At 35.3% G+C, this 109,864-nt stretch overlaps 1 protein-coding gene across 1 annotated transcript; it reads right to left on the bottom strand.

Moving 5' to 3' along the window:
* Window positions 1–4,458: 4,458 nt before the first annotated feature.
* On the bottom strand, window positions 4,459–109,250 carry LOC150102212 (uncharacterized). Its single transcript, XM_090399524.1, has 8 exons — window positions 109,145–109,250; window positions 102,669–102,773; window positions 98,425–98,651; window positions 68,022–68,161; window positions 45,866–45,951; window positions 29,938–30,053; window positions 13,959–14,051; window positions 4,459–4,662 (listed from the first exon to the last, which is right to left on the bottom strand). Exons 1-8 carry the CDS (start codon window positions 109,248–109,250, stop codon window positions 4,459–4,461), a joined length of 1,077 nt encoding a protein of 358 aa, XP_090255650.1.
* Window positions 109,251–109,864: the final 614 nt, after the last annotated feature.

Here is a 109,864-nt window from a genome sequence, read left to right as displayed (position 1 = left end):
TATTAGCAGTCAGTTCCAGGAGTGAAGTAGGATGTATTTCTTATCCTTAACCATCGTTCTAACTCTACTCAAAAGTGGGGTGGGGGGGGGAAGGCTCTGTAGTGATCTTTCCATTACATAAACATTCTAACTCTACAGAAATAGGTGGGGTGGGGGGGGGAAGGCTCTGTAACGATCTTCCATTATCTCAAACCAGAGTGCCACAATACACTGTGGAGCAATATTTTGATTGGGACTAACTGGAATTATGGATGAGGTAACCAGGCCAGTATAATTTTGTCTGTTAATTTTGAGTGATTTCTGGCCAAATTGCTTGTTTTGCATAGGGAGAGAGAAGGGAATGAGAGTTCCTGGGAGGAAAAATTGTGTCATCACTATATGAAACCAGCTAACTTCTAGGAAGTGAAACCATTATAAGAGCTGAGGGGTCTTCTCAAAGACAAAGGTCTGTTATCATTGCAAAGATATAGTGATGTGTGTCTTGTACATAGAAATCTTTCCATTGAAAACAATGGAGCTAAGTACATAATAATCTGGCACAAATCATAAGCAATAAACAATTAAGGAAACCAATTATTGCCTAAACTATCAAATACTGCATGCAAGGCTAATTTTTCTTGCAGTTTCTAGTGTTTAAGTCTCTGGCAGATTAATTTATGCATACTGGTTTGTTCAACGTGCTAATGAAAGCGATTTGGTTCAGTTCAATTCACTTGAAAGTGAATTACACTGAACCAAATCTAGAAAACTTCACAATTTAAATTAAAAAATTATCTAAGATGATTTGAAAAGATTTGCAAATCAATATAGTAATTTTAGACGATACACATATTAAATCTGATAACATATATTAAAAATCTGACACCCACACACCATAAGCACACACACTGACTGTTATTAATGATAATTTCCAGCATAAAAGCAAATAACTGCCAAAGTATTTTATTTTATAATACATGCAACATTCAAGGCCATGCCAGTGACATCCATGCAGGCAACTGAATTTTTCATCACAAAAAACACTAATTTTTCCTATAATATTGCTTCTAGTTACAAATATGAACATATTGATAGGTACCAAAAAATAAATGGCTATGAAGAAACATAATATTTTTACTCAGTAGCAGAAGTGTTAAAATCCATTCTGTACAAGAACAATGATCTTATGGGGAAGAAAGGGGGGGGGGGAGAGAATTTCTGTTTACAGGCCTAGCCACCCAGTGTGCAGAATCCTTTTATACTCTCACGCCCTTAGTTTCCACTTCAAACTGCCATTATACTCCTTAATATTTAAGATTGTTTCCAGGTCAGTCAGTTTAAGATAAAATAACACATACATAGTCATTCTGTAGGTTGCTACCTGGCTTCTGAGAAGAAATAAAAAATTCACAACTGTATTGTTGGGTGAGTAAGACCATATGTATAAATTAGTAAATTAATAAACAACAACATGTGCACACTTTGGGGATTGTTATTAAAATAATTACAAATATGCAAAACAACTCAAGTTAAAGATTACATGAGTTTATAAACTCATGTAATCTTTAACTTGATTACTGATCACTTTTGAATTTCTCAATAACAAAAAAAACATGAGTTTTTTATTATTATTATTATTATTATTATTATTTGACACCTCCAGGGAGTGCAAGGACTCATCGAGGGGGGGAGCACCTGCTATACAATTCCGTCTCCACCATTCAATCACCAACTGACCGCAACTACACCAACGCCATCTACTGCCAACCACCACTGGTATTTCTACAGACAATCACAAACATCCATGCCCACAGTGGGATTTGAACCCTCAGCCTTTTGGCTGAAGAGCGGGTACGCTATCCACTCGGCCGACCAGGCCGGAGTTTTGTCAATAATAACAATATAATTTCATCCTTATATACTGAATAGATGCACAATGGATGAAATATATTGCAAAAGTAGACATTTTGTCTACTTCTGTAATATATTCATTGAATTTTATCTATTTGATGCTAATGAAATCTCTAAGCTTTGAAATATGTACTGAACAAGATGTGAATCGTATTCCTTGTATATAGTATTTAAACTATACATTAAGAACACATAATAAATGATGTGATGTATTTGTGTGTATATGAATGTAACATTATTAACTAAGCATCTCCAAGGAGTCTCAAAATTCTACATGAATGGTTGACACTAACCCCACAATTCCTATTCTTACATTCATTCGCTGAAAAAGTACCTTGCAACTGCCTGTCAACCCATTCCACTTATTCACAGCTCTCCAAACAAACAGTCTAGTTCTTTGTATACATGCTAACTACACTTTTACTCAGCATTCAGGGATGATCCCCTTGTATCCACTCCAAGCATGGATGCACAATGGATGAAATATATTGCAAAAGTAGACATTTTGTCTACTTTTGTAATATATTCCTTGAATTTTATCTATTCACTGCTAATGAAATCTAACATCATCAAGTTTACAGTGCGATCCTATCAATATAATACACAACTTGCAATATCTTCAGACAAAATGCTTATCTTTACTTTGCCAGAGTGAATTTGCAACCATTACAAATCTATACAAGTCTATACAAATCATCTTGCAGGATCTTTAAATCACTGATATTTACTATTGCTTTTCCTAATTCAGCATCATTAACAAAAGCTGAACACTCTCCTTTAAATTATTCTCAATATCATTAGTCACCCAAATTCCCATGACATATATTTATGTCAACCAAAACATAGATATGAAGTATAAGATGATTTGATCTATTTTCCATACAGACATTTGGGTTAATGTACAAAAAATAAGTGAATCAAATTCAGAGCCAGGCATACCACTAGTTTTCTGCCTTCCCTTTATCCCCTTGACTTCAGTATGCAATACTGCAAATTTGTCCATTTTGAGGTCAATGGTTGTTTCATTGCTTATCCAATTAATAGGCCAGTATAGCTTATTGTTGTGTCTCATAACAAACAGCCGATGTTTTATATGCGAGTTCAGCCAAACTCAGCTTATATAAATGTGGATTTGCATACCCTCTGAAATTTCTAATGTGAAATATGTCAATATGGCATATGATTATGGCTTTTCCCAATGGAAATAGTCCCGCTGTCAATAAATATCAATGATGTGTTGGAAAAATTGTGATGGAGCATCACATTTCCTAGATCACGGTGGTACATCAGTTTTCATGTATGCAGAAGGAAGGACTTATTCTTGTGTTCTGCAAAAGAGTATATAGAAAATTATTATTATGTGACACCTCCAAAGAGTCTAAAGACTCATCAAGGGAGGGCATCTACTCTGCAACTTTGTATCCACCATTCTATCCACCAACTACAGCAAACCACATCATCTACACCAACACCATCTACTGGCCACTACCACCACTAGTATTTTCACAAACAATCACAAAAATCCATGCCTGTGGTGGATTTGAACCTGCAGCTTTTTGGCTGGAGAGCAGATATGCTAACCACTCAGCCAAATCAGGCTGGCAAATTATATGGAAAAGAATTCTATACTAGGTCTGGATAATATGATCTGGATAATATGCTAATAAAATTTCATAAATGGCTCAATTCATCTCTGATAGTGTCAAGAACATCAATAGTTCACATCTTTAGTAACAAATCCTAACATTATTTGCAAAAAGTAATTTTCCACAGTTCAGCAATGTCAATGTATGGTGTGGGATCGTCTAAAATCCATTCACTAGTTCATTTATTTCTGAAGGTTATATTATAGATTATTTAGCTATAATTTCTCTAAACAAACTGTTGTTGATGTTAAATGATGTATTTCCTTGGCTATACAGTATTGTATGAACTTCATAGGAAAGAAAAAGAAGAACATTAATGTTTTTTCCCCCCATGAAGTGAATATGAATCTTAACGATTACATCCCTTTTTAATGGATGAGTTGTAGTCATCCACAAAATTGACTGCCAATTTCAGATTTAAATCATTTGGAGTTTTGTCTGTGAGGAGGAGGAGTTGATGTAGGACATAAAAGTGGAATTGTTCCATATTTTGGATGTTGCAGCTAATATAAAGAATATTTTCTAATGAATTAATGTGAGTTACATGTGCCATTATAGATGAAGTGCATTGTGTACTGAGGCAAGGGTGGTATTTATAAGATCATATGGTAAATATCGATTGTCAATGCTTTAATTGTAAAAACATTACTAGGTACATGGAAGCTTATTCTGAATTTTACCCAAAAATTCAAATTGGCAGTTCTATAACTATTTAGTATTCTGAAATTATGCACATTTATTTCTGACTTATCCTGATGCTGAAGGAAACAAAAATATAAGCCAGCAGCATATATTTATACAGGCATGACTTGTTTTACCCTTATTACCAATCGCTTCTTTGAAATTAAATAGGAATCATATATATTAATATCATGTTAACAAATACAGTACAAGTGAGACTATGAAGTATAAACATATTATACTACAAGTTAGAAAATAATTTATTACCATATTTGCCTTTTCCATCATCTAAAGAAAGTAAGTACTGAAGTGCTTCACATTGCTCCGATGAAAGAAAGCATATCAAAAGATTTAATAATCCTTCATAAGGAGCTTTATTTAATTCTGATCCATCATCTTCCACAAAATCCTGGGTAAACCATTGTATTAGCTCTGGAATTTCTACCTGTTTAAGTAAATATAAAATTTAAGGAAGTATATTTAATATCAGTTCCAATCTCAAGGATAATTAGAAAAATATATCAAGCATAGCTATCAATCAGATATCACATAATATATGTTTAACAATTTTAAGTACGTGTTATGTGCATTGGTCCATCTAAACGTTTAGATAAATTGGATCATCAGGGCTTTCCCATGCCTATGGGAAAGCTATGGTGAATAATCACAACTTTAAGAGTTTCATATAACTATTCTTGGCTTATTGTTACCATTATAATAGCAATATAACTTGGCAGGACCTACAAAATTACTATCCTTCTTTCTTATTTAGACTCTTGTTTTAAAAGTTGGTGAAGCTTTTGTAGCTTAGGCTTTTTTATGATGCACAATTATAGTACCATTTATCGATACCAGTCTCAAAAGAATAAAAAATCAGATATCTACTAAAATGAACTCATCTCGTTTATCTCAACTTTAATTACCAACAAAAGATCATAGCATGTTCATTATAAGAAAGTCATTAATAAATTTGATATTGAATTTGTAAAGACCAAAAGTAGAAAATTGTAACATGCTCAAATGACATTTTGCTTAGAGCTACCAGAAGTAACTTCATTCCATTCCTATTTTCATCACTTCTGCATCGAGATGGTTCAATTAAAACATAATTCCCAACTTCATTTCCCATGAATTTCTATCCCAATAATTCAATTAAAACATCTAAAGAAAGAACTAACCTATCACATTTTATTTTCCCTTTAGTTTACCAATAATATTAGTAACTTTCCAATTACCACATTATGATGATATACTTAAAAATACAATGGTTATTACAGTGTGCATGTGAGGAAAGGCCTCAAAATTCAACCCTATTTTTTTGCAGAAACACTATTAAACAGCTTAAACAGGTAAAAAATTCAGCAAACCCAAATTTTTGAGAAATAATCATTCCACTGATCTTCAAGGAAGAGGTGGCTATAATATTGTTATTAATTATTACGATACAATAAAAAGAAAGACAAAAAATGGCTAAAAACAAGGGGAAAGGCAATAGGAAGGAAGACAATAGAAAGAGAGTTAAGACATGCTGAAACACTTTAAAGAAAGAATAAAATCACTCACAGAAGGAAAAAAGTAGATAAAACAGACCAATAAATAAACGTAGACCAATTACACATTCTGCAATGAATATGTGCTTCGATCAGCATTAGGTGGAATTATAAGTGGAACCAGAAACAGTGGAAGCCAATTTTATTGTGTGTGCATTTGTGTCTGGATATTATTACTATTTCTGAAAAAATGAGCAGTATTTCATAACCGTATTTCATCCAGGTGAATGTGATATTATTATTATTACGTGACATCTCCAGGGAGTCCAAAGACTCATTGAGGGAGAGTACCTACTCCACAACTCAATCCAGCAACTAAAATGAACTGCAACTACATCAACACTATCTACTGCTCACCACCACCACTAGTACTATCACAGACAACCACAAACATCCAAGCCCATGGCAGGATTTGAACCCACAACCGTTTGGCTGGAGAGCGGATAAACTAACCACTTGGCCAATCAGACCAAGTGGTTAATAAAAATTTTCTTTTCAAAAGTCATCCTTTGACTATAAGTCAAAGGATAACTTTTGAAAAGAAAGAGTAGCCATAGTATTCAACACAAAATACGAGGCTTATCTTCTTGAATGGCAGGCAGTCTCAAGTAGAGTAATGTGGGCAAATATGAGAATGGGAAACTGGACAATGAGACTTATTTGTGCCTATGGTCCCACAGAAGTTTCTACAAAGGTAGAAATGGAGGAATTTTTTGAGGCTTTAGAAAAGGCAACTGACACAATGAAAAAGGAAAAGTAGGTCCTTGTTGGGGATCTAAATAGCAGAGTAGGAAATGATTGTCAGACATACAAAAATATTTTGGGAAAATTTGGAGAAAAGAGCAAAGCTAATAATAATGGCAAATATTTGTTGGATTTCTGCTCAGGACATGGACTGGTTATTACTAACACCATGTACCAACATAAACATGTCAACAAATTAACATGGAGAGAAGAGGCAAGGAATAAGAAAAGTCTCATTGACTATGTAATTGTTGATAGTGATGTGTTTCTCCCTGGTGCAGGACACCAGAATGTACAGAGGATTTAAAATTAAAAGTAATCACTATTTAGTCTTGAGCAGGATAAAATTGAATTTCATACTGAAAAGAACAACATATAAGAAAGTTTTAAAGCGAATAAAAGTTGAGCAGCTCTCAGATGTGAACTGTAGACTAAAATACACAAAAATTATTGAAGAAAAAATGAAAGAGTTTGAGAACAGGAACCAAACCTTGGAGATTCAGTTGCAAGCCTTGAAGAAAATCCTGATTGATTCAGCTAGAGAGGCATGTGGTGACGTTGTCTGCAAGGATAGAAAAATTAAAACTCCATGGTGGACACAGGAAGTTAAAGAGGCAGTGAAGGAAAAGAAGAAAGCATATCAAAAGTTCCTGGCAAATTAGTCAGCTTGTGCTCTTAGAGAATACAGACACAAATGTAAAAAAGCTAAACACTGTGTAAAACTAGATAAACAAAAGTCATGGGAGGACTTTGGCAAGAACATAGAAAATAAATACCAAGAATGTGACAAAATATTCTGGAGGTTGTTGAAGATGCTTAGAAATGGAGGAAAGAGTGCTGTAAAAGGAGTTAGAGATGATAAAGGTGACATGAAAACGGAAGAAAAAGATATCCTCGAAGTATGGAGTAATTACTTTGAAAAAATGCTAAATGAAACAAGCAGTAATGACAGCACAGTGGTAAAAAAAATACTAACAAGGCATGCAGTAATACATATCCATACTTGAGCTAGAAAAAGCCATCAAACGATTGAAATGTGGAAAAGCAGCAGGAGTAGATGATATTCGATCAGAAATGCTGAAGTATGGTGGTATAAAAGTCTTACAGTGGCTGCACTGCATAGTTCAAAATGCCTGGACAGAGGGATGAATTCCCAATGATTGGAGTAGAGCTCTCATACTGCCCATATATAAAAAAGGAAATAAAACTGAATGTGAGAATTACAGAGGGTGTATCCCTACTGAGTGTTCCTGGTAAGATATATACAAGTATACCTGAGAAATGGTTGAATTGTGGAAGAAAAGCTTGGTGAAGACAAGATGGATTCAGATCAAATAGAGGCTGTCAGGATCAGATCTTCACTTTACGACAAATAGTCTAGAAAGAATAAGAATATAACAAAGATCTGTATTTAAGTTTTGTAGACTAGACCTGGAAAAGGCATATGACAAAGTGCCAAGAGAGAAGCTATTTAATACACTAGTTATATGGTGTCGATGGGGCATTATATCAAACAATAATTAATCTTTATTTGAGTTGTAAGTCAGCAGTTAGAATTGAAGGAAGTACAGAAAGATGGTTTAATGTTGAATCTGGTGTGAGACAAGGATGTACAGGGTGTTCGGGATAAATTTGACAGTTTCGTAAGGAAAAAGAAAATCTTCTTTGTATCTATTAAATTTAATGAATTGACAAAAAAACATTACAGGCAGAGTTAATTACAATACTATCAACAAGATTTACTCAAAATAACCACCATTAGCATCGATCACAGCTTCAATTCTGCTTCGGAACCTCGAACAAGCTGATGCTACAGTCTCCCTGGGAAGGGCCGCAAAAACTGTTTTAATTTTATCCATTAACTGGGCTTTTGTATTACTGGAAGTGCAATTGGTGTCTTTTTCAACTGCGCCCCATACAAAATAATCCATGGGGTTAAGGTCTGGGGAGTTTGGAGGCCAAACATTTGGACTGGTGAAGTCGTAGAAATTTTCAGACAACCATTTTTGACTTTTCCCAGAGGTGTGGCAAGGGGCCGAATCCTGCTGCCATACATACGGCCTACCATTGGCTACCCTTGTTATCCAGGGCTTGACTACAGTTAGCAACTCCACGAACAAAGCCCGAATTCCAATGCCAGGGTTCTTCAACACCTGTTCCTGCAGATTTGCGAGGAATTCTGCTGTACGAACGCAATCAGATCGTCTGCTAGGGATATTTCTTCTTGCTACATCCTCGTAGTCACCATTGCAAGTCTCTAGTTCATGCCTGATTGTTTTTACTGTATTCAGGGAGCATTGGGCAGCAGTCGTAATATCCTTATTTTGATGGCGGGCACGAATCATCATGATACAAGTTATTCTCTTCCATGATTCAGGTGGGTTCCAGCTATCCATCCTTTCTGACATCTTGTATATGAATTATATATGAAGTATATGAAGTATCCCATAATGTATATGCATTATGGGATACTAAGGCAAGTATCCCATAATGCAAAGCCTCTATATACAAGTTGCCGCAGTCCTCGAAACAGTTCAGGCATAAACCCCTTTGCTTACACTTGGATAAAGGATTAAACCAAATATATAATTTCTTGTTATCTTTAATTTATGAAGGTTCTGAGCTTTTACTGTTTGTAATGCTGACATTGGTACTACAGAACTTAGGTTGGAACTTTTCTGGTGTTCAATACACAGCATAATTTTATTAAAGTGGTTTTTGCCTGACCATCCACTATATCAAGTTATAGAACAGTAGCAGAAAATATCTGGCAGGAATGCAATCTGGAGAGCATATCAATTCTTATGGTAGACAAAAGTCACCAGAAACTGAAAAGGAAGCTGGAAATTATATATAACCTGAAATATGATGACAAACGTTTATGACATCGTGTTTCAGGTTGTGCACTGCATAATCCAGAAGAGAGTTTTGTCAATGTACTGAAATATAGATAACAGTAGTAGAGCTTGCAGCCAATTTAGAAAAAAACAGGGAAATAAAACAGTATGAGAATTGCTTTACTGATTTTCCAGAAAGAGTTAAGAAAGCATAATTAAGAAAAGATTAAGAAAAATAGTTGCAAGGAAAAGTGATTGAATAATAAACTGCATTTTAGGGCAAATAGGTGTTGCTAACAGCAGATTATTATTTAGGAATAATAGTATTTGAAAGAATATTATAAGGAATATCAGTATGACATAATGGAATGTTATATAGATGACTCACAGATTATACCTATACCGCACATTAATAGAAGTGAGGAAAGTATAGGAAGATGGTATGATGTTAAATCAAGTATAGTGCAAAGTTCTATGCTATCTCCACTATTCGTTATAGTCTCTACGTACCATATTATAATCATCATCAAATTTCTGCCATGTACCCTCAAGGGGTGTACAGGATATGATAGTACAACATGAAAAAATTACATCATTACTAACTTCTTATCTACAATTTTCCTCCAAATCAGCCTGTTACTTGTCAAGACTCCAACATTATCAGATCTTATATTTCTATCGTCTAAGGCACTTTGTACTGTATCAATCCACCTATATCTTGGTCTTCCTCTGGGTCGTTTTCCTGCCAACCTGGCAGAGAACACTTGTTTTGCTAATCTTTCCTAGCCCATTCTATTTAAGTGACCATACCAACTGAAATTAGCTCTGCTAATGCATTCCTGGATGCTGACATTATAAAGCTCTTTCCTAATATCCTAATTTTTAATATGATATTGCCATTGATGCCATCTGTTCACGCCTCTAATCTTTCTCAGGACTCTCATATCTGCAGTCTCTAGTCTTTAGTCAAGTGTTTTACTTCTGACCCAGCTCTCAGATCCAAAAGTTAAAACTGGTTTGAACACTGTTTTGTATACAGCTAATTTAGTTTTCCAACTAATTTCTCTCTTATTCCATATGAATTTATTCAATTGACTTCCCACCATACCAGCTCTGCTGATTCTGTTGTCTATTTGTATATTGAATTTACCATCTTCACTAAAAATCGTGCCTAAGTAGCTGAAATGTTTTACTTGTTCCACAGGTTCTTCATTCACAACACAGCTGACATTTTCAATGATTCTGCCTATTTTCATTGTCTTTGTCTTTTTATTGCTGACCTTCATATCATATCTATTACAACAGTTATTCAATTTAATGAATAACTGTTCATTAAATTGAATCTTGCAGACTTGTAGTGGATTATTTAGAAGTATAACATCATCTGCATAAAGCAAAGAGCTGACATTAACATCTCCAATTTTGATATCATGTTTAATACCACTTTCCTTCATAATGTGATCCATATAGATAATGAATAACAGAGGGGATAATGTACATCCTTGTCTCACACCAGATTTAACATTAAACCATCTTCCTGTACTTCCTTCAATTCTAACTGCTGACTTACAACTCAAATAAAGACTAAGTATTGCTTGATATAATGCCCCATTGACACTATATAACTGTAGTGTATTGAATAGCTTCTCTCTCTTAGCACCTTGTCATATGCCTTTTTCAAATCGACAAAACTTAAATACAGATTTTTATTATATTCCCATGCTTTCGCGACCATTTGTCGTAAAGTGAAAATCTGATCCTGACAGCCTCTATTTTGCCTGAATCCAGCTTGTTCTTCACCCAGCTTTATTTCCACAATTCTTCTCAATCGTTTCTCAAGTATATTGCATAGATCTTGCCAGGAACACTCAGTAGGGAAATATCTCTAATTCTCACATTCAGTTTTATTTCCCTTTTTATATATGGATACTACGAGAGCTCTAATCCAATGATCGGGAATTTGTCCCTCTGTCCAGGCTTTCTGAACTATGCAGTGCAGCCACTGTAAGACTTTTATACCACCATACTTCAGCATTTCTGGTCGAATATTTCTGGTCTACTCCTGCTGCTTTTCCACATTTTAAGCCTTTGATGGCTTTTTCTATTTCAAGTATGGATATGTATTCCTGACTGCATGCCTGGTCAGTGTTTTTTACCACTGTGTTATCATCACTGCTTGTTTCAGAATGATATAATCATGTAATCACAAGAAAGATATTTATTTAACCAAATATTTCAGTCTGGAAATAGCCGACTATCGTCAGTGGTATTACAAGAACAGTTTAAAAAATACAAGCTAGAATACTAACAATAGACCGTTAAAATTAGAAAACGCCGCGTGATGTTATATCACTAAGTATGAAACGGAATATAAAACTGCTTGTTTCATTTAGCAGTTTTTCAAAGTAATTACTCCATACTTCAAGGATATCTTTTTCTTCCATTTTCATGTCACCTTTATCATCTCTAACTCCTTTTACAGCACTCTTTCCTCCATTCCTAAGCTTCTTCAACAACCTCCAGAATATTTTGCCAACTTCTTGATATTTATTTTCTCTATTCTTGCCAAAGTCCTCCCATGACTTTTGTTTAGCTAGTTTTAAACAGTATTTAGCATTCTTGCATTTGTCTCTATATTCTCTTATTGTCAACTAGTTGGCTTGGTGGATTTCTGAATATTATTTAGTTTTGTCATATGAGGAAAAGTATTGATGAATCAATGGTGATCAGATTTATGTCTTATTGCATTTTGCTTGAACAATGCTTACATTATTATGGGTGAATCCCATAGATGACACTTATTTGACAGAAACTTTTGATATGCTTTCTTCTTTTCCTTCACTGCCTCTTTAACTTCCTGTGTCCACCAGGGAGTTCTGATTTTTTTTATCCTTGCAGACAATCTCACCACATGCCTCTCTGGCTGAATCAATCAATGTTTTCTTCAGAGTTTGCCACTGAATCTCCAAGGTTTGATTCCTGTTTTTAAACTCTTTCATTTTTTCTTCAATAATCTTTGTGTTTTAGTCTACAGTTCACATCTGAGAGCTGCTCAACTTTTATTCGCTTTAAAACTTTCTTACATGTCATTCTTTTCAATATGAAATTCAATTTTATCCTGCTCAAGACTAAATAGTGATCACTTTCAATTTCAAATCCTCTGTACACTCTGGTGTCCTGCACCAGGAAAAAAACATCACTATTAACAATAACAGAGTCAATGAGACTTTTCTTATTCCTTGCCTCTTCTCTCCATGTGAATTTGCGCACATTTTTATGTTGGAACATGGTGGTAGTAATAACCAGTCCATGTCCTGAGCAGAAATCCAACAGATATTTGCCATTATTATTAGCTTTGCTCTTTTCTCCAAATTTTCCCAAAATATTTTTGTATGTCTGACAATCATTTCCTACTCTGCTATTTAGATCCCCAACAAGGACCAACTTTTCCTTTTTCATTGTGTCAGTTGCTTTTTCTAAAGCCTCAAAAAATTCCTCCACTTCTACCTTAGTAGAACCTTCTGTGGGATCATAGGCACAAATACGTTTCATTGTCCAGTTCTCCATTCTCATATTTTACCATTACTCTACTTGAGACTGACTGCCATTCAAGAAGATTAGCCTCGTATTTTGTGTTGAATACTATGCCTACTCCTTCTTTTCCTTGATTGTCATTGCCTGAATATAACATTTTGTATTTATTGCTCAGAAAGATCTTACTAGTTTTGGTCTTTTTTGTTTCGGTCACCCCTATTATGTCGATCTGGTACTTATCTAATTCCTCAGCTAGCTCCATTTCTTTGCCATTCAGGCTTCTTATTTTGATAGTACCTATCTTTAACTTGGTGATGTTGAGTTGGGGTGTATTATTAAACCTAATATTCAAATATTAACTTATCATTCTTTAATGTATATGCAGATGACACATATCATCTTAAGTAAATTTTCTGTCTATAAATCTTTAGTAAAATAAATAATTACTATGATGCATTTGATTCGTATATCAGCAAAAATCAGTTATTTAAGGGCACTTTTAAGTGGAGAATGAAAATTACATACAGAAAGAGATAACAGAATAAGTAAAGCCAGCATGGTGGTAAGTCCATAAATTTATATGGAACAAGAAAGAAATAAACCAAAAGATCAAACTAGCAGTATACAAGATAATATTTAAGACAATTCCAACTTACAGATCTGAAAGCAGAGTTAGAAAAATCTATCGATCAGAAATTGGTCATATCACTTGTAAACCAGATATAGGCGACATAACAAATCTGGTGAACTATTTGATAATCACTGGCTCAATACTTGTGCAATTAGCTTCTGTCAACAACAGTGATATTAGTGCACCCACCTTTTCAATGAATCTTGAAGTTTCTTCGTAGAGAGTGGTGGTAGTTTTTCAGGAGACTGTACTCCACATTTATGGTCTGCAATATGTTGAGCTTTTCTATACCGAATGTTAATTTTTAATTAACTTTGGATTTATATTGAAGTTTAAATAATAATCACGTTGAAATAAAATTAAGTGTGAAATAAAAACCATTACAAATGTGCATAATTTTGGAAAAAAATATGCAAATATTACTTGAAATAATTTCAATACTTACAATTTCCTTTTCTTTAAAAACTTTAAAGTGGTGGTTCAAATATTCCCTCATAGCATTTTCCACTTGTTCATTAAGTATGTTAGGATACATCACCTAAAAATTAGAACACCACTTTATATCAGGAAATCAGAGAATATTTTCTAGTATAATGAAAAGAAATAACATGCATAGCAAAATTTATCAGTAACATATACATGAGATCATATACAGTGCTTTATGCTATCAAAAAAAACAAGTGAATAAGTCACATAACTGACCTACAAGCTGTTGAAGCCCTAGCACTGTAATTCCCTTCTAGAGGTGTGATGTTGCAGATTTTAGTAGTGGCTGTCTTTTTGTTTCTTTGGTGTACGTAACCATGTTGATATTTAATGGAGAAAACACGCATCTAAAAATAATAACTAATTATTTAGCTAACTGTTATAATATAATTAGCTAACTATTTAGCTAATTATATTATAAGCCAATATTTCTTTGGTCACTAAGACATTTGCAGGGGTGCAAAGAAATACTAAGCATGTGCATGCAGGCACAGACTAATTTAAAAAGGCCAGCTCCTAATTCCTAACTGGCACCCTATGTGAGATTTGTGACATTGTGAAGGACTCACAATGATAGTCTTCTATATTATTGGCAATGTGATGCAGGAAGAAAAAAAAAACATGTTTAAAAGGCATAACATACAGACCTTCTTCAGGTGATATGAAAAAATAACTACTTTATCTGTTCCACAGTCTAGATCATCCTGGTATTTACAGTATCCTTTGCTTCTGCAAAGTTAAATACTTTGGACAAACTGAAAGAACAGCTAATATCCACCTAGCAGAAAACAGAAACTATATCCAATCATTTGTACTACTACTACAGCCATTTTCAGGTGTCAGACCATTCCATGGATAGAAATCACCAGATCCAATGGGGGAGTGGCCTTCCCTCTTACACAGAAACATAAAAATCAGAGAGGCTGTTCCTAGAATCTGCCACAACACTAAAATATTCTCTAAACCCAAACAAATTTGGCTGCATCACACTGCTAAAACTCTGGGAGACAATTATTTTATACATCAGTTTCATTAGAAACTGATGTATAAAATAATTCCTTTAATTGTAATTAAAGGAATTAAAGGATGTATAAAATCCATTCCTTTAATTGCAATTAAAGGAATGGATTTACAATTTTTGGGTTTTAAATATTTGGACATTGTAATGTCCAAATATTTAAAGAGAGGGGGTAAATACGATAAGCAATACGAACACTCTACTACTGGTGCAAACTACATATAAACAAGTGGAACTGCGCGATGGACAGTGCCACACTACACTAATAGCTTGCATCTCACAATCACGTGCACATGCTTGCACACGTAGCAATATGACACTGTGGTAAACACAGTGCTGTTAGTGTCCTTTGCCCTCCTAAGTGTTATAAGATGGAAAATTGGGGGTGCTGCAGTTCCACAGTGCCTATGCACGAGCTACCCCTGTGCATCACCGAAGGCAAACGGAATTTGGTTTAAAAGTGATAGTGGTGGGAAAGTGTGACAAAAATACTATGAGAGCGAGGATTAAATGTCTTAGGTTGCGAGATTGAAGTAGTGGATGGAACTCAAAATATGCTTGACACTGTGTGTGATGTAATGGCAAACAGGATTGAAAGAGAGATTAAATGCGACATGAATGCGAGAGAGAATAAAAGTGTTGAATTGATTGATGTAAAGAATGAAGAGTTGGCTGTAATGAGGGAGATAACTCGGTTATACAGAGTGATACATGGGTGAAGTGGGAGCTGGAGTGAATGCAGAAATGTCTGGCAAGTGGGTCAGCTGATAATAGAAAAAAAGAATGTGAGATACGAGAAATGAGGGTTTGATCAAGAGAGAAGGAAAATTATGGGTGAATCTTATACAGCGATTCAATCATAAAAGGTGTGATCGATGAGAGATGGACAAAATTGTGCTTTCCAGGTATGAAAATTAATGATGTTAGTGAGGTTATTAGAGCACAAAAGGGTAGAATGAAAGAGATGATTGTATTGGCTGAAACAAATGATTTGAAAGGTGAAAAGTATGACGAGAGAATGACAGAAAAGAATTACTGGAATCAGAAAAAGAAAAGAGTGAGAGAGTTAAGATAGTGAGTCTGTTACTGGGGTATGACAGAGTAGAGGTGAGGAGAGCCATAATAGCAAATTACTCAATGCGTAGGTTATGCAGGAGTGGTGTGAAGTTTGTGGATGTGGTGAGTTTGACAGGCGAAAGGATTTATACAAGAAGGATCGTTTGCATCTGAATGGATTTAGTGTTTGGAGACTGAAAAAAGTGTTTGTTGAATGAAGTAAAAGTGGAGAATCAGGGAAATTAGAGCTTTTTCTGGGAAGGGGGGGGGGGGGGGAGAGTTGTGGAGTGGATATGCAGACATCAGTGGGGCAGCTGAGTTTAAGAATGTGTATTATATGCCTAAGTTAGTACCACTGGTAACAAACCAGAATGGAATAGTTAGTATAAATCGTCAGGATAGCGGTGGGTCTAAAGGGCTTTTGCACTTTGTGTACACTAATGCCAGGAGCATTCAATCTCTGTTTTAATCTAGTAAAAACCTTACAAAATACAGAAGAGTTTTTACTAGATTGAAACAGAGGAAATTTTTCAGAACAGGACTGGTGGTGGGAGAACTAGGGATCATTCTTGTAAAGTAAGCAAGAGTATCGTTAGCAGGGGTGATTATCAGGAATAAATTTTTTGCTTGGAGAGTATGCTGAATGACTGGAATGGGTTGCGAGAGTTTTTGTGGGAGCTATGACTGTGAACGAGTTCAAAGCAAACTATGATAAATACTGTGCGAATGTTGGATAGTGCTTCACATGATCTTTAAGGCCTCATGTGAAGCACTACTTGCGGACTCCATGGAGTAGCTTATAATAATAATAACAAACTACAGAGGTTGTCAAGATCAGATTTTCACTTTACGACAAATGGCTGAGAAATCATGGGAATAAAACAACAATCTGTAATTAAGTTCTATAGATCTGGAAAAGACATATGACAATGTGCCCAGAGAAAATGTTTTCAATACACTACAGTTATATGGTGGTAAACGTTTGAAAAAGTTAGTTAGGGTTCATATTCAGAAATGGGCTGACAGAGAATATCTCTACTTTGCAAGGAACAGCATGAGTTTACTACGAGAAAGTCATGTTTTAGCAACTTGCTCACATTCTATAATAATATTGCCATTGAGTTAAATTGATCTAGACAAGGAGAATGGCTACACACCATGATACTTTTGGATTCTGCTAAGGCTTGTGACAAAATACATCATGGAAGACTGTTACATAAATTGGAAAATATAGGATTGGATTATAAAATTTTAACATGGATAAGAGGATGGCTGACTGACAAATATGAAAAAGTGGTATATGGGGGATACAAGTCTGCAAGATTTAAGATACCAGTGGTGTACCACAAGGATCAGTCCTGGGTTCACAGTTATTCAATCTGTACTTTAATGATGTTGGGAGGATTTCAGTTGATGGAATATTTCATTTTATGGAGGGTAGGGAAAGGAATAGAGGGTATCCTTGGAAGGATCTGGCAGGTGACATATAGCTATTTACGGATGGTGCAAAGATAGGTAGGGTAATCAGGAATGCAATTGATATTGCAGTACTTGCAGAATGACTTGAATAGGCTAGAATTGTGGGCATGGGAAAATGGATATTGGTTCAATGTCAGTAAAGTCACACACTTTGGTGATTAGATATCTAATGTCATATTATATTGGTGGGATAATGCTAGAAGAAACTGATCAGGCTAGGGAAGTTGGAGTGTTAGCAGACAGGAAATTGAAGTTTAGAGGCCATGCAGCAAAGATTGCAAATACAACTCAAAAGATAATTACAATGCTGAAATGAACTTTGACATGTAAAGATAACGAAGTCATTTTGCATCTTTACAAGGCTTTGATAAGACCTTATTGGAATATTGTGTGTAGGTCTGGTCTCCTGGTTTCCGTTATGATTCTGGTACAGTAGTGAGAGTGCAAATGAGAGAGTGAGGTTTTATTAAGGTCTTGTAAAGAACAATGAATGCCACCCTGCATAAAATGATATCAGGATTGTGGAATACTAAGACTGAGAATTTGTAGAGTGCAGACACTAGCAGACAGGAGAAAGAGGAGTGATATGATTGAGGCTAACAAGATTTCAGTTGCTGGATTTTTCATTTTATGGGGGGTAGGGAAAGGAATACAGGATATCCTTGGAAGTTGAGAATGAATGCCACCAAGAAGGGGGTGAGCTCTAGATTTTTCTCTAGTGAAGTGGTGTGCGATTGGACTGGATTGACATGGAATGTAGCATGTGCAAGCAGTATGAATGAATTTAATAACAAGTATGACAGCTGGCACATGTAATATGTGGCCTACTTCAATGAGTCCCTGACTCCCTGGAGGTTTCTCTTAATAATAGTAATATGGGGGTAAATGTAGCATTATACAGAGCAATACATAGTGTATATTTAAGTTATCAGTCAGTGGTTAAAACTGAACGAAATACAGGAAGATGGTTTGATGTAAAATCAGGAGTAAGACAAGGCTGCACATTATCACCACTGTTATCTGTCATCTATGTGGATCAAATTATGAAGTACAGTTGCATTAAGCTTGATATTAAAATCAGAGATATCAAACTTAGCTCTTTGTTTCATGTATATGGCATAGTAATCCTAAACACATTAAGTGCAAGTCTCCAGTGTTTTCTAACAAAATTACATAAACTTTGTAACAAATTTGGCATGAATATCAGCAATAAAAAGACCAAAAGTATGAACATAGGCAGGAACATAGAAAACTTCAGTTGCATTCTTAATGGACTACCTATAGAACAAGTAAAATATTTCAGCTATTTAAGCACACTTTTTTAGCGAAGCTAATAAATTAAATTTGGAAATTGATAACATAATAAGCAAAGCTGGTATGGTAGGGGAGCCAGTTGAATAAATTTATATGGAATAAGAGTGAAATTAGCCAAAACACCAAACTAGCAGTATACAAGGGAGTGTTCCAACCAGTTTTATGCTATGGATATGAGAGTTGGGTTAGAAAAAAAAAAATCACAAATGAGACTTCTGAGAAAAATTAGGAGAGTACATAGATGGTAGGAGGTGTTTTTCATCATCCAGTGAAATACCACCACTGGCTTATAGGAGGTCTGAAGTGGCAAATTCCATGTTTGGTCTCCAGAGCAGGGATTCTGATTTCTGTCTCCCATCTTCTTTTCTCCTTGCAGTGTGAGTGATATCCTTCAAGGTCATGACAAACATTTATATGGAATAAGAGTGAAATTAGCCAAAACACCAAACTAGCAGTATACACATAACTCCTTCCATTTCTAGGGTACATCAGTTATGGTGCTTGTTCCAAGTCAGGAGGCTTTCCAATCAACTGGTACATAATCTGCTGCCAAGTCATGCCTAGAGGGAGTCTGAGTAGTCGTATGAGGGGAGGGGAGAAGTGTCAAGGTCATGTCAATGCACAAAGACTGGTTTCTCTGTGCATGATGCCATGTCCAAGAGTCGATCTTCTCTCACTGCATGCCCCCCACTATATCGTTCCATCTGATCAAACTTATGAAGACTCTCACAAACAATAACAGTGATATTGAGAGAAAAGTGAATCTTTCTCAAACTAATCCCATAAAAAAAATCTCATCAGAACCAAAAATCATGCCAGAATCTCTGCACTAAAATCTCACTTTCACATCCATTTTACTAATACCCGTGGCATTAACACAAACATAAATGATGTCTACCATCACTTGCAGTCTTTTAGACTAGACATCTTATTCCTGACAGAAATGCAGCTACATCTACAACTGTCCACCTCCAGTGCCCGAAACTACACACATCATGATTCCTTTCACCAGTGCCTTTGTGAAATCTGACATAGCATGCCAAAGAATAACTAATTTAGAATTCCCTGCTTTTGACCCTCTCTGGCTTAAGGTTTCTTTGCCCCATTTAATAAGTTTCATTTGTTGCATTTACCAGTGTTCAAATACTAATAACCACTCAGATCACTTCAAATGAAATTTGACCAACTGGATTCGAAAATAGTGAGGTCATCTTCCTGGGTGGGCAACCTCAACACCCACAATTCAAACTGGCTTCCTTACTTGATCAAACTTATGAAGACTCTCACAAACAATAACATTGATATTGAGAGAAAAGCGAAGCTTTCTCAAACTAATCCCATAAAAAAAATCTTATGATATGATATGATCATGATATGAAACAGAAATCTTTGCTATACATGTAATGACCAAAATAAACACAAATGTACATCTACCCACCTGACCCCCCCCCGATAACCCTCTTCACTTTCCAAATACATTACATCTCTTTTTGACCAATTCTCCTTTTAGATACACTGTAAAAGCAACCTCTCCTCTCAGCAACTCAGACCACAATCTTATACCAGTCTCATCTCTTAGAGAAATGTCACTCCTCCAAACAATCCTGACATGGCATCTTCTGGCATTACAAGGGAGCCAAATGGGATGACCTCCTGAATTTTTACTTCTCCTTTCCTTGGTCTGACTATTGTTTCCACTAACCTGATCCTAACACCTACTGTGAACGAGTGACAGAAATTATTTTCACTGGTATGAAAGCCTTCGTCCCCCCATTCAACCCCATAATGCACATCAACTTTCCAAGCTGTGGTTCAACAAAAAATGTGTCATAGCAGTCAAAGAAAAAAATTCAGCATACTGCATGTGGCTCTTAGAGCCTCCATAGCTCAGTCAGTATAGACAAAGTCCTTTGGTTGGAAAGACCTGGGTTCAATTCCCGTGCAAGATGCGAGGAACCTTTATCTGGTCTCTTTTGACTAAAGGTGAGTTAGCCGGTCTGGTTTTTTTCACCTGGAAACTTGGGGTTTTCGTCCCCAGAACAGGCAAACTGGCCTGTGAACACACGCATCTACAGATAGGACACACCAGGAGGCATAGTGTTAACCACCTTATCCTCAATACGGTAGCGGTTAAATGTATAAAAATCCTTGCCACCGCAAGGTAAAAGAAGAGGGAAGGAATAATAATAAGAAGCATGTGACTCTCATCAAGAACTCCAGCTCCATACCCTGCCTATTCAAGAGATTGCAACATATGCAAATCAGTCATCAGAAGATCCAAATTCAATTTCATAAAGGCCACCATAAAGGCCACCAGCAAAAAACCTACCTCCTGTCCAAATGGGAGTTAATACTATGGAAGCACTTGTTAAGGCCATTGGACACAACTTCCATACTTCCACTCACTCTATTGTTACTTCACCCAAAGATGAAGCTAACCTCCTTGCATCCCTCTTTTCCTCAAACTCCTGCATAGATGACCAAGGAAAATCAGCTCCTACCATACCAGAATCCAGACATTGAATTTCTCCTATAGTTTTTTGACAAAAGTTTATCAGAAAATTACTAAATAACTTGGATACTAAAAGGTCTTTGGTTCTGATCACCTCTCTCCAATTGTTCTCAAACATTGTGCTTCAGAGCTAACACCCATCTTGAATCATCATTACAATCTATTATACATATTCCTCCACTACTTAGAGGCTACATCAATTAATCAACAACCAACATTACAGATTCTGCCATTCAAGATACACAGCTGACATTGTAGCTTATATCACCAACCACTGGACATGTAACATGGAAAGATACAGAGAAACTTATGCTGTCACTCCTGACATTTGCTTTTGACTATGGCATTGAGGCCTACTAAACAAATTGCCATCCTTTGGTCTCCCTGCCACCCTCTATAATTGAGTAGCTAGCTTTCTCTCTAGTCATTCTCTGCAAGTCATGGTAGATGGCTCCATCTCTTCACCACCAATACTGGAGTGACTCAAGGCTCTGTCCTACCACCCACTCTCTTTCTCCTGTACATAAAATGACCTACTCACAATAACCACTAATCCTATCCACAGCTTTGTAGATGATAGCACTCTTCACGCATCCTTCACATTTGACAAATCACACAGTACTCTGACATCCCAGGCTACAAGATTATCTACAACTAGTGCCTTAAACACTGATCTACAAGGGTGGTCTGAAAAGTTCTCGGCATAACAATGAAAAAACAAATTTATAATTTCAAAATTATTTTTATTTTTCAACATAATCTCCCTTAAGACTAATACATTTATTCCAGTGATGCTCCAGTGCATCTGCAAAATACCCCTCTACAGCTGCAATCACCTCTTGATTGCAGCTGTAGAGGAAGGAAAAGTTTTAGTTTTGGGAAGAGATAGAAGTCAGAGGGAGCTAAATCTGGGGAATAGGATGGGTGTTCCAACAATTCATAGTGCAAATCCCTTAATTTTCCCATTGCCAAAACACCTTTGTAGACAGGTGCATTGTCCTGATGAAAGATGATGTTTTCCTTCTGCAAACGGGGTCTTTTCTCATGAATTTTTTTCGTCTAGTCTGGTTAAAAGATTGAAATAATATTCCCCGGTTATTGTTTTACCCTTTTCCAAAATAATTAATAAACAAAATGCCTTTAGCATCCCAAAATACTGATGCCATGACCTTTCCTGCTCATGAAACCAACTCTGTCTTCTTTGGTGCTGAACAATCAGCTTCTGTCCACTGTTTTGACTGCTGTTTGGATTCTGGTGTGTAATAGAAAATCCAAGTCTCATTCATAGTAATAAATCAATGCACAAAATCAGTTTTATTCTTTTTAAAATGCTCCAAGCATTATTCAGAGATTTTCATGAGAGTGCGTTTTTGATCTGCTGTGAGCAAGCACAGCCCCCATCTTGTGCAAAGCTTTTTCATTTGCAATTCTTCATGCATAACATAGCCTACACATTCTTTTGAAATGCCTATAGTCTCAGCAATTTCATGCACTTGGACTCGTTGGTCATCCAATACCATATCGTGCACTTGATCAATGATTTCTGGTATTGTTACACTTTTTGGACGTCCTTCAAGTGGATCATCTTCAAGGCTAGTACGACCACATTTAAACTTGGCAGCCCAATTCTTAATTGTCGAAAACGAAGGAGAAGAGTGCCCATAAACGTTTATGAACTTCGAATGAATTTCTTTTGCCATTAAACCTTCTTTTACAAAGAATTTTTTAACTGCACGATACTCAATTTTATCTATTTCAAGGGATACAGACAACACTTTTGCTTCAGACAGCTGTATAAAACAAACTACTTGATAGAATGACTTGCAATTTCACATGGATGCTTATAACAGATATACCAACTTAGAAAAAAAAAAATCTTGCCGATAGTGTTGCCATCAATGGTCGAGGCCGAGAACTTTTCAGACCACCTTCATATATACTATCCTTCAATGGGGCAAGGACAACCCTGTCATGTTCAGTGCCACCAAAACACATTCTTGCCTTTTCTCATGAAAAAGAGATCACAGCTCATCTACCCTTACCCTCAGTAATACACAAATCAAACAAGATCAGATCTATTTACTTGTACTAACATTTACCTCCAGTCTTTCCTAGCATAAACACATCGCATCAATGACCTCCTCGGTATAAAAGAAACTTGATGATTCAAATCTATTTTACACCCAACCAAAACTATATACGTTTTAAAAGAGGTAAACTGCGAGTAGACATATCGGTACACAATAAATAATGGAAAAAACTCGCGTAGAAAGATTATTTATTAGTATAATTTTCGCCTGTGTGTCACAGGCATCCTCAGTACATTAAGCTCAAAATTAAACACTAACTGACAATTCCAAAAAGCGTCACCTAAGTAGCTGGTGTAAGATAACTAAAAAGGTCAATAACTTTCCTTAAAAAAAAAAAAAAAATTAATACAATAAAAAGTTAGGAAAGATTAGCTGATTTGTAAAGTACTATCTCCCATAAAGGGGACAGACGTAAGCCGTCGGATCTTTTTAAGTTAGGAGAATGAAGTAGAGTTTCACATGTTTCTTTATAAAGGCGTTCCATGAGAAACTGACTTTTGTGAAGAACTCTTGTCATTCTCCAATGAACTCTGTGTCTAGTTAAGATGGCATGTTCAGAAAGTCCAGACTTTTCAGGTTTAAAGTATCCAATATAAGACTGGTGTTCTTCTAGCCGAATAGAGGCAGATCTTCCCGTTTGTCTGAAATAAGATAATCCACAAGACCACGGAATCTGGTAGACACCTGGATGATTAAGATGTGGAAGCTTGTCCTTAGGAGAAGTGAGAAAGGTGGAGATTTTTCTAAGCGGTCGAAAGGCAACAAAAATATTCAGTGGTTTTAAAACTTTTGCTATACGTTCACTGATACCTTGTACATAAGGGATAGTAATGCACGTTATTTCCTCTGTGTTTGAAGAGGAAGACATATTAAAACTACTCAAAGTTCTTTCAATGAAGCAATTCTTATAACCATTAGATAGAAAGGAAGAAGTTATGTATTGTAGTTCTGTAAAAGATCGTCTGTAGAACAAAAGGAGTGGGCCCGATGAACCAGTGTTTTAATAGTTCCTGCCTTTTGACTGGGATGGTGATGAGATTCCGCATGGATATAATGGTCTGTATGAGTCTTCTTTCTATAAACTGAGAAATGTAGGTTACCATCTGGTTGGCAAAGAATTAGAAGATCTAAAAAGGCTAACTGCTTATTTGATTCTATTTCTAGGGTAAACTTGATCCTAGGATGAAATGCGTTTAACTTAGTGAGAAATTGTTGAAGTTCATCAGAAGAGCCATTCCATACAGCAAAAATGTCATCGACATATCTGAACCAATGCGTAGGTCTGGGAGAAATATTGTCAAAGATACGTTGTTCAAAATGTTCCATAAAGAAATTGGAGATAGCAGGAGAAAGAGGATTACCCATTGCTGTTCCTTCAATTTGTTGATACAACTTATTTTTAAAGGAAAAATAACCAGCATTTATTACAAAATCAAATACGTTTACAATATCCGAAGGAAATTCCTGTTGTAGTAATTCAATACTTTCCGAAAGAGGCACATTTGTAAATAAAGAAACAACATCTAAACTGATCATGATATCAGAAACGTCCAAATGAAGATCTGAAATTTTATTTTTGAAATCCAAAGTATTTTTTATATAAGTATCAGTTCTTCTAGTTGAAGTTGAAAGTTTATTTTTCACTTGGTTAGAGTATAATAAATTTAGTTTAATCCTTTATCCAAGTGTGAGCAAACAAAGTTTGCACCTGAAAGTATCTTCAGGACTAGGGCAAGGTGATACAACACCAGGGCAACTCGTTGCAAAGGTGTAGCAAGCTACCAACACTCCTGTCTCAGTATCTCCTTTAATGCAAAACACATCTCCTTGCAGATATGTCTCATGTTATGCATTAAGGGAAGGGCCACTACCCAGACTAGTTTCGACCTTTATTGAGGTCTCTTCAGTGGGAGCCAGGCCCAAGCTGAGATACTAGGCAGAAGCATTCGTAGGTCATCTCTACCTATAGGAGTTGCCAAATGGTGTGCCATCCTTTTTTAATAAATTACTCTGGATTTAGAGAAAGATTTATTTTTCACTTGGTTAGAGTATAATAAATTTAGTTTAATCCTTTATCCAAGTGTGAGCAAACAAAGTTTGCACCTGAAAGTATCTTCAGGACTAGGGCAAGGTGATACAACACCAGGGCAACTCGTTGCAAAGGTGTAGCAAGCTACCAACACTCCTGTCTCAGTATCTCCTTTAATGCAAAACACATCTCCTTGCGGATATGTCTCATGTTATGCATTAAGGGAAGGGCCACTACCCAGACTAGTTTCGACCTTTATTGAGGTCTCTTCAGTGGGAGCCAGGCCCAAGCTGAGATACTAGGCAGAAGCATTCGTAGGTCATCTCTACCTATAGGAGTTGCCAAATGGTGTGCCACCCTTTTTTAATAAATTACTCTGGATTTAGAGAAAGATAAATCCAGAGTAATTGATTAAAAAAGGGTGGCACACCATTTGGCAACTCCTATAGGTAGAGATGACCTACGAATGCTTCTGCCTAGTATCTCAGCTTGGGCCTGGCTCCCACTGAAGATACCTCAATAAAGGTCGAAACTAGTCTGGGTAGTGGCCCTTCCCTTAATGCATAACATGAGACATATCCGCAAGGAGATGTGTTTTGCATTAAAGGAGATACTGAGACAGGAGTGTTGGTAGCTTGCTACACCTTTGCAACGAGTTGCCCTGGTGTTGTATCACCTTGCCCTAGTCCTGAAGATACTTCTAGTTGAAGAGGAGAGTAAATTAGATAAAAATTTTGAGATTTTGTAAGTGGGGCACCCTATACAATCTACGACTGGTCTCAACGGAATGCCTGGTTTATGAACTTTCGGAAGACCATACAATCTAGGTGGACGACCGAAGAAGGTTTTAAGTTTTTTCTTTTGATCTTCATTCCATGTAGATACATTATCTATAAGAGAATTAAGTCTCTTCAATTGACTCTGGGTAGGATCCGATGTAAGAGGCCTATAAGTTGAATAGTCGCGACATTATTGTTATTCTTCAGTGATTTCAATGCTTTAAACTCAGAGTAAGAAAGATTAGGACGAGGAGGCTTGGCATGAAAAAGAATTTGTGCACATTCAAAACGTAATCTGTTGGCTGTTTTTTGGAGTCATTTGAAGAGACTTAATTCTCTTATAGATAATATATCTACATGGAATGAAGATCAAAAGAAAAAACTTAAAACCTTCTTCGGTCGTCCACCTAGATTGTATGGTCTTCCGAAAGTTCATAAACCAGGCATTCCGTTGAGACCAGTCGTAGATTGTATAGGGTGCCCCACTTACAAAATCTCCAAATTTTTATCTAATTTACTCTCTCTTCAACTAGAAGAACTGATACTTATATAAAAAATACTTTGGATTTCAAAAATAAAATTTCAGATCTTCATTTGGACGTTTCTGATATCATGATCAGTTTAGATGTTGTTTCTTTATTTACAAATGTGCCTCTTTCGGAAAGTATTGAATTACTACAACAGGAATTTCCTTCGGATATTGTAAACGTATTTGATTTTGTAATAAATTCTGGTTATTTTTCCTTTAAAAATAAGTTGTATCAACAAACTGAAGGAACAGCAATGGGTAATCCTCTTTCTCCTGCTATCTCCAATTTCTTTATGGAACATTTTGAACAACGTATCTTTGACAATATTTCTCCCAGACCTACGCATTGGTTCAGATATGTCGATGACATTTTTGCTGTATGGAATGGCTCTTCTGATGAACTTCAACAATTTCTCACTAAGTTAAACGCATTTCATCCTAGGATCAAGTTTACCCTAGAAATAGAATCAAATAAGCAGTTAGCCTTTTTAGATCTTCTAATTCTTTGCCAACCAGATGGTAACCTACATTTCTCAGTTTATAGAAAGAAGACTCATATAGACCATTATATCCATGCGGAATCTCATCACCATCCCAGTCAAAAGGCAGGAACTATTAAAACACTGGTTCATCGGGCCCACTCCTTTTGTTCTACAGACGATCTTTTACAGAACTACAATACATAACTTCTTCCTTTCTATCTAATGGTTATAAGAATTGCTTCATTGAAAGAACTTTGAGTAGTTTTAATATGTCTTCCTCTTCAAACACAGAGGAAATAACGTGCATTACTATCCCTTATGTACAAGGTATCAGTGAACGTATAGCAAAAGTTTTAAAACCACTGAATATTTTTGTTGCCTTTCGACCGCTTAGAAAAATCTCCACCTTTCTCACTTCTCCTAAGGACAAGCTTCCACATCTTAATCATCCAGGTGTCTACCAGATTCCGTGGTCTTGTGGATTATCTTATTTCAGACAAACGGGAAGATCTGCCTCTATTCGGCTAGAAGAACACCAATCTTATATTGAATACTTTAAACCTGAAAAGTCTGGACTTTCTGAACATGCCATCTTCACTAGACACAGAGTTCATTGGAGAAAGACAAGAGTTCTTCACAAAAGTCAGTTTCTCATGGAACGCCTTTATAAAGAAACATGTGAAACTCTACTTCATTCTCCTAACTTAAAAAGATCCGACGGCTTACGTCTGTCCCCTTTATGGGAGATAATACTTTACAAATCAGCTAATCTTTCCCAACTTTTTATTGTTTTATTATTATTATTATTATTATTATTATTTTTTTTTTTTTTTAAGGAAAGTTATTGACCTTTTTAGTTATCTTACACCAGCTACTTAGGTGGCGCTTTTTGGAATTGTCAGTTAGTGTTTAATTTTGAGCTTAATGTACTGAGGATGCCTGTGACACAGGCGAAAATTATACTAATAAATAATCTTTCTACGTGAGTTTTTTCCGTTATTTATTGTGTACCAAAACTATATACAAATCCTAAATCTGCCCATGCTCAGAATACTGTTCACATGTTTTGTCATGGCAGTATTCATGCACCTAAAACGTCTCTTAAAATCCTTGATGCCATCCAGCGGCGAGCAATTAGACTCATAGATGATCCCTCTTTTTACAGATTCTCTTCAACCGCTATCTCACATGTGATGTGTTTCAGCACTGTATCTATTCTACAGGTACTTCCACAGTCACTGCTCCAGTGAATTGGCAACTATTATTCTTCCACTTTCTGTTGCACATGCTAATACAAAAGCTAAAGTTGCCCAGCACCCTTTGACTCAGCTCTTTAAACAAAAAAAATAAATAAAATAATAAACAATTAAACTTTCATCTGCACCCCCACATGCAGCACTGATGTGCTTATATGTCCCTTGACCTCTTGCATATGGGATCAATATAAAAAAGATGGCATCAATGACAGAATCATATTAAAAATGAAGATGTCAGAAAGGACATTGATATTTTAGCATTCAAGAATGTGTGACCAGGGTTAATCTAAGGTTAGTATGGCCACTTAAATAGAATGGATGAGGAAAGGTTAGCAAAACAGGAATCTAATGCCAAGAATGACAGGAAAGAGACCCAGAGGAAGATAGTCTAGGTGGAATGATACAGCAAAATGATAAATATGAAAAAATTGGAGTACTGAGAAGTAATATGATGAAAGTTTATTTTTCACTTGGTTAGAATATAATAAATTTAGTTTAATCCTTTATCCAAGTGTGAGCAAAGAAAGTTTGTGCCTGAAAGTATCTTCAGGACTGGGGTAAGGTGGTACAACACCAGGATGACTCCTTGCAAAGGTGGAGCAAGCTACCAACAGTCCTGTCTCAGTATCTCAAGGAGTCGTCCTGGTGTTGTACCACCTTACCCCAGTCCTGAAGATACTTTCAGGTGCAAACTTTCTTTGCTCACACTTGGATAAAGGATTAAACTAAATTTATTATATTCTAACCAAGTGAAAAATAAACTTTCAACATCTTTCTCTAAATCCGGTGTAATTTATTAAAAAGGTGACACACCAATTGGCAACTCCTATAGGTAGAGATGACCTGCAAATGCTTCTGGCTGGTATCTGCACTTGGGCCTGGCTCCCACTGAAGAGACCTCAATAAAGGTCGAAACTAGTCTGGGTAATGGCCCTTCCCTTAATGCATAACATTAGACATATCCGCAAGGAGATGTGTTTTGCATTATGAGAGACACGGAGATAGGAGTGTTGGTAGCTTGCTCCACCTTTGCAAGGAGTTGTCCTGGTGTTGCACCACCTTACCCCAGTCTTGAAGATACTTTCAGGCGCAAACTATGTTTACGCACGCTTGGATAAAGGATTAAACTAAATTTATTATGAGAAGTAATATATTAATTTGGAGGAAAATTGCTGATAGGAGATTAATAACAATGCAAACTTAATCATGCAGTGTTTTAATAGTATGAACACACCTTGAGGATACATTTCAGGAAATTTATGATAATGTATATTGATTTCAACAAATAGACAATTTTTCCACTATTTTAAATGAACAATCCATAACAAATGACATTATTATTTATAAATTCACTATTAATTCACTAATTAACAAGAATTTTTAATATTACTTACTTGAAGTTTAGGGGAAGAAATGAAACCTTCACATAGAACAAAAAGAAGTCGTGATTCCATTGGAGGGGATAATTCTGACCATTTCTTTGGATGCCATTTCTCAGATGATGAATTAACTTAATATATTTATAAAATAAAACAGTTAATCATGTGTAAATACTTATTAAAAATAAACTAATTATATTCCTCTCTCAATTATTTCTTAGGAAGAAATCTAATGATTGCTAATGATTTCTTAGGAAGAAATACCCTTAAAATACAGCAATCAATAGGGAAGGAGATAATTTCTCCTTAATTTCAGTGGGTTTTTATATTTTAAGCTTTCAACATAATAATAACTAAAATCCTTTGCCATTTTTTTTTGCACCATAATATAATATCATTTTTACAACAAAAATACAAATGCTAACAAGTAAATATACTAGAAGTGTTATATACTTCATATAATAATACATGAAGTCACTCCCTCTCTGTGTCTTTTTCCACAGTTACAAATAGTAAATTTAGAGCATACCTTAAACATCTTTTTGAAACAGTCTTTTGTATCTTTGACAGATCTCAAATTCAGTTCAATTAACAAAAGTTAATTAATGTAAATTATATTCTAAATTCACTTCTGAAGTATGTACTTCAGAAGTGAATGTTTTCAATATATCAATATCTCCCATGACAAAATATATATATATATACACACACACACACAAAGTGTGTATATAAATATATATATTTTGTCATGGGGATGCAAAACTTATTAGCATATGTCTGTCTTATGTCGGCAAGTGGTAAAGGAGAAAGAAGGATCTGTTGATATGTTTCTTGAACATCTGGTGATTCTAATCATTAGGCAAAAAAATGACATAGGGAAGGTGAAATGAAATGAAGGAAGAAGATGATGAGAAAATAGCGTTTGAAGCTTCAATTCACATGGATGTTAGCTATAAACTACATATGTAAAAACACATGTAGTTTCTAACACATTTAGCTAGAAACTACATGTTTTTACAAGTTTAGAGAAACAGAGGAATAGTGGAGATCAGTTTGGTGGAGCAGTGAGTGAAAATTTCATCAGAAAAAGTGATCAAAGGCAATCTGTGAGGATAAAGAGCATTTAATAAGTGCAGTGTTCACTTCTTGATTCTAAGGTTTTTATGATTCTAAAAACCTCCATTGATTCTAAGGGAAGTTTTGTGGCAGAATGTTCTGACATTTGGAGTGTGTACCAATAACAATCTCTATGGGATTTATAAAGTGTTAAGAGTTATGTGAGAAGTAGTATCTTAAATGGAATGTGCTCAAGGAAAGGCTAGATGCATGCCATCCCAAGAAGAAAAATCTAATCCTAACTGAAAATTTTCAGTATTATGAAAGATGAGGTAGACAAGTTGTGATCTTTCTTATATGAAATAAAACAGAACTGTGTTTTGAGAGCAATGAAGTTTGCAAGGTTGTTCATACTTCGCATTGAAATGTGGTCAAGAGAAAATTTTATAATTACATATGTCAAATGAGGACAAATGGAGTGTACTTGTCAGCAAAACCATGGTTTATGGTCACTGATAGAAAGTCATTAATGCACAGGGGGAGAGTACATGCAAAAACACAGAGCCCTGTCACACTCCATCATCGATTGAGAAATACAGGAAACCATCTACCATAAAATGTAGCAAACATCCAGAAAGAAAATTGGCAACAAAACTACAAAGGCTGAAGGGAGGTGATATGGTAGCTTGATAAGTAGGCCTCTAGTAACAGACCTAATTGAATGACGCAGAAATGTCAAAAGTGAATATGAGTTTCTCTAAATCTTTCAGTAGCTTGGATCCAAGCGTAAGGTTGGCCAGGAGAACTACTGTTGAACAAGAATAGTCGAATCCATATTAGAGATCTTTAATTAACTGAGACCTCTGGATAGTTAGGAGCTTAGCTAATGATAACCTTCTCCATTGTTTTCAACACAACTGATGGCTGATATCTGTTTCCATTCTATTTCTATACTGAATAGACAATATACGATGGGTATTAATTTTGAAGCAGAGATTTTCAGATCGTAACCCTAACCCATAGTTGAACACAACTAAGGGTAGTAATGCTATGCGATACAGATAACATACAGTCTGGATAACAATTTGAATGTTATGCAGACTAATAAGATCTAGTATCTTTCTAGCAAAAGATGAAAAAAAGTATATAATGGACTGTTTGAAATATGATGGGAAGTAAGTTTCTTTGTTGTCCTCAACAGCAGAGAAAAATAATGATACCAAAAGGTGTCACTTTTGGTATCAAAAGTGACACCTTTTGATAAATTCTTATCTTTGAATGACATTATCATGGTACCATCTGGATGTCAAAGTGGTAAGAGCATGGAAACTTTATAAGGTCTTGATATGATTGCAGCCAGACTACTGTATGAAGATTTAGTTGTCTGTGTTCCAAGAGCTCTTTTATGATCTTCGAACCCAGACAACCTAAATCTTCATACAGTAGTCCAGTTGCAGTCGTATCAAGACCTTATAATGAGGCAAAATGACTTCATATCTTCACATGTTAATGTTCATTTTACCATTTGCAATTTTCTTCTGGGGGTTGTATTTGCAATTTTTGTTATGTGACCCTTGACAACTCCAAGATCACGAGCTTCATTGCACATAGCATAATCCTTCAATATAATATGTTGCTGAAATCGCATCACACCAAAACGCATAACTTTACAGTTACTAACGTTGAATTGACAGCCATTATCTGTTCAAGATAATTCAAATCGTTCTGCAAGTGATTCATACAAGTAGCACTTACCCTACCTATCTTGTCATCATCAGCAAACAATTGAACATCTGTCAGATCCTTTTCAATGTCATTAATGTATAGATTGAACAACAATAGTTCAAGTACTCATTCCTTGGATATATCACTGTTCAACTGAAATTCGGTAGATTCACTCCTTGCCCATATACCAGTTTCTGATACCTGTTCATCATCCACTCACTTAACCAAGCCAATAGTTTACATCCCAATCCCATATTCTAAAGTTTATGCACCAGCTTTCATGTGGTATTCTATCAACTGCCTTAGCAAATCCAACAGTATAACAGTGTCTCAATTCCCTTTATCTAATTCAGTTGTAAAGACCTTTACAAATTGCTCAGACATGACCTCATTTCAATAAATGCATGCTTTTCCTAGTGAAGTATAGCTTCTTTGTCCATCAATTTCTGTATGTGATTTGTTAATAACTTCTCTAAAATCTTCACAATCACCCCAGAGTTAATGATAAGTTGACAGACACATCAGTCTTTGCACCATCCTTCTGCAATGGGATTATCATACATTCTTTACATTCCTGCAGGATCTTTCCAGAGCTAACACTCAAATTATACAAACATGTTAAGGGCCTAGCCAGTATGGTTGAACATTCCTTTAGCATATGTGCTGATATCCTGTTTATCCCTACTGCTGAATTCTTATCCAGGTTATGCAACAGCTCTAGATCATCACACAAGGGTACTTTCTGCATTCACTAAAGTTATTCTTCCACGTTCATTCATTTACTTGCAGCATAATGATAAAATTCTTTTAGCCTAATACAGCCAATTCTTTTCATTCTCCAACTTAGCTTAATATATAATACTCAACTTTTCTGGCCTGAGTTTTGTATATTTCATAATCCCTCTTATTCTTATGATATTCCTTCTACATCATCTTTTTATGGATCTCTTGTTTAACACGTTCACGTCAGGAAGTGTTAAGCAAGAAGTGTTTTGCATGTTTATTGTACCGATGGGACTTCTCATTACTGTTTGTATGCTGCTTCCATGTTGGGCAGGCAGGCTTAACTGACACAAAGTTTAATAACACGTTAGTTGCAACTCTTTCAGTAGAATTTTATTTCCTCTTGTTTGTATGCCACTGTAAAATTTATATATATATATATATATATATATATATATTTCAAAAAATAGATTTAATGACTCCAACACCGAGATAACATATAAAGATTTTAATGATAAATACTACTAGTTTCGGCATATAGCAGCCTTCTTCAGGTATTTATAAAGGAAAGGAATACTAATAAACATTGAATTATTTAAACAAACTGGAAATTACAGGTACAAATGGCCTCACATAATCGATACATAAAAACGTTGTATTTTTCAAGTTGTTCCAACTGGCGTGCCATTGTTTATTGCAATTGTGCGTGCAAGTTCACGTGAACGCCAATATTGAATAACTGCAGCATGGCTATCTGGGATGTTATAACTTAAATTATTATTTAAGTGGACCGGGTTCAGTAGGATTTCCCTTGATTCTACGATTTTCCTTTCAAACTCATCTTCACAGCGAAAAATATTTTCTGATCTATTCCAGCATACAGAGTGGCTTTGTTAGTCATCATTAGGATTATTTGAAAAAAGAACATGACTGGATAATGCAGTTACATGAGATCTTTTGTATGAGATGTCTCTCTTATGCTCTTCTATACGTTGTTCAATAGATTTGTTAGTTTGACCAAAGTATGGGATATTGCAATCACACCACAATTTATATACTCCAGGGTACTTAAGGTTGTGATGAGTAGGTTTTGGATGGCTGATTAGAGAGCGGATTTTTGGAAGTGTGGTGAAGAAGGTCCTGATATTATATTTTTTAAGGACTTTAGCTATTTTCTTAGAGACTGTGCTAATGTATGGAATGGAGATGCTACCTTTAAAATTAATAGTCTCTGTTGTGCACTGCTTAGGAGGGTTCAGAAGAAATTTCTTAATTGTTTTTTCAGAGTATCCATTTTGTTTAAAAATAAGAGTGAGGTGATTCATTTCTTTTTGTAGTTCATCTTGTTCATTTAAGAGAGAACGTGCTCTGTGTCCTAAGGTAGATATAATTCCAAGTTTTTGTGGTGGAAAATGATGAGAAAGATTATGCAGATATCTATTGGTATGCGTAGGTTTTCTGTACATAGAGATTTTTAATCTTTCAGAGCATCGTGTAAGCATAACATCCAAAAAAGGTAAAGAGTTATTATTTTCTATATCAGCAGTAAATTTTATATTAGGATGTTGGATGTTTAGATGACGAAGAAAATCTGTGAGAGCTGTGTGCCCGTGATTCCAAATAACGAATATATCATCAACATATCTTTTCCAAACTTTTGGTTTAAATGAGAAGGAAGATATGGCTTTCTTTTCAAAGTCTTCAAGGAAGATGTTAGCTGGCACTGGGGACAAAGGGTTGCCATTTTGTCGTGACGTGTTCTCTTGACGTTCGAATCCGCCATCTTGCTAAAAGTCACTTTCATAAAATAAAGGAAAACTAATTGCAAATTAATCACTGAACTAAGGGTAGAGAAATTTCTATTATACTGCGCCACTCTATCCTTAGATAAGTCTATATGAATTAGTAGGATTAATTTAAAATTAGTTAGCAGTCTTTTCATTCATTCAGGCCGATGGTTCTATTTTCTTTCTGGGATTCCCGCTAGATCCGAATTTTTGTGAACGGTGCAGTAAAAAGAAATTCAGGCAAACACAATATTTAAATTAACAAACAAAACATTTAATATATGGTTATATAACAATTACATAAATTCCACTTCTAAATATGACAAACCAGTCAAGTTAGCATATCAAGTCAAGTCATTCATATTAATCCAATCTTCCAAACTTTCACATACAAATTCACAGTTTCAGAATCACTAAGTTCCTACACCCAACTTATCACAATAGAAATTCTTAATTAATCAGTTTCCTTGTATCTCTCAACTACACTCTACGATTGACTCATAACAGGCACTAACCACGGCAGATATCATTTTAATGTCTATATTTTCAACTCTCAGCCTCTATATATACAGGGTGTTCGGGATAAATTTGACATATTTATAATTAATTATATTTTTCCGTAAGTTACATGTATTAACACACACTTCTCTTCATTTAAAAGTTTGGACCCTTCTTCATTCATATACAAGATGTCAGAAAGGATGGATAGCTGGAACCCACCTGAATCATGGAAGAGAATAACTTGTATCATGATGATTCGTGCCCGCCATCAAAATAAGGATATTACGACTGCTGCCCAATGCTCCCTGAATACAGTAAAAACAATCAGGCATGAACTAGAGACTTGCAATGGTGACTACGAGGATGTAGCAAGAAGAAAGATCCCTAGCAGACGATCTGATTGCGTTCGTACAGCAGAATTCCTCGCAAATCTGCAGGAACAGGTGTTGAAGAACCCTGGCATTGGAATTCGGGCTTTGTTCGTGGAGTTGCTAACTGTAGTCAAGCCCTGGATAACAAGGGTAGCCAATGGTAGGCCGTATGTATGGCAGCAGGATTCGGCCCCTTGCCACACCTCTGGGAAAAGTCAAAAATGGTTGTCTGAAAATTTCTACGACTTCACCAGTCCAAATGTTTGGCCTCCAAACTCCCCAGACCTTAACCCCATGGATTATTTTGTATGGGGCGCAGTTGAAAAAGACACCAATCGCACTTCCAGTAATACAAAAGCCCAGTTAATGGATAAAATTAAAACAGTTTTTGCGGCCCTTCCCAGGGAGAATGTAGCATCAGCTTGTTCGAGGTTCCGAAGCAGAATTGAAGCTGTGATCGATGCTAATGGTGGTTATTTTGAGTAAATCTTGTTGATAGTATTGTAATTAACTCTGCCTGTAATGTTTTTTTGTCAATTCATTAAATTTAATAGATACAAAGAAGATTTTCTTTTTCCTTACGAAACTGTCAAATTTATCCCGAACACCCTGTATATATATATATATATATATATATATATATATGTATGATGTATAATGAGTATAAATTTATTTTGTTAATTGTGTTTACTCCTCTATGATCTTATATCCTTTCCTTAAATCTTGGCATATGTTGTATTATTTTTATTTTTTACTTATTTCTTCAACTCTAAAATTTTGTCCTATACAATTCTTACAGACTCTACTCTTATTATTACCTCGAACCCTTGGCTGCTATTAGTGTATTGCCCATGTGCGCAAAACTCGATTGACAAAGGAAATGCCTCTGGCTAGAGCCAATTTCTTTGTTAGAATACTAGTGTTAATCCTGTTTCAAATTTCGGAAAATTTATTTGTTTACGCTGCGCCACCAAAATTCTATAGATAAGAGAAATTTTTTCATCTAACAGCAAACACCTAGTATGGAACACGATCCTGTATCCTTTCCTTCTCTATTTCTAAACACACAATAATATAATATATTCTTATTTCGCACTGCAGTCGTGACTATCTCCAATATATTTACGTATAGGTTCTCTTTATGAGCAGTGCATTGAGATTAGTGATCAGGCAAGTTTTTTGGTTGACAAGAAAAAATTTATTCATTACTAATAAAGCAAGTTACAATTATTTTCATAGACACTAACTTAGCTAATGTTGGTATGAAAGGTAAAATAAGATAATTTGACGTAACATGGACATTCTAGTTCCCTTACAACATGAAATGTTATCTAATACTATTAAAATAGGATGTCCATCTAATTACTTAACACTCCTAGATTATTTTCACACAATTACTGGTTCAAGAACTACTCGACAATCTTCTTCTACTACGCGTTATTCCCGCTTCCCATGCAGGGTCCGCGTGTTACTTTAGATGCGACTTCTTGTTAATACTACTCCCAACCGACCCGTCGCCTGGTCTGCCGCTGGGGGGATATATTTTTGACTGTAGAGGCGTATGTTCATGGGGCCGGTTTGCCTGTTTGCGGGATGAAAAACGCCAGATAAACTGGCGGGAAAAACCCTACTGACTGCACCCAAGACCGGCTAACTTGGCTATGCCTGAGGAAGATCCTCAAATTCCTCACGTCTACAACGGGAATCGAACCTGGGACACTCCTTCCCTAGGCATATGGTTGCGAAGTGCAAAGCCACTAGGCTAACCGCGCGGGAAGAACTACTCGACAATGACAAAGTAAAATATTTTCACACTGCACTTTTCCAAGTTTTCTGACTCATATTAATCATTCCCTATTCATGGTTCAACTCTTAAAGTCCTACAACACTTCATAAATCACAATTCTAATTAATCCTTTTTACCGTCACAATCTAATTTTCTTTGTATACAAAATTTGAAAAGTTCTTATTTTACTGAGGTGTCGGGATCTCACTGGCTTATACTTGCAATCATCAATTGGAATTATACGGCTCACATTTTCTTCATCTGGTCCCTTTTCGACGAGGTTACCTGGCTGATACATTCCTTAGGTTCTTGCTTCTGGAAGGTAAATATGTGAATACGATCACGATTTGTTGCCTATGATGTTCATGAACTGCTGCCGAAGTTGGTCCACAAGGTTCCGCATTTCCTTCTTGGCCTACGCTGACCTTCTGCTATGCCGAGACCTATACGCACATTGGCATTCTACTTGGCCTCTTAGCCGCTCTCATTCATCTCACCCCGACCTCACTGGAACTTCCTTTTTCCGGAAATGACTGGAACAGATAAGAGGCAAAAGTCGAAAAGCAAAAGCCTCGTTTTCTTGTCGCAAAAAACTATATACTCTCTCGATGACCTCCACACGGCATCTTAATTCCTCTGCACTCCGTTCCAATGCTTCTCATTCTTGTCCACGGGAGACCCCCACACACGCAACATAGACCTTTGCATACGTGATGGCCTCAGGTCATGATTTAATCTTCTTATCTTGTCTTCTTTTTTTTTTTTTTTTTTTACATTTGACAATACAATATTCAGCAAATTTCAAATCAAGGATGTTATTATCATTTCATTTACATTCAATTTCTTTTTATTAATATACAAGTTACATTGAGAATTTAGATACTTGTTAAATCTGAATGAAAGATAATATATTATAATATTTTATAGTTGTCTCTAATTGCACCATTTGTTGACAAATATATTACAGGACTGCAAATGTCTCTGTACCTTATTCAGTAATACAATAAAGTTACTTGTTTTTCTTGCATCTTGTAATATAGTGGCTGTTAGAGAGCGCGTTGTTCACTCTATATAGGTGAACTATTCCTAACTGAAAATGAATCCTATACTCTATAAGAAGAAGAATGCATCTCATGAAAGCCAACAAACTAGAAACATATGTGGAAGTTCCACATGTCCTAGTGATGAGTTTCCTGAGCTGCTGTCAAAAAGAAAAAAAAAAGCATCTGAAGAAGTTTGAATTTTCAAAGATGTAGTGAATAATTCAGATGATCGTTTCAATTGGGTATTGTATTTACAGAGCAGTTCCTCATCTGAAGAGGAAGATATTTTCACAAAGTAAGGTTTCTGAATTTTCAGTTTCAAATGAATGGAATATGGTAAGTAATGTGGCGGTACCAGTTCAGGAGTACAGTAGAGAAGATGAGATACTTTTACCACTTATGCAGAAAATCCATCTGCAGTGTATTCTGCATTTCTAACTGATGACCTAACAGAATTTATAAAAAGAGAAACTAAAAGATATGCAGGTCAGTCAATATTTATAACTCAGGATTATGAAACTCCAGGCAGACAAGTGAATTCGAAAAATTAAACTTATTAAGAACAAATTTATACTATTTTTAATATATTACTACTATACTAAAAAACTACTATATTAAAAAACACTGATCATCAGTAAATAAAAGAATTATCTGTACAAGATGATATGCTGCTCCATCAACCTTGCATTCCTGCCATGTCCATATCAGTCACCTGATCAGATTACTAAATCATAGGATTTACTGAGCTAGCAATGTATATAGTCACTGTTTCTTATTGGTTAGTGATTTATATTTTGCAAACAAATTCCTTCCATCTATTCATAAGTTGTTTTTTTTTTAAATTAATTATGTCCATCATAAATGCAAATATGAAAGTCTATAGAGTTTATAGGATATGTATTCTTCACACTATCCCCTCAGATACTTATAACACAAGTGCACATATAATATCACAGGTATAAATTATTCATAATCCATTTTATAGTACTGCAAGTATTTTTATTCATGTCTATTCGTTCTCTTCTTTATATTGATATTCTTTACATCCTTTAGTAAATCAAGTATAGTAACTAATAATCAAATATGTCATTCTCTTTAATTATTGTTTTTTAATATATTCTGAAAAGAACATTCCTTTTCATGTATCCTGCCTCTGCTCAATGCGGAATTAGGTACAATCAAAGAAACAGTTACAAAAAGCAGTGCATCCGACGACATGAAGGAATGAAATTGCCAGTAATTTCGCTCACTTCACCAGATGATTAGGTTTGTAGTGAGTGAGCTATTATTGCCCTGACGTGAATCTGTTGATAAGATTGCACATCCATTTCACTAACATCCTATCTGTTCTTCAAATAGTGAGGACACATTCAAATATGGAATTACTTAAGCACCTTTTGAAAGCTTCCATGTTTTGCTGATATCCTTCCCATTCCTTGAAATTGACTGGGTAGTAGAGAAAACTCACAATAAGAATGAAGGAGAATTTATTGAATAACTGATTCAATGGAACTAAATGGACCCGAGTTTGATATAATTTCCAAATTTGTAGCTCAGCATGTAATCCTTCCTAATCAGAACATCCACATATTTTGCCCACATTACTTCCCAGATTAGTACAGCATAATTCCCCTTATCGTTTCTGCTACCCAATCAATATTTGAATAATTTAAGTCACCTATAATAATTACTCGTTTAGTACCTATCAGGAAAATTTGGTGATGCATTTCTTCAATCTCGGCAAATGAACTGCCAGGTCTATAGTAACACTCTAGAATATGGGGAGGGGGCCTGGAAAGTTCTGATAAACACCTAGAACAAACATGATATTAAAGCAACTCACATAACGTGCGGTCTTTCCTACACTGGACAAACTTCAAGAAGCCTGGAAATAAGACAGAAAGAACATGTTGGCGATGTTAATCACAACAGAACGATAACCTCGGGGTTACCACATCACTTTTCAACTTCGAACCACACTATAGACTGGAATAACAGCTCTATGCCCTACATAGACGAAGATTACAGACATCGATTATTTAAAGAAGCAGCAGTTGTGCTACGTACAGGCAGCAACCTAAACAGAAATCAAGGGGGCGGGGCCATACTGAACGATACTTGGAAAAATCTAATTAATTCCCTCAGTTCAACAGAACTACAGTACGTGAAAAATCATATTACGCGTTTGCATGCAACGCGTGTTCATGATGCTGAGTAGAAATGTCACGCGACCGTGTTAGCTTAGCTACCTAACAGGTACTAACGTTTTTTTGTATTCTTAAACCTTTTTTGCATTTACCATTTTTTGTACTGTGCAAGCCTTGAGAAAGCTAGTCAGTTACTAGCGAAACTGGTAAGCAATTTGTATGAACATACATATGTATTAAATATATGGTCAATTTAACAATAAGTCTTGTATTTTGAAAGAAAGAACATGCAAGGATATAGGAATATAAGAACATAAGTTACCTTCATAACTCTGCTACTCCCCTCTTGTATATATTTCATCCTCTTAGTCTTCACTTCACACAAGAAAGTTAAACTCTTGTGTGAAGTGATGCTACACTAGACATTTTATTATTACTTTCATGAGTTTCTATTCTAAATGGACTCGAGTCATCTGATATCATTAATAGTACTTCATCTTCTCTCCTATCTCTTCTGCCATTCCAAGTTTCAATAATGCCAACAATTTTAGGCCATGATGTGGCCTAAAATTGTAAAGCATTAAATTTATTTACTTTATTTTTAATTATTTAATTAATTTATTGTAAAGCAATAAAGCAACAAACTCAACTACTTTGTTTCTAATGCTCCTTGCATTTATGTATAGAAAAAAATTTATGTACAGACTGGGCCAAGCACACTCTAGATTTAAATATAAGTTATCTCTTCGCTTTTTCTTATATTTAAAACTAGTGTGTGCTTGATCCAGTTGGGCAACTTTCACTTCTCCCTCTCAGGCACACTCAAAATGCCCAAACAAAGTGTAACCCTTCCCTTCAGCAGATTCATAACCATGCTCAGTGACATTCATTGATGTGCAGACACAATAGTGACATCACTAGTGTGTATTTCCCATCTGAACTTACATATATACATCCTCTCATTCTTTCAAAGATGATCTAGTTTCCCTGAAGTTTCTAGGGATCCAATACCAAATTTATTCAAGTGCAGGCCATTCCCTGTATACAAGTCATTTCTACTATCAAACTCACTTCACACATCCAGAAACTCACATTCACTTTTTCTATGTAGCCAGCGCATTGAATCATTCACTATCAGAGCTCTCATTAACTCATTACTATTGTACCTCAGTAGTAAACTAATAACGATTTTTACTTTCTCACTTTTCTTTCTTGCTTCATCCATCAAAGCTTTTATATTCTCCCTTATATACTATATTTATCATCAGTTCTGAGAAACAATGCCATATTTTTCTCTTCTGTTTCTCTATTAACTTTGTAATAGCAAAACAGAAAACTCACAATATACACCTTATTATTTATTATTACATAACAGCTCCAGGGAGTCCAAAAAGAGGAGGCACCCTCATCAAGGGAGGGTACCTCCTCTACAACTCTCCATCTCCATTACTCCACCAGCCGTAACTACCCTTCATCATCTACACTGCCGACCAACATTAGTATTTTCACAAACATACATCCATGTCAAGGATTCAAACCTGCAGCCTTTAATAATAATTTTAAGTAAGGCAAGATACTTTTGAGTCAGAGCAGATCATAAAGAGGGAATTGTAAGTTGAGTTATCTTTAATATGGAATGGAAGAATTGACAAATGTACATGTTCTTATAGAAGAAATCAAGCAGAACATCCTTTGGAAAGTTGAGGCAGATAGCCTCATATTAGTTGGTTGCCCATTGAGGTTCTGTGAGAAGTAACAGATTATTCTGTTATCTCTCACAGAAAGCACATAATTTAAGTTTGAATTAAGGCCACAAATATCAGTGAAGTGGATGTAAAAGACTCTCACTCCCCCCCCCTCCATGAATTGATGTTTTCCCCATTCATTTCATAATTTTATTCCATTTCTTTCTGGCATTCTTAATCTCCATTAAATTCATATCAGTGAAATGAAACAAATTACACAGATAATGTGAAGTTGCTCATGTAGTACGTCCAAAATCATATGAAGAAAAACTGCTATATTTCATCATAGCAAGTTTCAACAGGAAGGATATAATGGTAGCAGTGTAACATCATTCAAAGATAAATTTAATCTCCAAGCATCATTCTTCTTCTCCAACTTCTGAATAGATGACCAAGAGAGATTACTTTCCACTATATACCAAAAACCTGTGGAAGCAGTAAAAGTCTTCATGCATGAGACAACCAACTTGATTACTAGATGAGTCTATTAAGCAGATTTGCATATTATTTAAACTTCAGACCATCTCAAGTATAAAATATAGATTTCTATCCATTCATGGATGGAATTGTTATTATATGTCAATAAAAATGTTGTAAGGTAAAGTAATAAAGAGGGCCTCAATAGCTCAGTTAGTATAGATGAAGCTCTTTGGTCGGAAAGACCTGAGTTCGATTCCTGCCAGTGATGTGAGAAGCATTTTATCGTCTCTTTTGACTGAGGATGAGTTAGCTGGTCTCACATGGAGGTAGAGGGCTTTTTCTCCCAGAAACTCTGGTTTTTCATCCCTCAAAACAGGCAAACCGTCCAGTGGAACACACACAATTTTTACAGACAAGAATACTTAGAGGCATAGGATAACCGCCTTATCCTCGTATTACAGTTAAAAAATCTAAGGATACTTGGAAGGCTGTGGATGCTTAAGTGCCTTAAAGCCACTGATGAATGAATGAAAGTCAAAGAAAACCAAATCTCTCAACTTAATGAACCAAATACTTTTCAATGCTTGATCACACCAAACATATAAGTAAAAAAGAATACCAGGTAGAGGACAAATTATGACATACATGAAAAGATTAATAAAAATGATAAAACAGAAGGAAGGAAGGAGTGTGTGTGTGTGGGGGGGGGAAGGAACAAACATTATAATGTTGCTGCTGTAACATTACCCAAAGATAAAGTGGAACTTCTAGCATCATCCTTCTTCTCCTGTACAAATGGTCAAGGAAAATTACCTTCCACTATGCCAATAACAGTTTATCATATACATCCTGGTCTTTGGCCAACAAAATATCAGAAGAACTCTGAGTAACTCAGATATCAATAAAACTTTTGGTCTTGAATATAATCCATCAGTTATGCCCAAAATGCACTTCAGAATAAACAACAATCTGATATTATTTTTACCAAGTTTCATGCTCATTATTAGAGAGAGAGAGATCTTTTGAAAACAATGGAGAAAGTTGTTAATAGTTGATCCATTCACCATCTACAAACTCATGAATTAATCAGCAACTGTCAATTGGCTGGCTGATCTGTTGTGATGGATCAACCATCTGACATCATAACATCTTTTGAGAAAAGCCATAGGAAGGTTAAGAAAAACTCATGAAGTTGCTCTTGACATGCCTAAAGCCTATGACCACATCTGTGGCATAGAGGCCTGCACATAAAATGATCTATTTCACAATTTATTTCCACCCTTGATGGCCAGATTTGGAATATCCCATCAAGCTCAGTGTTCAAAAATTAAATTCTGTACTTTTGCATATGCTCTATCTCCTATACATAAATAACTTCTGCCTAGTGACCTCAAATTCCATTGTTCTGAATGCTACACTTCATTCTATGTTTCAGGATATTTCATAACCAATACCTTAAACACTCATTCCTTGCCATCTGCCAATGGGATGAGGACATCTTTCTGCACTTTGATACTCCATGAATTTAGTCCTGTATTCTTTCTCACAAGAAAGATCCCACTTCACATCTATTTACTTTTAAATGCATTAATGGAAGTCATCCTATGCACCATTTCTTTATAGCTGTCTTGAAATCTGTAAAAAAAAAGTCAGAGGTGCATTAAAAGAACTGAGATGGGCAATTAACACCTGAGGGTGTGGGGGTTGGTGATCCCTGTTCTATGCACTACTATTACACTGAAGAACTCAAATACTACACTCCACTGACTCCAAATGACAATGTAATAGCACCCACCTTTAGTATGACGTGATGCAGTGTCATGCTGAAAAAGATATGTCTGTATCGTTTACAACACTATAATGCAGAGAGTATTACATTACTCAGGTGTGTTATGTGTTTAATGTCTATCATCCTTCCATACTACAGCTAAAGCAGTCCATATCAGGAGAGAAAGCTTCAGATCATTACATATCTACACCAAATTTCAAGTCATAATAATGCATAATGCATTTCCCAAGCAGCTCTTACACATATATTCCCATTTTGATTCGAAAAGATTTAGTATGATTTACTGCTCCACACAGCATGAACTAACTGCTTTATGAGCTACTCCCAATGCTTGTTATACAAGTATGGTCTGCACAGTAGATTATGAATGGCTGATGTTTGCTTGTGTATAGCTGCCATGTGAGAACTGAGATTGTAGAGCTCTTTATATCACTACCGCTACTATTAACCTGAAACCCTGCAGACCCTTTGAATTCCTAGATGTTCATTTCCATAGCAGACTTCTAAGATGAGGTGGCATCCTTACATTTCCATCATATGATAAGATTACCTGCAGTTGATTTTTGGTGTTAAATTCATTTTCTAATGTTATAGAACAAACAAACAGAACACCGATATGGCATCCTACGATAACATCTTTTAGAAGTGCATGAGTTCAAGTGCCAGTGACCACACAGATCATATGTAATGTCAGGAATATACATACTGATATCTTTCATTCTAAAACAGTGGCTCTCCTAGTATTTATTTCAACACAGTGCATATAAATTATGGCCAATATGCTTCATAATAAAATATGATCTTTTGAATTAGTACAAAAAAAGATTTCATTAAAAAAAAAAAAACTTACCAAAAAACTGATTCAGAGGAGGTGCTGCCAAGTGAGAGGGAATTGGAAAATGGTCATGCAGTACATTATAGCGCAGATCAAAAATGCTGAAATGAAATTCAATGTGGCTAGTGAAAATTAAATGAACTGGAATTAAAAAAAAACATGTTCTAATTTAACCGTAGTGTTAAATTAAGACATACAGTGGTATCTCCCTAATCCGAACCTCTTTAGTCCAAACCCTCCAGTAATCCGAACTGCGGTTTGAAAGAAAAAAAGTTTAATTCATTACGTATTATTATTTTTGTGTACTATTATTTTTATTTAATTATTATTACAGTACAGTATAACCACGGTGATACACAAAAAGAGGGAATTCAAAATGTGCATAATTTGGTTAAAAATATAAATCCAGATGTTGAAATTTCAGAAAACAGATGTTATGCAGTGAATTACAGATAGAACTGAAAGTGAACTCAGAATCAAATCTGATGCTAAAATTATAAATATGACGCTGCAGAATGAATTAGTTGACGATAAAGAACTCGAAGAAAAAAAAAAAAAGTAAAACATGAAGAGGCAGTTGACAGTTTTAATATGCGTATAGAATGGGCTAATCAGAATGATACGCCATTCCACAAAATTTTGTTACTAATGCAGCTCCAAGAAGAAGCATTCAAAAAAAGTTTAGCTTCCAAGAAGCAAAAGAAAATCAGTGATTTTTTAAAAAGAAATAAAAAAACTTTTTTTGTGTGTTGTGTACAAGAAAGTGATATTTTTACACAAATTAATTTATTAATTTAATTTGAACTATGTTAATTAAATTGAACTATGCAATTTTATTAAATCAGAATCCTCAACAATACAGGTACATACAAACTTTTTTTTTTTTACTAAAATAAACTTGTGTAGTGTATTATTTTTTAAGTTTTACATTACAGTAGCTTTTTTTTTTTTCTATCAGTTACTTCATTTATTTATAGAATTAAATTGATATACCATTAGAATCTGATTATTTTTGTCTTAAAAAGCTAGCTATTGTTGTCTCTTGGGGGAAATTTGCTAATCCAAACGAGCACGGTTTTTATTAGTTCGGATTAGCGAGATACCACTGTATGTTAATTTAGAACTAATAATGCATATTTCTTTGTATTATTAGTTCTCTCTTTCTCTGCAGCAAATATTGAATAAAATGAGATTGTAATCAGAGTTTAAAAATATAAAATTAAAAAAATAGGTTCATAAGCATAAGTTACAAAAAACAGGATAATCATGAAATTATATTTTCTATATTAGAAGAAGGATAAAGTTTCATATATACCTGGTGGATTTTTTTTTGGAGATGATGTTAGATTCTGAGAGACATAAAATATTTTCAGAACACTATATCATATTTGTTTTACTGATTTCCTTGTAGATTCAAATACCCCCTTTCCCCAGAATGCTATAATTATAAAATATTTATATTTTAATTTTGTGAGTGTCAGGAAACCTTGCAATGAGCTTCCAGGTCGCCACACCACCATTGCATTAATGAAATAAACAATATACTAATACAGTTATTATATAATAAACAAAAACAACATATTCTAAAAACAAGGCATCTTATAAAACAAGGGTATGAGGAGTAATAAATAAATCTAATCACAGAAACCAAAAAAAAAAAAAAAATGCTATCATGCATTCAGAAGGTTCATAAAAGAAGTGCTAAATAACTTATATGCATAAAATATAAAAAAAAATTTGTGAATACAGCATAAAAATATCCAAAAAAATAAAAATACTTGTCAAGTACAACATATACTGTAATAAAGTGGAAAAATTAAAACTTTCCACATTTATCACTTACCTAATCTTGAATAATATGGTGATAAATCCTTTTTCTACCATACACAGAAAATCTATGATTTCTTCATTAATTTAACTTTAGTATCTTCTTGGAATGGATCTCAGTGATAGAGACCTGAATAAAGATCAAAACTTGTCTGGGCAGTAAACCTTCAATAACGTTTTTGCATTATGGAATAATAACTCAACTGAGGTGAAGTCAATGGCCTCTATGTAGAAGACAACTAGTCAAGATGTGGGAAAATATGAGAATGGGGAACTGAACAATGAGACTTATTTGTGCCTATGGTCCCACAGAAGGTTCTACTAAGGTAGAAGTGGAGGAATTTTTTGAGGCTGTAGAAAAAGCAACTGACACAATGAAAAAGGAAAAGTTGGTCCTTGTTGGGGATCTAAATAGCAGAATAGGAAATGATTGTCAGACATACAAAAATATTTTGAGAAGATTTGGAGAAAAGAGCAAAGATAATATTAATGGCAAATATCTGTTGGATTTCTGCTCAGGCCATGGACTGGTTATTACTAACACCATGTTCCAACATAAAAATGTGCACAAATTCACATGGAGAGAAGGGGCAAGGAATAAGAAAAGTCTCATTAACTATGTTATTGTTGATAGTGATGTTTTCTCCCTGGTGCAGAACACCAGAGTGTACAGAGGACTTGAAATTGAAAGTGATCACCATTTTGTCTTGAGCAGGATAAAATTGAATTTCATATTGAAAAGAATAACATGTAAGAAAGTTTTGAAGCGAATAAAAGTTGAGCAACTCTCAGATGTGAACTGTAGACTAAAATACACAAAGATTATTGAAGAAAAAATGAAAGAGTTTGAGAACAGGAACCAAACCTTGGAGATTCAGTGGCAAGCCTTGAAGAAAACCCTGATTGATTCAGCTAGAGGGGAATGTGGTGAAGTTGTCCGCAAGGACAGAAAAATTAGAACTCCATGGTGGACACAGGAAGATAAAGAGGCAGTGAAGGAAAAGAAGAAAGCATATCAAAAGTTCCTGGCAAATAATCAGCTTGTGCTCTTAGAGAATACAGAGACAAATGCAAGAAAGCTAAACACTATGTAAAACTAGCTAAACAAAAGTCATGGGAGGACGTTGGCAAGAACATAGAAAATAAATATCAAGAAGGTTGAAAGATATTCTGGAGGTTGTTGAAGCTTAGAAATGGAGGAAAGAGTGTTGTAAAAGAAGTTAGAGATGATAAAGGTGATATAAAAACTGGAGAAAAAGATATCCTTGAAGTATGGAGTAATTACTTCCAAAAATTGCTAAATGAAACAAGCAGTGATAGCACAGTGGTAAAAATCACTCAACATGCATACAGTCAGGAATACATATCCATACTTGAAGTAGAAAAGCCATCAAAGGCTTGAAATGTGGAAAGGCAGCAGGAGTAGATGATATTCAACCAGAAATATGGTGGTATAAAATTCTTTACAGTGGCTGCACTGCATAATTCAGAAATGCCTGGACAGAGGGACGAATTCCCGATGATTGGAATAGAGCTCTCGTCATCATCATCATCATCAAATTCCTGCCATGTACCCACAAGGGTGCTTAAGGGTCAAAGCTGTATAACTGAGAGGAGACCTCCACATATCCTTTAAAGGAATGCGGAGAACCAACCAGGGCTTCTGACCTAATGTCCAATCCTCACCTTCTCGTGGTGCACCCTGTTGGGTATCTACTTGGATACTGAACGAACGCGGATGGGCTGGCAATTTGGGATTTAGCCGACCAAATTGTATTCTTACTGGTTAAACCAAAATAAAAAATGATGGAAGGTAGAGCTCTCATACTGCCCATATATAAAAAGGGAAATAAAACTGAATGAGAGAATTACAGAGGTATTTCCCTACTAAGTGTTCCTGGTAAGATTTATGCAAGAATACTTGAGAAAAGGTTAAGAAGAATTGTGGAAGAAAAGCTTGATGAAGAACAAGCTGGATTCAGGCCAAATCAAGATGTCAGGAGGCTGTCAGGATTAGATCTTCACTTTACAACAAATAGTGGAGAAATCATGGGAATATAACAAAGATCTATATTTAAGTTTTGTCAATTTGGAAAAGGCAAACGACAAGGTGCTAAGAGAGAAGCTATTCAATACGCTACAGTTATATGGTGTCAATGAGACATTATATCAAGCAATACTTAGTCTTTATTTGAGTTGTAAGTCAGCAGTTAGAATTGAAGGAAGTACAGGAAGATGGTTTAATGCTAAATCTGGTGTGAAACAAGGATGTACATTATCTCCTCTGTTATTCATTATCTATATAGATCACATTATGAAGGAAAGTGTATTAAACATGATATCAAAATTGGAGATATTAATGTCAGCTCTTTGCTTTATGCAGACGATGTTATACTTCTAAATAAATCCGCTAGAACTCTGCAAGATTCTCTGACTAAATTGAATAACTGTTGTAATAGATATGGTACGAAGGTTAGCAATGAAAAGACAGAGACAATGAAAATAGGCAGAATCATTGAAAATGTCAACTTTGCTGTGAAGAGAACTTGTGAAACAAGTAAAGCATTTCAGCTACTTAGGCACGATTTTTAGTGAAGATGGTAAATTACATATGGAAATAGACAACAGAATCAGCAAAGCTGTTATACAACAAATGCACTTCTCACATCCAGGAGTCTATGAAGTGCCCTGTTCTTGCCATCAAGCCTACTATGGACAGACAGGAAGAACTGTGGACATCCACCTCAGTGAACACAAAAAATATATCCGACACTTTCGCTATGGTAAGTCAGATCTGGCGGACCATGCTTTGGATACCCCTGCACACAGGATCAATTGGAAAGAAACAAAAGTAATGCACAGAAGCTGCTACAAGTCAGAGAGGTTGTTCCTGGAATCAACAGAAGCCTTAAAACATACTCCAAACCTTAACGAGTATGGCTGTATAAATCTACCAAAGATTTGGGAGACAGTCATCTTAAGACCAAATTAATATTTATTACTTTTATTTTATTTCATTTTTTCAAACTTTCTAAGACTATCATTTGGACTACTATTTCAAAACTTTGAATTTTTTTTTTTTTTTATTTTAAACCTAGATGGCGCCATATTAGGAGTTTAGTCTTGTGTTGCACGCTGCAATTACTTTTACTAGCCCTACTGTTACACCGGATTGTGGTTGTTTTGCATTTGTAACAAACTTTGTGTTGTGTGCTCTGAAGATGCTGGATATAATACCAGCGAAATATTAGCTTTTAAGTTAATAAATAGTTATTTTCTTATCCATCTGTGTTCATATCAAACCGTGAAATCTATTACAAAAATGTTATGGTAGGAAGTCAATTGAATAAATTCGTATGAAATAAGACAGAAATTAGTTGGAACACTGAATTAGCTGTATACAAGACAGTGTTCACACCAGTTTTAACTTACGGATCTGAGAGCTGGGTCAGAAGTAAAACACTTGACGAAAAACTAGAGAGTGCAGATATGGGAGTCCTGAGAAAGATTAGAGGCATGAACAGATGGCATCAATGGCAATATCATATTAAAAATGAGGATATTAGGAAAGAACTTGACATTGTCAACATCCAGGAATGCATTAGCAGAGCTAATCTCAGGTGGTATGGACACCTAAACAGAATGGACGAGGAAAGATTAGCAAAACAAGTGTTCTCTGCCAGGTTGGCAGGAAAACGACCCAGAGGAAGACCAAGATATAGGTGGATTGATACGGTACAAAGTGCCTTAGACGATAGAAATATAAGATCTGATAATGTTGGAGTCTTGACAAGTAACAGACTGATTTGGAGGAAAATTGTAGATAGGAAGTCAGTAATGATGTAAATTTTTCATGTAGTACTATGATATGCTGTACACTCCCCTTGAGGGTACATGGCAGGAATTTGATGATGATAGTCATTAAGCAACTCACATAGATACTTGAGTATAGGATTAAAACAATATGATTTGTCAAGTATCACATATGTTGTAACCAAGTGGAAAACTTTCCAAATCAATAAAATATTATGCCAACTTAAAAGCAATAAAAAACAGACAATTATATATCAAAAAAAAAAAAAAAATCACTCTCCACAATCTTCTTGAATGGCAGGCAATATCAAGTACAATTATGTGGGCAAATATCAGAATGGCTAACTGGACAATGAGACTTATTTGTGCCTATGGTTCCACAGAAAGTTCAACTAAGGTTAAGGATCCCAGATGTCCTGTAAAATTTGGGATCATCCCGTTTTTGGCTAATGCGTCCTGTCGTCCCGAGAAAACTCTTCATGACAGCTTTTTGTCCTGTATTTTAGAGTTCAAGACTGAATAACAAAATCGATGAGGTTACAATTTCTATTCTATTACAAACATCGCTGTCCATCATTACAGGGAACTATAGACGTGTTGTTATTTTCTCAAGGCGAGTAATGGCAACGTAGAACAATGATAAGTTCGTTAGAACAGTGCACATGTGCATTGACATTTTGAATGTGACATGATATTGGCTCAGCTTTAAATAGCATGGAATGGTCTACGTGACCCATGCCATGTTAGAAGCTTGCTCCGAGAAAAACAGGTTGGTGCTTGCAGAGTATTAATAACTGTATGGTTACTGTTAAAATGTATGATTTTTCAATTCTCCTGTCTTGTGGCCATGTTGAACATTGAAAATGCTGAAAAGGAAGTGTGATTATACAGACGCTTTAAAAACTCAATTTCCGTTTTTAAAAAAATCTACTAAATTGGGAGACAGATAAAGTGGAGTGTACGGTTTGTGGTGGCTTGTTTAGCGTCGAACATGGCAGAAAGTCTGACATTACCCAGCATATTGCTACGAAAAGACATAAATCTGCATCTCGAGCTAGTACAAGTGCAAAAGTCAATGATTTCTTTACCAAGAAACAGATGGGGAAAGTGGAAAAGAATCTGGCAGCAAAAGAAGCAACTTTTGCATATCACACATGTTTTTACAACCAGAGTTTTCAATCAATGGATTGTACATCTAAAATAATACGTAAGTTATATGATAGAAAATTTACATGTGGGCAAACAAAAACACAAGCATTAATTGTAAATGTTTTGGTTCCATTTGCAATCAAGCAATTCAAACTGGAAATGAAGAAAGCAAATTATATATCTATCCTGATTGACGCTTCAAACCATGGTGCTTCCAAATTAGTGCCATTGACAGTTCGATATTTCCTTCAAGAAAAAATGTTAAAACCATGATTCTAGAATTTACAGACTTTCTTAGTGAAAGTGCAGAATGACTTATGGACTACATATGGGATTTGTTAAAATCTTGGAAGATTAAAGATAAAGTCATAGCCTTGTCAGCAGACAACACTAATACTAAATTAGGTGGATGTTCAAGAAAGGGAAGAAACAACATGTACCATAAATTGAGAACTAGGTTTGCCTGCGGATTGATTGGAGTTAGTTACTCAGCTTATATTTTAAACAATGCTGTGCAAACTGCAGCTGATACATTGCCTGTAGACATTGAGGCTGTTATAGATAAAATATTTCAACACTTTTATATATACTCTGTAAGAATCCAATCCCTACAAGAATTTTGTGAATTTGTGGACAATGAGTATAAAACAGTTCTAGGACACTCGAAGACAGGGTGGCTGCTATTGCATCCAGCTATCAAAAGGTTGAATGAAATGTATGAAGGACTTAAAGCCTATTTTCTTTCAATAGATAAATGTCCGACAATGTTGAAAAACTTTTTCCAGAACCCAGTGTCGAAGCTGTTTTCTACTTTTCTGGAGCTGCAATGTGAAATGTTCTATACTACTATCAGCAGCATAAAAGGCAAAACGATAGCTTTCATTGAGGAACAGTCAATTATACAGTCACTGGTTGGAAAAATTGAAATGAGAAGAGATGAAAATTTGACAACTACCACCGAAAAGAAGCTAATTCTTGAGTTGCAAGAGGAAGGATTGATTAGTGAAAGGCGTTCCAATCTCATAAAATTGATTTCTATAACATGTGTGTCATATATAAAAGAGTGGTCACAGTATATGCTGAAATTAGACAGTATGTCTTAGGTGAAACTGAGAACAGCATTATGTTGGGAAAATGTTCTTCAAACAGTCCAAACTATTAATCAGATTGCTGCCATATCAAACATTGTTGAATCTGATTTGTTTGATGAAGTAATGATAGTGAAAACAGCTCTGAAGTCCAAAGTGGACATGTTGAAATCCAAACATTTAGATGAAGCCTGAGTGGATCTCTTAAAAAATGTTGAAGGAGAACTATCAAATTTAAAGAAAGTAGTGGAGTTCATTATGTGTATCCCTGGAACAAATGCATGTGTCGAAAGATTATTTTCTCGCATGAATGCACTGTGGACTGATGAGAAAAACAAATTGTAAAAACTGTAAAGTCAATGCTTATTGTAAAATCATTCTTCAGTGAGGATTGTGTAGCTTTTCATGACATGATTCTTAAAAACAAACGATTGTTAAGTGAAATTCATTCTTCAGAAAAGTATTGCAAGAGTGAGCAAGACCGATTGATTAATAAGAATATTGACAGGTGAGAAGAGCATTACTGTATTAACAATCTATTTTGTATCTATAATAATAAGTAAAAAACCATTTGAAGGCAACTTAAAGTGGCTTAATGAAAATATACAGCCTAATAATTTGATTTATTATTTGTTTACTTATACTTAGTATAAGTTTACTTATACATGGAAAGTTAGAATCATTTTGTAAGACTGGCATATGTGATGGATGTGCATACTAAACTTTCACCCTCAGTCATAAGTGTCCCATATTTTTTTCCAATGTATCTGGGATCACTAACTAAGGTAGAAGTGGAGGAATGTTTTGAGGCTTTAGAGAAAGCAAATGATACAATGAAAAAAGGAAAAGTTGAAATGATTGTCAGACATACAAATATATTTTGAGAAAATTTGAGGAAAAGAGCAAAGCTAATAATAATGGCAAATATCTGTTGGATTTCTGCTCAGGACATGGACTGGTTATTACTAACACATGGTTCCAACATAAAAATGTGCACAAATTCACATGGAGAAGATGCACGGAATCAGAAAAGTCTCACTGACTATGTAATTGTTGATAGTAGTATTTTCACGAGTGTACAGAGGATTTGAAATTGGAAGTAATCATCATTTACTTTTAATTTTATCCTCCTCATTCATTGAGGAGGATAAAACTGAATTTCATATTGAAAAGAAGAACATGTAAGAAAGTTTTAAAGCGAATAAAAGTTGAGCAGCTCTCAGATGTGAACTGCAGGCAAATACACAAACATTATTTAAGAACAAATGAAAGAGTTTGAGAACAAGAACCAAATCTTGGAGATTCAGTGGCAAGCCCTGAATAAAACATTGATTTATTCAGCCAGAGAGGCATTTGGTTGTCTGCAAGGAGAAAAAAATCAGAACTCCATAGTGGACATGGGAAGTTAAAGAGGCAGTGAGGGAAAAGAAGAAAGCATATTGAAAGTTCCTGGCAAATAAGTCAGCTTGTGCGCTTAGATAATACAGAAACAAATGTAAGAAAGCTAAACACTGTGCAAAATAAGCTAAACAAAAGTAATGGGAGGACTTTGCTAAGAACACAGAAATAAATATCAAGAAGGTGTAAATTCTGGAGGCTGTTGAAAAACTCAAAAATAGAGAAAGAGTGCTGTAAAAGGAATTAGAGATGATAAATGTGACATGAAAACTGGAGAAAAAAGATATCCTTGATGTATGATGTAATTACTTCGAAAAATTGCTAAATGAAACAATCAGAGACAGCACAGTGGTAAAAAAAACTCACCAGGCATGCAATCAGGAATACATATCCATACTTGAAGTAGAAAACACCATCAAAAGCCTGAAATGTGAAAATTCAGCTGGAGTACATGATATTCAACCAGAGATGCTCAAGTGTGCAAGTATAAAGTCTTACAGTGGCTGCACTGCATAGTTAAGAAGGCCTGGACAGAGGGGTGAATTCCCGATGATTGGAGTAGAGCTCTAATAGTACCCATATATAAAAAGGGAAATAAAACTGAATGTGAGAATTACAGAGCTATTTCTCTACTGAGTGTTCCTGGTAAGATTTATGCAAGTATACTTGAGAAATGATTGAGAGGGAGTGTGGAAGGGAAGCTTGGTGAAGAACAATCTGGATTCAGCCAAATAGAGGCTGACAGGATCAAATTTTTACTTTATGATAAATATTCATCAACAGATCATGGGAATATAACAAAGATCTGTATTTAAGTTTTGTAGATCTGGAAAAGACATATGACAAGGTGCCAAGAGTCAATGGGAAATTATATCAAGCAATACTTAGTTTTTATTTGAGTTGTAAGTCAGCAGATAGAATTGAAGGAAGTACAGGAAGATGGTTTAATACTAAATCTGGTGTCAGACAAGGATGTACATTATCCCCTCTGTTATTCATTATCTATGTGGATCACATTATGAAGGAGAGTGGTATTAAACCTGATATCAAAACTGGAGATGTTAATCTCAGCTTTTTACTTTATGCAGATGATTTTATACTTTTAGATAAATCCGGTACAAGTCTGCAAGATTCCCTGACTAAACTGAATAACTGTTGTAATAGATTTGGTATGAAGGTCAGCAAAAACAAGGCAAAGACAATAAAAATAGGCAGAAGCATTGAAAATATCAACTGCATTGTGAATGGAGAACCTATAGAACAAGTAAAACATTTCAGCTACCTAGGTACAATTGTTAGTGAAGATGGTAAATTAAATATGAAAATAGACAACGGAATCAACAAAGCTGTATGGTAGGAATTCAACTGAATAAATTTATATGGAATAAGAGAGAAATTAGTCAAAACGCTAAATGAGAGCTAGGTTAGAAATAACACGCTTGACCAAAGATTAGAATGCACAGATATGAGAGTCCTTAGAAAGATTAGTGAATGGATGGATGGCATCAGTTAAATATCATATCAAAAATTAGGATATTAAGAAAGAATTTGGCATTGTCAGCATTCAGAAATGTGTTAGCAGAGCTAATATCAGGTGGTTTGGTCACTTAAAAACAGAATGGAACAGGAAAGATTAGCAAAACAAGTGTTCTCTGCCAGGTTGGTAGGAAAAAGACCCAAAGGAAGACTAAGATGTAGGTGGATTGATACATAAAAAAGTGCCTTAGAAGCTAAAAAATAAGATCTGATAATGTTGGAGTCTTGACAAGTAACAGTTTGATTTGGAGGAAAATTATAGATAGGAAGTTAGTAATGATGTAAGATTTTCATGTAGAACTATCATAATATGATAGTACTACATGAATACTAAATAATTATCAAATTTTGCATGCAAAGGATGTGACTGAAATGAATGCTGAGATGGCAAGAAACATTTTTTTTAAGATTAAAAATACGAAATTCAATAAAATCCATCCAGTAAGAGCAATGGAATAACATTTACATGAAGAAATGGATGAAATTTGTAAAAAAACTCAGTTGTTTGTTGGCAGTTATTTATTCCAGGTTTTGCATAATTTACACCACCACAGGAACAATAAAATATGAAATTAATTTATTTAGCTGCTAATATTTTGTTATTTAGAAAACTAGTATCTTTAAAGCACAACTTTGTCACTGTACACAATCAGTAACAGTTATTAGTATGAAAAATTTAAAATTGTAATGGATAAAAGAAAAGAACTAAATTCCTAATTAGGCACTCTTCTGTTGGATAAAAATGGCAGCTGGTCTTAGCTGGAGACAGTTGGTTTAAGACTAGCTCCAGCTTACCACTTGTACATTCCTTTCTTTATCCTGCAAGAGAGTGCCTATTTAGGACTTTAATGCTTTTTTTGTATCCACTACTTTTAAAATGTTGAAAGTTTATTTTTCACTTGGTTAGAGTATAATAAATTTAGTTTAATCCTTTATCCAAGTTTGAGCAAACAAAGTTTGCGCCTGAAAGTATCTTCAAGATTGGGGTAAGTAAGACTGGTGTTGTACCACCTTACCCCAGTCCTGAAGATACTTTCAGGCGCAAACTTTGTTTGCTCACACTTGGATAAAGGATTAAACTAAATTTATTATACTCTAACCAAGTGAAAAATAAATTTCAACATCTTTCTCTAAATCCAGAGTAACTTATTAAAAAAGGGTGGCACACCATTTGGCAACTCCGATAGGTAGAGATGACCTGCGAATGCTTCTGCCTGGTATCTCAGCTTGGGCCTGGCTCCCACTGAAGAGACCTGTTTTCAGCGGCCCCGAGAGAAAGCTCCATGTTCCAGTCTTCTTTTGGATTCCAGTTGCCAGTTACCAGATCCCGAGAGAGAGCTCTTACTCCAGTATTGTTTGGTAAGAACCCTTCTAGTTTTTTTCTTTTGTTGGTTTTTATTTTTTGCGGCCTCGTTCCAATCGGTGCAGGTTCGTTTTAGTGTATTTCCTTTCGGGGACTGAAATTTGCTTTTAAACAATGTCGAAATTCTTCCCAAGAGTTCGTACTCTCGGGATCGAAATTGACCCAAACATCGACAAAGCGACGTTTGTGAGAGCTCTTCTCAAAGTCGTCAAAGCAGAAAGTATTTACGGGCTTACCCCTTATGGGGGGGGGGGCAGATTCCAAATAGTAACAAACAACATAGAAACAAGAGAAACGCTCCTTAAAGGCGTAGAATGTGAAGGGAAAAAATACCTACCCTTCCTAGTCGGGAGTATTTTAAAATCCGTAAAAATTGACAGGTTTCCACTCGAATATCTAGAGAAAGGGGAGGAAATCATTAAAACCATTTTCTCCAAGTGGGGAACTGTCCGAAACGTAACAATCGGACAAGACGCGGATATCCCAGAGTGGAAATCAGGGGAAGTGAGCATTTCAATCAAGATGAAAACCGAGGTTCCCAACTTGATTTTTTTAGGCTCAGCAAGAGTAATAGTCAATTATCCAGGCGTAAGAAAACAATGTTTTCGGTGCACCGCTTTGGGTCACCTTAGCGCTCACTGCCCGAAAAACAACACATGCCGCAACTGCTTATCGACAGAACATACATTGAATCAATGTGAGTCACCGTGCCATAAATGTGGGAACACATCCCATAAAATAGACATTTGTCCTGATAGGACCCTTGCAGAAAGAGCAGGAGGCGCCATAACACCTGTGGCAGTAGCCATTCCTAAGCTCGCAACACAGGACTCTCGAGCTACCAGCCAAACAGTAAACGAACCAGAAACAACTGAACCAGAAGAGTTTCCCGCCCTCCAACCGCCAGCTACTGCAACGACTACATTAGGAAATCGGGCAATAACTGGGAGGAACGCAGAAGGGAGAATTAGGAAGAAAAAGAAACGGAACACTAAGAAATAGGAAGGCAACAATGACAGCACAGAAACAGAGGAAATGGAAATCAACACCAGTACAACTAAACGACCCATCATGCCGGAAGAAGAAGGAGAAATGAAACGAAATAAACAGGACACTGAAAGCCAAATAGAAGCCTCAAGTTCAGATGAGGATGAGGAAGGAAATGAGATAATGTCGTGAAACAACACAGAAAATGAGGAAGAAACCTCATCAGAAGAAGAAGACAGAGAGCAAGGAAACAATCCAGAAACTAAGGAAGGAACAGACTTTGTTAAAAGCAATATTCCAAATGGCTCTGTCATTCTGAAGAACTTTAAGGGATCTCCTAAAACGGCAAAAAAACTATTTCAGATAATGACCACAAAAGGAGAGCCAAGTTTCTTGTTCTTTAAAAGGAGCAACAGACTCATATGGGGAGAATTCTATGTAAAGGATATAGCCAAGGTCGAGCCCCAGCAACTGGACGGTCACCTGGACTTAACAGAGGAAGAAAAACAACACCTATGCGACACATTGAAGTCGCTGACACGAGTAGATCTGGAAAAGAGATACCCAGGGATAATGAAGGAATTTGAAAAAAGAACTTTACCAGTAGATACAAACACCGGTTCTTCTCACCCCATTACAAAACCGGTAAAAAGAAAAGAACCCCTATATGAATATTCGAATGTAACAAAACGAATCCTATTCTATCTTAGGAATAAACCCGAGATAAAAAACAAAGTCCACACAGCTGTACAGGAAAAGGGAGACGTGGCTTTGCAATGTGAAGGTGAGCTAGAGAGTCTTAGAATATGGCTCAAGTTTGGGAAAGTCACTTACGACCGAGCGGAATGAAATGAATGCTTGAAGAGAATATGGCAACTTAATGATGAAGAGTCAGTACACGTACTCAGAGTGATGAAAAACGTGGTAAAAGACTATGAGGAAGCGGTAAGAGATAGCAGGGCAAATATGACAAAAAAAAAAAAAAAAAAGCCCCTTCTAAGTTTCTTGGTTCTGTTTCTGTATGTTCACGCTTAATCCACATAGGAGGGGGCAGACCTGAGAACCCGAGCGGCGAAGGCTTACAGCGAGGCGGTGCAGCTCCTTGCGGGCTGCATCACTCGGGCCAGGCTCTTCCCCCGTTCTTGCAGTACTTTTCTGCAATTCACCGACTTTTGTTGTTTCTGTTTATGTGTGTCCTAGTTCTTTTGATTTTCAATTTATGTGTGTCTTCCTGCATTTGTTTTTTTCACTTCTTTCATCGGCCAGACATCTGAAGAGGTGGCTGGCCGGAGAACGCGGGGGAGAACGGATGGAGGGAGATAATGTCGGAGATCTGCTTGGTGTTGGCATTTAAGTCAGGCCAAGTAGATCGACTGAGGCCTCCTTTAACTATCTACTACTATCCACCCTATCTTTCCTCTCCTCTCTCACTATCAAGCTGACTCTCAGCACAACTTTTTTTAAATCTAAAGAGGTCAGTGATGAAAGGCATGAACTCCCATTCTACCTCAATAAAGGTCGAAACTAGTCTGGGTAGTGGCCCTTCCCTTAATGCATAACATTAGACATATCCGCAAGGAGATGTGTTTTGCATTATAGGAGATACTGAGACAGGAGTGCTGGTAGCTTGCTCCACCTTTGCAAGGAGTTGTCCTGGTGTTGCACCACCTTACCCCAGTCCTGAAGATACTTTCAGGCGTAAACTTTGTTTGCTCACACTTGGATAAAGGATTAAACTAAATTTATTAAACCACTACTTTTAAATTGTTTCCACTAATAACTGAAGGTTTAGTGTATGGTGAGAAACTAGTTGTACTCTAAATATATTATTTTTTTTTTTTTTAAATGCAAAATATCAGCAGCTAGAGTCTTTATTTTGTTTATTATTTACTTAAATTATTTATTATGTTTGTTCCTTTGGTATTGTGAAATATACTTTCTACAAGAATTGTGAAATATACCATAAACCTCAAATGAAGATGAATAAAAGATAATACAACTCTAATGGATGTTTAAAAGTGTACTTATATGCCTTACTAAGTTAAAATCAAAACTGAAAACTAGAAACAAAAAGAACAGATTTCTCACAAGTGTGGAACACAAGCTTTGGCACATATAACATGATAAATAAATAAATAAAAGAACCACAGAAACAACAAAAAAACACTAAAAATATTGTAAGTTTTGTTACTGGTTATTCTCACACATGATTATGTCTTTATTTTTCATGAAAGGTTGAACCTATAGTGTATTATAGTACCATGGATGGGGTAAGCATTTTTTTTAAATTTTTATTAATTTTTAAAATATTTTTTGATATTTTTAAATTTATTTTTTTTACACAATCCTAAACTCTGCTCTACTGACTAAAGACAAAACTTTTTCAAGCCATTTCAGACCATGAATAAGCTTCATTCAGGACAGTCTCTCATGCCAGACAATAAAGTGTTCATCACCCACATAAAATTTGCAAAGAGACATAGAACATGATTATTATGATTAAACAATGCTCTAAAGAATTACCATAAAAAAACAAAAATATGGCTATGCTATATAGACGATATTTTCATCATATGGAATGGAACAACAGATGAACTTATCAATTTCAAAGATTATCTCAACATTTGCACAACACCATAAAATTCACTTTAGAACAAGAAGAAAATAGAAAACTTCCTTCTGTAGATATTCTATTAGAAGTTAATGAAGAAAACAAACTCTCCTTCTCAATATATAGGAAGCCGAAAAACACAGAGAGATTTCTAAATGCAGCCTCACACCACCATCCTTCACAAAAAATAAGCTTAATTAAAACAATTCGAGACAGAGCATACAATATCTCCAGCACACAAGAAAGATGTAATCAAGAACTAAAATACTTAACACAAATCCTCAAACAGAATGGGTATGAAACAAAAACCATGAAGAGAATCCTTAAAATGCCTCCAACTAAAAACACAATAAAACAGGTTACAAAAACGCAATCTCGCTTCCGTATATCAAAAATATTACAGATAAGCTAGCCAAATTAATGTAAAAGTAGCCTTCCTTCCTATGGAAAAAATCTCAAGATTCCTACATCCACCAAAACCACCTCATCATCCTCTTAAAAAACCAGGAGTCTACAAAATCCATTGCTCTTGCGGGATTTGCTACGTAGGACAGACAGGAAGATCTGGAGAAATACGCATGGCTGAACACCAAAAAGATATACAATACAAAAGAGAACAAAAAACGGGTCTTGCTTTCCATACCACTTCCACTGGACACTATGTACTCTGGCAAAAAACAACAGTCATACATGGAAAACAACTGCTATATAAGAAAATTTAAAGAAACTGCTATGCTGAAAAACCCAACCCAATGCAATAAAAATCAAGGTTTAATTCTCCATCAAGTGTGGTCAGCTCTAATAAAAAATCTACTCAATCTGAGCTCGGACTGTATGAACGAGAACAAGAACACGTGACTTCGTCCAGTATTGTTCAACGTCAATAATGTTTTATATCTGCATTCTGTTATTTGAGTTTATGAATAGCCAGACGGTTATGTATTTTTTACTAAGTAATTTAAGGAAATTACAACGTCACTAGGATATACGTTAAAATAAATTTTAATATACTTCAATATTTCGGCAACGTCACGTTGCCATTTTCAAGAAACTTAAGAACAAGACACGTGCACGCAGGCACAACACACAGTAAATGAGGAAGAAGCAGGAAGCTATTATTTCTCCTAAAGTCCTGATGGTGCCTCCTAGCCGGCAATGCTGGTATTCTTGGGCGATTGGACTGAAGGTCTTCTGATGTAGGTTTCCCAAAATTGAGGCAGTCTCATGCAGCCAAATTTGTTGAGGTTCGGATTGTTTCTTAGGGCTGAAGCTGATTCCACGCAAAGCCTTTCTATGGCAGTAATCCAGTGCATGGTCCGCAAGACCAGAGTGGCTGTACTGGTGAAACAGGATGTAATCCTTGTGTTCTGAAATTCTGATATTGGCTGTCCTGCCTGTTTGGCCAGGTAGGTCTAAGGGGGGGGGTCTTTAGTAGAGCAGATAACAGATGCCAATTTTTTATATGGTCTGTAACAAGAAGTTAAGTCATGTTTTTTTAGGATTTTTGTAATTTTTTTCTGAGGTGCCTCAGATATAGGGTATGGTGATGGATTTAGAGTAATCCTTGTTGGAGGGGGGGGGGGGGTTACTGGTTTCAGTATTTTTTGGATTTTGGGGGGGGGGGGGGTAGCCATTGGCTGAGAAAGTGTTGAGAATGTGGTTTAGTTCTGTGGTTAGGGCATTGTCATTTGAACAGATAAGTTTAGCCCTGTTGTGTAGTGTCTTAATCTTAATGACTCCATATTGTTGCAAGGAGGGGTGGTGGGATTGTTGGTGAATGTATCTGCCTGTATGGGTGGGTTTTCTATAGACTGAGAAAACCAAGGTTCCATCAGGCTGGTGGGTGACTAGTGTGTCTAAGAAAGGAAGGCAGTTGTTTTTTTCTTTCAGTAACCCCCCCTCCCCCCCACAACAAGGATTACTCTAAATCCATTACCATACCCTATATCCGAGGAACCTCGGAAAAAATTACAAAAATCCTAAAAAAACATGACTTAACTTCTTGTTACAGACCATATAAAAAATTGGCATCCCTTATTCGCTCTACTAAAGACCAACCACCCTCCCCAGACCTACCTGGTGTATACCAGGTCCCTTGCAGCTGTAAGCTGTCCTACTTTGGCCAAACAGGTAGGACAGCCAATATCAGAATTTCAGAACACAAGGATTACATCCTGTTTCACCAGTACAGCCACTCTGGTCTTGCGGACCATGCACAGGATTCCTGCCATAGAATACGGTGGAAGAAAGCCACGATAGTACACTGTAGTAAATACACGTATGAAAGGCTTTTCGTGGAATCAGCTTCATCCCTAAGAAACAATCCAAATCTCAACAAATTTGGCTGCATGAGACTGCCTCAAATTTGGGAAACATACATCAGAAGACCTTCAACCCAATCACCCAAGAATACCAGCACTGCCCGCTAGGGGGCACCATCAAGACTTTAGGAGAAATAATAGCTTCCTGCTTCTTCCTCATTTACTGTTTGTTGTGCCTGCGTGCACGTGTCTTGTTCTTAAGTTTCTTGAAAATGGCAACGTGACGTTGCCGAAATATTGAAGTATATTAAAATTTATTTTAATGTATATCCTAGTGACGTAATTTCCTTAAATTACTTAGTAAAAAATGCATAACCAACATCTAAGCCTTTCCATGAGGACAGACAGTTATGATTTGTATTTATTAATTTCTCTTGTTTAAACTTTTAAGTTATACTATTTACCAATGAAGATGTAAATCCTACGATTTATGAAACTTTTCGGGAACTATTATTATTTCAGTATATTGTATAACTGAATAATAAAAAATGTGGTGTAATCACTAAAATATGTCTTTTGAACCAATTAGCCACAGAAGTCTATGCCTAAAATGATTATTATTATTATTATTATAATTTTCTCATCCATTGTATATTTCTTGCAGTGATGATTTAACATAATCAAATTTCATAAAATATCTTATGTTATGTGATCTGTGTGGAGCTTACCCACAAGCAATAATTGCCCTAACATTTCTATTATGTTACTGAATAAAATCGAGCAGATGCGAACTAGATGTATATAACAATTTCATTCTAAAAAAAAATAAAAAATAAACAGTTGTCTCTCTAACAATTCTACAAAACTGTGATCCATATTATATATTTGTTGCATCCAAAGATTACTTTCTGTTTAAACAGGTTGCTTAAATAGTGGCAAAACTTGGGATTATTAGCCATGCATTTTAATTACTGACTAAAAGAACTACAGTTGACTCTCACTCTAGCAAACTTGTAGGAATACCAAAATAGTTTGTAGAGTGGATTGTAGATTATAGAGTGGTAAAGTAAATTTCCACATTATACAGTCAACATCCACTATTGCAAACACCACTACATGAACATTATTTACTATAGCAAATTACTATCCCAACCAAAGCTCTATAGGTATAATGCTGTGTTAAAAGCAATTCACCACAGCAGGCTATCCATTACAACAAACTATTCCTATGATCCCTGTCAGTTTATTATAATGAGAGAGTCAACTGTACATTACTCAAGTAGAGTAATGTGGGCAAATATCCGAATGGGGAACTGGACAATGAGACTTATTTGTGCCTATGGTCCCACAGAAGGACCTACTAAGGTAGAAGTGGAGGAATTTTTTGAGGCTTTAGAAAAAGCAACTGACACAATGAAAAAGGAAAAGTTGGTCCTTGTTGGGGATCTAAATAGTAGAGTAGGAAATGATTGTGAGACATACAAAAATATTTTGGGAAAATTTGGAGAAAAGAGCAAAGCTAATAATAATGGCAAATATCTGTTGGATTTCTGCTCAGGACATGGACTGGTTATTACTAACACCATGTTCCAACATAAAAATGTGCACAAATTCACATGGAGAGAAGAGGCTAGGAATAAGAAAAGTCTCATTGACTATGTTATTGTTGATAGTGATGTTTTCTCCCTGGTGCAGGACACCAGAGTGTACAGAGGATTTGAAATTGGAAGTGATCACTATTTAGTCTTGAGCAGGATAAAATTCAATTTCATATTGAAAAGAATAACATGTAAGAAAGTTTTAAAGCGAATAAAAGTTGAGCAGCTCTCAGATGTAAACTGTAGACTAAAATACAGAAATATTATTGAAAAGAAAATGAAAGAGTTTGAGAACAGGAATCAAACCTTGGAGATTCAGTGGCAAACTCTGAAGGAAACATTGATTGATTCTGCCAGAGAGGCATGTGGTGAGGTTGTGTGCAAAGATAAAAAAATCAGAACTCCCTGGTGGACACAGGAAGTTAAAGAGGCAGTGAAGGAAAAGAAGAAAGCATATCAAAAGTTCCTGGCAAATAAGTCAGATTTTACTCTTACAGAATACAGAGACAAATGTAAGAAAGCTAAACAGTGTGTAAAACTAGCTAAACAAAAGTCATGGGAGGACTTTGGCAAGAATATAGAAAATAAATATCAAGAAGGTGGCAAAATATTCTGGAGGTTGTTGAAGAAGCTTAGGAATGGAGGAAAGAGTGCTGTAAAAGGAATTAGAGATGATAAAGGTGAAATGAAAACAGGAGAAAAAGATATCCTTGAAGTATGGAGTAATTACTTTGAAAAACTGCTAAATGAAACAAGCAGTGATGACAGCACAGTGATAAAAAACACTGACCAGGCATGCAGTCAGGAATACATATCCATACTTGAAGTAGAAAAAGCCATCAAAGGCTTGAAATGTGGAAAGGCAGCAGGAGTAGATGATATTCGACCAGAAATGCTGAAGTATGGTGGTATAAGAGTCTTACAGTGGCTGCACTGCATAGTTCAGAAAGCCTGGACAGAGGGACGAATTCCTGATGATTGGAGTAGAGCTCTCATAGTACCCATATATAAAAAGGGAAATAAAACTGAATGTGAGAATTACAGAGGTATTTCCCTACTGAGTGTTCCTGGCAAGATCTATGCAAGTATACTTGAGAAACGGTTGAGAAGAATTGTGGAAGAAAAGCTTGGTGAAGAACAAGCTGGATTCAGGCCAAATAGAGGCTGTCAGGATCAGATCTTCACTTTACGACAAATAGTCGAGAAAGCATGGGAATATAACAAAATCTGTATTTAAGTTTTGTTGATTTGGAAAAGGCATATGACAAGGTGCCAAGAGAGAAGCTATTCAATACGCTGCAGTTATATGGTGTCAATGGGGCATTATATCAAGCAATACTTAGTCTGTATTTGAGTTGTGAGTCAGCAGTTAGAATTGAAGGAAGTACAGGAAGATGGTTTAATGTTAAATCTGGTGTGAGACAAGGATGTACATTATCCCCTCTGTTATTCATTATCTATATGGATCACATTATGAAGGAATGTGGTATTAAACCTGATATCAAAATTGGAGATGTTAATGTCAGCTCTTTGCTTTATGCGGATGATGTTATACTTCTAAATAAATCCGCTACAAGTCTGCAAGATTCTCTGACTAAATTGAATAGCTGTTGTAATAGATATGGTATGAAGGTTAGCAATAAAAAGACAAAGACAATGAAAATAGGCAGAATCATTGAAAATGTCAACTGTGTTGTGAATGGAGAACCTGTGGAACAAGTAAAACATTTTAGCTACTTGGGCACAATTTTTACTGAAGATGGTAAACTAAATATAGAAATAGACAACAGAATCAGCAAAGCTGGTATCGTGGGAAGTCAATTGAATAAATTCATATGGAATAAGAAAGAAATTAGTCGGAACACTAAATTAGCTGTATACAAAACTGTGTTCAAACCAATTTTAACTTATGGATCTGAGAGCTGGGTCAGAAGTAAAACACTTGACCAAAGACTAGAGACCGCAGATATGAGAGTCCTGAGAAAGATTAGAGGCGTGAACAGATGGCATCAATGGCAATATCATATTAAAAATGAGGATATTAGGAAAGAACTTGACATTGTCAGCATCCAGGAATGCGTTAGCAGAGCTAATCTCAGATGGTATGGTCACTTAAATAGAATGGGAGAGGAAAGATTAGCAAAACAAGTGTTCTCTGCCAGGTTGGCAGGAAAACGACCCAGAGGAAGACCAAGATATAGGTGGATTGATACGGTACAAAGTGCCTTAGACGATAGAAATATAAGATCTGATAATGTTGGAGTCTTGACAAGTAACAGACTGATTTGGAGGAAAATTGTAGATAGGAAGTTAGTAATGATGTAATTTTTTCATGTAGTACTGTCATATCCTGTACACCCCTTGAGGGTACATGGCAGGAATTTGATGATGATGATGATGATGATGAGAGTCAACTGTATTGTGCCTATTGGACTTAAAACTTTTCAGTAATATGCAACAAAAGTGTACATTTTTTTGAGGGGAGGGGGTCAGGGATAACATGGTTTTATTTTTCAATAAACTTTATCTTAATTACATACCTGATGGGACCCAACTGTCCAATGCAGTAACCAAATAATTTTTGTTTAATTATTCTTTCACAAAGATAAGGAGATAACATTTTGGATCTCAAGCATGCGACAGATTGTTGATCACTTGAAAAGCCCTCTTGTTTTGAATCCTATAATACAAAAATCATAACTTAATAAAGTTACAAAGCACGAACACTTTGTTTTGACTAAATTTTCTGAAAATCTCAAATGTTTCGTTTATGGAGGAAATTCCAAAATAATTATGCAATGTATGGAATTTTGTATTACAAAGATTAATGTTTGCATATATATCAACCACTGTTTGTTAAGCATACAAAAGTTATATCTGCAGCACATGAAGTTCATAAATTTTATCTTCTAACATTATATTAGAGTGGATGATAAGAATGACTAACAGCATTCTTATAGGATTATATATAACTTAACACACACACGCACATTTATTTTTTATCCCACACATGAAAGGCAAAAGAGCCTATAGCAAAAAGATGCTGTGTGAGGGCAAGGTCAGGAGTACAGTAATTTGTTGATACTCCTCATGAACTGTTGAAGATTGCAGTCCTTTGGAAATGTTTCATGAGGCTAACTGTTTCACAGAATTGAGGTGGAACTAATGAAAGATGATTAGGAGTAGCAAAGTCAGTGAGTATGCAGTTTGACTGTAAAAGGGTGTGCTCAGCAACTGCAGTAAAGTTCCTGTACATCCAGCAGAAATGAGGCATATTGGATGCAAGTTCTGCTGAACAATGGCTATGGAAATATTTGTAGAAGAGACACAAAGCAGAAATTAATCTTCTATGGCAGCGTTTCCCAAACTATGTTCTGTGGAAAGTGAATAAGTGTTCCGTGAAAAATTATCAAAATTAATACGAGCCTGGAATGGTTTTAAATGCTGTGACAAGTTCAAACATGTTTGAAAATCAGGTGCTCTTCACTTTGCACGTAGATTGTGCTATTAAGGCCAGCAGGGGCTGGCCTCGACTCAGCCGCTGGCTGACAGCTGCCCACGGTTGTTGACACATCCGAGCGCGAGTGAAGCACGGACGTATCTGTTCTGGGAAACGTGTGGTCACAAGCACGGTCAATGGATGCGCTGCGGCATGTTTGTAGTGTGCGCTGTTGCATTTTTGTGATGTGATACAGCTGCTACGGCAATAGGGTGCACTTAGCTTTACACTGAATATGAGACCGATGATACTCGACTGTAACCAAGGTGTTCCATTAAAATTTCAGGATTTGTGAAGTGTTCCGTCATAGGAAAAGTTTGAGAAACCCTGTTCTATGGAATAGTGGGGTGAAGAGAGTCTATAAGAGAAGTGTCATTTATCAACTGGAATGCACTTTTTTGAAGAGCATCAAAAATTTTTAGGGAGGTCTTAGGTGCACCACCCCACACATGAAAGCAATATTCCAATGCTGGTCAGATTTGGGATTTGTAATAACATTGGAACAGAGTAAGTAACTATTCAGAAGACAAGTACTATACTGACCGGAAAAGGGTGTCAAGTTTTTGGGAAGCTGTTGATGCTATTGAAGTGATATGATATTTGTTTAATGGGGAAACAAACAAAACTGCATTTTGAAAGCATTGAAGTTGACTAAGTTGCTTTCACCACAATCAAGGGATACTGTGAAGATCCAGTGTTCAGGGCACTTATATTTTATAGCATAAGATGTTTGAACACTGCAAGGCCTGTCATATGATTAAGACAAGTGGTGTGTGCTATCATTAGCAAAACTATGAATAGGGTTTGCAGTGGATGAGAGCAGATCATTTATATAAATCAGGAAGAGGATGGGTGAAATGACTGAGCCCTAAGGAATGCCAGCATCAACAGGAAAGTCTGAGGAGAGAACACCATCCACCATTACACATAGGGATCGATTTGAGAGAAAACAGGCAATCTATTTACCCAAGGAGGCAGTCCAAATGATAGTAACTTGTTGAGAAGCCCTTGATGCCAGAGCCTATCAATCTAGTATCACTTTGAATCTAGTATTCAATCTAGTATTCACTTTACCTATAATTTTACATTGCCAAAACAAATCCTTATGGTTCTTCCTTTAGTAATTACTTTTATGCACCAACCGAGAGTTCACTTACGAAAAATACATTTCTAACATTTCGATTTCCGTTATTACTGAACGAGAGTTCTTGCTCTTATAAGATTTCTGCCTGATCTCTGAAGAGAACCAATGAGTTTGAAATAACTGTCAGGCCAGTGAAACCTTATTAAATACACTAAGAAAAGGCAAATACATGGATGCTTGGACAGCACCCACGTCTTTTAAGTAGTGCAAGCAAGACAACTCAGGGATGCCTAGGATTGTATTCTCGTAAGCTCTCAGATCAACTTATGAAACTTTCATAGTTTTTACAAACATTTGGCTTTGAAACAATGTTGGATCTAGTACCCACGTTACCTATGTAATTTTACATCACTGAAATGAAGCCTTATGGTTCTTCCTTTAGTAATTTCTCTTTTATTACTGTTGCTGATTAAGGATTGTGTGCATGCTGATTTTTAACTGCTGATTCTAATCAGAGAATAGGAAGAAACCAGAATACTGTTGTAATAGTTCATGTTTGAAAGTTACATCTTTTTTTGAAAGCAAACTCAAAATAATAATGAATATTTATTTATTTATTATTATTTTTATATTGCTCCCACACATGCAAGACCCTTGCGGTCAAATATATGGCCCATAGAACCTTGCATATCCATTTCACTAACATCCATGGCCTCAACTCCAACCTTAATAGTGTCCACTATCATCTTCAGTCTACCAAACTCCATCTACTCTTTTTGACAGAAACTTAAATTTCGCTGTTCTGTTTTGGATATCTTTTTCTACCTCAATTAAATGGGAAACATGCCAGTATATTTTAGGGCAAAATAATAGTAAAAGTATAGCTACTTCAAAAATGCTATGTACCTAAACTAGCAGTAAATGTGTTTTACAAATGTGCAGATGATTTCCTCTTTGTACAACAAGATACTATATAATAATAATAAGAAAAAAAGAAGAAGAAAATATGTAATATTCTCTTTTTCAATGGATGATATTTTAGAATGAAATGTTACAATGTTCATGGTTGTTTTTTTAATAAATAAAATGCACAAGGATCAAAGCTGTATAACTGAGTGGAGACCTCCACATAGTCTTTAAAAAAATGCGGAGAACTGACCAGGGTTTCTGACCTAATGTCCAATACTCACCTTCTCGTGGTGCACCCTGTTGGGTATCTACCTGGATACTGAAAGAAACGAGGATGGGCTGGCAATTTGGGATTTAGCCAAAAAATTGTATTCTTATTGGCTTAAACCAATATACAAAATGATGGTACAACATGACAAAATTTCATGCCGGCTGGGACGTCGCCCGGTTAAACAAGCCCCCCCCCCATTGTTTTTGCCTTGGAACCAGGGCGAACAGCGAAAAGTCAGCTACTGGAACAAATCTGAAAGCATACTCCAACTCAACATCACCACAGTTAAAGATCAGTACTATCAACATAAGAAGCCTGAATGGCAAAGAAATGGAGCTAGCTGAGGATTAGATAAGTACCAGATCGACATAATAGGGGGTGACTGAAACAAAAAAGACAAAAACTGGCGAGATCTTTCTGAGCAATAAATACAAAATGTTATATTCAGGCAATGACAATCAAGGAAAAGAAGCAGTTGCCATAATATTCAACACAAAATACGAGGCTAATCTTCTTGAATGGCAGGCAGTCTCAAGTAGAGTGATGTGGGCAAATATCAGAATGGGGAACTGGACAATGAGACTTATTTGTGTCTATGGTCCCACAGAAGGTTTTACTAAGGTAGAAGTGGAGGAATTTTTTGAGGCTTTAGAAAAAGCAACTGACACAATGAAAAAGGAAAAGTTGGTCCTTGTTGGAGATCTAAATAGCAGAGTAAGAAATGATTGTCAGACATACAAAAATATTTCGGGAAACTTTGGAGAAAAGAGCAAAGCTAATAATAATGGCAAATACCTGTCAGAATTCTGCTCAGGACATGGACTGGTTATTACTAACACCATGATCCAACATAAAAATGTGCGCAAATTCACATGGAGAAAAGAGGCAAGGAATAAGAAAAGTCTCATTGACTATGCTATTGTTGATAGTGATGTTTTCTCCCTGGTGCAGGACACGAGTATACAGAGGGTTTGAAATTGGAAGTGATCACTATTTAGTCTTGAGCATGATAAAATTGAATTTCATATTGAAAAGAATAACATGTAAGAAAGTTTTAAAGCAAATAAAAGTTGAGTCCCCCTGCATATCAATACAGTGCTCCCAGCATTCTTGCCACTTTTAGAATGTGTGCTAGAAGTAATTTTCGAAGAATGTCAAGCACCTGTGATTCGTGCTGAATCTCCGCAATGGTGTCAAAACGGCGACCTTTGAGCCTGGATCTTCATCTTTGGGAAGAGGGCGAAGTCTGCAGGAGCCAAATCTGGCAAGTAGGGTGGGTGCGGAAGTGAGATCATGTTGTTTCTGGCAAGAAACTCACGTGTGAGGAGAGCTCGGTGATAGGGCGCATTGTCGTCATGGAGCATCCACTTTTTCGCACGCTACAGATCTGGTTGCTTTCGTTGAACGTCCTCCCTCAGATGCCTTAAAACCTGGCAGTAGAACTCGCTATTGACGGTCTGGCCCCTGAGGACGAATTCTCGATGCACAATGCCGCAAATGTCGATAAAGAGGATGAGCATTCGCTTGGTCAAGCTGCAGACCTGCCTCGCCTCTTTTTCGGTCATGGAGCCGATGGGCTCTTCCACTGTGAAGACTGTTGCTTCGTCTCAGGGTTGTACCTGTACACCCAAGTTTTGTCATCGGTAATGATCCTAGAATTTCATGTTTTTTCAAATGTGAATTTCATGTTTGCTCTTTGTTCTAACTTGCTGTCCATGATGAAATCACAGATGAGGTAACGCAGGTGGGCAGAATAGCATCAGTTGCACAGCTCCCAATGTACACAGGACAATGTCTTTTGGCACACTGACTTATGAAGGTAGGTGCTCCCTGTGACTGTGTGCAGCCTTGTGTTGCCATCTATTGGCATGTTACAAACCTAGTCTCGAAACTTTCTGATACCACCTCGTATATTTACTTTTTTTTTACTGAAAATATTGTGGAAATTATCTTTGTTCTAATTTCCAAAGCTTCTGTTAAAAAAATTATTTCAAAATATTTTGAGAAAAAGGTGCCATCAAACAACATTCATTGAAATAAATATGGTTTGAACATTACTTTTTTTTTCTTGCACTATTCCAATATATGGAAATATGCATATCATATAATTATGTTTACAAATTTAGATACACTATTATTGTTTGTGAACAACTCTTCTTTTCTGAACAAGAAATTATGTTAAGTTGCATTACATTCTTATTATAAGACTAATTTTTAAAATATGCTAGATGGTTGGCCGAGTGGTTAGCTTATCCGGTCTCCAGCCAAAAGGTTGTGGGTTCGAATCCCGGCGTGGGCATGGATGTTTGTGATTGACACTGTGAAAATACTAGTGGTAGTGGACAGTAGATAGCATTGATGTAGATGATGAGGTTGAGTGGTGGAGACAGAGTGGTAGAGTAAGTACCCTCCCTTGATGAGTCTTGGGCTCCCTGGAGGTGTTAAATAATAATATTACAAATCTAGTATAAACATAAATCTAGTATAGTCCAGGAAAATTTAAAAAGACTCAAATGGAGTATTTTAGGTTTATCAGAGACACATTGGTGCAGAGATGGATTCATGGATTTACCAGAAGGAAGACTGTACTTCTTAGGAAGAAAAGATAACATACACAGAGGAGTTGCATTATTAATTGAAAAGAAACTTACATACTCAGTAATTGAAATAAACCCAGTGTCTCCTAGAATAATAACAGCCAAACTTCAAGCAAAAAAAAAAGGTCAAAGAATTAAAATAATCCAAATATATGCACCAGACAGTAACCATTCAGAGGAAGAAATGGAAAATTTCTATGAATAACTACAACAGGAAATAGATAATCCCAAAAATAGAGAACTCATGATAGTGATGGGAGATTTTAATGCTAAAATAGGACAGTTCACAGCAGACAAAAAAGATGTGATGGGAAAATTTGGATACGGAGAGCTTAACGACAGAGGAGAACAATTAATCCACTTCTGTACAGCAAACAATCTAATGATTACAAACACATTGTTCTATCAACGCCCTAATAATAAATATACATGAACATCCCCAGATGGTAATGTAAACAACTGCATAGACTATATCATCATAAACAATGGAAAAGATCAGTAAATAATGTACGAACATTAAGAAGTTTAGATTTTGACACTGACCACGAAATATTAACTGCTGAAGTGAAGATAAAATTCAACAGGAAAAATAATATCAGAAAAGAAGAAAACATCAACCTATCAAAACTAAAAGATAGCTCAAGCAGAAGTCGATTTTTAGAACAGATGTGCTTGAAATCAAAACCCTCCATCTTCCAGAACAGCGTAAAATAATGGGAAGAAGGAAAAGAAACAGTGTTATCAATTGCAAAAGACACTCTAGGTTCCAAACCCAAAATAAACAAACAGTGGATAACTCAAGAAATCATAGCTACCATAGAAGAGAAAAGAGAGGCCAAGATACTTGTAAACTAACAAAACAATGAAGAGAATAGAGAAAAATACAGAACACTAAAAAATAAAGTTGATAACCTATGCAAAAAAAGCCAAAGAAAAATGGTTAGAAGAAAAAGCTAAGAAATGCCAAGAAGCATACCAACAAAACAACCTAAAAGTCTTCCATGATACTGTAAGAGAAATTACAAAGGAATTCTCAGCAAAAGCAGTAACAATGATAAACAACAAGATGACTGAAACTGGGAATATTGAATATATAAGAAAAATCTGGTCACACCATTTTAAGACCATCTTCCACCAAGGAAAAAACAAAACTACAATGCCAACAATAGAAGAAAATAATGATCACCCAAAAATTTTACAAGAAGTTAGATACGCAATAAAATAGATGAAAAACAATAAAGCACCAGGAATTGATACTATCGCTACTGAACTGTGGTCATATGGAGGCAGCATATCAATAGAATATTTAATAACCCTATTCAATAAAATACTACAAACAGGAGAGATTCCAGATGACTAGAGAACTGGAAAGATCATCCCAATATACAAGAAAGGAGACAAAAGAGACTGCACAAATTACAGACCAATCAATTTACTCCCTAACACCTATAAAATATTCATAAGAATTATACAAAATAGATTAAAAAACACCTATGAAGAAATGATAGGCATAGAATAAGCTGGTTTCCGAGGAAACTATTCAACAATAGACCAAATTTTCACATTGCACCAACTAGCAGAGCTCAGCTGGGAAGACCATAAAGAACTATGTTGTTGTTTTGTGGACTTTAAACAAGCTTTTGATAACATCAACAGAGAAATCTTTCTTAAAATTCTACTAGAAAAAGCAATAGACAAATATATAATACAGTTTCCGATAAAATATTACTCTAAGACAAATGCAATAATTAAAAAGGACACACTCACAACAGAACCCATAGAGATCCAAAAAGGAGTAATGCAAGGATGCCCATTATCCCCATGCCTATTCAACATATATTTAGAAGAAGTTGTAAAGAAGGCAATAGACAATGAGCCTGGAATCAATTTCAATGGTTTAGACATAAATAATATCAAATATGCAGATGATCTCGTCCTTCTTGCAAGAACCCCAAATGAACTACAAAAGTTGATCAACAAGATAAACGAAACCTGTAAAACATATGACATGACAATAAATATACAAAAGACAAAAGTGATGAAAATAGGGAGGAACAGAACTACCATCTCAGCCAGCCTAAACGGAGAACAAATTGAACAAGTAGACAACTTCATATACCTTGGATCAAAACTAACAGAAACAATAGATGAACTCAAAACAATCAAACACAGAATAGCAATAGGATGGACCACCATGGGAAAATTACAGAAAATCTGGAAAACAAACAAGATATCTAAGCAAGCCAAAATCAAATTATATGAAGCAATAATTATATCAACAGTCACCTATGGAGCAGAAGCGTGGACAGTTAAAAAAAGAGAGGAGAAAAAACTGCTGGCATTTGAAATGAAATGCTTAAGAAAAATAAATAGAACAAGTTGGATAGAAAAGAAAACAAACATCACAGTCAGACAAGAACTATTGTATAAAAAGACAATAATAGAAAAAATTAGAAAACAACAACTGAGATGGTTTGGACACACTGTACGCATGGACGCAGACAGACTTCCTAACATCCTAATCAATACTTTTCCAACTGAAAAAAGAAGACCTGGAAGACCAAGAATTACCTGGCTGAAATTAATAAAGAACATCTCGGGATGCAGAACATATAAGGAACTTTTTCGAACAGCAAGGAATAGAGAAGACTGGAAGATCCTGCTCAAGAGAAGACTCAATCCATCTTAGACGGAAGAGAAGAAGAAGAAGTATAAACACAGTTGAAAAAACAAAACAGATTATTATTGCTATTTGTAGAGTGCCCATTTCACTAACAATTCGGTTTCTTAACATATCCTATGCAGAAATTTTAATTTTATGTTTGTTTTGAAGTATTCCAATCACAACTCACCACCCACCATGACTGCTCACAGTAACAAAACTATAAATATCTACTTTTTTATTTCAGTGTGTATTTCACCTTTCAGCATCCAAAATCTATAATCCAATTTTGCCAGTCGAGAAATGAAATACTTATTCTCTTATCTATATCCATACTATTTCTTTACTATTGATTATTGCACCCAAGAACTTTATTTTCTTTTTGGGTTACAGTATTCAGTTGTTTAGGGAATAGTGATCAGTTAAAATTATTGTATTTTTACAAATAGATTACCTGTTATTGTCTGTACTTAAAAGTCTTATCTTTATGTCATGAAAGTTGATGTTATTTTCTGTGCTTAAAAAAAAAAAAGGAAGGAAGCTGAATACTGTATGTTCGAGTAGTATTTTTTTTTTTTTTAAATTAGAAATGAAATAACAATACTAGTTAATCTTACTTTCATTTGCTCTTCCTGCATCAATGAGAATAGCAGAATATTAAGTAACTATTGTTATAGTACGCCCACAGATATGAGACCCTTCGACACTTCTGCACATGTCAACAGAAGGAGAATCCATTGCGATAATAGGGTAATCAATCCGTATTGTGGGATGTGTTTATTATTACACATTGGAAAATTAACTTCTCTTTTGTGATCATTGTAGTTTTTAAAGTGGTAACTATGTTGCTTGTATAACAGTTGGAAAATTTTACCTGTAAAGCAAGTGATTTCGCGTGCTGTTGACCAATTCGTTCATCACCTTATTTCTTTCTCCCCTTCACCATGAACTGACTCTTCTTGGCAGGCTGCCAACGAGAGCTCTCATTTTGTGGTCAGACTATACTATCATTATACTGTTATTAAAGAATACATTTTACATTATGATAATACAAGTTTTCTAATAAAAATTGATATGTACATAAAGAGTCCTTTATCACCCTGTAAAATACTACTACTAATAATAATAATTCTAATTTTAATTCTATAATGAAAAATTTGGAAAATGAAACTTCGTATTTAACATATACAACTATACATATTTTGAATGATGAGCCCATTCTATGGACTTATCATTCAAAGTCCTTTTTATGCTTGCCAAAGTGGTGTCTTCATTTTTTTTTTTCTTCTTGGATTTTGTTTTAGGTAAGCACAAATTCTGTGTGTGTGTGCACACGCAGAGGGCACATACGCACGTGTGTTGTCATCTATTTCACAAAATTAACTTATCTTCATATATTTTTTTAGTTGGTAATTTTTCTTAAAAGTTAATTTTTATGTAGTGAAGAAAAGAGGAACTTCATATCCCAGTCATGAGGATTTATTTATTTAGCATATGGGTAAAAATACAAGAAATGAATGAGCAAAACTATATAGAACTTAGCAGTTCAATTAACCACTCAATAGCACTATTTCAGAATAAATGTGGGAGTGTTAGGACAGTTATCAGTGATATATTCATGCATAGATTTGAGACCTTTCAACACTTCTGCGCATGTCAACAGAAGGAGAATGAGTCTGTGTGTGTGTGTGTCCATGTTACAGCACTACAGACGCAATAAGTGAGCACAGTAGCCTTGTGTGATCCTAAATTTGTTTAGCTGGTTGTAGAAATGTCTAAGTAGACTGAATCCAGTTGGATCTGCGATCAAATACAATACTCGTATGCACTTTATTCCAGAGTCTTCTCCACCAGTCCTGGGAACAATCATATGTGTATATTTCCACAAGTCAGATAGGAAGTAAGGCAGCAAACTAAGGTGGTGAGGTATCTTGATGTATATGAAGGTTATTTTATTTTATTTTAGAATTTTATTTATTTCTTTGATGATAGTTTCTTCTCTTCTGAAGAATGGAATAGTGATGTGGGAAATGACAGGCAACCATGGGAAAGGAGTAGACCTTAAGATACCAGAGATGGTTCCCATTGTGATGTTAAGTCTGTCCATGAGACATTGTGATGTTATGTCCATGAGAGTTGTATGGCAACTTCAACTTGTGAGCTATATTCTGAAATTGGGAAGACCAGAAGCCAGGGCTGTTGTTCTAAGTGTCAAAGCATCACAACTCCAAGTTCTTCCTGTGAGCTTGTTTAAGATATTGTTCCTAGCAGATATCTTTAACTTTCTTTTTTTTCCAGATGCTGCCGGCGAGGCTGCAATCAAATGAGACTTCAAGGTAACAAGGGTTACTTTCAGTCTTGTTGTAGAAGTTTATTATCCTAAGACCTCCATGGAGTCGAAGATTCATCAGAGAAGGTCCCTTTGTCATACATGCAGCTCATCGTACTCTGCCTTAAACACATTCAAATTCTCTAGACACCACACTCTCAGGAAATGCATTCCAATCATTCACAACTCTCCATGCAATAAAACCTGCTTCTCACTTCTTTGCTCATACACAAATTACCAACTTGTATATCTCTGTCATATCATCCATCTGCCTTCTATCCATGTGACTCTGTAAATTGCAGCTTCTCAACCTTTCTTCATATTCAATATTCCAGAGATCAGAAACTACTTCTTCAATCTGGACCCTTTCCAACACCTCTTCACCCTTTTCAAAACCAGGCGACTAAATATGTACACAGTAGTTCATATGTAACCTTATACAGTGGAACTTCTACAAGTCTGTGTCCTCTGCATCATTGCCAGAATTCATTGTGTTGTCCTCACAATTTTGGCAAATAAATAAAAAATAAATAAAATAACAGAAATAAAATACTAACTCTACTGAACTTTTTTTTTTTTGTGTGTGGCAAACATATACACAGTTTTTATATGGTGAAATATAGCATAGCATTTATAAAACTTAGAATAATTTCAGCAAATAACTGAACAACTGACTGCAGATTGCAAAGAAATAGTCTGGAATTAGAAATACCCTGCATCTAGATACAACAATATCCTTATTGCCTTACTACTTTTGTCAAAAACGGTAAAATGAAGTAACAGATTTTGAATACTGTTTGTGAAAACTTTCAAACTAGTAGAAATATGGACAGGAAGTTATTTGTAATTCAGTTCCAGGAGCAGAGAGGAAGGGGATGAGATGCAATTGGAAATCTTCATAATTAGCATAAATTTTTGAATCGTCAGTATAGGATATCATTAACCTCTTTTCATCATATCTACAGTTAAGCAACAGATTTTATAGGAATGTGAACCCAACACAAAAAATTATCTGTTGCAATTTTAAGTGAAAGGTGAACAAATTCATGTGATAAATTTTTGATATTAAAAAAAAAAGTCTCATAACTGGAAAGTGAGTAATGCAATTTAACATTTGTTGTTCATAAAAACAGAAAAACTCATTTCTAAAATAAAGCATTGAGATCCATATAATACTATTTTTCAAGAAAAGAAAACAAAAGTTTATATTTATTTTAATAAATGTTATTTGAAAAAAATTATAATTATTTAACATAATGATATTCAGTGCAAGCATTTGAAAATCGTGCAAAAATATCAGTAAAGTGAAAGAACATAAATTGTCTTGTTCCATTGCACTGACTGAAAAAAATAAAAAGGCAGCAAATTTACTACTACTAAATAAATTCATCACAGAGGCTGATCAGTGGTCATTTCAGGATTGATTATTTTCACACATGTGAAATTCGTTTTTATCTTTGGGAACAGACAATAAACAAATTATACCACAGAAAGTTCAAATATCGAAGGACGATGAAGGAACTTCCAAGTAACATAGTATACTTTAAGTCAAGTGACATAAAAGGTTGCTCTGTTAGAATTAATCTGCTAATGGCTTTACAAATGGTATTAAGAGATTAATGGCAGAGGAGGATGATTAGATAATTATGATGAATGACAGAATGCAGATCATGTTTTGATCCATGAACAATTCTAAGGTGTCTGAGTATTTCATATGCTTCAGCTGGTTTGGAGGTCAACACACCATAGCTGCTAATGTAATATTTGTCATATTAATGTTGCTCTTTTTTCATCTAGCTATAACCTGTAAAACTGAGAGCACTAAATTCATTTAAATCTGCACAGCTACTACAGAAATCCATCACTGTTCATGAGTTCAAGAGACTGTCTAGAGAGTAAACCTTTAAACATATACATTCAGGTCTCTTTTTATGCGGTTTTGAAGCTATGCGGTGTATATTTCATGCAAATTCAGGGTTTCCCCATTGTACATAATGAACAGCTTGTTGCAGCACATTCTGGCGTAACGTGAGTAATGTGTAAGCAGAGAATGTCCGTGACAGTTTAATTTTGCATGCGAGTGTTTGTCTTTTCATTATCGTAAGTCTAAATTTTGCTAATTTTTATTTTAAAGATTTAATTTGGCCCAATGGAGCCAAAAGCATCATTGGGCCAAATTTCCAAAGAAAATTTGGAAATTTCATTTCCAAAAAAAAAAGCAATTTCTTTGGAAATGAAAATTGCAATGTTAGATCACTTAGCAAAAGGAGAGGGATCTACGGTGATTGGTAAACGTTTTAATTTAGGCGAATCTACTATTATAAGAGCAATTAAAAAGAATGAAGTCGCAATAAGAAAATCTGTCATTTCTAGCACAAAACTAAGTGTCAAACTATCATTGTACTCAAGAGATGCTTTATTAGAAAAAACTAAACTAGCATTCGTAATTTGGATTGAAGAATTAACTCAAAGGAGAATTTCTATAAGTGGTTATTTAATTAAAACAAAAAGCTCTTCGGTTTTATGACCAGATGAAGCAATTGGAGCCATCTACTTCCGCTTCCCAGGCTGATAAAGAATTTTCGGTTAGCAAAGGATGGTAAACCGGGTTTTTAAAAAGGAATGCACTTCATAATGTGAAGATGTTTCAGGCGAGGTTGCAGCAGCAGATGAAGAAGCAGTCAAAAATTTTCAAGAGAAGTTAGCCAAAATTATTGAAGATGGTGGATGTTGTCTCGATCAAGTGTTTAACGCTGACAAAACAGGATTGTTTTGGAAGAAAACGTCTAGTTGAACTTATATTGCAAAGTCTGAGAAAAAAACAAGTGGGTTTAAAGCAAGCAAAGATCGAGTAATGTTGTTACTTTGCAGCAATGCATCAGGGGATCGAATGTTGAAACCCCTCCTAGTAAATCGATCTCTAAGCCCATGTGCTCTAAAAGGCAAAGATCTAAAACAGCTGCCGGTAAATTGGATGGCTAATACAAAGGCCTGGGTAACAACTGCTGTATTTACTGAATGGTTTAATAATTGCTTTGTACCAGAAGTGGAAACATATTTGAAGCAAAAAGCTCTAGATTTTAAAGTTTTATTATTTTATTTTATTAATTGTTGACAACGTACCAAATCATCCACATTTAGAACATCCAAATGTACAGGTAGTGTTTTTTCCACCCAGTACAACAAGCATTATTCAGCCACTAGATCAAGGCATAATTGTACTTTCAAAAAATATTACATTAAGCACACTTTTCAATTTATATTGGATAAACTAGAAAATGAATCATTAACAGTAACTGACGTTTGGAAAAAAATTTCTATTTTGGACTGTTTAAATCATGTTGCATCTGCTATTGCTGAAATAAGACCACAAACTTTAAATGCCTGCTGGAAAGCAGCTCGGCCTGGATGTGTTGTAAACAGTGCAACCATTCAAACATCTACATTATCAGCTGAAATCATTACTTTGGCACATGAAATTGGTGGAGAAGGTTTTGGTACATTTAGCTAGAATGATGTGGACAAAGCCTTAAGTGACGATGATATCATTGGATATCGATTAACTTTAGATATCATCGAAGATCCAGAAAACGATAGTGAAGCAAAAGAAAAACCTGTTCCCCTCACTGCAAATATAATTTGAGAAGGTCTTGAATTGTGTAATAAATTGGAAAATCATTTTCTTGTTAATGATACAAATTCTGAATGAGCCTTTAAATTCCAACGTGAGCTGAAGAACTGTATGTTTGGATATCGCAAGCTGTATAAAAAATTAGTAAAATCATCATCGCAAAGTTTAATCGCAATTACATTGTCAGAAGAAAAAAAAATCAGCACAGAAGGAGGATGAAGCTAATTCTGTTTGTGAAGAATCATTGCCTTTACCATACAGATCTCATGCACTGACAATCTCTTCTGGTGATGAAAGTGATTTCGCACCAGTTTGCAAACGTTGCCGAATATTTTCTAATAGCGATGATAATTCTGATGAAAAAATATAAAAAAAATTCAAAAGACTATTTCGGTGATTACACCACATTTTTTATTATTCAGTTATACAACATACTGAAATAATAGTTCCAGACAAGTTTCGTAAATCGTAGGATTTACATCTTCAGGGGTAAATAGTATAACTTAAAGTTTAAACAAGAGAAATTAATAAATACAAATCATAACCGTCTGGCTATTCATAAACTCAAATAACAGAATGCAGATATAAAACGTTATTGATGTTGAACAATACTGGACGATGTCACGTGTTCTTGTTCTCGTTCATACAGTCCGAGCTCAGATTGAGATCGATTTTTTATTAGAGCTGACCACACTTGGAGAATTAAACCTCGATTTTTATTGCATTGGGTTGGGTTTTTCAGCATAAAAATTGTTACTTTTCAATAAAATTAAACGAATAAAGCTTTAAAACAAACTTAGGCATTCTTATTTTCCTGAATTTTTATAAACTTTTGTAATGAGATTTTATGTTTATTTTAATTCATTGCTTCAGTTTTATGGAGTTTTAGAAAATTACGGAACATATCCTTAATTTTTCAACATAAGTTACATCTTTTTTGTGCGATTTTTTATATGCGGTTTTCTGTGGAACGTATCTACAGCATAAAAAGAGACCCGATTGCATGTTTTTGCAACTTGCTGGCATTGGTGTCAGTTTTCCCGCAGTTTTCAAGGCTAAAAGTAACTAATTAGAATGTATTAAGTTGGAATGGGTTACAGCAATATTAGAGTGGAGACAATGCAAGCATTTGAAAAACTCTGAAAAAATTACTAAATAAAGTAAGTGACAAGTATGATTTATCATATAATTCATTTTTCTAGTAAGTTCATGATGGGAACGGTCAATGGGTTCAAGGAGTGCTATGATAAACTTTGTGTTTCCTAAAAACGACCTCCCACGATGAGTCTTTTGACTCCATGGAGGCCTGGATAATAATAACAATAATAATAATAATAATATGAAAAATTATGGCAATCTGTGACTAAATTTGAAGCTTTTGATGAAATAATAGCAAGCTAAGATTACAAGCAGAATGGTTCAAGGTAACTTTTATTAATGTACATGCACTCACAGAGGCTGAAAGAAGAGGAAATAAAAGATCAATTCTACAAAAAAAAAAAAAAAAAAAAAAACTAGAATTAATCCTTGAAAAAATTCCACAAAGGATATAATTATCCTATCAGGAGATTTCAATGCAAAAACTGGAGAATATATATATATATAAAGAGAGAGAGAGAGAGAGGGGGAGAAATTATTGGAAGCATGAAGAAACAAATATCAATTGAGAAAGATTGATTAATTTGGCCACATCTAGAAATTTAATAATAAGCAGCACTATGTTTATGAGGTAAAATATACACAAACATAGAAATCTGGATATCCATTTAATCAAATGCACGATATCATAATCAGCAAAAGACATAGGAAATGCATCCAGAATATTCAGAGTTACAGAGGAGCTGAGTGTAATAGAGAGAATTTCTCAAGGTCGAAATGAAATATAAATATTTTTCAGCACATCTGGATTATCTGAGATACAATATTAACAAATTAGATAAAACAGAGAAGAAAACATGAAATTGAATTAAAACCAAAATTTCACAATAGTCGAAAGAGAATGAAAAATTGAAAATTGTTGGATCCATATCAAAGACAGCAGAAAAATAGCAGCAGAAAACTAAATTGGAATTCAAAGTAAAATATAGTGAAAAATTGTTTAACCAATTTATGTGAACCCATTGAAGTTTAACTGGGAGTAAAGAAAAAAAAAAAAAAAAAGAACAAAAAGAAAAGTAATCAGCTTAATAATTTATCTGATATTCATGTTTCCGAGACACAAAGAGAGCAGCAAAAAAAAAAAACGAAATAATCAGTCAACCAAATAGAAAATTTTTACATGAACACATCGAAGAAATCCAGACATAATTTAAGTTAAATGGCCAAAGAAAATTTTTCTATGAAATTAGAAACTTAAAACAGGTTCATGTTTGAAAACAATAATCTACAATAGTAATGGACAAGCTCTAGCTACTAGAGATGAAAGCAAAAAGTTGGAGAGAGAGAGTACTTTAATGAACTCCTAAACTGCAGTGAACCAAACCAGCTGAGACTTGTATAGAAAACTTACAACACCTATCGCCCAGAAAGATTTAAGTGAAGGTTGTCACTAGCCAAAGTAAAAGGGAGCGTAAAGCAACTCAAAGACAAAAGGCACCTGGAACTGATGGAATAGTAGCTGAACTCATCAAATATTAATTAAGTAAAAATTAAATACAGAAATACTTATGTACGAGAGGGAGAGCTGAAAAGTTCTTGATAAACACCTTGAACAAAAATTATATTAAAGCAACTGAATAACCACAAGAAATAACATATATTAAAACCCTTCAACTCCACATTTCATCAAATTGTAATAATCTATTTTTTTCTTTTAGGATATATAAGAAGACAGGTCAGAGGTTTGAAGAAATTTGAGAATTATAAGAACTTTTCAGCACACCCTTGTATTAGGTGAATAACAATCAGGATTCCAAAGAAATAGGTTTGCAGTTGACTAGATTTTTACACAAAGACAGGTACTAAAGAAAAAAATGGAAGTATAATCAGCAGACCTATATTTTATTTATACAGGGTGTCCCAAAATTCACGCAAGATTTAAATTTAGCGCCATTTGTGCAGTAAAGTGTTGCCAACGAGAAAAAAAAAGACAGCGTGACAGCTGACAGTTCAGGGTTATTAAAAATGACCACACACAACGAAGAGAGTTCGTTGAATGGATTATGGAACAATAACAACAAGTGGATGCGTGGATAGGCTTATGTGTTCGTCAGACATGTTATGATAGGTTTCACAGTATAAAAAGAATACAGATGGTTAAGAAAATAACTATTTATTAACTCTATGAAGTGCCCTGTTCTTGCCATCAAGCCTACTAAAGGTACACCTTTACGTCCTATTGTAGATAGTATAAACAGTCCTACATATAAACTAGCCAAACATTTAGCAAAATTACTAACCACTTACACAAACAATTCTCCCTCTTTTGTTAAAAATTCTACCCACCTAAAAAGTATTTTAGAAAACCACACCTTAAATAGTTCAGACCTAATGGTGAGTTTTGATATCACCTCATTATTCACTAATGTACCACTGATTGAAACACTTAACTTACTAAATTCACAATTTCCCCCAGATATATTCCAGCTATTTAAATTCACAGTACAGGCAGGTTATTTTACATGGAAAGGGAAAATATACAAACAGTTAGATGGGACAGCTATGGGTTCACCTCTTTCTCCCCCCTTAGCCAACTTCTACATAGAACATCTGGAAAAATTAGCTATCAACACAGCCACTCTCAAACCTAGCCTCTGGCCATGCTATGCTGATGATGTGTTTGCCATTTGGACACATGGCCCAGACACATTGAATACATTTTTAGTGCATCTAAATAGCTAGCATCCTAAAATCCACTTTACAATGGAACTAGAAGCCAATGACTGACTGCCTTTCTTGGACACACTGATCACACGTCTTCCAGAAGGTTTGTTATCATTTTCTGTTTACAGAAAACCCACACATACAGGGAGATACACAAACAATCACACCACCACCCTTCTCAACAATATGGTATCTTAAAAACACTAACCCATAGAGCTAGAGTAATCTGTTCCAATGACATTGCTCTCACTGTTGAACTTTCTCACCTACGTCAAACCTTCTTAAACAATGGTTATAATCCCCGTAAAATAGATAACATACTAAATGCTACCCATAAATCCCCTCTATCTACCACAGAAGACTACAACAAAACAATCACCATCCCATACATTTAAGGCACATCTGAAAAGATATCTAGGGTGCTTAACAAACACCAATTACGCACAGTATTTAAACCTTATAAAAAATTAGCAACTCTCATCCGTTCACCTAAGGACAAATGCACTCCTTTATCACATCCTGGTGTCTATGAAGTGCCCTGTTCTTGCCATCAAGCCTACTACGGACAGACAGGAAGAAATGTGGACATCCGCCTCAGTGAACACAAAAAATATATCTGACACTTTCGCTATGGTAAGTCGGGTCTGGCAGACCATGCTTTGGATACCCCTACACACAGGATCAATTGGAAAGAAACAAAAGTAATGCACAGAAGCTTCTACAAGTCAGAGAGGTTGTTCCTGGAATCAACAGAAGCCTTGAAACATACCCCAAACCTTAACAAGTATGGCTGTATAAATCTACCAAAGATTTGGGAGATAGTCATCCTAAGACCAAATTAATATTTATTACTTTTATTTTTCATCATTTTTTTTTTTTTTTTTTTTTTTTTTTTTTTTTTTTTTTTTCATCATGGGGTGCTTAAGGGTCAAAGCTGTATAACTGAGAGGAGACCTCCACATAGCCTTTAAAGGAATGCGGAGAACCGACCAGGGCTTCTGACCTAATGTCCAATCCTCACCTTCTCGTGGTGCACCCTGTTGGGTATCTACTTTGATACTGAACGAACGAGGATGGGCTGGCAATTTGGGATTTAGCCGACCAAATTGTATTCTTATTGGTTAAACCAAAATAAAAAATGATGGTACAACATGACAAAATTTCATGCCGGCTGGGGCATCGCCCGGTTAAACAAGGCCCCCGTTGTTTTCGCCAGGGAACCAGGGCGAACAGCGAAAAGTCAGCTACTGGAACAAATCTGAAAACAAACCCCAACTCAACATCACCAGAGTTAAAGATCGGTACTATCAACGTAAGAAGCCTGAATGGCAAAGAAATGGAGCTAGCTGAGGAATTAGATAAGTACCAGATCGACATAATAGGGGTGACTGAAACAAAAAAGACCAAAACTGGTGAGATCTTTCTGAGCAATAAATACAAAATGTTATATTCAGGCAATAACAATCAAGGAAAAGAAGGAGTAGCCATAGTATTCAACACAAAATACGAGGCTAATCTTCTTGAATGGCAGTCAGTCTCAAGTAGAGTAATGTGGGCAAATATGAGAATGGGGAACTGGACAATGAGACTTATTTGTGCCTATGGTCCCACAGAAGGTTCTACTAAGGTAGAAGTGGAGGAATTTTTTGAGGCTTTAGAAAAAGCAACTGACACAATGAAAAAGGAAAAGTTGGTCCTTGTTGGGGATCTAAATAGTAGAGTAGGAAATGATTGTGAGACATACAAAAATATTTTGGGAAAATTTGGAGAAAAGAGCAAAGCTAATAATAATGGCAAATATCTGTTGGATTTCTGCTCAGGACATGAACTGGTTATTACTAACACCATGTTCCAACATAAAAATGTGCACAAATTCACATGGAGAGAAGAGGCTAGGAATAAGAAAAGTCTCATTGACTATGTTATTGTTGAAAGTGATGTTTTCTCCCTGGTGCAGGACACCAGAGTGTACAGAGGATTTGAAATTGGAAGCGATCACTATTTAGTCTTGAGCAGGATAAAATTGAATTTCATATTGAAAAGAATAACATGTAAGAAAGTTTTAAAGCGAATAAAAGTTGAGCAGCTCTCAGATGTAAACTGTAGACTAAAATACAGAAATATTATTGAAAAGAAAATGAAAGAGTTTGAGAACAGGAATCAAACCTTGGAGATTCAGTGGCAAACTCTGAAGGAAACATTGATTGATTCTGCCAGAGAGGCATGTGGTGACGTTGTGTGCAAAGATAAAAAAATCAGAACTCCCTGGTGGACACAGGAAGTTAAAGAGGCAGTGAAGGAAAAGAAGAAAGCATATCAAAAGTTCCTGGCAAATAAGTCAGCTTTTACTCTTACAGAATACAGAGACAAATGTAAGAAAGCTAAACAGTGTGTAAAACTAGCTAAACAAAAGTCATGGGAGGACTTTGGCAAGAATATAGAAAATAAATATCAAGAAGGTGGCAAAATATCCTGGAGGTTGTTGAAGAAGCTTAGGAATGGAGGAAAGAGTGCTGTAAAAGGAATTAGAGATGATAAAGGTGAAATGAAAACAGGAGAAAAAGATATCCTTGAAGTATGGAGTAATTACTTTGAAAAACTGCTAAATGAAACAAGCAGTGATGACAGCACAGTGATAAAAAACACTGATCAGACATGCAGTCAGGAATACATATCCATACTTGAAGTAGAAAAAGCCATCAAAGGCTTGAAATGTGGAAAGGCAGCAGGAGTAGATGATATTCGAAAGGAAATGCTGAAGTATGGTGGTATAAGAGTCTTACAGTGGCTGCACTGCATAGTTCAGAAAGCCTGGACAGAGGGACGAATTCCCGATGATTGGAGTAGAGCTCTCATAGTACCCATATATAAAAAGGGAAATAAAACTGAATGTGAGAATTACAGAGGTATTTCCCTATTGAGTGTTCCTGGCAAGATCTATGCAAGTATACTTGAGAAACGGTTGAGAAGAATTGTGGAAGAAAAGCTTGGTGAAGAACAAGCTGGATTCAGGCCAAATAGAGGCTGTCAGGATCAGATCTTCACTTTACGACAAATAGTCGAGAAAGCATGGGAATATAACAAAGATCTGTATTTAAGTTTTGTCGATTTGGAAAAGGCATATGACAAGGTGCCAAGAGAGAAGCTATTCAATACGCTGCAGTTATATGGTGTCAATGGGGCATTATATCAAGCAATACTTAGTCTTTATTTGAGTTGTGAGTCAGCAGTTAGAATTGAAGGAAGTACAGGAAGATGGTTTAATGTTAAATCTGGCGTGAGACAAGGATGTACATTATCCCCTCTGTTATTCATTATCTATATGGATCACATTATGAAGGAATGTGGTATTAAACCTGATATCAAAATTGGAGATGTTAATGTTAGCTCTTTGCTTTATGCGGATGATGTTATACTTCTAAATAAATCCGCTACAAGTCTGCAAGATTCTCTGACTAAATTGAATAGCTGTTGTAATAGATATGGTATGAAGGTCAGCAATAAAAAGACAAAGACAATGAAAATAGGCAGAATCATTGAAAATGTCAACTGTGTTGTGAATGGAGAACCTGTGGAACAAGTAAAACATTTCAGCTACTTAGGCACAATTTTTACTGAAGATGGTAAACTAAATATAGAAATAGACAACAGAATCAGCAAAGCTGGTATCGTGGGAAGTCAATTGAATAAATTCATATGGAATAAGAAAGAAATTAGTCAGAACACTAAATTAGCTGTATACAAGACTGTGTTCAAACCAATTTTAACTTATGGATCTGAGAGCTGGGTCAGAAGTAAAACACTTGACCAAAGACTGGAGACCGCAGATATGAGAGTCCTGAGAAAGATTAGAGGCGTGAACAGATGGCATCAATGGCAATATTATATTAAAAATGAGGATATTAGGAAAGAACTTGACATTGTCAGCATCCAGGAATGCGTTAGCAGAGCTAATCTCAGATGGTATGGTCACTTAAATAGAATGGGAGAGGAAAGATTAGCAAAACAAGTGTTCTCTGCCAGGTTGGCAGGAAAACGACCCAGAGGAAGACCAAGATATAGGTGGATTGATACGGTACAAAGTGCCTTAGATGATAGAAATATAAGATCTGATAATGTTGGAGTCTTGACAAGTAACAGACTGATTTGGAGGAAAATTGTAGATAGGAAGTTAGTAATGATGTAATTTTTTCATGTAGTACTGTCATATCCTGTACACCCCTTGAGGGTACATGGCAGGAATTTGATGATGATGATTTTTCATCATTTGGACTACTATTTCAAAACTTTGATTTTTTTTTTTTTTTTTTTTTTTTTTTTTAACCTAGATGGTGCCATATTAGGTCTTGTGCTGCACGCTGCAGTCACTTACACTGTCCCCACTGTTACACCGGATTGTGGTTGTCTTGCCTTTGTAACAAACTTTGTGTTGTGTGCTCTGAAGATGCTGGATATATTACCAGCGAAATATTAGCTTTTAAGTTAATAAATAGTTATTTTCTTAACCATCTGTGTTCTTTTTATACCGTGAAACCAATCATAACAAGTGGATGCTTATTTTTCAAACAAAATCATCTTCAGCGATGAGGCTCATTTTCATCTTGATGGCTTCGTTAATCGACAAAATTGTCACATTTGGGGTTCAGAAAATCCACGAGTGATTGTTGAGAAACAAATGCATCCACGACGTGGTGAAGATTCTGGGCTGGAGGCATCATTGGTCCATTCTTCTTCGAAAATGTGGCTGGTAAGGCAATAACAGTTAATGGTGCTCACTATTGCGACATGATAATTCAGTTTTTTGTGCCTAAATTGCAAGATATGGATGTGTACGACATGTGGTTTCGACAAGACGGTGCCACACACCATACAGCCCGAGAAACAATTCAATTACTGCATGAGTCATTTCCTGGTAGTATAATTTCCCATTTTGGTGATCAGAATTGGCCGCCCAGATCATGTGATTTAACATCGTTGGACTTTTTTCTTTGGGATTTTTTGAAGTCTAAGGTTTATGCCAACAAGCCCACAACCACCCACATCTTGAAGGAGGAAATTGAGCACTGTATCAATGAAATTCAGCCACATTTATGCAAAACGGTCATAGAAAATTTCGACAAAAGAGTGCATATGTGCCAGCAAAGCCGTGAAGGCCATTTACCTGATATGCTATTCCATGTATAACCCTATACTGTATACTTTATGAATCAATAAGAAATTACAATTTTTAATTAAAAGCCTGTGTTTTCTATCAAAATTACTTCTGGTGTGAATTCTGGGACACCCTGTAGAATCAGAAAAGCATGTGATAGCATTCAGAGAGAAGGCCTTGAGGAGTATTTGTAAAATTTGATGCTGCAAAAGTTCCTATAATTTAGCATCGATTTTTACAGAGGTCGTTCACATTGTAAATAATTCTAAACTACTCATTGCTGAAAATTTTGTAAACCCATATGGGTATCTGAAATGCAACAATGAAAATATGCTGTAAATTGCGAGTTAAATTAGTTGTTAACATTGTGCACTTTATTTAATTCTTAGAGTGAAATTGTAGAGATGATCTATTTTTGAAATGTTTATGCCTCAAGCGAAAGGAATTATAGAGGATTATGTATGTGAAAGTGAACAATGGATTGAAGGTCACAGCTGCTGTCAAAATGTTCGCAGGATATTCAGGGGTCTCTGACCCTGAAAGAAGGAACTTTTGCCACCATGCAATGAAGGTCACGATGACTGACCATTCAGAGGGGGGGGGGTCTCTTATCCTAAAACAAGGACCTGGAAAAAAAGAGTATATAGAGGGCCTTAGGAGGATCTCTCTCTCTCATTTTCACATTCTTGTGGGGACAGTCAGCAGACCCGACTAGAGTTCGTCGGAATGCACCCATGGCTACGAGGAGCAACGGAGGAATTTCCGCGATGAATTGCAGTTAGGAGCTTGCTCAGTGCATCAGACATAGGGCACCTTCGACTCGATCCAGTACATCGGCAAACGGGAATCACTCTTCCTGCAAAAGAACCCACAAAGAGATGACTATCGAGCAGCGTAAAAAGAAGGCCTGCACAGAAGAACAAGTCGGACAGCCTGCAGAAACAGAGTAGGACCACAAGGACTTGAAGGAAAGTACATTGCAATAGACTTGTATGTTTTTCCAGTATTATCGGTAAGGTGCGTAAGGAGAATTGTGATCATCTGATTGTAACATTCCTAGAACAAATTAAGACTGAAGGGTTGATATGAGATAACTTTGAGAGAGATGATATAGCAGAATAGAGATATTGTAGCATATGAGGTTTTTCTCTCTATATAAATGATTGATTATTTATTTGTTTAAGGTTATAAGTTAAGGTTAGATTAAGAGACTGTATAAAGTGCATGGAATAGTGTAATAATTGTTTCAAGTTGCATTAAACATGTTTTGTTTGTTAAAAGGAGACTTTCACCTAATCTTAGTCAATGCACTGTCTTAAAAAATATTTGAACCTGTGAAAAAGGGGAACTAAGAAACAGCCATGACTGTAAAATTAAACCATAGACCATTGATAGAATTATCCTATAGGTGTTATAGCTCATCTCCAATACTTATTAATTAGGAACTTAGGTGGCACAGTCACAAATCAAATAAATTTTCCTAAGTTCCTTTCAGCTTAAGAGATTGCTATCTGTACCTGAGAATTGTCTAATACTTTGGTCTATTCATTAATAGCATCATCACCTTATATAGGAGTATTAGAGACTAAATTGTGGGAAATAAGACAAGAGGTATCATAAGGGATAGAATAACCTTAAGAGAGCATTAAAGAACAATTAAGAGAAATTAGATAACACAATTAAGAGAATATAAGTAATACAAATAAGAGAAAAAAAAGTAGTAAAAGCCTAAAATGTTAATATGTTAAATGAATCTGAAATACCTCATAAGATAATAAACTGTATTATTATGTAAATAAATGGTATTGGCTAACGGAATTAGATCTGAATCTTTTATTATTAAGACGAAACTGAAGCAAGGGAATGTCCCTTACATCCACCCTATTTAACTTAGCAAAAAAATTAATTTTGAGAGTGTAAAATGTAACACAGAGTAATAATATTAGGATTGCAGATGATATGTCTAGCTGGAGAAAATGCTGAAGTCATTAAAATAACATTCAGAAAACTCAAAGCTTCTGCTGAAAAATTAGGATAAAAACCAACCAGGTTTTATTGAATATTTAAAAATATGTAGAAACAACAATCAAGGGAAAATGACCAGTTTGCTATTGATAACCTGAAATTTAAAAATGGCACTTCCTTCAAATATTTTGGAACACTGATTACTTGAGATAAGAACATTAATACAGATAAACAAGCTTTAATAAATGTCCTCAACACATCTTATCATTCGCTACATTATCATCTTCCAAAATTTTATCAAGCAGAGTTAAAATGGAAATATAAGATATCATTAGGCATATCATTTTATGTGGAGCAAAAGCCTGAAGCATAACAGGACAAGATGCCAAAGCTTTGCAAATTTATGAAAATAAAATCTTTGGACCTGTGAGAGATAAAATAGAAGAGAATGGAGAAGACATAATCAAGAACTATACTGAATTCTATAGATCTGTACTTCTAAAATTATGAAATCACAGCTTGCAGATTTGAGATAGCCTAGATATGTGGAAAGTACGAGTGAAGAGAGAATGGCTAAACAAGCATTCAAGATGAGGCCTGATGGCAAGTGACCTAGAAGAAGCACCACCAGGAGAATAACATCCATAAGAATTAGCTGAGGTAAGAATCCTGTACTGGACTGGAAGAACCCAAAGCAGAAAAGAATGGAAGAAACTGGTAGTTGCAGCAGAATACTTTAAAGGTTCCACAAGGTGAAGAACATGTGAAAAAAAAAAAGTTACCTAGAAGCAAATATAGACTCGGACCTCATTCCAGTTATTTTAGATGGCAAATGATTTTCACACTGGGTGATGAAAATCATCTACCATCTAAAGATATTATCAATTATCTATGCCACAGCAAAATTTTACTGTATGGCTTGTATAATTATTATCCTTTAAGGGATTTAGGTTCAATGGCCTGTTCCGGTCTCATTCGATCTTTTCCTTGTCGTCCCTGATTTCTATATCCTCCAACTGTCCATTCTTTCAATATGTTCAATACACTTCTTCCAGCATTTGTATGCTTTGTCCAATACTGAGTCTATTTTTAGTTCTTTACATATTTTTATGCTGCTTCTTTTTTAAAATTTTTTCCTGTCTAAGAGAATATAACCTGCTGTCCTTTGCAATTTGATTTATCCAGTTTCTAAGCTTTTTTCTTCTGGAGGTTTCTGGTCCATAATCATATAAGTATAGTTCTACAATCCAGTTTAAATGCCGGTTTTATATTTTATCCCATTTCTTTACTATTTCATCTATATAGATATTAAATAAGAGTGGTTACATTGGGCATCCTTGACAGACCCCCCTCTGTTTATTACTTTCCATTCTGTAACATTTTCATTGATTCTTACAGCTATTTGGTTGGTTTTGATACATGTTAGTTACAGCAGCAAGTTGTTGATTTGAAATGTTGAGATTGTTCCTTAAGACTCTGTCAAAGGCATTCTGGTAATCTCCAAATGCTATGTGTGTTTCTATGTTGAATTCATAATGTTTTCCCATTATGATTTTTAATGTAAAAGCCGAGTCAATGGGTGATCATCCATTTTGTTCTTAGCAAAGTTTATTTTCTACATATTATTTAAATTTTTTAAATTAATATTCATGCATATTACTTATAACCAGTATTTAAGAAACTTATTCCTCTGTAGTTTTTACAGTTGCACTTATTGCCTTTTATATGATTTTTTGGGATGTTAATTGCCTTATTCCAATTTTCTGAAATTTTTTCTTGGTGGCAAATATTGTTAAATAATTTTAAAAGTCATTTGATGAATAGGATGCCTACATATTTAATAAGTTCTATATTTATTCCATCTTCTCCAAGGAATTTTCCTGATTTTCTTTGCTGTATTGCTTGTTGGATTTCTTGTAATGTTATTTCTTCTACTGTATAGTTAGTAGTTAGCATTATATCAGTTTTAGATTCATTACAATCTTGTTATAAGTTTTGGAAGTAGTCCAAGGTTTTCTCTTTGATTATTTCAAGTTTCACTTTTCTTTTACCTCCTTATTCATATTTCTTAGAATTTTGGATGTATTTGGTCTCTTCACTTTAAGATCTCTTTCCAATTTTGCTATGAAGTTATCCCATGTTTCTCTCTCTATTTTTTTTTTTTTTACAGCATGCTATTTTTTTTTGCTATTGCTCTTCTGTATTTATAATTAATTTCTGCTTCTAGTGATTTTGTGTTTATCAATTTATATGCTTCTTTCTTGTCTTTGATTATTAATAATGGTTTACAAACTGACTATCAGGAAAGAAAGAATTCAAAAATATGAATTTAAATGAAAAAATAAATAAATAAATAAAAAAAAAATATATATATATATAGAGAGAGAGAGAGTATTATATCAGGATGACAACTACAAAATAACTGAAGAAGTTATAAACTAGAAGAAGTTATATGGAGCACCCAAAGCTTGCAAATGGAAAAGCTGCAGGTGAGGATGGAGTTATCGTAAACTTCTAAAAGCAAGTGGGGAAATGATCTACAAAATCTTTTCAAAACTATTTACCCTATGTCTGAAGAAAAATGATGTACAAAGAACATAGAAGGCTACCCCAATTCTGATACACAAAAAAGGTGAAGTAGAAGACTTGAACTAACATAGACCGATCAGTCTAGTAGTTTACAAAAGTCTTGGCTCATACTTTGTGCAACTCTAGACTTAGCACAACCAAAAGAACAGGTAGGCTTTCGAAGTGGCTTTAGTATAATGGACATATTCAAGTTGTACGACAGATTATCAAACAGCGTAATGAATATCAATTACCATTATGTCTTTGTTTTACTGATTCAGTAAAATGCATTTGATTCAGTAAAAACTTGTGCAATACTTAAAGCATTACAAAACTAGCAAATGGAGGAGCCATACATCAGGACCATTAAATCAGAATACACCAATGCAACAGCAGCAATTCATTTCAATGAAAACATCTCTATTGTGGAAATACAGAGAGGTGTAAGATAAGGTGACACAATATCTCCAAAATTATTCATCGCATGCCTATAAGAAATATTCAAACTGCTTGATTAAGAAGAAAAAGGTCTGAAGATAAATGGAAGATATTTAAGCCATTTACACTTTGCAGATGACTTAGTTATCTTCACATGTATTACAGACTCATATCCATGACTCCAAATTTCTAGCTAAACTCTAAATAGCTGCCCTAAAGAAGGCCCAAGTTATGTTCAATAGCTATGTCCAACCAGAAATAATAAAAATCAATAATGATGAAATTAAACAAGTAGATCATTACATATACTTGTACTTAGGACAATAGATATCAATGGAATTAAAATAAATTAAAAGATGCACAATGTTTGGGTGGAAAGCATTTGGAAAATTACAGTCAATATTCAAAAGCAAACAATCATTATGTCTGAAGAGAAAAGTTTTTAACCAATGAATTCTTCCAATATTGACATATGGCTGTGAAAATATGAACACTAAATGCAAAAGAAATTTAAAAATTAAGAACAACACAATTTATTATGGAAAGAAGTATGCTTGGTATTACAAGACTGGATCACAAAAGGAATTTCTTATCCAGTCTTAGTATCACAAGACTGGATAAGAAATCAACCAAAGTTTCTCTGACATCACAGGAAGAGTGAAACATCTGAAGTGGCAAAGGGCTGGGCATATTGCTCGAAGACAAGATCAGCAATGGACAAAAGAATACTGGATTGGATTTCATGAGAGGAAAAATGACCATGGTACCCAACTAAATCACAGTAGATTGATGATATCATCAGATTTGCAGGAGTGACATGGGAAAGGAGAGCCATGAAGAGAGAATTTTGGAGTAATCATCTTGGAAAGGTCTTTATCCAGCAGTGGATATTAACAATGGCTGATGATGATGATGATATATATATATATATATATATATATATATATATATATAAAAACTAAGCTAAAACAGATTTTCTCTTACATCACACACATTAGTCTGATAACTGATTGAAATGTATATGAAAGAAATAATCTGAAAATTCTGACTGCAAAAATAGGTAATTGGAATCTACCATGAGCATGATATATATATATATATCAATAAAAAATAAAAATTTTATATATATATATATATATATATATATATATATATATATATATGATCATCAGTAGTTACAATGACTCAGTGATTAAATATGTTCATCTTTTTTTGACTGACTGAAACCGAGAAAATAGATAAGTTAATTTAATGGAGCACACGTTTCATCAAAAATAACTTCTTCAGGTGTGGTAACACTAAAAGCAAATTAAAAAAACCATAAAAACACTGTGCCATTATAATAACAGACTTGTAAACTGAAGTTAAGTTTTAATTGTCATTATAGTTCATTGCGTAGTTCTATTGTTGTGCGAATGCGAGTGTATGAGTTCACGCGTACGCCAGTATCTAATGGCAGAACTATGCGAGTCAGGTAAACTATAACTGAGGTTGCTCAGTGATTAGATATGTTCATCTTTTTTTGACTGACTGAAACCGAGAAAATAGACAACAAGTTAATATAATGGAGCACATAACATGTTTCGTCAAAAATGACTTCTTAAGGTGTGGTAACACTTAAAGCAAATTAAAAAATCCTAGATCCTTCTCACATCAACAGCAACCTCAGTTATAGTTTATCTGACTAGCATAGTTTTGCTATTAGATACTGGCGTATATGCGTGAACTCATACGCTTGCATTTGCACAACAATAGAACTACATAATGGACCATAACGACAATTCAAACTTACTTCAGTTTACAAGTCTGTTATTATAATGGCACAGTGTTTCTATGTTTTTTTTTTTTTATTTGCTTTAAGTGTTACCACACCTGAAGAAGTCACTTTTGATGAAACATGTTGTGTGCTCCACTAAATTAACTTGCTATCTATTTTCTCGGTTTCAGTCAGTCAAAAAAAAGATGAATATATATATAAAACTAAAGTATAATGTCAGGATATCACTTGTTCCTTACCTTAATATCTTGATGAGAAATCTCAGTCAAGATAGCATGTAACCAAGCAATATTGCAAACGTTAACATAAAAGGCCAACTTTTCTTCTCTGTAATTTAAGAGCATCAGATCTACATAAGCCAATTCAGCACAGTTTTCCATCCATGTAGGAAGTTCTTCATGGTTAGATATTGCATGCAAAGTCTTCCATGTAATTACATTTTCCTCATTAAATTTCCCGCAAACATCTAAAATAAAACATTCAGTTAAATGGGCATATTCCTAATTAGTGGAATGAGTATTGAAATGTTATTTTTTGTTCTTTACATGCTTAATTAAAACTAAGTAATAAAAAATAACAGTTAAATTTTAATTCAATAATTTAAAGTCGACTTAAAAAATTGACTAATTAACTACACATGTGATTTTAATATTTCTATCATTAATGATTTTACTACAATAATCAACTCTTCAAATAACAGTATAATGTTAATACAATGACATAGTAATGATTTTCTTTGCTTGAATTATAAACTCATTAGATATTTAAAAAATCCTGCATTGCATATGAAATATTCATATCACTATTTGTATTTTTTTTAAACTTAGAATTTTCAAAAGAGAATCATCATCAGCCATTTTTTGTCCAATGCTGGATGATGGCCTCCCCCAAAAGTCCTCAATTCATTCCTATCTTGAGCCTTTCTATGCCACTGAGTTCCTGCCATCTCTTTAATCTCATCCTCCCACCATGTCTTTGGTCTTCCTGTAGTTCTCTTTCCATCTTTAGGATACCATTCAGATATTAACTTTGTCCATTTTTGAGTGTTACTTCTTACAATATGATCTGTTCATTGCCATTTGGATCTTTTAACGGCTATTATGTTGCTCACCCTAATCTGAGCTCTGACACGAGTATTGCGTTTTTCTATCCAGAAGTGTAATACAGAGTAATGATCTTTCCATTTCCCTCTGGGTAATCCTCAACTTGTTGGTCAATTTTTTAGTCCAAGTTCATGTTTCACTTGCATGTGTCATGACTGGACGTATACAACTGTCAAAAATTATTTCCTTTTTAGGAAGATTGGAATGTTTCCTTTGAGTGCTTTACAGTGTTTTCCGGAGGCTATCTAACTAAGTTGAATGCTACATATAATTTCTTCTTTACAGTCATCCTCTACTGTGATCTTTTGTCTTAGGTAAACATAGGAGGTTACTATATCAATTTCCCAGTGTTCCATTTGTACTGGCTTCTTGGAAATGTATTTATTATACATTATTTTTGTCATGTCTTTGTTTATATATAATCCTTTCTTTTTACTTTATGCATTCAATTCAGAGATCATTTGTCAAAGTTCTGTATATTAACTGGCAATTGCCTTATTGGTTATTTTGGCTACCAGTAGGAAGTCTTAAGAGAAACTAGTAATTAACATAGAGTAAATGGGTGATTTCCCCTTGTTCCTTCATTTATATTCGCTGTCCAGTTTTCAACAAACACAAGTTCCAATCATAATTTTCTTCTGAACTGGCCTATTACTTGTTAGAACTCTGATTTGATTATTTCTTTTATTTCTGTCTTCTAGAGTACTCCTAACCGTATCCATAATATGAAGACTATATGAAGACCAAAGTGTTATGAGAGGTGCCCACTATGTCGGCAAGCCTTAGATGATGGGTGGGAGGCCTATTAAAGAATTAAAGTTTCCCAAATCTTGGGAAGTTTAATACAACCATATTTATTAAGGGCTGGTTTTTTAAATCACTACTGATTCTAAAGAGTGTTTCCAGTTTGTATTTACTGTGATGGAGCAGGAAATTTTTCTTTCATCTGATTCTGAACACTTTCTAGTCTTCATATAGTCTAATTTCATTTCTTCCATTTATTGTTTCTTGTGTGCATTATTACAATTTTAACATTGTATTCCTGAAGATGTCTTTGTGACAGAGACAAATATTGAAATGATTAAATCTGCTGTTTAATTATTTCCTTTTGTGTATTTCATATTTTACCCTGGCTAAGAAAATAACAAACGTTTATGAAACCATGCATTTTTGTGATTCATACCATAACACAGCACTATAATGCTGTATACTGTATGATACAAGTGCAAACTGTGGTCAAATCAGTTTCTCTTAATACAGAAAGCAAATTAATATTATTCATGCCTCCATGGAGTCAAGAGACTCATCGTGGGTCCTGCCTAGGAAACACAAAGTCTATCATACCACTCCTTGAACTCATTGACCATTCTTGCTTTCACCACTCTATCAGGCAATGCATTCCTCCACACAAAGAAACCACTCCTCACCCTCTTGCTCACAGCTTCCTTTCATAACTTCCAGGGATGGTCCCTTGTTACTGCTCCTTCCCACTGCTCCACCAAGTGAAAGAACTGCCCAGTGTCCAGCCTATAACTGCCTCTCAACAGTTTAAAAGTCTCAATCATATCACCTTTCCTTCTTCTATCCACCAAACTCTGCAGTCCACATTCCCTCATCCGATCCTCATAACTAACACTGTACAGTCCTGAAACCATCTTTGTTATCCACCTCTGCATCCTTTCCACAGTTAACTTATCCCCTTCAAATCCTGGGGACCAAATTTGAGAACAACAGTCTAAGTGTAGTCTGATCAGGGTCTTATACAATGGAATGATAACTCTTCTATCTCTCCAGGTCAGTGTCCTCAGTATTGCAGCAATCCTCTGGGTTACTTTCACCACCTTTGCAATATGCCCCCTGAATTTCAGTTTTCTATCAATCATCATTCCCAGATCTCGTCTCCCCTATTTCCTCCAGTACAGCTCCTCCAATCGAGTATGCAGCCTCCCATCGATGTATTCCAAACTTCAAGACTTTACAATTTGCTGCATTAAACTGACACTCCCATTCATTTGCCCATCTGTCTAGTTTATTCAAATCCTCTTGCAGGGCTTCCACATGTGCACTATTACTGATAACCCTTCCCAGCTTCACATCATCTGCAAACAACTGAATATTCCCTTCAATCTATTGACAATGTCATTGATATAAAGGTTAAACAATACAGATCCCAGCTGAGCCTTGTGGAACCCCACTTGTAACCTTCTGCTTCACTGATATTGCCCCACAATACACAACTATCTGATACCTATCAGACAGCCAATCCTGAATCCACTTGACTAATCCGACATCTAAACCCATGTACTGTAACTTAAATATCAGCTTATCATGTGGCACCCTGTCAAATGCCTTTGCAAAATCCAAAAAATAGCAGTGTATGCCATTCCCTCATCAACTGCTCTTGTCACTTTATTATAAAAGGAAATCATATTACTTAAGCGAGAGTGCCCCTTAACAAATCCATGTTGATTCTCACAGATAACATTACCCTCATCTGCCCGAGACTGTATATAGTCCCTCACTAATTTCTCCAAGACCTTAACTACTGATGACACACAAACTGGCCTATAATTAGACACTTCCAGTCTGCTAGTGCCCTTATGCAATAGCACTATCTTACCTTCCTTCCATTCGTTGGTTACCTTTCCCATAGGCAGACTTTCATTGAAAAGCCAGGTCAAAGGAGCTGTCAGTTTTTTAGCACATTCTCTCAAAACCCATGGTGAAATTGTACAATTCTTAGTGCTACTGCATGTTTGTTTAATTTGGAGTAAAATATACAGTTGAGACTAAGAATATAATTTCCTGTCAATCATAATATGTTGGAAATGTCATACATGAACAGTAAAATCCATACCTCTCGAAAAATTTGGTTATTTTATTGCTTCTAGGGGCTTGTTAAAAGAAGCACATAGGACAAAGTATCTCATTCTGAAAGATTTTTATTTAGAATATTTTTATTTAAATACTATTTTCCAATGCAACTAAACATAGTGTGCATGCAAATAACGACAGTTTTTATGTCAAAAGAATGCTAGTTGTCCTACTCAAGTTACCAATAATTAAAATGAAAAATATTTTGTATAAATAATTATTCAATTATTGATAAAAAATATTTATTAAAAATTGAGAGGTTTAAAAAATAAGTTATAAAGCAAATATAAATTAAAGAAATAAATAACCAAAAAATCTACTGAATATAGTAACAATTGAGTAAAAAAAAAAAAAAAACACTCTCCTTACAACCAATAAGAAGTGTAGGAAAAAGTGCGATTTTGTATCAAAATGAGGCGCATACTATTTTTTACCCTTCTCAACATGCTATACATATTTATTTCCTGAGTAATGATTTTAAGTTTAACATTAATGCTGTTACTAACCTTTACTAATATCCAAGATCACTTTTAACAATACTTCAGCAACTACAATAGGATGACGAGCAGAAAGCCATTGCTTTGTGGAGAAGTTTAAAATTAAGCACTGTTCTAAAGAAAAAAAGAAATTATGTTAAACATTTCAATGAATGTTCTTTTATAAGTGTAATGAGATTCATTAAATTTACACTAATGCAATTTAAGATTAATCTCAGAATACTGGAATTGAAGGAATGAATATGATTTAATTTCAGCTATTTAAACACAATTCTTAGTGAGGATGACAGAAAGAGACAACAGAATTAGTTAAGAATTAGGAGGGGTCAACTAAATAAATTTATATGGAATAAGAGAGAAATTGTTCAAAACACTAAGTGGCTGTATATACAAGACAGTATTCAAACCAATTTTAACTTATGGATCTGAAAGTTGGCTTACTTGATCAAAGACTTGAGACCGTAGATATGAGAGTTCTGAGAAAGATTAGGGGAGTGAACAAAGGCATCAATGACATAATCATATTAAAAATGAGTATATTAGGAAGGAACTTGTTATTGTTAGTATTCAGGAATATGAGAGTAAAGGCTAACTTCAGGTAGTATAGTCACCTAAACAGAATGGAATAGGAATGGTCAGCAAAACAAGTGCTTTTAGCCAGTAAGGCAAGAAAAAAGTCCTGCAGGATGATCTAGTTGGATTGATACAGTAAGAGGTACCTTAAAGATTGATATAAGATCTGACAATATTGGAGTCCTGACAGGTAACAGATTCATCTGGAGGAAAATTGTCAGTACAAAGTTAGTAATGATGCAAGTCTTTCATGTAGTACTATCATAATATCATGTAGCCGTGCCCCTAACACAGAGGAATTTGGTGATAATGAGGAGGAAATTATTACCATAGTAATAACTGCAAAAATAATTGTTTCTTATATAATTACTTTCATTTTAACCATAATTAAACATTTTAATTTTGGTTTAAAATGAAGGTAATTATACAAGTAACTAATATGAGATAAATGGCATGAGATAAAATTATGAGTTGGAAGATATTTTAATTTTATATTATTTCTTCTCTGCATTCCTATAATATCACTCTAACAAACAGGAAAAATGCACTGTGTGTGTCTGTTCTGATTCTATCACACTGCCTGGATATTCAAGCCATCTGAGAGATTGTGTTGGTAGATTAGTTCAAGGCAACATGCCATGACTTAAAAGAAAAAAAGAAGAAGTAATTCTATAAACAAAAGGCAGTAGAACTTACAGATGCTATGAGAAAAGCAATCAGTAAACAGTAAATTACACATAAGAATGGAGTTGTGGCAAGAAGACTAGCTGATCTCTGTATGGGTATTTATGCCCTACAGCACCTCACTGTATGACCTCACTCTATGTTTATCTATTTCCTAATTAAAAATAAAGCAAAAAGGGAAGTTTATTTTAATTATAGTTCCACTACAATTAAAATAAACATCCTTCAAAGTTCCCTCAAGTTTATTTTAATTGTAGTGGAACTATAATTAAAATAAACTTCCCTCAAAACTAATTTCAACAAAAAAGACAAATCAAAACAAAATATACAGGTGCCAAAAGATGATGTACACTGTCACTTCTGAGCATCCATACCATACCTCTTATTTTTGGCAGAAACCTAAATGGCACTACAATAACTACAGTCATCCTCACTGTTCAAATTACATGCTACATAATTTCTTTTACCACAAGGATGGTGCCTATGCCTTTCTGTGAGATCTTACAATACTTGCCAGAAAACGTCAAATTTAGAATTCTCTGCTTTTGGCTTCCTCTGGCCTAAGATTTCCTTGTTCCATTCGTGTGGTGCATTTAGCACTCTCCAAATTCCACAAAAACACTCTGATCTATTCTTATCCCTAAAGTTGACTTTCTGCAATCCAGCCATCCAAATAGTGAATTCATCTTCCAAGGTGATCTAAATCAGTACTGCCAAAATCCCAACAGTCTAAAATTCATATATACACAAGTGCATACATATGTATACATGAGAGGTACCCAAAAACAACCAGAATCTGAACTTGGTGTGCACCCATTTTCTAGTTATGGATGATGCCTCTAGCAGCCACAATGGTTCCTGTGTGAACCAGTGTGGCTGATTTTTTGTTAGTGCTTACAAGCAAGTTTGGCAATTTTGTAATGGCTGACCACAAGGAACAGAGTGTGTGCATGAAATTTTGTTTTCTTTTGGATTTTGTTTTGCAACTGAAACTATTGTTGTTTCAGCAAGCCTTTAAGGACAACACTTTAGGTAAAACACAGGTCTATGAGTGGTTTTCCTGTTTAAAAAATGGGACATGTCAGGTGAAGACCAACCAAGATCTGGCTGACCTTCGACAAGCAGAAATAATGAAACCATCCAAAAGATTTGCCAGGCAATCAGTGAAGATCGTTGAAAGACCACTGAGCAAGTTTCTGAAAAGATGAATTTGTCATGGAATTCGTGTCAGTGAATTTTAGCAGAAGATTTGCAAATGAAATGTGTGTCTGCTAAATTTGTGTCGTTTGCTCACAGAGGATAAATAAAATCATGTGAATGTTTTCAGCGATTTGAGGGAGCAAGTTCTTAATAACCAGAACTTTCTTTCAAAAGTTGTGATCGGGGATGAGTCTTGGTACTAGGGTTATGATTCAGAAACAAAACAAGCATCAAGCTAGTGGAAACATGCAAATACACCGAGACCCAAGAAGGTACGTGTATTGATCAAATGTCAAGACAATGTTGATTTATTTTTTTGATGTGAATGAAATTGTACACAAAGAATTTGTTCCTCCTGGACAGACAGTCAACCAACATCTTTATCTCAACATTTTGGACTGCATGATGGTGTGCATCAAAAACAGCCAGAAATATGGAGTAGCGGAGATTGGTTGCTGTGCCACAACAATACCCCAGCCCACACAGCCTTGTCTGTCCAACAGTTCTTGAATGAAAAACATGGCAATTGTTCCTCATCCTCCCTACTCGCCTGATCTCTCTCTCTCTCTCTCCAGATGACTTTTTTTTTTTATTCCCATGGATAAAGAAAACCATGTAAGGGCAGAGATTCATTGATGAAGGCGAAGTGAAAGAAAAGTCGCTGGAGGCCATAAACAATATTCCAGTTGAACAGTTCCAGAACTGTTTCCAGTAGTGTAAAAACCATGGGACAAGTGCATTGACCCAATGGAGAGTACTTTGAAGGACTAGAATATGATATTATTATTATTTTTTGAATAATTCTGATTATTTTGGGGTACCGCCTCATATATATGTATAAGATAAAATAATATTATAGATACATTGTGCAAAATACTGTGAAAAAAATCCATCACATATCTATTTTCATAATCATTCACAGCCATCATTATTCTCACTTCTCTCTCAATTGTCATCTTCTTGCATTCTGGACAGAGTTCAGCACAATGTATCCATTCACTCTGGTTATTGGTTTGTTGCTATTCTTTCTGCAATTCCTCAATGATAGTATATATATATATGCCATATGTGCTTCTCCACTACCCCCTGCCCACTTCTATGCCAAGCTTCAACAATGTTTTGGGTGCATGGAATTCCCAGATGAATGGAATCATATACAGACCATAATGTTGGAGGAAATAATGATGGAGTGTGAATTATCATACCATTACATAAATATCATCTAATTCTTATATATATACAATACACACACACACACACACACACACACACACACACACACACACACACACACACACACACACACACACACACACACACACACACATATGCTCTAAAGCATCATCATCATCATCATCAAATTCCTGCCATGTACCCTCAAGGGGTGTACAGGATATGATAATACTACATGACAAAAATTACATGATTACTAACTTCATAACTACAATTTTCCTCCAAATCAGTCTGTTACTTGTCAAGACTCCAACATTATCAGATCTTATATTTCTATCATCTAAGGCACCTTGTACCGCATCAATCCACCTATATCTTGGTCTTCCTCTGGGTCGTTTTGCTACCAACCTGGCAGAGAACACTTGTTTTGCTAATCTTTCCTTGCCCATTCTGTTTAAGTGACTATACCACCTGAGATTAGCTCTGCTAATGCATTCCTGGATGCTGACAATGTCAAGTTCTTTCCTAATATCCTCGTTTTTAATATGATATTGCCATTGATGCCATCTGTTCATGCCTATAATCTTTCTCAGGACTCTCATATCTGCGGTCTCTAGTCTTTGGTCAAGTGTTTTACTTCTGACCCAGCTCTCAGATCCATAAGTTAAAACTGGTTTGAACACTGTCTTGTATACAGCTAATTTAGTGTTCTGGCTAATTTCTCTCTTATTCCATATGAATTTATTCAATTGACTTCTCGTCATACCGGCTTTGCTGATTCTGTTGTCTATTTCTATATTTAATTTACCATCTTCAGTAAAAATCATGCCTAAGTAGCTGAAATGTTTTACTTGTTCCACAGGTTTGTTTAGCTAGTTTTACACAGTGTTCAGCATTCTTGCATTTGTCTCTATATTCTCTAAGAGCACAAGCTGACTTATTTGACAGAAACTTTTGATATGCTTTCTTCTTTTCCTTCACTGCCTCTTTAACTTTGTGTCCACCAGGGAGTTCTGATTTTTTTATCCTTGCAGACAACCTCACCACATGCCTCTCTGGCTGAATCAATCAATGTTTTCTTCAGAGTTTGCCACTGAATCTCCAAGGTTTGATTCCTGTTCTCAAACTCTTTCATTTTCTTTTCAATAATATTTCTGTATTTTAGTCTACAGTTCACATCTGAGAGCTGCTCAACTTTTATTCGCTTTAAAACTTTCTTACATGTCATTCTTTTCAATATGAAATTCAATTTTATCCTACTCAAGACTAAATAGTGATCACTTCCAATTTCAAATCCTCTGTACACTCTGGTGTTCTGCACCAGGGAGAAAACATCACTATCAACAATAACAGTCAATGAGACTTTTCTTATTCTTTGCCTCTTCTCTCCATGTGAATTTGTGCACATTTTTATGTTGGAACATGGTGTTAGTAATAACCAGTCCATGTCCTGAGCAGAAATCCAACAGATATTTGCCATTATTATTAGTTTTGCTCTTTTCTCCAAATTTTCCCAAAATATTTTTGTATGTCTCACAATCATTTCCTACTCTGCTATTTAGATCCCCAACAAGGACCAACTTTTCCTTTTTCATTGTGTCAGTTGCTTTTTCTAAAGCCTCAAAAAATTCCTCCACTTCTACCTTAGTAGCACCTTCTGTGGGACCATAGGCACAAATAAGTCTCATTGTCCAGTTCCCCATTCTCATATTTGCCCACATTACTCTACTTGAAACTGACTGCCATTCAAGAAGATTAGCCTCCTATTTTGTGTTGAATACTACGGCTACTCCTTTTCCTTGGTCATTGCCTGAATATAACATTTTGTATTTATTGCTCAGAAAGATCTCACCAGTTTTTGTCTTTTTTGTTTCAGTCACCCCTATTATGTCGATCTGGCAATTATCTAATTCCTCAGCTAGCTCCATTTCTTTGCCATTCAGGCTTCTTACGTTGATAGTACCGATCTTTAACTCTGGTGATGTTGAGTTGGGGTTTGTTTTTTTGTTCCAGTAGCTGACTTTTCATTGTTCGCCCTGGTTCCCTGGCGTAAACAACGGGGACCTTGTTTAACTGGGTGACGCCCCAGCCGGCATGACATTTTGTCATGTTGTACCATCATTTTTTATTTTGGTTTAACCAATAAGAATACAATTTGATCGGCTAAATCCCAAATTGCCAGCACATCCTCGTTCGTTCAGTATCCAAGTAGATACCCAACAGGGTCCACGATGAGAAGGTGAGGATTGGGCATTAGGTCAGAAGCCCTGGTCAGTTCTCCGCATTCCTTTAAAGGCTATGTGGAGGTCTCCTCTCAGTTATACAGTTTTGACCCTTAAGCACCCCACTCTGAAGCAATATGTATCTATATACTAATATATACTAATCAAGAATTTAGTTTGTTGCTTCAACATTCATGTGCCTTGGCATTATTCCTTCTGAGTTTATTGTAAATACCACAAGCATTTAATTTTCTGAAGCAATATGATACATATTGATACAAGGAACAAACTAAATTCTTGATTAGTACTGTATTGAGATGCCAGTCCACTTGCCCAAAATTTTCTCCCAACACATTGTCCCAATAGTAAAAAAATAGACCTTATTAGACATGTTAGGGAACTCACCTTTGTGGCATTCATTGCAGTTAATTCCAGGTCACTGAATATGGCCTGTGGTCATAAAATTTCATTTTCTTTGGAAAATGTCAATCACATCTTGTAAAAAAAATTTATAATTTCCTTCACTCTTATTTGTTATCAAATATATAAACAGAAGAATTTGATAGTTTTCATTACCAAAAGGTGCATGTATTGTATATAATTGATAAAAATTGCAGGCAGTTTTAAATGTACCATCCATAATGCAATACTGAGCAAATGATTCTTCTTCAATCCATCTGTCCATTACGAAAGGTAGAGTTACCTGATTAGGGGTCATGAAGAATAATGCAGCCGGCATGTCACTCCTCTGCTTAATCCCCGAGGGCCAGTATTTTATGGCTGTAAATTGGTGTTCAAGGGGTCAGTTTGCCTGTTCTGAGGAGTGAAAAACCCAAGTTTTAGTGAGGAAAAAACCTCTGTCTCCATATGAGGCCAATTAATTCATTTGTTGAAAAGACCTGATAAAGGTTCCTCACATCATTGATGGGATGCGAACGCAGGTGTTTTCAACAAGGGGCTTGTCTATATCAACTGAGCTATGGAAGTTCTGAGCACATGATAGGTGTCGAATATTTACTTTTGTCATAAATTGGTAAATTCTTTCCTATCCTACTGCAGAATCTTTAACAAGATTTCTTTTTTTTGTAATTTTAGTACATCTGTCATAAGCATCCATTTGAAATTGCAAGTCATTATATCAAGTAGTTTTTTTTATACAGCTGTCGGAAGCCAAAGTGTTGTCTGTATCCCTTCAAATGGATAAAATTGAGTATCATGCAGTTATAAAATACTTTGTAAAAGGTTTAATGCCAAAAAAATTGATTCAAGGTTCATAAAAGTTTATGGGTACTCTTCTCCTTCATTTTCGACAATTAAGAAATGGGCTGCCGAGTTTAAACACAGCTGTACCAG

Source organism: Typopeltis vanoorti, chromosome 10 (genome assembly GCF_054136105.1).
Source record: "Typopeltis vanoorti isolate ZY-2024b chromosome 10, IOZ_Tvanoo_1.0, whole genome shotgun sequence".
NCBI classification, from domain to species: Eukaryota; Metazoa; Arthropoda; class Arachnida; order Uropygi; family Thelyphonidae; genus Typopeltis; species Typopeltis vanoorti.
Note: the sequence above shows the minus strand (reverse complement) of the source record. Positions and strands in the feature narration are given on the sequence as shown.

What these genes read in the sequence shown, in the direction of transcription:
- LOC150102212 (XM_090399524.1), bottom strand. Translation starts at nt 109,250, where the DNA reads ATGCCGGCTGCATTATTCTTCATGACCCCTAATCAGGTAACTCTACCT. An exon ending in GATCTTGGATATTAGTAAAG is followed by an intron (nt 98,652 to 102,668) that starts GTTAGTAACAGC and finishes GTTTTATTTTAG; the next exon opens with ATGTTTGCGGGAAATTTAAT. An exon ending in GGACAGTTGGGTCCCATCAG is followed by an intron (nt 45,952 to 68,021) that starts GTATGTAATTAA and finishes ATTTCATTTCAG; the next exon opens with CATTTTTGATCTGCGCTATA.